The sequence below is a fragment of the Phyllopteryx taeniolatus genome, chromosome 9 (assembly GCF_024500385.1).
Source record: "Phyllopteryx taeniolatus isolate TA_2022b chromosome 9, UOR_Ptae_1.2, whole genome shotgun sequence".
NCBI lineage: Eukaryota > Metazoa > Chordata > Actinopteri > Syngnathiformes > Syngnathidae > Phyllopteryx > Phyllopteryx taeniolatus.
Window position 1 is genome coordinate 23,306,140 of NC_084510.1, and position 115,074 is coordinate 23,421,213.

At 41.3% G+C, this 115,074-nt stretch overlaps 4 protein-coding genes across 30 annotated transcripts; 3 read left to right on the forward strand and 1 right to left on the reverse strand.

Moving 5' to 3' along the window:
- Positions 1–1,028: 1,028 nt before the first annotated feature.
- On the forward strand, positions 1,029–72,139 carry cacna1da (calcium channel, voltage-dependent, L type, alpha 1D subunit, a). 19 transcript variants are annotated; one of them, XM_061784643.1, is made up of 49 exons: positions 1,029–1,232; positions 4,116–4,602; positions 5,449–5,554; positions 21,179–21,318; positions 24,633–24,805; positions 25,321–25,473; positions 26,843–27,039; positions 27,367–27,470; positions 28,924–29,093; positions 30,952–31,026; positions 32,632–32,719; positions 32,979–33,005; positions 33,256–33,416; positions 33,506–33,731; positions 34,262–34,469; positions 34,588–34,708; positions 34,811–34,898; positions 35,852–35,879; positions 35,958–36,112; positions 36,187–36,316; positions 38,884–38,943; positions 39,023–39,082; positions 41,753–41,859; positions 42,238–42,325; positions 42,404–42,511; positions 42,592–42,644; positions 42,732–42,878; positions 43,975–44,176; positions 44,272–44,430; positions 45,619–45,729; positions 47,313–47,396; positions 53,370–53,402; positions 55,021–55,149; positions 55,861–55,926; positions 55,999–56,090; positions 56,172–56,331; positions 56,665–56,792; positions 56,878–56,974; positions 57,481–57,583; positions 57,696–57,797; positions 59,359–59,492; positions 61,645–61,761; positions 62,509–62,903; positions 65,284–65,307; positions 65,829–65,957; positions 66,105–66,253; positions 67,564–67,670; positions 68,119–68,436; positions 69,230–72,139. In XM_061784643.1, the coding sequence occupies exons 2-49, from the start codon at positions 4,262–4,264 to the stop codon at positions 69,533–69,535; spliced, it is 6,459 nt and encodes a 2,152-aa protein (XP_061640627.1). In that variant the 5' UTR covers positions 1,029–1,232; positions 4,116–4,261; the 3' UTR covers positions 69,536–72,139. The 19 variants fall into 19 exon arrangements, with proteins under 19 accessions (XP_061640627.1, XP_061640629.1, XP_061640625.1 ...); XM_061784641.1 differs by having other exon boundaries at positions 1,030–1,232; positions 65,281–65,307; XM_061784644.1 differs by having other exon boundaries at positions 1,030–1,232; positions 65,281–65,307; positions 66,105–66,244.
- A 501-nt stretch (positions 72,140–72,640) lies between these two features.
- parapinopsinb (parapinopsin b) lies at positions 72,641–73,664 on the reverse strand. The gene is given in 5 exon segments (XM_061784850.1): positions 72,641–72,649; positions 72,867–73,085; positions 73,087–73,244; positions 73,312–73,405; positions 73,408–73,664. Coding segments are annotated over 5 exon segments (723 nt in total). The 5' UTR covers positions 73,651–73,664.
- A 2,066-nt stretch (positions 73,665–75,730) lies between these two features.
- Positions 75,731–111,286, forward strand: cacna2d3 (calcium channel, voltage dependent, alpha2/delta subunit 3). 9 transcript variants are annotated; one of them, XM_061785778.1, is made up of 39 exons: positions 75,735–75,954; positions 77,127–77,208; positions 79,011–79,241; positions 80,473–80,589; positions 85,610–85,669; positions 89,958–90,120; positions 90,538–90,669; positions 91,416–91,476; positions 91,598–91,748; positions 91,825–91,899; positions 91,977–92,066; positions 95,464–95,577; positions 96,489–96,567; positions 98,231–98,364; positions 99,344–99,361; positions 100,562–100,633; positions 100,760–100,840; positions 100,933–101,007; positions 101,753–101,836; positions 101,933–102,004; positions 102,093–102,154; positions 102,256–102,323; positions 102,634–102,679; positions 102,799–102,896; positions 102,999–103,092; positions 103,983–104,078; positions 104,177–104,298; positions 105,647–105,724; positions 105,829–105,890; positions 106,354–106,398; positions 106,471–106,533; positions 108,471–108,541; positions 108,611–108,686; positions 108,779–108,819; positions 109,252–109,307; positions 110,056–110,173; positions 110,279–110,396; positions 110,481–110,558; positions 110,660–111,286. In XM_061785778.1, the coding sequence occupies exons 1-39, from the start codon at positions 75,839–75,841 to the stop codon at positions 110,750–110,752; spliced, it is 3,492 nt and encodes a 1,163-aa protein (XP_061641762.1). In that variant the 5' UTR covers positions 75,735–75,838; the 3' UTR covers positions 110,753–111,286. The 9 variants fall into 9 exon arrangements, 5 of the variants coding, with proteins under 5 accessions (XP_061641766.1, XP_061641762.1, XP_061641763.1 ...); XM_061785781.1 differs by lacking the exons at positions 75,735–75,954; positions 77,127–77,208 and adding exons at positions 78,083–78,125; positions 78,348–78,399; XM_061785780.1 differs by lacking the exons at positions 75,735–75,954; positions 77,127–77,208 and adding exons at positions 78,126–78,213; positions 78,348–78,399.
- Positions 111,287–112,315: 1,029 nt separating this feature from the next.
- On the forward strand, positions 112,316–114,532 carry LOC133483571 (protein B4). The gene is made up of 5 exons (XM_061784971.1): positions 112,316–112,519; positions 112,613–112,854; positions 113,195–113,300; positions 113,370–113,425; positions 114,083–114,532. Exons 1-5 carry the CDS (start codon positions 112,432–112,434, stop codon positions 114,476–114,478), a joined length of 888 nt encoding a protein of 295 aa, XP_061640955.1. The 5' UTR covers positions 112,316–112,431; the 3' UTR covers positions 114,479–114,532.
- The last annotated feature ends 542 nt before the right edge of the window (positions 114,533–115,074 follow it).

Sequence of the window (115,074 nt, forward strand, 5' to 3'; positions counted from 1 at the left end):
GTGGACTGTGGGAGTAAACTGGAGTACTTGGGGCAAATCCGTGGAGAATATGCACAACAAAATGAGATTAGAACCCAGAACCTCGTAACTGTGAGGCAGACGCGCCAACCGCCCAGAAACTGTCTAATCGCAAGTATTACATCCAAAGAAGAAAGCTCCTCAATAGCAGACTTAATATATACTGGTCTGCATATCAACATGAAGGATTCCTTCAATTAACCTAACATGCATGTTTTGGGAGTGTGGAAGGAAGCCGGAGTACCCGAAGAAAAGCCACGCAAACACGGGACGAACACTACAAAGGAAGCCCAGAGCTGAGATTTGGACCCTGATCCACAGAACTGTGAAGCAAACATGCATAACACTAGCAACCGTGTGCCATTTTTTTTGTACTTTTCTGTCGCGCTTAACCTTATTATAGTAAGCGGGTGAGCTGGAGTTGATCCCCAGCTGACCTTGGGCAAGAGGCAGGGTACACCCTGGACCGGTTGCCAGCCAATGACAGGGCACATCTATTCTAAGACAAACCACCACTTACGCTCACATTCTCACCTACGAACAATTTCGTCTTCAGTTCACCAAACATGCACGATTTGGGACTGTGGGAGGAAGATGGAGTACCCGCAGAATACCCATAATACATAAAACACACACAGGAAGGCCTGAGCCAAGAAATGTCAGAATATGTGCCAACTACCCCTTCACTGTGTTCATTCCGGTTATTTCAAAAAAAGAAAATCTATGTTTGTGGGATATTTCACATAGAATTTACAGACAATATGCCTCAGAGAGGGGACGGTAAAGTGCTGCGGTGGTTATCCTGGCATGTAGAGATTGGTGAATTTAGCAATTTAACGTATTGGGTCAATGTCATGTTTTACGTCGGTTTTAGCTGTTGTGGGACAAAAGTGGGAGGAGGAAGTGTTTGCACCGAGCGTGGATGCTCTCTCTCTCTCTCTCTCTTTCCCTCTCTCTCTCTCGCTCTCTCTCTCTCTCGCTCTGTTTGGTTGGCCGCATCTCTCCAAGAGCGAGCACCATGGGAGAGCTCCATTAGTTGTCAATCTCTCCGTATCTCTCCCTGCTTATTACCAGTGGACTCGATGAATTTCAAAGCTTCGTTTGAGAGGTGACAGTCAGCCCTCCAAAGCGTTGGAGCAGCGATACCGAGCGGCTGAAGTCTCCTGTTTAACCCCCCCACCCCCCCACCCGCTCCCTCCTCCCAAAAAAAAAAGGTCCGGTGAGCACTCTTCTAGTCTGAATGTAGCTTCTTTAGCATAGCATCGCTTTTCTGTCTTAACATCTGCATGCAGGGGACGGTGACGTGTGTGTTTTATTTAAAACAAATGTAATTTTAATTATTATTATTTTTTTTTACCACGGCAAAGAGGACAGCTCTTATTGATAGCCAATTTCCTCTCGACGAGTGTGTGTGTGTGTGTGTGTGTGTGTGTGTGAACGTGGATGAGCTTCACCACCATGTCATCAACGATAGATCTATTTTAATGGCCAGGCGCTATATCTTTACCTTTTTTTTCCCCCTCCTCTACACACACACTCAGGTTGTCCGTGGTCATGTAGAGTCCACATTAGCATCTCGAGCGCGCGCGCGTGTGTGTATGCAAGACATATTAATAGCGGTTTCTATGGGGTTTTTGTGTGTGTGTGTGTGTGCAAGATTTGCCCTACCTTGGCATGCTCCAAGGATAAACGAGAGAAGGCTGTTCTTTTTTCTAGCAAATGAATGTGAACGTCGATGGAGGAATGTAATAGACAGTAATGTTTTATGTGATGGCCTCCTTTTTGTGTGTTTGTTCCATGAAAGCAACATGCAGCGCAAAGGGTGATGATGTGATGCTCACTGCGAGTTGTGTAATTTTGACATGACAATATGGATCTCATGCGATTGCTCCACTACCGGTTTATGTAGGTTGAGGGTAAGGGGAGCATCGCTGCAATGTGACCTTTTTTTCTCTTCCTTGCTTCGCTCTGGGGCCTGCTTGCAGTTCAAGGACTTGATAAGACAAGTGAGGAGAGCAATAGATGCTTCACGTGGCTTATTTGACTGCATTTGGATTGTTCTCTGGCTTTCCACGATTGATGTCTTACTTTGAAATAGCTCAGTGGTTCTTAAACTGGACCCCTGGGTGTCCGCAAGCCATGACTTGATGGTCCTAAAATTAAGTGATTAGGTCGTATCATTAAAAAAAAAAAAGACATTCGTGCATACGTATGGGCACTAATACCACACCAAGAAATCAAACTACTACTGAAAGACAAAAAAAACAGGACAATGCAGGAAATATACTGTATCTTTAATAAATAATTGACACATAAAATGAATAACAAATAACTATCAACACTGAAAGCAAAATTAATATACATTGTATAAATAAATAAAACAATAATCCTGAAACTTGCAACATTTTCAGAACGATAAGGGGCCCTATTTGGGGGATCCCTGACATGTTGTCGTTGCAGTTTTTAAAGCATTGTTTTGTCATTGATATGGGCCAATGTCAGCCATCTCTCAGGGTCCCGCTTTACCTCAAACAATTGCTTGGGTTGCTGCCCTGTTGCGGCATCTCTGCCAATTAGTCCTCTCTACCTTCGCGTTGGGCCAATCAAAAGCGCTGATATAATTGTGAAATATCACTTTCAGTCTGACATCTCTGAGTACGTCTGGCGTTTCTTGCTCTATCACACTCTTTTGTCACATAGAGTTGTACAGGTAAGGCAAGGCGACCTCTGCCAACGATTTGCGGTTTGGAAATACATACGTCGAGTAAAAAGTTTCCCGTATAAATGAGCACCATGTTTTTGGCAATGTCAAGCGATATTGACTCCGTGATCGGCTTTCACCGGGCTCCTTTCATGTCTGTTTGCCGCCATGTTGTTGGTGGAAGCAGCGATAGATAAATAATATTGAATTTACATAGATTTTAGCTAAGTTCCTACATGGCAGTTATATTTAAATTAGGAATATGAAGGCCCCCTGGAAAGCAATCGCTCCTCTAACGTGTACTCTGACCCAAAAAGGTTCAAAGAACCTTGAATTTGCGCATCAGTTCAAAGGCAACCTGCCATATAGTCATAAAAGGTCAAGCTTATGGAGTAGGTAGCATAGCAAACATTTTGCTGCTGATGGTCCAAGGTTTCATGTATTGTTATTAAATAAATTTTTCATAACCTCTTCACAGTGATAATACATTATTGCCCAATGACTCTTAGTATAATGGGTAAATGAACCACTATTGTCTCAAATAATAGTGATCTAATTCAAAATTGAAAAAAGCAGAAACGGTCAATCCATCCATTGGCTGTAGTAGTGGTCTTCATTTGTGGTGTTCTTGATTTGGGTCACGGGTGAGCTGGAGCCTATCTCAGCTGGCTGGGGGACAAAAGGGGTACACCCTGGACTGGTTGGACATAAAGACAAACAACCATTCACATTCTCATTCACACTTTCAGAATATGCAACAAAAGAGGGCCTGAGCTCAGATTAGAACCCAGAACGTCGCGACTGTGAGGCAGACGTGCGAACCACTGGTTTATTTCCCTACCCCAGAAACTGTCCGAAGACCAGCAATCAATCTAAACGAGAAAGGTACTCAATAGAGCAGACCTCCGACAAGGTTAAAAGATTGTGGTCTGATTATCAACATGACAAATTCTTGGCAAAGAGCAATTGTTCGCACAGTGTTACTTATCTAAAAGTGCAAGTGTATTCATTAAAAAGATATATATTTATGGAGGGGCTCTGCCAAGTCTCGTGTTGGTTATGAAATCAGTATTTTGTTCTTTTTTATTTTTTTATCTCTTGTGTTTGACTGTTTGTCCAGTCCAATAAACATTGGATCGGCAACTGTGGCTCTCCTTGCCCACACGTGAGGGCATTGCAGTACCTTGATTGCTCCATTTTGCTTTCACTTCACTTATATATGAAGCTCAGTCGTAACTCAAAAAGAAAAAGAAAAAAATCGACCAGGCATCAAGTCGTAACTCATGAATTGGGGTACTCGTCAAGTCAAGATACCACTGTATTATAAATAACACACAATATACTGTACTGATTAAAACAAAAAAAATGTATTAAAATTTCCCTCTTTGTTTTTCAGAGGCAAACTATGACAGCAGCACCAGAGTCGCTCCCCCTGGTGACTTGCCAGCTCATTGGTCAGACCATACTGCCCCCGACTTGCGTCCCCGTCCACACTGGCAGATCCATGCTGCTGGATGCCCCTCACAGAGCCACACCTGCACCATGAGCGCCAACGGGCCCACCCCAGACCCAGCCCCGACAGCCCCAGAAGCCCCGCCAACCTCGACGCCCACCCCAGCCTCTGCTCCGGCACCTGCTCCGACCCCGAGCCCCGCTTCGGCTCCGGCGCCCGCGGCACCGGCCGCTCCGCCTGCCCCGCCCGCCCCGCCTGCCCCGTCAACCTCGACCATCCCGGTGGGTGCGTTGGCACAGAAGAAGCGGCAGCAGTATGCCAAAAGCAAGAAACAGGGCAGCAACGCCAACAGCAGGCCTCCGAGGGCTCTGTTCTGCCTCAACCTGAACAATCCCATACGCAGGGCCTGCATCAGCCTGGTGGAGTGGAAGTATCCTTTACTGGCTGCCTAAATATTGCATTGGGTACACGTTTGACATTTACCGGTAAAATACACCCTCAGCCGATGCAATATCAAGCACAACTGCACAATATTATTCGGAACTTCCTTTACATTTAACTCAGTTTTCACTGACAAATATGTATTAGTTGGTCACTCTCTTGTGTCATTGGGTTTGCTCTGTATCATACTGAGCGTCTCGTATGTGTGTGGCTGTGTCTCGTATTTTGCCTCTCCCATGTGGATTAATAAGGTTAGCATATCAATGTTGTGGCTGGAATGAATCAAGTTTTAATGTGAGGATTCTTCATGACCTCATCATGTGTTCATTTTACAGCATTTTTATAATATCATCTCAAAAAAAGGAAAAGAGAATCTTCAATATTAACATCCTGTTGAAACTTCAAATTGTTAGGATGCAGATGAGGAGAAGCAAAGTTATGCTCAGATTTGAAAATGCATGCAAAAGTCACATTTCTATAAATAAAGTGATCTGAATTCCTGAGCAATATTGTTCATCTTATAGCATCATTGTCAGAGTTTTGATTATTATTATTATTATTATTATTATTTTGACCTTTTCAGAAAACAAGAAAAGAGTCCAGTTGCCTCGATTAAACCTTTGCGGTCGTCACCATGATCTGGTTGACTGAAAAGCTACACAGACACAAAGAAAAAAATTTAATAAAATAGCAAGCACATTATTATTGAGATTGTGACAGTAAGTTAAAAATGACTTGGGCAAGAGTGCTATTTGGCTCACGATATATATTTTGCTTCTTGCTAAATTATGCCATAGAGCTATGTATCTACAGTTTCCTTAACTTCCTTCTTCAGGCCATTTGATATCTTTATATTAATTGCTATATTTGCCAACTGTATGGCCTTAGCTGTCTATGTCCCTTTTCCTGCAGATGATTCCAACTCCACAAACCACGACCTGGTGAGTAGTCTGCATTCATATGATTTTTTTAATAACGCTGCTACCTGTATATGTATTATCTATATATTCAGAAAAAAGGACTAAGGATGTTGTGGGCATTCTTCATTCAGGAGAGTGTTTCTCTTCTAATTCCTGTTGTCATTTTTTGTGTTATTGTGTACTTTGCGATGCGGTAGTTTCGAGAGCTGAAGCGTGAGGAAGAGAACAGTCACCCAGCCTGGTTTAGCTTGCAGCAGCTTACTCAGCTCCACTGATAGCACTTTGTCACACTCCGCTCACCTTTGGAGAAGTTCTTCACACACACGTACCCACACACACACACAAGTGTTTGTCTCGCACGGGGTGGTCAACCTACCTGCCGTGTGACTCACACTTTGGCAAGCATGCTGATGCCACTTCTAATGGTGCAACAGCTTTGAAACAGCATACACGTTAGTTGTAGTGTTCAGTGAAGCATAAGAAGATTATACGGTCTGTCTCCAGACATTTGGAATGTTCTTGAAAGGTTTAAATGAGAGCAGGAGTTTCTTTAGATGAAGGTTACCTGCCAGCTGTTAAAACCAGGTTGTGAAAAGATCGACTACAGCTTTAGTGTGCTTACGAGAAACGAGGTGTGCTGCTTCCCTCCTGTTGACCTTCTACAGGGTGACCTCACGGTGTTTGTTTACACTGCGGTGTTGCATCAGGGGAAAGTGGGCCATCAAGGACATTATCTAACGCATACAGTGTGATGTACAGTATGTTGTCAGGCTGTACGTTTGCAGGAGATGGATGGTTGCTAGCGGCCTCATTGTAGATGACAACGGCGCAGTGTCAAACGTGATGGAAGTTTTTCAAGACACATAGAGGAAAGAAATTGTTGACAAATTTTAAATGGATCCACAAACTTGAGAGTACAAATGATATTTTATTTCATAAACATTTTATGGCATTTAACAAAAAAAAAAATCTCTGGATGTTTGGAACTCCTGTTTCAGTTGAGAAGATTAATGCTGCCTGGAGTAGTTTCCATAGCAAAGTATCTGCATTGATGTAGTTAGACTTCCCACGGTATACATCATGTTGTGCTTTTTTTTATGCCTGGTATACACATAAAGACAATCGAGCTGTTTTTGTCCCGATTTTGCTCCTTCCTCGAAGATTATCCTTAGGTCTATCCCTAGACAGGCCAATCTTAAATATTGAACGCGTTCAATATTCATGACTAAAGCTCTTTATGTGTGTGGGAAAAGAGGACGTCTCCCGAGTCATGATGTTGTGAATTGTGACATGCAATAGAATGTAGCCAATCGTAGATGCGGAAACACTCCAAAAACATCGGTGCATATTCGGAAGTGGTTTTTTTCGGTTTTGTTAGGTCGCGTGTGATCACAAAATGTTTCTGACTCGGAGCAGTTGTGGAACAGAATCTTTGTTATGTTGTGTGTTGGGATCATCAGAGAACACCACACACAGTGCGATCAAAACTGTTATTGCCTGATTTTTTTTATCTTCATTTTTAGTGTGTAGCAGATAAAAAGGCCTTCATCAGGAAAGTGGCTGAGACTGAATAAACTGCTGATTGCTGTCAAGTAGTCCACTCGATTTTGGTACAATCGCTTCAAGACAGAATTACTAGAAAACCACCATTTTCACGCAATTAACTGATTTATTTATTTTTTTTCCTCGTTACATTTTAATTGTAAAAGCATCTGAAGGTCCCAAAGTTTCATGGGTGAAGAGGTTTAAATACACCTCACCACTCCTGTCGAATTCACCAACTAATATATCCCCATAATAATCATCATCATCATCATCATAAATCTCACGACATGATTAGTTAAAGTGAATGAACAGCTTTGTTGATTGTCAGTTTCCCATGTCATGCATATGAATATACATCCTCTTGTGAGCATCTTATTAACTGATAGGCCTGAATGTCAGCTGACACCAATGTCATACTGATAAACATGCACCCGCAGACAAGAGCACCACGTGTGAGAATGAGATAAGATACTTTGAGCAAACACAATCTTAGCCCTCAGTGACGGGTGACATGTTAAATGATATGATTTTTACCCCATTACATTCAGCACATTGTACTTATATGTTTATGTGTGTATGTATTGATTCTTGTTCGAATCACTTGCAAGGTCTGCAAACATTTCCATGTTGACTATTATGAGTGGCATCCAACTCAGCGGCAAAGCTTGATAGTAAGTACTTGATGGAGTACAACATAATGGAAATGGTATTCGGTGACGGGTGGCTTGACAGTGATAATTATTTTTTTTCTTTGCAGAAATAGAGACAATTAACATACGTTTCTTTTTCCTTTGCAAATCCTTGCCACTTGCAATTTCCCGCTGCCTCCGTTGTTGTTGTTGTTGTTCTGTTGCGTCTTTTTAAAGACACTAAGTAGTGACTTGCCCATTTCAGCAGCATTACAGTGCTTGCACAGGACTTTATTTTAATTCTGCAGTGTCAACACTGATGCGCATAATAAACGAGGGATAATGCAGTAGAGGCTGAACAGTGAGAGCAGGTGCGGCGGCGGCTAGGTTAGATGTTCTGCTCTGCAGCCTAGCAGGTGGATTGAGCATGCTATGAAACCTGGAGGGAGCAGGTGGGAGGCCTGATGAGCAAGGCAAGGATCATATTACATGACCGGCTGAGACACAAGCATGTGGCGTTTTGACAAAATGCGGTGTAACTTTTCATCATTATAGACTTGTGGACACGTCGATTATAATTAAACAACATATGTAGAACACAATCCATTCCAGGAGGATTGTTGTCCTTCACTTGTGGCATAAAAACTGGAGGTCAGTCCAGTCAAAGATATTTTCTCATTTTATGAAATTATTTATTTTTTTATTGATTACTGTAATTCATTGTTAATTTACCTCACTACCGAGCAAGGAAATCTACAGTATTCAAAATCCAAGTTTGAAGTAACATTTGAAGCTGCAGTGTGTAACTCTTTCTAAATTAAAAAAAAAAAAGAATTTTCCCCCAAGCCAAGAGGAGATCACACAAATGCCGCTTAAGCCTATCAGCTCCTTTAACATCTTGTTGTATTTTTCGGTTATTTGATGTTTTATATTTTTTGTCGACCGGCGACACTCTGCACTTGCTCACACACTGAAAATGATGGACCGGAAATGATATATTTTAAATCTCCCCAAACACATGTTTCAAAACTATTGGCCATAACTCCAGGAGGTATGTTTGGCACAAACACAACACTGCTCATCACCAAAAGAACACCAGGGTGGTGGCAGCATCTTTGGGAATGTTGTTCTTCGCTGGAACTGAGGCCTAGATAAGATGGAAAAAATTATGAACAGTTCGGAATAACATACAGTGTTAGCACAAAACCATCAGGCTTCTGCACGAAAGAAGAAGAAAAAATGTCGGGAAATGCTTACTAAAACATCTGAAATTTATTTGAGTTAATGAGAGACAACGAGGTGCACTGACTCCCTTTCAACATGAGTTTGAATGCGATTGATTTATTCTGAACATAGCCCCATTCCAGCTATAAGAGGGTGTGCACACTTTGTGCAACCACATAATTTCACTTTTGTTTTGTTTTTTGTTTTTTTTATACTTCATCCCTTGACAAGATTTTTTTACAAATCAACTAAATTGTACAGCTTATAGGTCACCTTACTGACAGAAAAAGGTTTTAAATTATTTAAGTTGGTGCCATTTTTTTATATCACAAAAACCTGGCATTTGAACAGGGGTGTGTAGACGTTTTATATTCACTGTATGTGAGATATACAGTTATATAAGAACATACAGAAATGAATCTCTGATTGTATACATTTTCCATCAGCGCATTATTTACGTCACAACATTGTTTCATTTGCATGAAAATTTACTCTACTGTGTGTAACACAGTAATGTGGAGATACTGCAGAGCTTCTGCTGAGTATCATTGCAAAGTCTGTCAGTATTGTTAGCATGACCTGGTTAAATGTAGCAGCTCTTTATAAATAGACAGAAGCTTCCTCCTCTGGCAGAACACAGGGCAAAAGATGGGGGTCCCGCAACCACCAGTAGTCACACGTGAGTAACTGGACATAAGGAATGACAGAAAAATGCAAACGCATGAAGACGACAGCCTTCTTCATTCCCCTGTACATTATTGCCGCTCCTTTGTTTGTGTCATTTTAGCCGCTTTATAGTAAGAGGAACGTACACACAATCCACCCTTCACGTGACTGTTCCCCTTCATACTCACCTTCTCAAGGGGACAGAGAAATAGTTTGCAACCCTCCCGCTTTTGCTATAAGGTCATATCTGACTTATCTATCTGAGACTCAACACTGCGGGCAGTTCCTGACGAAGGTAGCTGAGCCAAACAATGACCTTTTCATGCCGAATGTGATTCATGCGTCTCATCCTTTGTAAGGCAGCGGCATGCAGCCAGCACATTGCATCTGGTTTCATGTAGTCTTTGCCCGTATCACTGTCATTGCATAACTGGGGAGCTGCAGAGCTATTTATTTTTTACTGGGGACAAAAGAACGAAAGCATGGAGAGACGGAGATGTCCTCATGCGAGCCAGCGTACCGTTAATGACGGCAGTACAGTTCTCACAGTCGTCAGTTTACAATTTCGTTAGTATTCTAGTCTCCCGGAATCTTTGATGATTTGATTTACACTTTATAAACATTAAATTTAGTGGTGCAGCCTTCCAAGCTGAGTAGTAATAAATGAGTTCCATGGCCACAGATCATTAGGACGTACAAGTAAATAAAAATGTCACTCTTTTGTACCATACTTGACAATGTAAGTTCCAATTTGGAATCTACAAATATAGTGAAGTGAGTATAATGTAGTGCACTCTATATTTTGCTGCAATTATTTCAAAACGCAATTAAAAAACATTCCATTATCCACATTGTTTTAGTATTCTGAGCTATAGCTAAAATGCACAGTGTTCAATTCAGGCTAACTATGGGAAATACCTGTATTGTACTTATTGACATGTGTAACCTCCCCCAAGCAGGAAAGCGTGAAGTCAAGTGGTGCTGATAATATCGCCATTTCTTGGTTGGATCGTTTGTGTGTTGACGTCTCTTACATCATTCTCCATTAGACAGAAGTTGAAGTACTTTTTGTCAAAACTGTTATCCAAGAGTTGAATGGTTACTCAGTAGTGACTGGTGACCGATCCAGTGTGTTGTCTGACTTTTGCTAGCTCCATGTGATCCTAACCAGGATAAGTGGTATAGAAAATGGATGGCTGGATATTTTGTTTTTCATACAGTACACATTAATATATCGCAATAGTTGCTGCTGATTCTCCTGAAAGATCACTTGACCTGAATTATCAGTTCAGACCAACACTATTAAATAGGGATGCAATCGGTATCCGTGCCCATACTGTACGACTTTACTCGTAGTCTTAAAAATTCTCAGATACTACGACACCCAATAGCGCTTTACCAACCTGCCATACACTACACTATTCTGTCCTCCCTGAGCGTGTGGTGTGTTTGTGCAGATAGCGAACAGTTCTTTAAAGAGAGTCAGTGCGCGCTTGCTTCATGCTGTTTATGGACACTCAATGTTGGAGTTTACAGTAAAATTAACACACACAAAAAAGATAATTACACATACTGTAGCTTCGTTTTGCAAATGTCCACTACCTTAATGTTAACACATGTTGCAAAACTCTACAGAGGGGCAAACGAATAGCATCAACTTCGCAATATTTGAAGACAAACGGAGCAGCAACAAATACAGGAAGATGATATAACAATACTCACAGTCTTACATTCTTCCTACTCTGTGAAAAACAGGTTATATTAGTGAAGCTCATTCGCCACTCTCTTCTTCGGGTCTTTCCATCAAATGTATGTGTGGAATCTGCATTATAAGTACTTGTACTTGTCCTAGGTGCGAAACAGTTGTATCGCTGCATCCTTACTATTTAAATGTGGTCAAATTATAGCATCCAGTGCATATACTATGCATATTAAATGACCAATGAGTGGTGTTATTGATGTAACTACATACTGTACCAACAAGGCTCCTCGTGCTTTATTATGACAACCGCAACCACCATGAGGCACCCTCCACATCGCTGATTGTCTTGTCACAAGTGATCAGAGTCACAATACAGTACAATGAAGTTCCACAAGAGTGTTTCCAAGGACTCAGGTGGCTGCATCTTTCAAAGTCGATTTGCTTGCGGAAAGAACATTTAGTCTGCGCTTAACAAGTGGAGCAGTTTCCCAGTAAATGTTGTTTACGGTATTGATAACCTGCTGTGCTGTACATTGTTCAGTGAGGGTTATTTACGTTCATGTACAAATTGCTTTAGCAGCGTGACAAAAAAATGCAGATGTCAAGAAAACAAATTAAACCTACACTTGCACAAATCTTTAGGTATATATTTGATTTTAAAAAATTGTCAGACAAAATGAACCTTTGTGTTTGTGACAGCCTTTAATTGTCTGTATTTTATCTTCAAAACATATTACTATGGGTCTCTTGTTGTTAGGCCAGCCAATGACATGTGTTTCCACATGAGAGGCGTTGTGCTGGCGGGGCGTCGTGTTACCCAAACGTGTGTGTGTGTGTGTGTGTGTGCGGTGACGAATGGAGGGTTTGGCTGCCTAATGGTTTGTGTGAGCAGCGTCGTTTGCAGACTCCCATAGAGATGACGCTACAACTATGTTTAGTCACTTAACATAGCTGTTCATTTGCTCATTTGTGGCTCACACTAGCACTTTCCCCGCTAGTTATCTTAACTGTATGCGCTTCTGTCTGCATTCGTGTATATTATTTGTGTGTGTGTGTGTGTGTGTGTGTGTGTGTGAGAGAGAAAGAGAAAGAGAGATGGAGAGAAGAGGGAGAGGAAAAGCAAGAGTGAGTGCAAAAAGTGTTGAAGCTGTACAGCTTTTGTGTGGATGCTGAGTGTCAGTCCAGACATGTTAATGTGCGCTGAGATCTTTTCAAAGGGAACGACAGACTTTTCAAAGAATTCTCTCGCTCTTTGCTTTGTTTGGCAAAAAGAATATTTCAGTGTGTTTTAATTATTTGATGCATATTCTTGGTTGCGAAGTCGCTGTCTTGCAACTTTAATATTTAAGGATGAAGCCGTGTTATATTTTTCGAACAATTATTCCCAACGGCAATATTTGAAATACAAATGTTCCATTCCTGGGTCGCTGTCAGAAAACATTTATTAACTGTACAGCATTGCTTTTAAAACTAGCGGTGATTAGAATAGCTAAAGCTAGCAAGGCGAACCGCTACGCTTTTCCACAACCATCTTATTTTTGTACGCGCGCAGACGTATGAAAATACGCAGGTGAGTCACGTCACACACATTCCTCATACATTCTCACCTGGTAACATTCCTAATCCTCAAGTGTAAAAATAAATTGAGCAGTGCTAATGATAAACCTTAACAGGTGATGACATGTTTTGGATGTGAGTCTGCTTACTTCATGGTGCATATTCTTCTTCTCTACTCCTCTGCCGTTGTGGTCAATCCTTCTTTTGAGATCATTTTTTTTCAACAACTGATACAAATATGGACAGATCTTTCATTTGTCCTTGTCCAACTGTTCTCTGGCAACATGATGAACTAGTGGTGATCATGTCTGCGTCACAGTTTCAAGGTTCGAATCTTGGCACCAGCTTTCCTGTGTGGAGTTTCCATGGTCCCGCCTATTGCTTTCGTGGGGCTTCCTCCCACATTAAAAAAACAAACAAACAAACAAAAACCATGTAGATTAGGTTCACTGAAGACTCTAAATTGTCCGTAGGTGTGAATGTGAGTATCAATGTTTGTCTCTATGTGCTCTGTGATTGACTGGCAAACCAGTACAGGGTGTACCCTGCCTTTCACCCAAAGTCGGGTTGGACATGCTCCAGCTCATCCAAGCTCATTCGATCCTAATGAGGTACAGAAAATGGATGGCACTGTTTTCACCTATTCCCAGAATGCAACTGGTTTTGTGAATCCTGTTTGTCAATCTTAATAGTCTATTGTCTTATTTGATCCTTCATGAAGCAGGAGGTAGCCTGCTAAGACAAATTTTAATTTTTTCACTTTACAATCATTTTTCTATTTGAGTCAGGATGGAGTCGACCCCCCCCCCCCCCCCCCCCCCAAATTGACAAACATTGTCATCGTAAAGGCATTATTACCTTTACACTGTATATTGTGTTGTGTCTCCGGCAGTTTCTATATGCCGAATGTTGTTGTATTGACTCACTATTTGGTTACAACGGAACAAATTCAAACCAATGTTTGGATTCGCAATGTACACCCTCCCAGTGAGGAATATCTTCTCACCAGGGTGGGCATCATCACCCACTGAAAATAACAAAACATGAGAGCGAGACGCACATCCTTGGGAGTATCGCTGAGCGAGTGCACAAGCTCGCTATTTTGGTGTCTTTGGCAGCCTTTGCTATAAGGACGTTGCTTGGGTTATAGCATGTCACTGAAGCATATTAAAAATAAGCACATGTTTATTGTTTCCTTGGATTTGGAAAAGATTCACTTGATAGTGTGGGTATACTGGTGTTGACCTGCACTTGAAACCATCTTTGGCAGACTCCTGCCCACCTACACAGCTCTCACTTCAGCACACACACACACACGCACATGCACAGTGCGTCGCACTCACCCGCCCATACACACGCGCGCACACATGCACACACAGACACACGCACAAATGTAGCACATGTGCTCTAATACACCCCACACTAGGACCCATATATATCGTACATTTACAAGCATATGGGTGCCACTATACACACTGATAAACACTTTTGTAAAAATGAAAACGTTTGGCTCTTTTTGCTGTGTTTTTCATACACGATGTTTGAATTTATTGCATAACCGAAAAATGATGCAATTTTGTGTTATACTAATTACAGTGGTGCTTCGACTAACAAGTGACCCAACTTGGGAGTTTATTTGATATATAGAAGCCGTCGCTCGGACGATTTTTCCGGTCTAGTTGCAAGCAAAAATTTGAGTTAGCAATGGTGGTAGCGAATTTCACAACAAGCAGTAGTTTGGCAGATTGTGAATAATTCCTTAAAAAGGGTACAAGTGCTTGATCAAGCTGTTATTGCCACTCGAAATTTACTTAAAGAAATAAGAATAAAACAGGGAATTACATGTTGTGTATTTAAACAAACCATATTAACTTTGTTCTCGTGAAAGTCCCCTAGCTCATTGCTAACAGACAGTACAAAACACCAAAGATGGGCTAATGAATGAATTAATGATTTTGCAACTTAATAAACAGTAATAAAAGCAGAATGGCCTACCCTGTCCAGGGTGTCATCCTGCTTCAGGCCCTAAGTTAGATGGGATAAGCTCCAGCTCACCTGCAAACCTCATGAGCAAAAGTGCTATATAAAATGGATGGATGGAAGCAGAGTGAATTGCAGACATTTGACACCTTTGAAGCGAATTCATTCAATGCTGGGTATTGTTGTTCCACTTCAGTCCTGTGGGTGACAGTAATGCCCATTCCAGACTTCATTGCCCACTACCACTTAACACAGTACCATCTGCTGGATGTGGTGGGTCATTGCACAATTTAGCTTCCATGCTGACTGCAATGGGGAAGAGTGATATTAAATTCTCCCTTAATCTCGATCCTCACTAAAAACAACAGTCTTATCCCCCCCCCCACCCCGCAATGCATAACCTCTCACGTCACAGTTTCCGCACTTAGAACAAGCTTTTTCAAGTGACCCCCAGAAGTCAGTTTTCGCTGTAGGACATTTCATTCCCCATAGAAAATCTTGCAAATAACCAAAGTAAGAGAACAGGCTCCCACTCAGCATACTGAGCTGTCCTTTATTCATACCTCAAGAAAAAAAAAAAGGGCCCAAGTTGCGATCGCTAGTGCTAAAATCACACACCAAATTACTAAACATAGTTACAATACATATTTCAAGTGCATCTACTGTTTTTGCACCAAGATACGGTCTAACTTTACCCCTTCCCGGTTTGGTTGGGCGGCACTGACTGATCCCCACAAACAGCAGTGGGGGAGATGGAGAGATTATGGGGGAGTGATATGGACCACTACCGTAGAATGTTATTGGAAGCTCTACAGAATCCATTTCTCTTCGCAGTGTGTCGCATCAGATTGAAAATGTCATCATGACTTGATATCTGTTTCCCTTCTGTACGTTGGCTCTAAGCAAAAGTCTTGCTTTTGGTGCTGCGGCTTGCAGTATGTCATGCACATTGGCTGCCGTGATGTATATAATGCATGTCTCCAGCAGTGGACGCGCCTTGCTTTTGACATAATGTTACACTTTGTTGTATATATATGACTGCTAAATGCTCCAGTCATAATTCATTTTGTGTCAATTTCAGTGACCGGCATGGCATGCGTCTCTGGGCTCGCCGCCGCACACTGACACGCCTCCAACATGTGCATGTAGTAGCACCCAGGTGGTCATGTGGTGACCCGTACCATGTGTTTGCGGGCAAATATATTTCTGTATTCATTCTCGTACAATGCTGCAATAATACACCAGTCTCAGTACTGTACACTTGCAAATCTAGTGCAGAACTGCAATATATATTTTATCCAAGCTGATTCTGCATATTATAGTTTATCTCAGTTGGTTTGGCTCATTTCTTGAAACTGAGATTACATTTTCAGAACTCTTAAGAAAACACATACAGTTTTGTCCAACTTGTCACCCACTGTTAGTGTTCCCAAAGTGGCGATCGCCGTTTTATCTGCGTAGTCTGACAACACCTCCACAGTGTCTCATGGGCCCCGCGGACAGGACCGTCTGTGTGGTTAATAGCTTTGCGTTAGTGCTGTCCGCCTGGCTCAGTCATATGTGTAGTTATGCAGCAAAATGCATAGTTCAGCCAATTAGCATCCTTTGTCATATGGTCAGCTGCGCGTGTGTGAGTTGTGCCTGTGGGCACGTCGGCTCACCGTGCCTATTCATCTGGCAGTAGTAGAGGAGGAATGTACTGTATGTAGAGCAGCAAACCCCAGTCTATTGCATTTGACGATTTAAATGTGCATGTCAAAATAGTATATTCACACTGTTAGACATTTCATAGGGTTTTACCTTTCGCAGGGCGTCACCTGACTCAGCAATTGGATCAAACCTTCCTCAAGGTGTTTGGTAAAGTAACGGGTACTGTGCACGTGACCTCTAGAGTGAGCTTCCTCCCACAGAACTACAGTATATCATGAACACCACGTGTACATATTACATGCAGATACAACAATGCTTTTTGCAACGGTGCCATATTGTTAGTTTTCAATATTTCTACACAATGAATTCATATGATCATTCTCGTTCTTGTATAATTTTCTTGCATGTCTGTTGCTATAGTATATGTATGTCTTGTTATTCACACTAAAATCCTTAACACCCTTACAGTGAATGTTACAATGCATGCTGGGAATTATGGTGTATTACAGTACGTTTCATTCATCTTCTATCTCATAAGTTAGTAGATACAATACTTTACAATACAATTTATAATATCCAACATTCTCTTGGTTCTGTTTTCACATTAGCCATATTTATAGTTACTGTATGGTACGTGGTTAATAGAAATGTCTCACAGTGCACTTGACAAAAATGTACCTAAAGCAAATGAGGCGCACCACACAAGTACCTGATCAGGTTCACAAACCCTAACATATCCGGATACGTATTTCTAGAGCGCAAATAAACTAAGATGACTCAGAGATATTTATGGTCATCCCCAAAGGCCTCTTTCCTTTCTCTCTCTTTCTGTATTTTCCTCGCTGTCGCTCCACCGCTTCCTGTTTCTCTTCGCAGATCGGTGTGCTGATGGACAAATTCACTGCTCATTAACTAAGGGGGGATGGCTATCACATGCTATTATATTCAACAAGTTTCTATTTTCATGCACTTGGTACTGAATCATAATTAAGACTTACACAGGTCTCTTTACAGTGTCAGTCAAAACTGAAAATGATCGTTCTAATGACGGAATTATTATTACAACTGTTATTGTTACTGTATTGTTATTAGTACTGCTAATGTTGTATGGTCAATCAATCAGTCAGATATCTCTAAGCAATCACAATTTAACCCTCAAACTACTTTTTTTCTCACTATAATCTTAGAAGACTTTAGTTGTAGATATATAGTAGGGATGGGACATTTGGTATGTTTTGCATGTAACTAAATGCCCTTATGGACCGGGTTGTTTTTTTTTTTTTTTTTTTTTCAGTGTTGCAATTCACTTTGCATTGACGCGGAGTGTGTGTGTGCGTGCCTGTTGCGTGTTCACCCACTGACAGCTGTAACTGTTTCCAAGCCCCAAAGTGCAGCTCCCAGACGCGATAAAACATAAAGCCGCTAGCACAATCGGAAGATTAGAGAAACACGGAAGCACTGGCGTCCTTTAAATCTCCAGTGTGGATTTATTTAGGTTTCACTGTTGAATACAATAACAAAGGAGTGAAAACTGTTGGCAGACATTTCACTGTATGCAAGCGTTGCTTGAAACTTGCCACATACTTTTTGAAGAAGCACAAGGAATATGACCAAGCATCTCCCGGATATAACGTTAACTCGATACTCGACAGTTGACTTGACACAGTGACTTGAAAAGGTAACAGATTACAGTGCATTACTTTTGCCCGTATGAAGTACTGCGCTGTCGCTTCTGGATTTGTGGCCTCAACACAGCTCTATCATGGACACAAGAGCCGCAAGCTTTTCCCAACCTTTTACTTCAGCAACAAAGAGGCCCGTGTCTTGTATTCTGGCCTAAGTGCTCCTTATAATCTGCTGTAAACTGTTGGGAAAACGAGCCCCGCAGCACTCATCGCTCTTGCATTTCGCGGCGTCCGCTGAGAACACAAAACAGCAGATTCGAGAGGCCCTCAGGCGGAAAAGGTTATTATGTCTTCTATATATGTTTTGTGTGTGTGGTTTGTTTGCATTTTGTATTGGCTCTCCATAATAGAACTTTAATGTTTGTTTGCAGCAGCCTCTACGCTCCCTTTGGCCCCGAAAGAGACGTTTCCAGTCACTTAGCGTCAGAATAGTGTTGAAGTGTGTTGTGTGACAGATATTAATAATACCACCCTGTAATGCAGTGTCATACATAAAGCATGAAGGTAGCCTCTCTCTGGTTTCATGGCAGCTGGGAGGGCCCATGACAATTCCAAAGAGCTGAGTCACCTGTGGCGTGTCAACATCTGCAGTTGAAGCCAAAAGTTTACATACTGTACTATATAAAAAGTGCATATGCTTTTTGTTCTCACTGTCTGACATGAAATCAGACTAAACTTTTCCTGTTTTAGTTCAATTAGGATTACCAAAATAATTTTTTTTTTGCTAAATGCCAGGATAATGAGGTTTTTTTTTCTTTTTTTCTTTACAAAATGCTTAATTTCTCTCTTCAAAGCCATAAGGTTGCATACATTTAATTAGTATTTGCCTTAAAACTGTATGACTTGGATCCACCATGACTTTTCCACCTTCCATAAGCTTCTCACAAATGTTGGCAGGAATTTTGGCCCATTCTTCCTGACAGAACGGGTGTAACTGAACCAAGGTTGTAGGCCAGCTTGCTCGCACATGCCTTTTCAGGAGTGCCCATACATTTTCAATTGGATAGAGATGAGATCAGGGCTTTACGATGGCCACTCCAAAACATTGACTTTCTTATCCTTAAGCCACTTGGTAACCAGTTTGGCAGTATGCTTTGGGTTATTGTCCATTTGGAAGACCAATATTTGTGTAAATATCATGAAAATATCTAATAATAATAATATAATAGGGAGCTACTATATAGATGTAGAATAGAGATAATGATATCATAGAGAGATAAATTGTTGGTTCCTATGTTGAGAGAGTGTGGGCAAAGCAGGGAAAAAAGTTTCCAGAAAAGGGCAGCTATAAAAGGCAGTTACATGCAATGTTGAGACAATGATATGAAAAGTATCATATTGATATGTTATATGTAGTGAGTGTTGATATGATCCATCCATCCATCCATTTACAACAGCGCTTATCCTGGTTAGGGTCGCGGGGGCGCTGGAGCCTTTCCCAGCTGACTTCGGGCGAAAGGCGGACTACACCCTGAACTGGTCACCAGTCGGTCGCAGGGCACATGTTGATGTGATATTTATATTATATTTTTCGAATTTTCTGACTTAACATTTGACAAAAGTTTTTATATTGTTGCTATAATTAGATTGTTTTGGGTAGGACCTTTAAATGTTAGGCCACAGGCTGTTTAGTATTCTCTATGGGGAGAGTGACTGCCAACACACCTTGAACACGCTCGGTTTAAAAACATTCACAATTCACTGTACTCATTAGTGCGCAGTAAGTCTCTTATGGACAATGCAGAGCGTAATTAATTTAGTCAGTCATATAGCAACTCACGTGTAACAACACATGGACTATTAGTCTTCATCATATGGTCATCTGGTCTGGCGATGTAGAAGAGCAAATGGAGTGATGAGGCAGGGATGTGGGGGTTGCATACTGGTCTTTCTTACGTGTCATTAACATGCATTTCAATGCTCATGGGACACTTCATTAGGTACGCCTCCACAATCTAATGAGAGCCGTACTCCGATGGAGAGGTACATGCAATAATTAACTATGTTTATTATTCTGCTGTTGTATATGTTGCTAATATTGTTTGATTTTTTGGCGGAGAGCTTGTATTGAATGTAGGCTAATCAGGGTCTCGTATATTTGGTTGCATGTGTAAGGATGTGGATGAACTGCTGTAATCTAAGGCTGTAACGATTAATCGAATAACTTGAATAATTTGATTACCAAAAAAAAAGGTCAAAGCAAAATCTCTGCCTCGAAGCTTCGCAGGGATCAGCCAACTCTACACTCACATTTACTGACACCCACGTCACTCACCAGGCCAGGCCCTGCCTTTTAACGTCATAAATGCTCAAGTTACAGATATTTCAGTAGAATGTGATTGCCAAGCCCTAGTTTGGCAATCAGACATTCTTGTGGGCACGTCTGGCAACTTTCTTTTCTTCACTGGCCAAATGGGGCAGTTATGATTGAGCCATATAAACTCACCTAGCAATAAATGAGCTACGTTCCTGTCTGCTAGATACTGCGGCTAACATTTGACTGCAGTTGTGAACTGAACTGAAATGAATGAATGATAGTAATGAATGATTTTGGTCGCCAGGGAAAGGAAAGATGAATTGAAAGAGCACTTCATGGAGTAGGAGCATGTACAGGGAATACTCATTTTGCACAGTTCTCGACATACGAGTTTACGACATATGAAATTGAAGTATTTTGTGCAGTGGTGTAAGAATATCTCGTCACGTAGCAGAAAAAGGAATGCTCACTTACTGCTGTAATTACTGTTTTTCATTTGACTGTTTCCAGAAGTGATTTTAAATCAAAAATATACTGTAATTGTGACTTTACTAGTGCATTATCGTAGACTAGTGATAGGCAATGGCCCGTTCTAACTTATATACAAATTCGGGTCACGTTGGCCCACTAGGAAAGGATTTGTCTGGCATGGGACCTACGTAAATGGTTGGTACCCCACCATGGTCGACATGCACACTCATTTTCACACTCGTAAATGTGTTATCCTTTGTTTATTGTGTTTGTGTGCAGGAGACAGTTGAGTATGCCTTCCTCATCATTTTCACAATTGAGACGTTTCTGAAGATTATCGCTTACGGTTTGGTGATGCATCAAAATGCCTACGTGAGAAACGGTTGGAACATGCTGGATTTTGTCATTGTCGTCATTGGGTAAGTCCTCAACTTTAATTCACCTGCATATTTCTTCCTAAACAATAACAAGCCCTCCTTTAGTGCGAGAGTGATGTTTGCTGACGCAACAATAACACACGAGTTTGGTGTTAGGATTTGCACTTTGACAGTTGTGGTTGTACAGCGGGAGAGGCGGCAGGCTGTGCGAAAGTTAAAAGATGCTTAAGCCTCTGCTCCGAGTGGCTCAGTGCTAATAGAGACCCTCATACACCCACACTATATGACCCAGAAAAGACAGAGAGAATAAATCAGAGGTTTACCACCACTGGAATGAGTCACCATCCCTCCATACTCTATCTCTCCTCCAACACTCCCTCCCATCTCTGCTTTCTCTCCCCTCACCTACTGTCTTTCACTCGCAATCTCCCATCATGCACTGCTTTGTCTTCATCAGCGGCCACTTCCATTTCCGCTCAAATGTACACTTTTTGTTCCCCAGCTCAGACTGCCCTCCTTGTCACATCCTTTGCACTAGCCTCTTTGCTATCTTCATCTTGCAATCTTCTTTGCCCTCCATCTTGCTTCCGCTCTCTTGTCTTGTGACAACCTCTCCTCTAATATGTACAGTCCACTGGGTAGCTGGGTCACATCTCTGTCTGTGTGCAGCATGCAGGGTTGATCTGGCGTGCACTCAGAAAACGAAGACGGGTGCTCTGCCGCCAAGCGTTGCCACTCATTCGATGCAGTGACACACAGGCAGATAAGGCGGCCTGCGTTCGATGTCAACATTTCAAAACATCAGCGTCCATCTCGACAAATTGCACAAACATGTTTTAAAGGGCCGATGGGTTAAAAAATGAAGCAGTCGGTTACAGTCCGACTGTTCGTGTTGTAGCTCTGCTCTCTTGGCAGGCTCAGCAGCCATTCTCCTGCGTTTGTCGAGATGCAAATCAATTATCTCCTCCACGAAGGCGGACTTTGACTGAGAGTGATTACTCAATTCAAACAAGGCGAGAGTCTTCAAATTGGTTTTCATCGCTTTTTAAATAAATGCAGTTCCACTGATTTGTGTACCACAGCAGCAATTCGAGTTCAGACTGCGGATTATAGTGAAATTGCTTCCTCATAAAGCAATGTAAATAGTGAGAATAGGGGGCATGCAACGTGTGTCAGAAAGGTTCCAGGACTGGAATCCAAAAGAGATATTTCAAATTCATCCATCCATCCATTTTCTGAGCCACTTATTCTCACAAGGGTCGCGCGGGAGTGCTGGAGCCTATCTCAGCTATCAACGGGCAGGAGGCGGGGTACACCCTGAACTGGTTGCCAACCAATTGCAGGGCAGATATAAACAAACAACCATTCTCACTCACATTCACACCTACGGGCAATTTAAAGTCTTCAATGAACCTAGCGTGCAAGTTTCAAATTCAATCTACAAATTACAAATTTTCCCCTCCGAAGTAATGGCCCTGGAGGCTAAATCCCTTTCCCAGCCTTCTCTGGCACGGCTTCAGGCACTCCTGGAAAGATTTGTCCGAGAACCTTCGCAGCTTCGTCTTCATGGCCGTTTTGATGTCATCCACGTCTTCAAAACAGGAAAAGAAGAAAAATAAAATGACACTGAGCCGGGTCAGGTTAGTAGGAAGCTTGCTCCAGTATGGTGATGTTCTTCTCGGCCAGCAACTGTCGGATGCTCAGAGTATTGTGTGAAGGCGCGCTCTCATGGTGAAGCAGCCACAAGTTGTCCTGCCATATAGGTTTGAAATCTACTGTATCTTTTGTGCCACCAGTCCTGGCTGGACCTTTTCTGGCACACCTCATATGCAAAGCACGGCCCAAGGTATACGTCAACTAAGCACCTGTCTAGAACCCTTTACACATTTTTACATAGTTTTAAGACTGAATTACTCAACTTACAAACTATATTTGTTTTCAAACCGTTTTGCCACCATGTTTCCGGTGATTTTATTTGTTGTTGCACTTGATGATTTTTGCACATTTCTAAAACCACAAATGTTAAACCAGATGGCACTATAGTAAATATTATAGTGGTTTACTTTTGTTGCTTTTTAGCAGGCCAAGCTATTCAGTATCCCACTTAATGCTGTATCAGTTGGAATGTTATTTATATCACCTCCAGTCTATTGTTGGAGCTGAATATGCTATTTACCATGCATGGGTAGAAACATGTCAGCAATTACTGCTGCAATGAGTTTATCATTTGTGTAAGAATGATCCATACTCAGTGTTATTGGCAGAAACTGAGGGGCCCAAACACAAACTTTACTTAGAGCCTCACGGTGGTGTGGACCAGCTCTGGACAAACATTATGTGTTAGTACCCAGGATGTACCCCGCCTCTCAGTTGAGACCTTGATCTGGATAAGTAGTATTGAAAATGAATGAATAGAATCTGGACGATGATTGCTGTGAAAGCTGGTCTGAGTAGCTACTTTCATCTTGAAGATGTCAATTTGTGAAGGATGCGTTGTTTGGGAGGGTGAGTAACAAAGCAGCCATCTTTTCCATTGTGACTCACTTGAACAGGTGCAGTCAACACTTATAAGAGCATCTTTGAGCCGCAGTAGGCAGCTCCATTCTCCCCTTGGAGTCCATCACGTTGATGTATGCAACGATGATTTACTCTTGTTTCTATGTGAACTGATTTAGATTTGATCTTGTAGAATTGTTTGAAGTTCCATATAATAGCTACAATGTCAGAAATAGGGGTACAGTAGGAATTTGTTCCTCAAGCTTCAATCTACACTAATATATTCCATAGAGCGAATTATTGTACCCTAGGTTAGCTTTTTGTACCTTATAGCTAGGTACAAAATAAGTACTTTTTGAGGAAACAACCCCCAAAAATCTTTAGAACCCTAAAGGTACAATGATGTACTGATTTGTTTTAGCGTGCAATTAACAGTTTAACAGTGAATTGTGGTAATTCACCATATGTTAAGTTGTACTGGTAAGTGATAGTCCAACTGTGTCCTGGTGATGTCAGTATGTTTTGTGGGTGGTTGTTAAAAAATAGGTGTCAACACTTTCGACCCTACTCCGTGAGTGGTGTTAACAATAGTAAAATGAATTGTTTGATGCTACATGTGCAAAAGGGGGGAAAAAGCACTACTTATTTCATTCAGTACAAACAGGATGTGAAACAAGATACAGGACGTAAACATTTGTTGAAACACACAAACCTTTAAATAAAGGCGAAATAATTTGGATGCTCCATTGTTATGTCTCATAATTGACAATACTGGAGCAGTCTGACACCAAAGGACCAGATAAAATATGTAAAATCTTCTGTACTGTACTGTGAGATTGTATGTGTGTTCTTACTGGCAGACTCTTCAGTGTTGTCTTGGAGATTCTGACCAAAGATGAGAAAGTAGACAATGAGGGAGAGGAAAACCACCCGTCCATGCACGGGCACGGCGGTAAACCTGGTGGATTTGACGTGAAAGCCCTTCGAGCCTTCCGTGTGCTGCGTCCCCTGCGGCTGGTCTCAGGAGTACCCAGTAAGTAATGCGCCATTTCATTAGGATTTTCATCCTTTCTGAAGCATGGTCACAGATCTGAGTGATAGGTCCAGATGGTGTCAGCATACTTTGTACCCTCAGGACTCTTTTTTTAATTTTTTTTTTTTTTACACATCATTAGAGCGCCAAGAGGACAGAGCTCCTGGTGTAATAACTGCAAACACTATAAAATGTTGTTAATGTTGCAGTAATATTATTAGGAAAAACTGTGAACACTCACTACCTATAACATTTTGGTACACCTGTGCAAGCAAATGAGATCCTATGAGTGCTGTAACAAAAATACTGAAAGCCCCACATATATCTTAGTATAATGCAGTTCTGTACCACTGCAAACTACAATCATCCATCCATGCATCCAGTTTCTATAGCACTTGTCCTCATTAGCCTCGCGGCTGAGCTGGGAGGGAGATGTGGGGTGCACCCTGGACTGGTCACTAGTGTCTATGTATGAGTCTTGTATCCAGTACATGATTTGTTTTCTCCTTGCTTAGGTTTACAAGTGGTGTTGAACTCCATCATTAAAGCCATGGTCCCTCTCCTTCATATTGCCCTCCTGGTCTTGTTTGTCATCATCATCTATGCTATTATTGGCCTGGAGCTTTTCATCGGTAAAATGCACGCAACCTGCTACCTTCCTGGCGCAGGTGTGTAACATCTTAGTTATTTTTTTCTTCTGACTTCATTATTTAGTTACTGACTGAATACGTATTCAACCATAGTCATCTCAAAAGTGTTCCCTGTCAATTGACTGTCTGTTGTCGTACTAGAGCGGCTCCGGAGACAAATTCCTTGTGTGTTTTTGGACATACTTGGCAAATAAAGATGATTCTGATTCTGATTCTGATTCACACGCACACAAATATATTTGGGAAACAGTACAGTAAACCCAATCTATTCGCGGGGAATGGGGACGGAGCCCTGCCACGGATATAAAAAATTGCCTATAGATGCCAAAAGATGGCGGCAAAGGACTACTTTTGTCTAAACGAAGCTCTTCAAGTCACCTCAGCAGTTCCCTGGCGCCAAGATGCTACCAGGTGGCGCAAAAGCAATACTGTTATTGCTTTGACCTGAGCACACAAACTGGAAATTATGAGTTTTTCCATTAAAAAACTGAACTGCGAATATGCGGGGGTTCACTGTAGGTGCTGTAAGTACAAAATCAGCGTAAGTATTTTTCTAATGATTTCACTGTTTACTGCTAACACTGTATGTAACACTGTTACTGTGACATATTAATATTAAAAATGTAATCTGTTGAAAATAACTAGTCTTCAATAAGAAATCTGACACGTAGGTTTTCGATATAAAGTTCACTAACAATTACATTTAACTGATTTTAATATATTTTTCTTATATTCACTGATCAATTTAACTACGAAAATGTGGTATTATTCGTTGATAGTATTAGTAAGCAAATTCTGTTCCCAAAATTATGTCATAATGGCCAAATACAAGTAAAAGTGATTGCTCAGTCTTAACCCACAAGATCTGGCTTTGACTGTTAAATGTTTGTATTAGTGGTGTCCCAATCCGATCTTTACCGATAATTAGCATAGAACTTGTGACACTTATATCTCTTAAAATAATGAATATTGGTACACAAATGGTTTAGAAACACATACAAATAGGCAATTTAACAATACTCTGGCATATAGTCTTCAAACTCCATGAAAAACGAGTTATAATATCAATATTCGATAGTGACTTCTTCTACTTTCTTTGTTACTGCGTGTATCTCATTGCGTGCCCCACACTGCCCCTCAGAGGTCAAGACGTGCACAGCAGATATTCCGATATTGGATCGGAAGTAAAAAAGGCATGTTCACCAATCACTCCATTTTGCTACATCCAATATGATAATGTGATTCCTTGCACCGTACGATTCAGCCTTCAAGACGGTGCCTATGTACTGTATATACTGTATGTCTCTGTATTTAACCACGAAATGTAATCGTGAGAAACATGTGTTTTGTCTTTATTGCTATTTTTTCTGACCTCTTAATTGCGTAGACATCATAGCAGAGGAGGACGCTGCTCCATGTGCGATCTCAGGGCACGGGCGGCAATGCCCCATCAATGGCACAGAGTGCAGGGAAGGCTGGCAAGGCCCCAACGGTGGCATCACCAATTTCGACAACTTCCTGTTCGCCATGCTGACGGTGTTTCAGTGCATCACCATGGAGGGCTGGACAGACGTGCTCTACTGGGTGAGCGTCTTGGCTAACCTGCCGTGTTGACTGTCACGAGCCTTCAGCCCGAACGTCGGCTCAGATCACACGTGTGACATCCTGATGATGAGGCCGCTGATAATTTCCCGAGGCAACTCATGTGATTGACCGGCTGAATATGATTGAGAGCACTTTGACAACTTGTTTTAGAATGTAACGCGATGGATGTGCAAAGAATGCTTCTAACTTTTGCTGTGCCTCTTTTTCAAATAATTCTTCAAGTTCTCATTTTCTGATTCTCTCTCTTTTCACTTCTTTCTTCTTACCCCTCCTCCTCGCTCTCTGCGGCTATGCACGCTCCTCCAGATGAACGATGCTATGGGCTTTGAGCTTCCATGGGTATACTTTGTCAGTCTTGTGATCTTCGGCTCCTTTTTCGTTCTTAACCTGGTTTTGGGTGTGTTGAGCGGGTAAGCACATACTCTCTTTATGTTTATTTGTGTCTGTTGACTGGCTACTTTTGGCTCCCTCAGGTCAACGACGCCATAGGATGGGAAACACCTTGGATTTATTTCGTTAGCCTGATCATACTCGGCTCCTTTTTTGTGCTAAATCTCGTGTTAGGTGTGCTTAGTGGGTAAGAGGCAAACGTGTGCAGTGGCTTTTTCTTTGCAGTGTGCAACTATTGTTTGCTGTGATGGTGTGTTTACTTGGTGTGTTAGGGCAAAAACACCAATTATCCTCGAAATGAGCATGAGAGATTCACAGTTACAAATCCTATTGTATAAACTCTGAGCTATTAGCAGTGGTTCTGTGCTCAAATCCAAAGATTAATTCACATTCTACTATATGGACAAAAGTACTGAGGCACAACTTATTAATACAGTGACTCCCCCACTGTTCACTATTCACAAATTCATCTATTTGTGTTTTTTTCAAGTGCAGATTTTCTTCTCCTTACATACTTGTGGTGCATTTTGTAACTTATTCCCTTCATATATGTTTAATAGGCTGGTGTCCCACTACTTTTATCCACATAGTGTATTTTGTCCCCTTGCTGGCGTCACACTCTTGCATCCTTTTCTTGGCAGCTGCGAAGTGAGCGTTTCCTCCTCCCCCTCCCACTCCAGTCAAAGCGGCCAACCCTCGAGAGAGTAAAATTAATCGTATTCCTCGCCTTTCAGGCCTCTCTGCGCTCCTAAGCTCGCTCAAACCCCACTTTGCTTTCTCGGCAGCGTCGACTGGGGGTGGTGTGTTATTACAGTAGAATTAACTCAGTAGTGACGTTTACTAGCCAGCAAAGCCAAGTTAACAACAACATCACCCTTTGACACTATTGCTACCATCTCGCAAGTCTGATTAGAGAAGCATTCTTGCAAACTAGCAAGACACAATGACATGTATCCGTTGCTGTTCATTTTAGTGTCTCATTAGCAGCTTATGCAGCAGCAGTTTTATATAATCTATAAATTGAGATTCCACGCCAGTGTTGCATGACTCTTGAAACCATCTATCTACCTAAATTGCCAACTTGTTATGAGGAGGACGTTGGCATGCAGGATATACCACACTAGTGAAGGATTTAAATAGAGTACTGCACTACCTTTTCAAGGTGTACATCTCCCCCCAGTGGCCAGGGATGAGAAAAACATACACACATAGGTTGGGATTGCAAAACAGAAGAGAATATGTTTAAAAAAAAAAACATAATAATTAATTGCTTAGCTGTTAGACTAACAAAACCTCTTATTGGTGATGAATAATTGGAGAAGAAGTGACTCATTTGTTTCCATTGTGCTGTGAAAAACTGTGTTTGTAATGTGTGGAAGTAAATCCTTACGCGAGTGCCATTTTGCTCATTTATGCGCTTCTGTGTTCTACTTATGTGTTTGCTTGGCCACTTTGTGGGTCTGCCTAAACCAGAGAGTTCTCCAAAGAGAGAGAAAAGGCCAAAGCTCGCGGTGACTTCCAGAAGCTGCGTGAGAAGCAGCAGCTGGAGGAGGACCTGAAGGGTTACCTGGACTGGATCACTCAGGCTGAAGATATCGACCCTGACAATGAAGATGAGGCAGACGAGGAGTGTAAACGCAACCGTAAGCACATCCTATGATGCAGAAAAGCCCTCAAAAAGTCTGTTATGCCGATCTTTGCCTTCAATGTATTAGAAGTGGAACACATTGCGACTACCGCTGGAGTTCAGCTGAGAAAGGGGGGGGGGGGATATTACTTGAGCAGTATAAAAAAAATCTTAATCCAAATCCTCTTTATATAAGCAGCACACATGGAACACCAACTGATTCACCTTGTAGTTGAAATTTGTCCTCATTCTCCCTTAAATCGTAAACTAAACGTAATTTAGCACACAGTCGATGACATTAACCTCGTGTTGTTGCAGCAAAAGCACTCAATTCCCATAAAACTGCTCTACGTGGCAGCGCCATACGTCTCCGCGTTTTCAATTTTTTTCCTTAAAGACCCTGTAAAGTGAACTCCGATAGTTATTTAGAAATGCATGATATTTGTTTAGAGATGCCATTACTGAAACTGTGCAAAGACTAAGAACTGTATACTGTAAAGTAGTACTGAATTATGGAGATAATAGTTTTAAACTGTTTTTTTACCATTTCAGTTTTCTTGATTTATTTTTTTATTTATTATTTGTTTTTGGTGCGTGGCTAAAATAACACACATTGTAGTCTGGCATGAGTCGGCCCTCCCCCGCCATATAAGAACTTGAGCGCTTTCGGTAGCATCAGCAGATATCCGGCGCAATTGCGACGTCCACTTAGCTAGCTAGCAATGTCTACACCTCGAAAATACATCTTCTATCTGGATAGTTCGTTAGCTTGAGAGTGCCTCATTGTTGCGGCGTGAAAAAACCCTGCTAAGACTCAGTGGGATATGTTCCAGCCACCGGAGGCTCTAATCAGATATATTTTAGCAACGCAAACGAGATGCAAGACGAAAGAGCATTCATTTTCCAGCTTATAGTAGTGGTATTTGATTGAGAGTTGAGCGGGGCGTGGTTTCGCATCAGACACACCCACAGCGTCTGAGAGTGGCGAGAACAGGTTGATTTTTGATGTTTTTGAAGCCTCATTTTTATATATGTGGTGATTTCTTTTTTATTTATTTATTTTTAATCATTTAAATTTGGCAGGGTTGTGAACAAAACTCTTCTCTGTTGTATGTCAAATTTAGAAGACATTTATTTTCACTTTACAGGGACTTTACATGCCTCATGGTTTGGGTTTATTTATTATGATATTTTTTATTTTATTTTGTACTTGGGTTACTTTAGTGATTTACTCCCAGCTCTGAACATCGCCAATGTTGTTCTGCATGAATGGACAAAAATGTCCACAAACAATACTCCAACATTTTGTAGCGAGCAAAGAGAGCTGCTATACTGTCACTACAAAGGGCCCATTGCCACATTTCCACTTCCTGTATGTTTAATGGTCTTGTGTCCCACCGCTTTGGTCCATGAATGTCTTTTTGTTTGTCTCTGACCCTCTTGTAGCCGAACTGCCCAATTCTGATAAACCTGCTCAACACGGCATCTCTGTACTTCTCATTTTGGCTTTCAGTGTTAATGAAACAATTAACATGTTGTTCCTACAGTATGTAAAAGCATTCATTTGCTGTGTGGCATGTTAGCGCAGGGTCTCCTCTCCTGCAGGCACTTCTTGTGACCAGCAGTGACCACCCCCCATCACCACCACCACCACCACCGCTATGTTCTGCTCTCCTCAGCCTTAATGTGGCTCCTGCTGCTCTTTGTCACTGTTGGATTATTGATATTTGGAATACGGTTGTTGTCTTGTGTTGCTTGTCTGCTCTGACCCCATTTTGATAGCAGCGCATTCTCAACCCCGACCTCTACCCCACATGTCCCTCTGCTGTGCCATTGTGTCTGAATGCATGGCCTTGCATGCATTGCACATGAAGGGGTGACTCTGGCTGACCTTACTGAGAAGAAGAAAGGAAGGTTTGGGTGGTTCAGCCAGTCGTCCGACACTCATGGTAAATCCCAAGCTTTCCCTCCTTTTTGCGCCTTTTTCGTGAGAGTGTGCCTGTGTGTTAAATTGCGAGTCAGAGTAGAACTGCATAGAAGAAGACAATGTATCCCAGTCAGTGGCAATACTGCATTAGGGGCAGTACACCTTTTAGATGCAGCCAATGGGGATATTTTTCTTTCTTTCCTAAATGTATTTTCTATTTAATGTATTAATTAATGTGTATATAATTTGAGTCATTTCTTTAATGTCTGACTTGGGGCACAGCGACATCAGTCCCGACTTTGTCATTCATTCACTTTGGCATATATTTTTTCATTGGCCTATGGGGCACTTGTGAATGAGCCCCACGAACTCTGCCTGGCCACAGTGGCCACACAAATGCGAGACGTGACCACGAAAAACAAACATCTACACAAGTGGTTCTCAACCCTAGGACCTGCTCCCCTATTGTTGCAAAGTCGCAACCCACTTTTTTTTCGAGATAAACAAAAAACATTTTTTAACATAACTACACTATGCTTGCAAGTTCAAAGGGCAATTCAGAGCACATTAAGAAACAGAGAGAACATGATAACTGTTTTACAACAATACATAAGTATATTTATAATGTTGAATGTAACTGTACTAGTCACTGTCGCAAAAAATGGGGAAAGTTTATTTACATATTAGTCACATATTAATGAGAAATCTGTCCGTCTCAACTGTCAGGTGATAAAGCCCAAATAGAATAGCTTGAAAAAGGACTTTCTGGGCGTTTTCAACACAAATTATCTTGCAAAACTTATTAAGGACATTAAAGATTATAGAAAAATGGAAACAAAATGTGAAGGAAGGGGACCTTAAGAAATGCATGCTTTCTTACTGGAGCGTCTGAGTGTGTGTGTGTGTGTGTGTTGTGTGCGGCCTAATGTAATGCCTCTTCACTTTTTTTAAGCATCGTTAATGTGTTAAACCCCTCGTGTGTGTGCATTGCGCCACAGTTTTTGTTTACCTCCTAAATGTAAGAGTTATCATTTTCACATGAAAGGAGTCTGATACAGAGTCAATAATAATACATGATTTGATAGCATCACCGCCCCATTTTTCCTCAAGGCTCTCAGTGTGAACGTAGGAAACAAGGCTAAATCCAGATCACTGCTCCAGCAGTCTGCACTATTTCCAGAGCTGAGAGCTTTGCGACCACTCAGGAATCAAAGGCAACATGTCTGCATAAGCTGAGCGGCGACACGCGCACACACACACACACACAGACACACACCTATCCAACACTACAAACTAACAAGCTGGAGCGGTAGCTCTGTCCACCTCTTCTTCATTATGGGTAGCTACCTACTTACTTGTCCCACAATTGTATAGTGCTTAACGTCGGTGATAATACAATATTGCATTTTATCGCCCTTATTTACAATGTTCTCATTAACCTTGGCTTGTTTTTTGTTTTGTTTTTGCAATCAATATTCTACCGCTCAAATTTGCTCTCATGGTATATATATATATTTGAGTGTTGGTGTTCGGGTTAAAGTTGTGTTAAAGTTGCTGCTGTGACATCTCAATTTCCATTTTTTTTCCCCCAATTTTATTTAAATGACTCCTTTATTTGTGTCTGCAGCGAGCGTTCCGCCCAGCGAAACGGAATCTGTGAACACAGAGAACCAAAACGGAGAGGACGAAAAGACGCCATGCTGCGGACCTCTGTGGTGAGTGTGTGCACCCCTTTCCATGCACTCATCTCCAAAACAATCTTGCAAGATTTATTCTGCTTGGATTGGGGATCTCACCTCAGTACTGTTGATATTTTTCGGCTAAAAGAAAACTACCTAGTTAATATCAACTCCTTCCTGCCTTCTTTTTTCAGCTGCATACTGTACTTCCTTTGACCTTTTTTCTAGATTTATAATCTTTCACATCTGTCCAACTTTTCATCTGCAAACTTTGACAAATTCTTCTTTCTTTCAGTCAAAAAATTTCAAAGTCAAAGTTCAGGTCAGTGTATTTCCTTGTATGATAAATTACAAAAGAGGTCTCTGTCTGTATTATTGATGTTATTTAATTGTTTTTATTAAAACAGCATGACTTAAGTAGCATATACCAGAAGGTGTTTATACTATAGACACAATTTCAGCTGTTCAGTTCATGTACAGCAATGAAAACAGAACATTCTCCGTATTACACAGTATCTTGAAACTAACGCAAAGGAAAGCATACGACTAATGTTTGCCGCCCTCTCCCGCAGTCGGCGCTGGCGCCGCTGGAACAGGTTCTGCCGCAGAAAGTGCAGGTTGGCTGTTAAATCGGTGCCTTTCTATTGGCTGGTCATCATCCTGGTTTTCCTCAACACCCTCACCATATCATCAGAGCACTACAACCAACCTTTGTGGCTGACACAAGTGCAGGGTACACACAACGCTGCGCTCCACGTCATCTCTGCAGAATTGAATTACAGGTGCATGTTAATGTTTGTTTGGGTTGTTTCTGGCTTCCAGATGTGGCCAACAAGGTGCTGTTAGCCCTGTTCACTTGTGAGATGTTGGTGAAGATGTACAGTCTCGGCCTGCAGGCCTACTTTGTGTCACTCTTCAACCGCTTTGACTGCTTTGTGGTGTGTGGAGGAATCACCGAAACCATCCTGGTGGAGCTGGAGATAATGTCGCCCCTCGGGATCTCCGTGTTCCGATGCGTGCGCCTGCTGAGGATTTTCAAGGTCACGCGGTAAGACCACAATATCTATACATCCATCTTGTATTCCGATTAAGTTCAGGTTGAAGGGGAAGGAAGCATGAAGTCAATTCCAGCTGCCCAGTGACCCGAATGGAGTACAGTACTTACTCGGCTTGACTTCCTTGCGTCTCTTTTCTGCTTACAAAAGCAGGTGATGTCAGGAAAACCACTAAATTCAAGCTGGTATCCCTGCCAGCTTGAATTGTGTCTTAATTGTGTCTTCTACCATCTAGTGGATGAGCATTTAATTGTTCTGGCTGTCACGATACATTAGTGGCATAGATTAACAAACAAAGATACATGATTTGGCATAAAAATTTTTGTATTTTCTCTTGTGGCACACCTGATGATCTCTCACGGCACACTAATGTGGCACAGTGGTCGGGAATCATTGCATTCGTCAACTGGTTTCACCACTGAGCTTCCTCGACCACAAACGTGTACTCTGTTTTGGTTTTCATTTCATCACTTAGCTCTCGCTCATGTTTCCCCTTGTCATCTTATTTCTTTCTTTTTACCAGTCACTGGCAGTCACTCAGCAACTTGGTGGCGTCCCTCCTCAACTCCATGAAGTCCATCGCTTCCCTGCTGCTGCTGCTCTTCCTCTTCATCATCATCTTCTCCCTGCTGGGCATGCAGGTTTTTGGCGGCAAGTTCAATTTTGACGAGACGCAAACCAAGAGGAGCACCTTTGACAACTTTCCACAAGCGCTACTCACGGTCTTTCAGGTATTTAGAGACCTGACATATGCAGTGCATGCACGTATTCAGGATTTCCGATTGATTATCCCCATTAGAAATAATGAAAATGGAATTCCCACTGAATGAATATACTTTTCTCCTTCAGATCTTGACAGGAGAAGACTGGAACGCTGTCATGTACGATGGCATCATGGCGTACGGAGGCCCTTCTTCTTCAGGGATGATTTTATGCTTCTACTTCATCATCCTCTTCATCTGCGGAAACTGTATCCTCATTCATGTTCAATAAACTCACATTCCGCTACTGAACTGGACCCAAGCAAGCACTGTACTTTTAAGAGTTTCCTTTACTGAAGACTTTCTCGCAGACATCCTCCTAAATGTCTTCTTGGCCATTGCTGTGGACAACTTGGCAGATGCAGAGTCTCTCAACACAGATGAAGGAGATAAGAAAGGGTAAAAGCCTGATTATTTGCATTTTGGGAAGTGAAAAAGTGACAACAGCATAAGGAAGCAGAAGCTTTGGAATTTCCAATTTTGACCATTAGCTCTTTTTAAACATGGTTTATTCAAATCAGAAATAAGAAATAGTTGTTGCTATTTTTCATTGCAGAACTCCACCTCTACAGTTGAAAAGTGGACATTTCGCACTTCAATCCAATACAGTTTAACTGACACATACATGGTTAGAAGTTGAAGAAGCCAACATGACAAAGTTGCAAAATTACATAAAATCTTGAAATGAACGTGATCCGATCATTTAAATCGCACAGCAAGGGGATGTCCTGACTGGTCCATAAAATTAAAGCCAGTGAGCTGAGGCTGCTATGCAACAACAAAAATGCTATCGTCCTTATTATTGGCCAGTGGACTATAAAAAATATTGTGAAGCCATGTTGCATGGAGTTGCTTTAAATAAAAAACAAAAAAGATGAGAAATTTGTTTGAGCAAATCTTTTTCCGACAGAATAAGAAAGAAAGCAATCTTGTCTTTGTGGGTTTTTATTACAAGAAAAAAAGAGAGGAAAAGGTACAAGTCGTCACGGGTTGTCACCCCTTACTGTAATATAATTTTTTTTTTATATAAATGTGTTAAGGCACAATAAAAACAGAATTTTAAATATCAATATGTAGTCAGTGGTGCCTTGAGATACGAGTGACCCAACTTGGGAGTTTTTCGGGACACGAGGCGTCTTTTAGCTGATTTATTTTTGGTTTTTTTGCTTTAACTTGTGAGAAAAAAATTGAAGATAAGAGCACTGTATGGTGGCAATGAATTCAACTTCACAACAAGCTATAGAAGATATAATTGTATTGAGTGCTTTTTTTGTTATAAAAAAAATAAAAACATAAAAAAGGTTTTTGGGTAGGCTTGAACAGATTTCCATTCATTTCAATGTCTGTTACAGGGCTAAAAAGGATGAGAAAGACGAGAAGGTATGTGACATTCAAACAATACATTTTGGAAATTCCAAAGCACAAGTTGCAGTCTGAGGAGTTGTCACATACGTTCAGGATGAAGAAGAAGACAATGACGACGCCGCGGCAGAGGAGGACGACCCAGAAGTCCCAGCAGGACCTCGGCCGGCCATCTCCGACTTGGTCAAGAAGGAGAAGATCACTCCGATCCCAGAGGGAAGTGCCTTTTTTATCTTCAGCAACACCAATCCGTAAGAGACGCTCAAACACGTGGACATCGCTTTCCTTGTGACACACGCATTGACATATTGGCTGTGTGCTGCAGGGTTCGCGTGTTTTGCCACAAGCTCATCAATCACCACATCTTCACCAACCTCATCCTGGTGTTCATCATGCTCAGCTCCGTCTCGCTCGCCGCAGAGGATCCCATCCGAAACTTCTCCGCTCGCAATATTGTAAGTCTGCTCACTTTCGCCACCTAAAACCATTCAATCACACATATTAGTGTAGCTCTGTGAGGGGTCACAGTCTGGTTCTTCATGATTTAGTATAGTTTACCATTTACAAAGTATAAAAATTTATACATATAATGCATAGCTTATGAACTTAATCATTGTCTTAAACGTAAGAATATGTATTCTTTAATTCTTGGGAGGAACTAGATTGATGTCCAACAATACCTAATGCAATGCAAGAAGTACAAAGAAAACAAATATTAATTCATAATTATGAATTTAAAAAATCTATACTGGATGTAGAAATTCCTTTTTGTACAGTGGTGCCTTAAGATACAGTACGTGTGACCCGGGAGATACAAGCCGTCGTTCGGCCGATTGACTAGCGAGCAAAATGTTGAGATACAAGTGCCGTAGAGTGGCTCAACTGACTTCACAGCAAGCAGCAGTTTTGCAGATAGCTTTTTATTGCTACTCTTCGTTGAGGTTTACTGTCAAACTAAATATCAAACAGAGGATTTCACGTGCATTTAAAACAACCACATAACTTTGCCTGAAAGTCCACTATATATATATATATATATATATATATATATATATATATATATATATATAATCTTTATGAATATATGTTGAATGCATTACAAAAATAGTAGTGCACCTGAATTTAGAACAGAAAATTAATTCAATCCAGTTCAATTCAAAACACAAGATATTTAGTCCTAAACCTGTTCCATATTCTGCAAGTATTGTATTGAAGAATACTAAATAATCATGATTGTCCAATTTTATGAACACAACTCAACTTAAATAAATAAAATAATTTATGTAAAATGTGATAGCAATGTGTCATTTAATTATTACATAAAATATTAGAAATTTCAGAAGTGTTTTTTTTTTTCTTTGTTTTTTTTTTTTTTTTGTACTTTTGATAATTTTTGCAAGTTCAGTGTGATACTTTGACATGAACATGCTATTTCAAAAGGTAAGATTTTTTTTTCAGGTAAAACCCCAAACACACTGGTATGTCTTTGTGTTTTATTCAACGTTCTGTACATGGTTGATGACGCGATATGGACAAAAGTATTGGGATACTTTGCCCTCTATCGGAAATGAATGTGAAGATTTTCCACACCAAATAGGCCTTTATGGACCTTGATTTGTGCACTTCTGGGAACAGACAAGGGCCTTCTCCAGATAGTTCCCACATACTGTAGTTGTAAACAAACAAACAAAGATTAAAAAAGTTTCACATTCAGAAGGCGGTACAGTATTTGATTCATTATTTGTATCCCACCAGGATACATTGGATGATTTCAATATAGAGATGTTTGTGTACAGAACAGTCAAGATTAAAAACGGACATATTTTTTGAATTAATAACACTACTAGTATTTCCTACATCAATTTTTGGACAAATTTATGACATTTTTGTCAGCAGTTGGATGGTTGATCATTTACCAACTTTCAACTGAACCCACAATGCATGGCAAAAATCCACAAGACGTTTGTTACATTGTTGTTGCCTTGCATTTCAAGGTCATTTAGAGGTCTGCCTCAATATTTTTGTCCATATAGTGTATGTTTACACTGCAGTAATTATTTGATCTACAGTGGAACCTCTGAGTTTGAACTCGATCGGTTCTGGAACGCTGATGTGGAAGTTCTGATTCATTTAGATTTGAAAAGAAGTCCCCAATGAAATCATGGATGGAATGTTTATTTTCAGTGCAAATTTAAGGAACATTCTTACCTGTCACAGAAGTGTAGAAAGAAATTAAATGCTCATGTAAACTGCAAAAAACAATACGCAAAAGAAAACGCAGCTTTAACAACAAGTAACAAAGTGTATGCTCATGCTGGTCAATAGTATTGGGACACCAAAGGAGTATTACTGCTTTGAATGTTACTACCCAATGTGACTTAACATTGTTCTTCTTTTAATTACCCTTGTTGAGACTGAACCTTCTTTTAGAACAGTGATTCTCAAAGTGTACGATTCTCATTTTACTTATGTGAAATACATGCCAAGTACCACTTTTTGTCTTTTGCTGTATTCAAGTTTTAATGTTACAGTGGCTTATAAGAATATATATTTTAGGAATAGAATCGCTACATCATTTTTGACCAGCACTTAGGCCTATAATAGTTAGCTGGTAGTTGGTGTAAAAAGTTTGAGAACCACTGTTTTAGAAGGAGTGTTCCTAAAAGCCCCCCCAAAAAAATGTTGTGCAAATGTTTGCACAATTAATTGTTTGATGCTCGTTGAACATGAACGATACCGGTTTCGATTCCAAAGTTTCGTGTGACCGTAGAGGTTCATTTTTCCTGAGAATTTGGATCAAATTCCAAGTTGTACTTTAGAGGTTTCACTGTATTCATTAGAACTACTGCGGTGATGCTCAGTTATGACACTGCATACAAGAAGCCGTCTAGTCTCAAAAAATATAATCTTCCAAATTTCCAATTAAAAAAAAATTAATTAAAATAATTGATCTTGTTTGCTAATGATGTTTTAAGTTGCACAATGAACTGTCTTTGTTAAACATCTACGTTGCTTTTTGCAGATACTTGGTTACTTTGACTATGCTTTCACGGCTATCTTTACTGTTGAGATCATTTTGAAGGTAAATGTCCTGTGTCCCCTGTCCGTGCTGTACTAACCTCCCGACCCAATAACCCTGCACACATGTGGTTGCCTTCCAGGTCCTAGGCTATGCAGATTATGTCTTCACTAGTATGTTTACATTTGAGATCATATTGAAGGTAACCCCTTAAGTGACAACGAGAGCCTTGCTGCATTCTCTCCTTGTGTGTCACCCACCACTCAGTACAACCTGGCTTGTTTGTTTCCTTTCTCTTATTTACTTTTTTGCTTCACGGCACCTCTTTTAAAGACAGAACTAAATCGTAGAGATCTCTATTGGACTCGTTACTTGCACATCAGTAACGCAAACGCAAGAGAGAACTTGGGGGAAGGAAACACAACATCAAACATTACATTCTACTTCCATGGGTGTCACATCATGTCTGAAAAATTATGCGTAAAAAGGGTGCGGATTATGTCAAATCTTTGTGAAATGCAACCAATCTTAACAGGCTGCTCAGACATTAGTGAAGCATTGGCTGAAGTTGAGACAGAGGTGATTTTTTTTTTGGGGGGGGGGGGGTCAAACGCAAAGTCAACTCCAGTCAAAGCTAACTCCATGCCTCCCGTACAGACTAGGGGTTGAACCGACGTGTCGATGTGCAATGACAATTGCAGCTTGAAACTGATTCATCGCCAATCATGTGTTTTGGCACTAAACACACGGAATTCTCGCTGAAATCAACAAGTGGTCGGTCGGTGCAGCAAAATAGCGGCGGTGTCTCGAGCACTAAATATGAGACATTAGCACTCACTTGCAACACACACACACACGACAAAACAAAGATAACGAGTGACCGATAAGTAACCTCTATTGTTAAAACAAATGGTTATAGATGCTTTTGGATCACGTGATTGGTATGTGTTTGTCTGCCACGTTGGCGGTCCATCTGGTGAGGATGAGCTAGGCTTGAAACACAAAGAATAGTAGGATGTATGGACTGGGTCGCTGGCCAAAGTAAGATAAGCTCTGCTGATTCATAAAAGCCCCCATCTCTATCTTTTTCTCAACAAATGTTCAGTCTTCTCGCCATGATTCCAAATTGGTGCCTGTAAACGGTGAAATGAGACTTTGTCCGTCCCACCTGTATTTGCCAAACGTTGGCTATCAAATTCTACATCTATTCAAACACTCAATATACAAAAGTATTGTCGCCAACATCTACTGTTTTGCTCAAGCCCGCAGACACATGCCGAGCTCTTTTTCCCCCCTTCCATTCCTCCCACACTCCAACTGAACCCTCCAATCACAAGTCACACTCAGATACCTTCATGGTCTCACAGACAGTCAGATTTTATAAAACTCGTGGACGTCAACCCGACTATCAACACTTTAGCATCGACTGCAAAAAACCTTACGTCGTTCAACCCCTAGTACAGACTGCTTTCCAGACGCATAAAAGAGGGGGCAAAATCAGCCATGTTCCAGCATGGTTCAGTCTGCTTACCCGGACTGAGTGCATGGAAAGGTGGACTCGTCTCTGCGGTCATTTGGACACAAATCACGCCGCTGCTGTTTTGACCCAAAAATTCCCCAATGCTCTCAGTTAGCGCTTGGCGTCTCGCTGCGTTGGGACTCCACCGTTCACATGCACTCTGAGAAGTAATCCTTCACGTTTATGATTTGAAGATTATTTTGGCTGGTTTTTCTTCTCTGCCTGTTTTCTAATCGGGAGCCGCCTTCCCTACATTGAGCGCTATTAAAGAACATGATATAATGGGCTTTAAGAGGACGGTCCACATGAATGTGACAGGAAGTTCATTTTCACTTTCCAATCTCTACGACTGGAGCTCTTGCAGGGAGTAACTGCTGTATATTGCTGACGCCATGGCAACAAAATGCATGTTTTCTTGCCATAGTAGATTGAGAAATGAATGACTTACTACTACATTCATGTCAATAAGGGCCGTGGGGGTGGCGATGGTAGATTTTAGCCCCCTTTTTTTCACCGCTCTCAGCTCGCCACCCTCAATCAGAGTGAACTACAAGAGTGTGCAAAACTGTGTGTGTGTGTGTGTTTCAAAATGGGGAGGGTAATATGAATGGGTATAATTGACTATATATGCTTTTCTATTTAACATGTTTGCATTGTGTATTGTATATCTGTATGAGCGATACTATGTGTGGTAATGTGTTTGAAAGGGAGAGTGTGTGTGATTAGGGCTGTCACGATCAAATATTTCTAGAATCGATTGTCCTGTCGATCATTCCATCTAATAATCAAATAATAAATAAACATTCTTTCGCATTAAAGTTTATTGCAAAATATGTTTGGTGATTACTGTTTATTAACTGATTATTGTTGGGGTTTTTTGGTATTGTTTTATGATTAAAGAAAATCAAATAAACCACAATTGAGCAATATGACGAGAGGGAGCAATGTACTTACCAACCTTTTTGAAACTGAGCTACTTGGAAAGTAGGCAAAAATGTTGATCATTGTTTCTCAAAGTAAAAGCGGACGTTTGCAAATGTCTTTTGATTAAACACAAAAGATCATCAGTCTGCTTTCATGAAGGAATACAAAAATCTGAGAATATTTGCTGTTAAGAGGCCAAAATCAGAGGATTTGGACAATTTTAAGTGAAACAATGGCACTCAACGATGAATCCATTATCAGAATAGTTGTTGATTCATTTTACAATCAATTCGTTGTCGATTAATCTATCAATTGTGACACCTAGTGTGTAAGGTGTGTATGTTGAAATCTGGTTTGTGGTGTGTTTGAGGGTGAATATGTGCTTTCCTTTGTCACTTGCTCCCCTGACATAATGTGCCTTCCCCTCAGATGACGACATACGGAGCTTTTCTCCATAAAGGAGCTTTCTGCAGGAATTACTTCAACCTTCTCGACTTGTTAGTGGTCGGAGTGTCTTTAGTCTCCTTTGGCATACAGTGAGTATAAATTAATGAATAGTTTATCTATCAATCTACTATATGATGTCATCTCAAGCTACTCTCAAATTTACTTTCTACGTTTGAAATCTGGGCATGTTTAGTCAAACACAAAGCTATTATTCTGTTGTAACAGAATAGCAGGTGATTACACAGGTTAATTATACCTTTTAGCATCTAGTATAAGAGCATTTACAGTAATTGTTCTGCCAGTCACTAGATGTCGCTGGCATAGATAGATGAACAAATTGGTTGGAGTAATTAATCATCATTTTTGGGACATTCACGGCACACGAAAATGCCACGGCACATCTAATGGTGGTTGGGAATCACTGGTCTCGAAAACTATATAACAATGTGTGTGTTTTTATCATGCAGGTCGTCTGCCATCTCAGTGGTGAAGATTCTCAGGGTCCTTCGTGTCCTGAGACCCTTGAGAGCCATCAATCGAGCCAAAGGCCTGAAGGTGCAGATGCTAGTGCCATTTGTCATGTTGACTCTGGATATGGTCATGTCTAAATGTGTGCATTTCTTTGCCCGACAGCACGTGGTGCAGTGTGTGTTTGTGGCCATCAGAACCATCGGCAACATCATGATTGTCACCACTCTTCTGCAGTTCATGTTCGCCTGCATTGGGGTGCAGCTCTTCAAGGTCAGCACTGAGGCCACAGAAGTAAGTTAGAGGATCTGACAGAAGATTAATGGTGCAAAAATGGTGGTTTTCCTCCAAAGGGAAAGTTGTATCGCTGCACAGATGAAGCCAAATCTAGCCCAGAGGAGTGCAAGTTGGTTTTCGTCGTCTTGTACCACACCAGAGCAATTTAACCATCCTGGTTCACAACTTCATCCCTGTGACTTGTTTGCATTTTCAGAGGCACCTACATCCTGTATAAGGACGGCGATGTGAATCAGCCCACCATCCACAAACGAATGTGGCACAACAGCGACTTCAACTTCGACAACGTGCTAATGGCCATGATGGCTCTATTCACTGTCTCCACCTTTGAAGGCTGGCCTGCGTGAGAGTCTTTTCACACCTCCATTACAAACCTACTGCTACACGTAATGAGTGACATGTAGACACCACCAATCGGTAGCGCTGTGGATAATGATTGACATGTACAACCCCAATTCCAATGAAGTTGGGACGTTGTGTTAAAAAAGAATACAATGATTTGCAAATCATGTTCAACATATTTAATTGAATACAGCACAAAGACAAGATATTTAATGTTCAAACTCATCAACTTTATTGTTTTTAACAAATAATCATTCACTTAGAATTTTATGGATGCAACACGTTCCAAAAAAGCTGACGGTGGCAAAAAAGACTGAGAAAGTTGAGGAATGCTCATCAAACACCTGTTTGGAACATCCCACAGGTGAACGGGCTAATTGGGAACAGGTGGGTGCCATGATTGGGTATAAAAGGAGCTTCCCTGAATTGCTCAGTCATTCACAAGCAACGATGCGGTGAGGTTCACCTCTTTGTGAACAAGTGTGTGAGAAAATAGTCGAACATTTTAAGGACAATGTTCCTCAACGTACAATTGCAAGGAATTTAGCAATTTCATCATCTACGCGCCATAATATCATCAAAAGGTTCAGAGAATCTGGCTTTTTTGGAACGTGTTGCAGCCGTAAAATTCCAAGTGAATCATTATTTGCTAAAAACAATCAAGTTCATCACTTTGAACATTTAGTATCTTGTCTTTGTAGTGTATTCAATTAAATATAGGTTGAACGTGATTTGCAAATCATTGTATTCTGTTTTATTTATGTTAAACACAACGGCGCAACTTCATTGGAATTGGGGTTGTGACTCAAGCACTGCTTGAAAACTGTCACTGAAGTTTCAGCCAGACATGGTGAGAAGGTGGCACTTCAACGCAACGCAAGCCACAGCAGAATGGAAGAATACATGCTGAAAAAAATACATCAATTATAAATAATATCAGGAATAATAAATAGATCTTTTTGATGTCATGTGTTCTCCCACTATTTCTGGGGGACTCGGGACTGAGCCCTGGCACGAATAGCAAAAAAACGTCTATGATGATGATAATTATGTTAATCAAAGTACCGATATAACGTTTTCCCGTCTTTTGCCCTCAGGTTACTATACAAGGCAATCGACTCCAACAGGGAGAACCTCGGGCCCATTTACAACTACCGTGTGGAGATTTCCATCTTCTTTATCATCTACATCATCATCATCGCCTTCTTCATGATGAACATCTTTGTAGGTTTTGTGATTGTCACGTTTCAGGAGCAAGGAGAGAAGGAGTACAAAAACTGTGAACTCGACAAGAACCAGGTCAGAGACAGCAATGTTTCTTGCTCCAAGATTAGAATCAAGATTCAGATGAGAATGAATGCAACCCAAGTTATTTCTGTTGTGCCTCTGTGCAGCGTCAGTGTGTGGAATACGCCTTGAAGGCCCGTCCTCTAAGGAGGTACATCCCCAAGAACCCATACCAGTACAAGTTCTGGTATGTGGTCAACTCCACGGGCTTTGAGTACATCATGTTTGTGCTCATCATGCTAAACACACTCTGCTTGGCTGTACAGGTAAGACAAGTCAAAGTACTACACATGAATACAATACATCACGTGCGTCAGAGGCGGCAGAAGTGGGGGGGCCACACACACACTTTTTATCCTATGTGGCAAAAAGAGCCCTCGGAGTGGTCAAATGTGCCCTCGAAGCAGCAAAAGTGCCCCAGAAAAATTTCAATCAGCATATAAAAATTTACTCACTCTATGGTTCTTCATTTTGCATATATTTTTTGTTTAAACTAATGATTTCTTTAATGCCATTAAATTACAACCCCAATTCTAATGAAGTTGGGACGTCGTGTTAAACATAAATAAAAACAGAATACAATGATCTGCAAATCATATTTAATTGAATACACTACAAAGACAAGATATTTAATGTTCAAACTGATAAACGTTATGGTTTTTAGCAAATAATCGCTAACTTAGAATTTTATGGCTGCAGCACGTTCCAAAAAAGCTGGGACAGGGTCATGTTTACCACTGTGTTACATCGCCTTTTCTTTCAACAACATTCAATAAACGTTTGGGAACTCAGGACACTAATTGTTGAAGCTTTGTAGGTGGAATTCTTCCCCATTCTTGCTTGATGTACAGCTTCAGCTGTTCAACAGTTCGGGGTCCCCGTTGTCGTATTTTACGCTTCATAATGCGCCACCCATTTTCAATGGGAGACAGGTCTGGACTGCAGGCAGGCCAGTCTAGTACCCGCACTCCTTTACTCGCTGTTGTAACACGTGCAGAATGTGGTTTGGTATTGTCTTGCTGAAATAAGCAGGGACGTCCATGAAAAAGACGTTGCTTGGATGGCAGCATATGTTTCTCCAAAACCTTTCAGCATGAATGGTGCCTTCACAGATGTGTAAGTTACCCATGCCAGTGGCACTAACACAGCCCCATACCATCACAGATGCTGGCTTTTGAACTTTGCGTCCATAACAGTGCGGCTGGTTCTTTTCCTCTTTGGCCCGGAGGGCACGACGTCCACAATTTCCAAAAACAATTTGAAATGTGGACTCGTTGGACCACAGAACACTTTTCCACTTTGCATCAGTCCATCTTAGATTAGCTCGGGCCCAGAGAAGCTGGCGGTACTTGTACTTGCTGTACTTGCTTGCCAGCTCTGAACACAAAATAAGAATATAAAATGAATATAATTTTTTCGAGCCTGCACTAAAATGTCTTTATTGCCTCCTGCAGCACTACGGCCAGTCGGCGCTCTTTAACTACGTCATGGATATCCTCAACATGGTCTTCACGACTGTTTTCACTGTGGAAATGGTTCTCAAGCTCATTGCTTTTAAACCCAGGGTGAGTCAGCCCATAAATGTCTTGACTTGACGCCACTCCTTCCGCATCACACATTTAGTCACAAATGGACCAGACAACCAAAGGACATAAATATACACATTCCGTCTGTGTGGAGTTTGCATATTCTCCTCATGCCTGCATGGGTTTTCTCCAGGCACTCCGGTTTCCTCCCACATCCCAAAAACATGCATGGTAGGTTAATTGACAACTCAAAATTGCCCGTAAGTGTGAATGTGAATGTGAATGGTTGTTTGTTTGTATGTGCCCTGCGATTGGCTGGCAACCAGTTCACGGTGTACCCCGCCTCCTGCCCGATGATTGCTGGGATAGGCTCCAGCACGCCCGCGACCCTAGTGAGGGGAAGCGGCTCATAAAATAGATGGATGGATGGATGGATGATTTACATATCTGTTTTTTTTTCAACAGCGTGTAATTATTGAGTCTGAATATTATTCTTTTTTTCCACGTTGCTCTTGACTGCCTGGCCAGCAGCTCTTTGTTGCCAAGAAGGACAGGATGCTAGTAAGAGAGTGTGTGGAGTGCAGTGACCTCAATGTTTGCATGCAATATTAATACAAGTTTGGGCCAAACAACAACAACTCACTGTATACTAGGGGTTGAACGATTAAAGATTTTTTTTGTAGTCAACTATAATGTGATGAAAGTAGAGTCAAAGTCCATAAATTGATGACGTCATTGATATATTTTTTAGCACGCGACAGCAGAATGCCAAACAAACCTGTTTTGTGCCACGAACGAGTTTCATGTAAAGACAAATTTCGATGGACTGGAATAGCGAAGATAGCACGGTGGAACATTTCGCGGCTCCTCGGAGCGTTACAGTCCAGGGATGGCAGCAAGCAGGCCAATTGAAAAGGGAGATGGCAAAAACGTGATTAGCGGTTAGTCGACTTCAAGCTTTAAAGATCGATGAGGAGTAGTAAAGTCGACTAATCGGTTCAACCACTACTGTATACATAAGTGAGTTGGGATTACGAGCAGTTCAGCTCAAGTAGACAGGAGTATATGTTGTACATCCAATTGTTTGTCACTGGGGTGCTACCGGCTTTTACAGTTTGTGAACGTTCCAATACCTATTTAGCCAAGGATGATTTAACTAGACAGCCAATATTTACACACATGGGATGCATACAATTAATTTTAGACATGCGTGAGGGCAAATAAAGACTTTTTGTTTTTGGTCTGACACCCAACTCGGCGGCTACTCGCTCAAACTCATTCAGGGCTATTTCGGAGACGCCTGGAATGTGTTCGACGCCCTGGTTGTGATTGGCAGCATAGTAGACATTGTTCTCAGTGAGATCGACGTAAGTAAAGTCTTAAGATTGGAAGTGGCTCCCGCCTCGTCGCTCTCTAAACTCCTCTGGCATCTTCCTGTTTCCCGCCAGCGCAGCTCGACCCGTCAGGACCTCCAGCTTTGCTTTGTTGTGGATTCTGCTTAATGCTTCTCCTTTTTCTCTCTCTTTTTTTCTCTTCCACTCACCCTTCCTTCATTTAACTTGTTCGCCCGTGCCATTCATTTCTCCCTGCCTCTGCATTTTCACATTGTGCATTGACTACAGCACTATTTCGCTGATGCTTGGAACACATTTGATGCCTTAATTGTCGTCGGTAGCGTCGTTGATATTGCTATCACTGAAGTGAATGTAAGTATGACTTTCCTTCTATTCTCAGGTCGAACTGAAGCTTTACAACAAGTGTAAGGCCCTTTCTTATAGATTGCACTTTAAGCAAAGCATCTTCTACTGTTATGGCCCAGTGATTTTTCCAAGGCATTTTAGTATTTTATACACTCAAGCAAAATCAAAAAATCATGACATTGAATTAAGAATATCAACGCAAATCCATAATCTTATTGCCTTGACTAAGTTGTTGCCCACTAAGTACCGCCATTCATATCCCACGTTGTCTATTGAATTTAGGCATTAAATGAATTGCAAAAAGGCATTTTATGTAAAGCGTCAGTTTGACTTTGTCCTATTCGTTTTCAAAAGTTATTCTTGGTTTGCTTTAATACCGCATTTCTGCTGCTTCTCCGTGTCTTTTTCTGAAAAATGTGTTCGCTAAATGACGACAAAGTGTGATGAACTGAGGCCCCATTTTATATTCATATTTTCCTTAACGCAGCCATCTAATTCTTACTCTTGTTCATTTTGTTTCCATAGAAACTTGTAGAGGCAAGTATGACAATGAAAGACAATGTTGTTTGTGTGTACCCTACTGTTAAGAACAACTTTATCGTCGGGACCCCCCCTCACAGGGTGGATTTATTTACAACTAATTTACTAACTAATTTGTTTAAGGAATTGGTTCATTGTAATTTTACAAGGTCTGTGAGTCATTTAGGATCTCTGAATGTTATTAGTTCTTAGCTCTTTGATAACTGTGCTTTGTAAACAAACACCTAAACATAAATATTAAATTCAATGAGTATTAGGGCCAAAATGAAAAAGTCATTGAGGTATGAGAGTACAGTAATAATGATTCAATAAAATCCTAATGTTACAAGAATATAGTAGTTTTCTAGAATAAAGTTGTATATCTTTTTAGCATATTGTTACAAAGTATGCTATTTATTAGAAAATTGAAGTCGTGATATTCAACGAGTGAATATCAAAATTATGTAATACATAACTAACGGAGACAGTTGTCTGAGGCCACCAGCAACTGTCTTTCTCTCTAGTGCTGCCATATAATAATAAGAAGAATATCAATAATAACTGTATATTCATTGTAATATCATTAAATGTTTTATTGAGAAAACCCAACAAAAGAACATATTTCAGTGTGTGTAGTTCTTTGTGTTTACACAATACACATTCAATTGTTCAAATCTGACAAAACTCTTTATGTTTTCCTTGTAATATTACAACAAATTCTCGCAATTTTTCAACTTTATTCTGGTATTTGACATTCGAGTCAATATAAGGATTGTTTATTTTCTTTTCAGTGTGGCCCTAATACTCCTTTTCACATTTTAATAGCAGAAAAGCTTCACATTTGTAAGCCCCAGTAGACAATTTAGGTGTGGAAGATGCACCCCACCCCTACCCCATTGACCTGCTACCGCCCTCCCCCTCCCCCTCCCGAGTGCTCTTGTCTGAGCTGCAGTGCTGTTTTTTTGGAGACATATTTCATGTCATTGTGAGTGTCTGCATGACTGTACAAAGGATTATTTCAAGTATCGGTGATTTATTGTAATGCATGTACAGTATCGTGTTTCGTGTGCGCAGTTTGGATTTAAGAGTGCGAGTGTGTTGTGTGTCTCGAGTGCTGGAACATGACGTTTATTTCACACGCTTTTGTAATGGTTCTTGTGAGTGCCATTTTCCATTGAATATTGTTTTCTGAGGCTCGCATTGCATGTGGTTATTGTTGTCTGTGTGTGTGTGTGTGTGTGTGTGTGTGGCCGGATCGTACTGCATCGTGCAGTCATGTCTCATTGCTGATTTCAAAGGTAATGAGGTTTCAAAAGATATACAGTGGACCCTTGGTAGTCGAACGCAATCAACAATTTCTATTTCAAGAAACGGGCTGATAATCGATTTGTTCAGATTTTGAAGTCATTTTGCTCACAAAAAAGAAAACAAAAAAAAAACGGAAATGGATTTAATTCATTCTAAAGCTGGAACTCTTTTCATGGTTAAACTTCTAAACACTTTACAGTTGATGTGTAAAATCCAATTGCCATGTAGGTACAAAAAAGTTATATAATGAACTGTAGTACAAAGTGTTTCAGAAAAGTTCCAGGACTGCGGTCACAAATGAGTGGTGGCTTGACTTACGTGCCAGCAGACTTTCAAAGTTTTTCAAGATATGAGGCCGATTTTTTTACTTTGACTTGCAAACAAATGTTTTAGCGCTAGATGGGGTTTGCTAACTCAGTCAACTCAATTCACAATAAGCAGAAGTTTGGCAGCTTGGCAGGGGAAAATTCCTAAAAAAAAAAAAAAAAAAAAAATGTTTTTAAAAGGCTTCAAGCTGTTCCATTGCCACTAATTTGAAGTTTACTGTCAATCTTAAACATACAGTACAACAAAGAGAATGACGTGTATTTAAAACAACCACATAGCTTTGCCTTTGTAAAGGTGGTGGAGTAACACATGTAGACAGACAACATCGCAATACTCACAGGCATATGTTTTTGTTATCCTTTGAGAAAAATGACAAATACAAGTATCAAAGCAGCTTAGTGAGAGAAACACTTCTTAACGTGTCTCTGTGTGTATATTACACTGCCTCCAGGTGGCTTGGACACACACACCAAAAAGGAGCAACACAATGTCCATTGAATTGAAGCAAAAAATTTGGCAAAAGCTGTTAAATTCTTTACATTCCATTCAATTATGTCAGTACTGTATGTTTTATAACCTACATTATTATAGTTTCATTTTTCTATTTAAAAGCACATTACAAAACAAAATAAGTTTTTGGGGAGGAGGCTACACGCATAGTCACGGAAGAAATTAAACTCATATGTCAAGGCAGCACTTTACATTGGACAGGTACTACTTTCTCATTTTAGTTTTAGTCATACAACGTGGCCATATTGTCATAAAAGAAATATTTGGTCGAATCACGATTTGTCCGACTTCTGTGTGCCCACTGTATTTGTTCACTAGGTGCTTCTCATTTTGCATTCTAGTCATAAATTGTTGATGTTTGTGACCTCTCCAAATGCATGCTGGGAAGCGTCAGCTAACATCTTTTCAATGTCCCGCCTCTCCCAGATGGCCCTTGGCCACCCGCTCCGTTCCCCTCCGGTCAGTTTTTATTTTTCCACAGAGCCTTGTGCCGTTTGTCCTTCCTTTCTCCTTCCTTCCCACTCCTCGCCAAGTCCTTCAAATGTGACCTCCAGACAGAATGGCCCTGAGCTTGCAGAATATTTATCCCACTCAAAAGTTAAGATCTGTGACGCACCAGTCTGCGTTAAGAAATATAATTCAGAAATGAATTCATCTGCTACACAGATTGGGTGCAACTGCACTATGTAATGAGATCCATTGCTAACACGCTATCAAAAACCTTGCATGACAGTAAGCAGCATGTACTTTAAGTTTTGTACATGGTCAGACTTTCTGACACAGTCTTGGATCTCATTACTGTGCAAGTGTACCTAATGTAGTGGGTGGTGAGTGCAATGAATGGAAGGTGATGGAATAGAATTTTATTTTAAAAAGTCAACCCACAGCTGAAAGCGCCATGAACAGCATGAAACATTTTTTCACAGGTAAGAGCGGTTGTGTCCTTTGAGACAAAAAGAGCTGAGTTTGAGGTTCTTTGTCGATCTTGTGTTTGTGTCTCTGTGAGTGATTGTCTGTGTTTTGTTCTGTCTTCCTGTAGTGAGCTCTTAAAGCTCACAATGGAGCTCATGTGTAGCACAGGTGTGTAGACCCCAGTCAGGTGCATGAATACCTCAGCGGCTCTTCACTGCCCCCTCCTTTCCCCCAATTTGCCCTCCCTGTCCCAAGTTCTTTTCCCGTCTGTCTCCCGGCCGTGTGACCGCGCAGCGCTCCACGGCAGACTCGCCGCAAGGGCACGTGCATGAGTTTGCTGCATTGCTATGAGTTGACCGGGCGCTCCTCTTTGCGTGTGCGTGCAGTGCTCCTTCCCGGCAAGGCGGCAATGCTGGATGCATGCTCCACGGATGCCGTGGCCAGGATTACCTAAAGAACCTCCTCAAGCTAAACTCTTTGAATCACAGCGCTCAAGGATTTGAATGAAGCCATGTCTGTCTGGAGGGTGTTTTTGCTGTTCATTTATTGATTTGTTTGCTTTGTTTGATTCAAGGCATAAGTCAGGTTCAAGCTCACCACCGTTGTTGATGTTTTTATTTTGCACCCGGACTGTGTGAACAAGTGCTCGCCCATTACTTCCTTTTTACGGCATGAATTGCATATTGCGACTGCGTATGTGTGTGGGTGTTACTGTAGTTAATAATTAGCTCATTAAAGTTAGGCTTTCATGGACAAATTCCATTTAAGATGCTAAGAGATTATTTGTATACAGTACGGTTCTACAGTGCATTCATTGGCCAAAACATGAGTCCAGTTTATTTGTACAGCCCTTAATCACAAAAGAGTCCAAAAGGGTGCACCTGCAGACATTCAATAAGGAATATTTGCATTTAGAAAGATGATATCACTCAATTTGAATCCTCTTTCACACAGAGAACACTGTAAATATTTGTAGTTTTTCCCCTGTGCCTTTTATACAGAACCCAGCAAACCCGTATTTTGTTTTAAGTTTTCACACAGTAACACAGCATACCGAAATCAGATCATTTACATGTGTGACAATGTCAGCGTCTGGCGTCTCTTAGTGAACAGCAACAACGGTGTAGTAGAAGTGAGTCTGGTTGTTAAACTTCACACCCAGTCTCAGCATTGCGGATTACCCGTACATGCAGTCGGCGGGCGTCGTTGCCTCTCATACAGCTCTGACACTACCGGTACTTCCAAAGACAGAAAATCTCCAGTCTTGTATAAAGTACCTAATATCTTCTCAGAAAATAACTTTGGTAGAAGTTAGTCACCCTGAAGAATAATACTTGATTTAAGTTTTAAAGGATCTGATATTGGCTGTACTTAAGTATCAAATGTCATTTTCTGATATAAAATTTTCTTAAATATTCCAAGTAAGTAATTAGTAATATTCCAAGTAAGGAATTAGTAATGAAAAAAAAGAAAATACGGATATGTGAAAATTGTACTTAAGTACAATAACAAAGTATTTGTACTCTGTTACATTACAAGACTGAAAATTACCTGGTCGACTTTGCTTTTATTTTATTTTTTTTATTTAGCTAAATAAGATATACAGTGCTTCCTGCTGTCTGTCATTCCATTGCACCAAGGTGACACAAGATGGCCCCCAAGCGCTACTTTTGTCTAAATAAAGCTCCTCAACTCACTTCAACATAGTTTCTTGACATCAGGATGCCACAAGATGTCCCCAAAACACTACTTTTGTCTAAATAAAGCTCTCGAATTCACCTCAACATAGTTTCTTGACAGCAGGATGCCATAAGATGGCCCCAAAACACTACTTTTGTCTAAATAAAGCTCTCGAATTCACCTCAACATAGTTTCTTGACAGCAGGATGCCATAAGATGTCCCCAAAACACTACTTTTGTCTAAATAAAGCTCTCGAATTCACCTCAACATAGTTTCTTGACAGCAGGATGCCATAAGATGGCCCCAAAACAATACCTTTATTGCTTTGGCCTGAGAGTAGGTGATCATAACATGAATGCATCACATCTCAGCTCATGGAGGCCTACTGTAGTTCTAGGTCTTTACAGCGGGGTGATAAAGTTGTGTGCCGTTCTCACGGTTCTAAGTGAGTCCCTTGTCATTTGTCATTGGGACCTACTCTGGTTCTGTCCCACATAGACCATTAAAATGTGGTGTCATAGTCTTCCATAGTGCATAGAGAATGTTGTCTGTCCTGTCAGTTTACACGCTTTGTACAAAGCCAGTGGTGACTCTGTTCTGTCTCTGTCATGTAATACATATCATATTTAATCATTGAGTACATTTGTAAATGTTTTTCGGTTAATGTTTGTTGGACCTTCAGGATCTGAATAAGTCATTAATACAGGTCTTTGATTTTAAAGCCAACAGAGACTCCTCAGGTGGATGAACTGGGGGTAAGATGCTACACCTCCAAGCCCCTCTTCTTAGGGCCTTTGCATAATTTGTTTCTTACCTTTCTGTTCTTATCTTAATTCAGTTTCATATTTTCATTCTAAGGTGTTCATTTCCTGTATTTTGCTTCAACTCCCCACCCCCCTTCTGGTTTTCTCGTTTGTTTTGCTCATGTATCCTTAAGATGTATTTATTTTTTTGATAAATAGGAGCGTGTGTCACTCAAACGTTGACACTGCTACATGGTTTTTGCCTTGCACTTATGTGGGGTAATTACCCATGGATGACCCCCCCCCCCCCCCCCCCATCCTTCCTGGGATAAGGTCACCAAGGTTCGACCTAGCAACCTCTTGGCCTACCCGTTCACGGGTTGGTCCCACTGTGACTCTGCATGCAGTGACTCTGGAGTGAGGGTGCCATGCTTGTGCAGACGTGTCCTGTCAAGTATGGCAAGGTTTTCTCCAGCATGCCTGCCTCCTTGCTTCCTTTCCTTATAGGTCACTGCAGTGACACCACTGCTGACAGTGCTTTGGAGCCAGGCCGACAGAAACATATGAGCTGCAGTACCACTGCTTTTCACCAACTCAAAATTACAGCCACGTTTTCATAAAGTAGTACAGTTCAGTTTTGTTTTGTAATTTGACGTTCTTGCACTGGCATGGGGGCTTCGGTCCCCGCATACGACACGGCGTAACATAGCACACTAAGTTGCTGTCGTTTTTGCTGTTTAATTATTTATTTTTTTGCTATTTATTGTGTCTAAAAAATTCAACTACTGACTAATTCCTACAAATATTTGCTGTAAGACATATTTCAAGGGTATGAACACATGCAACGAGCTAATTTAAGAATACATTGTAACACGGCACAGAAAGGCAGCATAACTTATTGTACTTAGCGTTTTCATTTGATAGTTTTATATTCATGGCCTAGAAGTTCCTACAGATATTTACTGTAATTATGACGTTACTTGCATTAGCATTGGTCAGTGATAGACTATGGCACGTTCCAATGCCGTAGGAACGGAACTTCGTTGTAAACCAAGGAGTTGACATTTCTCTGTTGGCCAACTTGACAGTCAGCCCAGAGTCGTGTTCCACCCTGTAACTGCAATACTGTACAGCACAACTGTTTGCTACCACAAATGTAGGAGGCAATTTTTTTTTTTTACATTAGTACATTGAACAATACCAATTGAGGCGTAACAGAAGATCGGATATTTATCCGTCTTTGTCTTTTATGTAGCGATGTCAGCACCAGGGTTTGGGCTAATATATAAAATGCTTGTCGGACAATAACATTACTTTCGATGCAACCGGGTGAAAGGAGGTTCAAATGTGAAACCTCACTCCGCTATCCCAGCTTAGATATTACCTCAGATGGAAAATGGCCAGGTTGACTTCACACCAAATGAATTAATGTTAAACTAAGAACTTATACCAAACTGTACTGCTGGATGGAAATGCGGACGCATATAACTCTCTTTCAAATTCACATTTAAACATGCGCTGCTGGTTCTCCAGCCCATATGTATGGTCTCCTGAGTTCGCAACTTCTCATCCTACCCGGCACAGCCAGGATTCCCGTGTCCCATTTGACTTTGTGACGTTTTCTTCCCAGAACACGGAGGACAGCGCCCGCATCTCCATCACCTTCTTCCGTCTCTTCCGGGTCATGCGGCTCGTCAAGCTGCTCAGCAGAGGGGAGGGCATCCGAACTCTTCTTTGGACCTTCATCAAATCTTTCCAGGTGAGGTCTCCATGTGATATGTATTGTTTGAATTTTTTTCAGTTATGCTTGTATCATATGTTTTTATTAGATTCATTATTTTTATATATAGTTTTAGACGAATTGTGCTTCACACGTCTGCCTCACAGTCAAGAGGGACTGGGTTTGAATCTTGGCTGAGGCCTTTTCTTTTTGGAGTTTGCATGTTCTCTCCGGATACTCTGGGTTTCTCTCACTTTCCACAAACATGCATGTTAGGTTCATTAAAGACTGCAAATTGTCCATAGACGTGAACATGGGTGTGAATTGTGTGAATTACGACATTGCCGACTCCAGCTTACTTGCGACCCTAATGAAGTGGTAAAGAAAATGAACGGATGAACAGTTGTAGTTTTATTTACTATCGTGTACCTGGGCAAGACACTCAACCCACATTGCCTATGAAGGAATATGATTGGATGTTTGATGGTGGTTGGAGGGGTCGTAGGCGCAGAATGGCAGCCACACTTCTGTCAGACTGTACCAGGGTAGCTGTGGCTACACAAGTAGCTTACCACCAGTAGGTGTGACTGTGGAGTGAATGAATACTGTGTGCAATTGTAAAACATCTTTGAGTGTCTAGAAAAGCGCTATATAAGTGTAATGGATCATTATTGTTGTTATTGATGTACTATGTTATTGTTTTATTTTGTTTTGTTTCTCTTATTCTTACTGTCTTTTTATTTCTTCAAGGCCCTTCCATACGTCGCTCTTCTGATAGCTATGCTGTTCTTCATCTATGCTGTCATTGGGATGCAGGTTGGTCCCAAAACATGATACCACCAATATTTGTCTCTTCTTACACTAATGGACCCAATACATTTCTTTCAGGTTTTTGGGAAAATTGCGATGGAGGATGGCACGCACATCAACAGAAACAACAACTTCCAGACCTTCCCTCAGGCCGTGCTTCTCCTCTTTAGGTCTGTAAGATTTTACCGACATTCTGACCTTAAAAATGATTTCCAAATGTTCATTGTATGTCGTCGATATTGGTTTCCCAGATGTGCCACTGGAGAGGCGTGGCAAGAGATCATGTTGGCCTGCATGCCAGGGAAGCTTTGTGACCCAGAGTCAGACTACAACCCCGGGGAGGAGATGACATGTGGCAGTGGATTTGCAATAATTTACTTCATCACCTTCTACATGCTCTGCGCCTTTTTGGTACATGCTATACAAATTAACCTCAACATATTATTTTGAGTATCGTTAAGCCCAAATTCCTCTGGATGGTATCTAGTTGACTCAACACACTATATTTTATTTTATTTATTTTTTGTCCCATCCGTCATGTCAATCAGCCTTAAGAAACAATATTGCTGGCCGCTATTTAACTCGCACTATATTAGCAATGAAACTGTTTCTTTAACCAAACAGATTTCAAATTCGGTATAATGTGAGCATTTTTCCTTCACTCTTCTAGTTTTGTATTAAAAGGGTCATATTTCTACATCCAAATGGCAGCATCTTATGGCACATCTTCTTGTGGTTCTCCAGATCATCAATTTGTTTGTGGCCGTCATCATGGACAACTTTGACTATTTGACACGGGATTGGTCCATTCTTGGCCCACACCACCTAGATGAATTCAAGAGAATTTGGTCGGAGTACGACCCAGAGGCCAAGTATGACTTTAGTTACTAATAGTGTCTTAATGTTTGTTGCAGGAATTTGCATTCATGATTTTTATCTCCCTTTCTGTTCATCCAGGGGAAGAATTAAACATCTAGACGTGGTAACACTTCTTCGACGAATCCAGCCTCCTCTTGGCTTTGGTAAACTGTGTCCTCATCGAGTGGCTTGCAAGGTCTCCTTTTTATCATCTCACTTCAAAAAGGGCCACTACTTTAGGTACACCTGCACCTAATACTAATACCAATACAATACAATGCTAAACAATACATTTTCTTTGCTCCTTGTCCTAATTAGGATTGTGAGTGAGCTAGAGCCTATCCCAGCTGGCTTTTGGTGAGAGGCGGCATACACCCTAGACCGGGTGCCAGCCAATCACAGCACAATTATAGACAAACAATGATTCGCATTCGCAATGGGCAATTTGGAGACTCCAATTGACCAAACATGGGAAATATTGGGAACACCCCTGTATTGATTGGTTGGTCAAATTAATACATTTTGCGCTTTGTCAATAAAAACTGAACATCATTAGCTTTGTAAAGGCAGAAGTTTTGGTTCAGCTTTTTTTATGCTCACATTACACTTTAGCAGGTGTACCAAATGTTGTGACGGTTTAATTTTGAGGCACTTGAATACTTAGCCTGCATGTTTAAGCTCTTGTCTTCTCTCCCCCATCAGAGGCTGGTGGCCATGAATATGCCTCTGAACAGTGATGGCACGGTCATGTTTAACGCTACTCTTTTTGCACTTGTGCGAACAGCCCTCAAGATAAAAACGGAAGGTGAAAATCAACACTTAATGAACAACGATGACCAAACACTGAAGAATAGATTTACTTTTAATAGCAACTAGTGAGCTCATGTCTTAAGAAATGGGTTCTCGTTGTGCTGCAGGTAATCTTGAGCAGGCCAATGAGGAGCTTCGAGCTGTCATCAAGAAAATTTGGAAGAGAACCAGTATGAAGTTGCTGGATCAAGTTGTGCCGCCTGCTGGTGGTCAGTCACACTCACCTTACATGCTTCTGGCAGTAAAACTGTCCAAAACTCTTCTAACTACACACACACACACACGCTGCTTTTCACATTCAATGTTGTTCATGTATCATGGCGTTGCTGCTCATCTCCTTCTGGTTGCGGTGTGTTTGCTGTCCGTGTGTTTTTTTTCTCCTGTTTCTGATCCTGACGAAGGCTGCTGATGTCAGGCTTACATGGCCCTGTAGACAACCGGGCGTTTGGACTTTTTTGTGTCTTCCTTCTTTTCTCTCGCTGTTTCTCCTCACTCTCTGATATCTGTGTGTGTGTCCACATCTCTGAAGCACTTCCGAATATTCTGAAGCAGTTCTGTTTTAGGGTGGTGGCATGGAACTAGAGTTGCCTCTCGCTCTCTCTCTGATCTCTGTCCCCAGTGTGTTTGCTCGAAGTGACCCAGACCCTTGCTTCAAAATGATTTTCACACACTCTTGCACATCAGTATCCACTAAAACACATAGGAACATGTTGTTTAATGTGTGTTTACATTGTCTTGAGCATTACTGATCAAATCAAACATCAGCAGTGAAGATTAGCAACCTTTTTATGGAAGATCATGTAAATCCCAAATTTAAAAAAATAATTAAACAATGGATTTAATTTCACGAACAAATGAGATGTAATAAAATAGCTGTATCAGAAATACTCTCAATTGCTTAGTTTTGACTATCACTTTAGAGAGTTATATAAATCTAAATTGTATTTTGTTTCAGTGATATCAAACTCTTAATCCTACCAGTAGCACATCGTACTTATAGAAGCCAAATCAACACTGTTTACAAAAACGCAATATAACAGCATGCAACTGTGCCATGTACATTTGTGCAGTTTATCATAAATATTATATCCAAAAAAATGATACAAAGGCGGCACGGTGGCAGTCCCAGTTCTGAGGACCGGGGTTCAATCCCCGGCTCCGCCTGTGTGGAGTTTGCATGTTCTCCCCGTGCCTGCGTGAGTTTTCTCCGGGCACTCCAGTTTCTTCCCACATCCCAAAAACATGCGTGGTAGGTTAATTGACAACTCTAAATTGCCCATAGGTATGAACGTGAGTGCGAATGGATGTTTGTTTGTATGTGCCCTGCGATTGGCTGGCAACCAATTCAGGGTGTACCCCGCCTCCTGCCCGATGATAGTTGGGATGACCTCCAGCACGCCCACGACCCTAGTGAGGAGAAGCGACTCAGAAAATGGATGGATGGACATTATAATCACTTGAAATGCTTATTATTAAATGTACTATTATGAGCACATCGCTTCAGCTTGCTCTGATCAACCAATCAGAGGACAGAAAAATACTGATGCATAAATCCACAAAGACAAGCTCGACAACAGTGTAGATGGTTCATTTTCTTTTCTTTTTTTAATGTGATTTGAGGTTGATTCAGATGCATACACCATCAGTATAGATGTATTTCAGTTGGTCTCAGAGCAGGGAAGAGTCTCTTTCTCTCTCCCCCATCAGCAAGTGGTTTTGTGTGTGCTGACCTGCTGACACAGGAAGCATTTGTGTGGTCTGTTCACTCAGATGATGAGGTAACCGTGGGGAAGTTCTATGCCACCTTCCTGATACAGGACTACTTTAGGAAATTCAAGAAACGTAAAGAGGAAGGCCTGGTGGGTGCACATCCCTCCCAGAACAGCACAGCCATCGCACTGCAGGTGAGTCTCTGCCAGGTCCAGTTGGCACTCAGTGTGTGAGCGGATCGGTACACGTGGTCGTGTGAAAACATTTATAGAAGCGCTGTAATGTTGTATGTGTAATGTGTTTTTGTGTGTATTTCATTCAAATATCATCAAGTGTGCTAATGTTATGGTTTGTGATCCAGCAGGAAGTTCATCTCACTGTACAGTATGGATATTATGTTCTGTTATTGACGTCCCGTGGAGCCGTAATTTGTGTCCCTGTTTGTTTTTAATGTCACACTTTGATGTTAAGCGTGCGCCATCGTCTCACATGATTTCTGTGCGACACAATTCACCCATCAGCTCATGAAATTCACCTCCAAAGCTTGCTTTCCGTTCCACACAAATGCACGACATACACTCTTAGGGCCCCAACTTCAGGCACACCTGCAAAATCTAATGGGATTCAATACAAGCGCTCTCTCAATAATTCTGATTCAATTCAGTGTTGTTTTAGGGATGCTCCGATCCCATTTTTTTTTTTGCACCCGGGTCACTTGATTTGAATTATCTGCAAGTCAAAATCCTGATCCGATACCTCTGCAATACATCCAGAAGAAAAAGAGAGCGAATCCAAATTGTCTTATTGTCAGGTTTTTTTTGTTTTGTTTCTTACAATAAAGGTATATTAACATGTTACCTTTTTATCTGGCTATAATTCTAGTGTAGCAGTGGTTCAAACCAAGTCAACAAATCTTTTTTTATAGCATATCAGTGTGGTGAGGCACAAAATTACAAACAAACAAACAAATTGTAAACTAATAACATTTAAATATCCTCTCTTAAATAACCAAGCTAAAATCTAAAATAATAATAATAAAATATAAGAGATTTTGCTTTTTGGGAGTAACAAAAAAAAATGGTTAAATGATCAATTTCACATAATGCAACATTGTAGAAGTTAAACTTGAGCGCATAGCTCCATTTCTAAAAGTTAGTTCCACATTCAGTCACTAATAAAAACAAATACAAACCCTTTAAAGGGTCGTGTGAAATATAGACCCAACTAGTTTAGATGGAAATGAACAACAGAAATCTCAGTTTAAACGCCAAATTTATCGACGTTACAAATTGCTGCCGTAGCAGCTCTTAGGTGCAGTACAGCCAGGCTTAAAAAGTTGCAGCTTGAATAAACGACAACCATTTTTGTGGAATCCCATCATTTGTGTACGTGGTTTTCTCTTCCACTCCACCGCACAAACATTAAACATTACATTATGTAATATAAAGTTAAGCTATCGCTGTTCAATTTGGTAATATCTTTTTGCCTCAGTATTCTTTAATAATTAAAGAAAAAAAATCCTACCTTTTTCACCCAATACCAATCAGCTGAAAATTCAAGATCGGTATCAGGATGTTATCATTATTATTTAGTGCCGTTTTAATATTTAAATGGTACATTTTGTTACATTTGGCTTATGATCACATTGAATCGACTTTTTTTAGGAATAAAACCTCTGCCGGGTTTTCGATGAACACCTGGGCCTACTGTGCTACTGTATTGTAATGTTGTCAAAATGGTGGTACTTAGAGAGAAAAGTATCTCTTTAGGTACTTGTAAAGATTTTGAGAAGCACTGCACTACACTATCATTGTGACTGGCACAATGATAATAATGCTCACATTTTTATTGACACTTTCAAAGAGGTTTCCATTTAACAACGTATATTATTGTGGTTGTAGTTTTGTAGCACTGCCAATCAAAAGTGAGCATTTTTTATGTTTTTATTTTTTCGAAATTGCTTTCGTTATATTGTGCAGGTGTACCTAATGAAGTGGACGGTAAGTGTATGGCTGCACTCACCTGTCACCATATGTCAACATCAGGCAGATAAAACTTGATTAAGGCATGTTGATGTGTAACTAAGTAACTAACAGATTGGGCTTCGCTGTTCGACAGAGTATACCCGGAATTCTTAGCTAATGATCAATTGGAGCAGGTTACATTCAGCCGAGCACATCTACCTGTCTGTGCATGTGTGTCTGCACCGCATATGTCAGGTGTCGCAAACTCTAGCAGGCGTGTGTGTGCGCGGTTGTGGCTGTAAGATGTTCATTTTCCTATTTTTGAGCTGTGAGACGAAGGCCTCCGCAGCAGTGCTTAGCCCTTTTATTGTCATGGTTACAGGCTGGCCTACGCACGCTCCATGATATTGGGCCCGAAATTCGCCGAGCGATATCATGTGACCTGCAAGATGATGAACTAGTAGACTTTATACCAGAGGAAGACGAGGAAATATATAGGGTAACTGATTTGATTTTACCTGACAGGGATGATGTTTGTGACATGACACATCACTTTTACTATATGGACAAAGGTTGAGAGGCATTTAATGAATCAATTAAGAAAACTGTAAAGTGAAATCATAGATTTGTTTTTAAATACATCATACCTGTTTGAAAATAATTGCTGAAAATGTGCAAAGACACAACTATGTAGTACTGAATTGTGGAGATATAGTGTTACACTGATTTTCATTATTTCAATTTTCCTGATTTCTTTTTGGGGGGGGGGGGGGGCGTGGCTAAAACAACAACACCCAGCGACGCACTTGGGCGTCCAGCATGAGTCGCCACTTCCTACCATATAAGAACTTGACCGCCTTCGTTCGCATTTTACTTCTTGAGAGTGTAATTGCCAAGTGTCGCCACACTTTTGTCGATATAGCGTGTATTATGTAATAGGTCGATGATACTCTTACGTGGTAATTCATAGTAAAACCAATTGAAAAGAAATAAAAACACACACACACTCCAGGTTAATGGAGTAGTTGTACCCATTTATTGTTTGACTGTCTTTTGAGTTTTTCTTCCCCCCCATTTCTAATTCAAGACAAAATTAATTCATTCTCCACAGAAGTCATGCACCCATAAGTCAGCTTCCTATTTTGCTCATATCAATTCTAAAATCAGACTTAACATCAAACACTTATTTATCTGTACTGTAAACAATAAAAGTGTTGGAGGTGTCATTGTGCATATTTGTTGGCAGCGTAATGGCGGACTCTTTGGCAACCATCTGATGAATGGAGGTCATCGCCGATCCAACGGCCACCAGACCAACGCGACGCAGCGGCCTCTGCAGGTGCAGCCGCCCCCTCACTACGCTCACATGGAGCAACCGGTGGGACGGCTTTCTCGAGCCAACGCCATGTCCTACGCCAACCACCGTCACCATCACCACCATCACCACCACCACCGCCACCACAACAACTCCTACGGCAAGTCTCCCAAATCCACCAACATCAACCTCAACAATGCCAACAAGTCCAGTCTGCCCAACGGGGGGCACCATCGCTACTATGACCACGCCCCTACTAATGGCTACCCGGGTCACCGCGGCTCCTACTATGACTATGAAAAGCCTCGCGCCCCACAAGCTCAAAGGTACCAACACATGTACCCTTCGTTCTACTGCAGAAACGGTTTAGAACTATTAAGATTACACTACTTCCACAAAGTTAGGGACATTCGGTTTTCAGGGGAATTTTCCAGATGAACCTGTAATGCAATATAACCTTTATAGTTCAACTTAATTTGACCTTCTCTTTTTGCTCAATTTGGTGTTGGATCCATGACTCGACCAATACATTTCATGGTTCAATTAGAATTTGGTATTTGAACAATCCTCTGCCACAGAAAAACACCTAATCTGAATTTGGATGTTCAGTTAGAGCAAAAAGCACTGAAAAACTGAAAACACGGAACAGTTGGACATTTTCATTCAAAAGTTTGGAGACGGCCAAATTAAGTGCCCCTGTAAAGGTTGTCATGTATTTGAGGTTTATCCTGAAATTTCAGCCAAAAGCTGAATATCTCGAACTACTTGTATTTGACATGTATATGCACTTGTTGTGTTGTCTTCTTCCTATCACCGGATGGTCATTTGAAAATGTGCATCACTCCCCTGTTTAATTACAACTAATAAGCACTGATTCACACTTTAAAAAAATATTACTAGTTAATCAGTTCATTTGTATGTCTAAGTTAATATTGTCTTGAAGGGGACATATTTTGCCAAACCAACTTTTTCTATTTGAGATGTAATATTGTCTCTATGCTCGGTAAACGTGTAAAATAGCAATTCAAATCGTCGGCGTACTCCTGAGTTTTAGACGTTTTTCCCGCCGAGAGGGCTGAAATCAGCTCATTTGAATTTCTCAAGCTTATCTACGGCACTAGCGAAGATATCCGCGTTCCCTTTCTGCTCCCGAGCCAGCGCTTTCAACATAAACACGTGTGGTCTTACAAGTGGGTCTTCCACACAGAGGCAACCAATCAGAGGAAAGGGGGCGGCCTTAGCCAAATATGGACAAAGCGGATACAAACCTGGGTCAAACAGAAGTAGCTGTCAGAGGGGCCTTTTCTGGACACTCGTATGACGAATTATATGGTTTTTTTTAAATCAAATTGACACTTTTATACTAAGTCCATGTTAGAGACTCACTCTATGGTGGTCTAAATAGCCAAAATACAGGACCTTTAATTTGGGTAGTTGTTTAGGACCATAATCTGTTGAAACAATGTGAATAATTTGTTACCGTACTTACTTCTCCAGAAAGTTGCTTATTCCAACTGATGGAGTAACGAACAGTAGTTGATCAAGTAGGGGCCAGCAGCTTCCATTTATGAATTCAACTGAACACCGTAGCATGCAACTGCCTCACATTTGTAGCTTTTATTTGTGTGTGTTTTTATTATTGGCTCCAGTCCATAATGCGGTGCAGTTAGAGGTGGAACTTTTATCATTTCTCTTTGGCATAGCTCCCTGAACAGGACCTTAGTGGCAGCCTTAATAGTATTTTGTTTGTTGTTTTTTTTTATTAAGTGGTGTGATTATTTTCAACTCTTATTTTTGTAACCAAAACCTCAGACTTTATCATCGTTTTTTTCTCCCCTGAGAGGAGGTGCCTATTTGGGGAGAAGACTTTATTCATTCCAACGACGAGTTCAGGCTCCACATCTGTTAAAGCAGAGCTCGTTATTTGAGGATAAAGAGTAATTAACTGTCGTAACTTCAGTTGACGGTTACGATGGAGTTGTTTTTGGTAACGGGCCTTAATGCAGTTATTTATTGTTATTTTATCAGTGAATGCTAGTTTTACTATTTACCCTGCTTATTAAGGATTAAGGATGTCAGCGATATGTTAGTGGAAATGTTATGTTTAGCTCGGATAATATTAAAAGTAAAAAAAATGTTTACCTTCATTTTGCTCCACTGTGCACCTGAGATAGAGTGAATTCTGCTGCAAAAAGCCAGATTACTCCATTTATCCTCAGGCTTCCAGGCAGAATCCATCCTCCCCCATTTTCACAAACCTTTATTCATTCCCCAGTAGATCACAAACATGTTGTGGCACTGACACTTCATTTCACGTGTTACCACCAGTGCTCTGTTTAGTCAGCCTCTTCGAGATGGCCCCTGGCACCCATTAAGTGTGTGGGACAATTTCATTCCTGCGATTTTTTTTTCCCAAATACTTTCTTATCATGGGAATTAAAAAAAAATAATAATAATAAAAACGCATGGGATTGTCAAGCACACTGGCATGTATGTCCACCATCATGCTCTTTCTTCCTCATGCATATATATTAGAATGTTGTATGTGTTCCATATACTGTATGATATACAGTAGACAGCTGTATGATATACAGTATTAAATATATCACTCTTTTCCTGCCTTTTCTTTCTGTGTTCTCTCCCCTTTTCTCCTTCCTAACTAAAAATGCTTTCACTCGGCCACCCCTCTGCCGTCTTGGACAGAAGGCGCTACTATGAGACCTATGTTAGGTATGTTGTTTTTCCAGGTTTGGCACCAGCAGTAACAGCAAAGAAGGGGCTTATTTCCCCGTTATTTCTTTAATTGTTCACTTGGTTTGGATGGGTGAAAGGCTGCATCCCCGCTAAACATGGCTTAAGTGTGATGTGCTGGTCAGTCATTCGTCTGGTTAGTGTACAAAGCTTGTAAAACACACTCGTGCTACTAATATGCGGTAAAAGTTAGATCATGTTTACAAGTGGCCAGCATATTGCGGACCAAAGCTCTTTTTCTTCTGCATATGGCTTATTTTAACACCCAGGAGTGTTAGATGATGTGGCCACTGCTTCTTATTGAAGCTCATCAGTTGTCTTCATTTCTGTCAGCAAGACGACTTCAAGATCCCAATTTACTGCTTTGTGTCTGTCGGAGTTGCTGTGATGGTGTTTAGAAAGGATGCAACCTCCTGTAGGCTTACATCTGCATGGCAGTGCATGACACAAGTCCAGTACACCTGCCTCGCTCTTACCTGTGCATCCTGATCTCACTTCAGGTCCAACGGCGGAGATAGACGCCACCCCACCATCCGCAGAGAGGAAGAGCTGGATGAAGATCGTTTGTCTGGGGAGTATTTCAGCGGAGAGGAGTTTTATGAAGATGACAGTATGCTCTCAGGCGACAGGTAGGCTAACAACAATGCAGACCTAATACAAGAGCTGTATCAGGAAATTCTCCCTGTACAAAGAAAATAAAGGGTCAATTGTGCTACATTGAGTGCTGTTTAGAAGATAAATGTTTTTTTTTTTTTTAATGTATATTATGCTGCAAGGTACCAGAACAGTGATACAGAGTATGAGACTCCCAAAGGTTACCATCATCCTGACAGTTACTATGACGACGATGAGCAGCCCCTCTACCGCGACTCACGGAGGTCACCAAAAAGACGTTTGCTCCCTGCCACACCTGAAGGTTTGCCTGGTATTGACCTGCATCATGAATTGTTTTCAAATGCAGTATGCCGATGCTAGAAATGTCTCAATGAGAGGTTGCGGTTTATGAGAGGCTGTTTAATGCCATTCCCAGTTGAATTTTACTGTCAAGCTAAAGATAAAACCAAGAAAATGACAGGTTGTGTCTATTTAAAACCATCACATGTATTTAAAACAATGACTTTTAAAATAATATCTATGTTGTGGTGTTCGCGCTGCAGCAACACATGTAGAGAGACAATGTAGCAATACTCACAGGCATTTATTATTTATCCTCTGCGGAAAACGACAAATATTACTGCAGCTTACTAAGTCACAGTAGTTGTGAAGCTCTTCTTCGTTTTTTGTTTCTGCATGACTGTATTATGTCAGGCGGAACGGTGGCGCGACTGGTTAGAGCGTCTGCCTCACAGTTCTGAGGACCGGGGTTCAAAATCCCCGGCCCCGCCTGTGTGGAGTTTGCATGTTCTCGAGTTTGCGTGGGTTTTCTCCGGGCACTCCGGTTTCCTCCCACATCCCAAAAACATGCGTGAATTGGAGACTCTAAATTGCCCGTAGGTGTGAATGTGAGTGCGAATGGTTGTTTGTTTGTATGTGCCCTGCGATTGGCTGGCAACCGGTTCAGGGTGTACCCCGCCTCCTGCCCGATGATAGTGAGGAGAAGCGGCTCAGAAAATGGATGGATGGATGGATGGATGGATGGATTATGTCACACACACCAGAAGGAGCTGCAATAAATTAAAAATGACTCACAAACTGTTTAATTCTTTACATTCTTTTTAAAATATGCTATTACTATATGTTAAAATCTATCAAGTGCAATATTATAGAGTGTTATTTCCCTTATCAAAAACAAATAATACATTGTTTTTCTTGTTTTACTATTTTGGAGGGAGGCCTGAATGGATTAATGGCATTTCCATTCGTTTCAGTGGTGGACAATGATTTGAGAAAAGAATGTTTTGAGTTACACGCATGGTCACGGAACAAATTAAACTTGTATGTCAAGGCACCACTGTATTTAGCAAAATAAGGAAACCTAACCTAAACATATTAAGAAATATCCAGTATACCTTTCTGACAGTGTTAACAGCCATTAGATTGTAAATGTGCATCATGTCCTGCGTTCGAATGTCACTAAGCTGTCCTGAGTTTTAAATCGCTAAATATTTGCTACCATCTTTATTCCACTTAAAGCGATTTCACAAAGCACAGTTTTGAACTGAATATTTGCAATATTTGAACTGCTGCATGCACTGCTTGCATGCGGTCACTCACTGGTCCACACGTGTTGCACAGGTCACAGGAGGCCGTCTTTCAACTTTGAGTGTCTGCGCAGGCAGGGTAGCCAAGATGAGCTTCCACATCAGCGTACTGCACTACCACTGCACCTTATGCAGCACCAGGTAACTAAAAAAAATAAAATAAAATTTAAAAAAAAGTCACGTTCCAGTGCAAATTCTGCATTAAGGGCAGGGCTGAGCTGTGCCGCACCAGATTCTGCAGTCAGTGATGTTTATCCTTCTTTCTAATATGCATTTTGCATTTGATATTTAATACAGAGCAGTGATTAAGTTCCAAAATGTACGTGTACAGTAATCCCCCGCTATTCGCAGAGGGTAGGGACCGAGTCCAGCTGCGTATAGCGGAGAAACTTTTGTTTTGTTTTGTTTTTTTTAAATAAGCGTGAAAAGGTTCAAACTGTAAATATACCACAAACTATGATCCCAAAACAGCTGAATCTAATTTCAAACTCATTATTACAACATTCCATTGGCTTACAGATGATGGGCCTCGCGAAAACTGCACAGTGCAGTGCAGTAACGATTGACAATGGATCTCCTCACTTGTCAGGTCATGGCCGTAGCAGGCCTGGACTCCAGCAGAGCCCACCGTCTCTCCCCGACACGCTCCACCCGCTCCTGGGCCACCCCTCCTGCCACCCCAGCCAGTAAAGACCAGTCACCCTACTACACCCCTCTCATCCGTGTAGACCACCCACACAGGGATAGCACCGCCAGCAGCCACGTATCGGTGCGCAAGAGCTCCTGGTACTCTGACGACCCCGAGTTCACGCAGAGGACGTACTCGCCCATTCACCTGCAGGTGCCGCCCGAGTACCACAGCCAGTACCACCAGAAGCGAGGAAGCGCCACCAGCCTCGTTGAAGCGGTGAGTCTTTTGTAGAATTACACTATACTGTCGTTAATTTTCATTACTACCGTTTTAGTTTGGCCAGAACTGACTGTTTGCCCCAAAGGTTCAAAAGGTAGGCGATTTTGGTATGACTTCACTGGCCACCATCAGCCATTTTTTTTCACTATTTAATCGTCATTGCATCCAAAGCTTTCACAGTTTAGATTTATGGTAGACTTGTGTTTACGTCAAGTCGCAATTTTGTCACATTGAAAGATGTGCAATTCATGTGAATTTTGTCCACATTTGAATATCATGGAAACCGTAGTTTATGTCTGTAATTCAACTCAAAAAGTGAAAGTTATGATATCTACTGAGCAAAAATGTACACAGATGACTTTTGTTTTTGCTCCCATTTTGTATGATCTGAACTCAAAACTCTTAAGACTTTGTATGTACACAAACGGGCTCTATCTCTCAATTATTGTTCACAAATCTGTCTAAATCTGTCTATTGAGCATTTCTCCTTTGCCAAGATAGCCATCCATTGTATCAAGCTGCCGATTAGACTGCGTAATTGTTGCACAGTTGTGCTTTAGGCTGCCCACAATAAGAGTCCACTCTAAAATCTGCAGTTTTACTGTATTGTATTACCATTGCAAATAATATATATGTGTTCATCTCTCTATTTTTCCTTGGCAAAAATGCTTATTAAAGCTAGACAACCTACCTGGCAACCTACCTTAAACTCTGTAGAAGCAATGATTGTAAAAGGTGGTGAACGTTTGCAAAACAACCTTTCTTGTCCTGATTATGTTTTTTGGAGCAGGTTTTGATATCAGAGGGACTCGGGAGGTACGCCAAGGATCCCAAGTTTGTTGCTGCCACCAAGCACGAGATAGCGGACGCCTGCGAGATGACGATAGATGAGATGGAGAGCGCGGCCAGCCACCTGCTGAACGGCGGCATGGCGCCGGTTATCAACGGGGTTAACGTCTTCCCTCTTCTGACCGCGGGGGGCTTTGAACCGCAGGACCCAGCGGCCAGCTACAGCGACGAGGAGCCCGAGACGGAACTGAGGGTTCCCTATGAAGAGGACCTGGCCGACGAGATGATTTGCATCACGACTTTATAGCAGAAAAGGACCCTTGACGGACTACAATCGGTGAAAACACAAGACAAATTGTATTCATAGGCTCTGACCAAAAGAAGTGCCTTTACACTGAAGAGAAAGGCACAGAGAAGAGAGACGCAAACAAGTCCCGTGCTTTTTCAAAGGAAACTTCTCTCCCTGCCAGCAAAGGACGTCACAGCACGGAGCCCTGCGGAGCACTGAGGGGCCAACTCGACCTTCCTGTCAAAGGGCTTGACCTGTGGGTCCGGACAGAGACCATCCAGGATAAGCGGCGAGGACGTGCCATGCTCTTTAGGGCTGGTGTGTTAGGGTGATGACAATCAGATGTACGATGTCATTACCTCAGTCACTTTACTAAGGTTTGGCATATCATGCAAGTTTTCAATGCAAGCATAGAAAGACATATCTCCCCCCCCCCCCCCACCCAGTCTTCTCCTTTAGTCTGATTTGATCCCGTTTTCCCGTGATACATATTACAGTAGTAGTACTGCAGCCGTGTCATAAAGCAAAGAGTTGCAACAACCAAAATTATGCAGGAACGAACGCATTACTTTTGAAGCGACTAAAAAGCATTTGTGAGAAATGCACTAGTAGGCAGGTTATTTACAATTGTAGAATAACCTGATTAATATTTCCTAGTTGAGAACCTGTAAATTGTATTATATAATAGGAGACACTTTGCAAAGAGATGTTCTATATTTTGTAATTATGTATGATTTCAAAGATCAGCAATATGGACCATTCTGATGTGCTATGAATTCAGACACCCATTTATTAGGTTTTATTAGCTACCATTTGCTGACTTGGATTTGCCTTTTACGTTGTATGCTAATACATAGCCTTCATTTTACTTGTACTTATTTATTTAAGTTCATTTTGCCTTTGGCTGCGGTTTTAAGAGGTTTTGCTTGTGCGACCAACGCTACCTGCACAAATCGAGCAAACCGTTGTGATTTTGTTAGCACAAGCGCGGTACTCATTGAATGGTATAAAGTGCAACCCCATATTAAATGGCCGACCCCGTGGCCCCCCTGCTGGCATACCATACAGATGCAATGAATGCATTTTTTTTTGCATCTTTATTTGCCATGAAATCAATGCTGCTTTATTCTTCGTTCTTCAAACCTTAATACGGTCGCTCCCGATTAAAATGCCTTTGTTGCTGCTGAAAGAATGACGAAAAGATAGATGGTATAGCAAGATAATGGCAGTATAAATGATTATCTATCAAAGCTGGTGCTGGGGTTTTTTTCATGATTGATAGGTCCTTGAAGACTTTCTACGAAATCGCGTCTGGAGTGTGTGAGGGCTGCGTCCTCCTGGTGGCAGGAGTGGGTGAAGTGGATGGGAAGTGTCCCGTTGCAAGGCTAAGGAATACTAAAAGCCCCCCTCCCCCTTCTTCCTGAACCCCTCTTTCTCTCTCCGCCTGCCTGGCATTGCGTATACCTCGTTTGGCAAAGGTGACAACATATCATCGTCTCAATGTATCTATGTGTCACAGTGTCCCGCTGAGGAGTTCAAAACAGGGTTAACCATGGATCTGCTTGTTTCTAATGATGTGACAAGAGGCTGAAGGACGGCCAATGAACACAAGCAAACGTTGGGATTTACAGGATGCCGTGTTAAGTAAAGAGTTTAGAAGCGTCAAGAATATTTAGGATTCGCGTTATCCGTTGTACGTTTGGTCCGTCGGCGTGTGCGTCCTTGTATGCTAATTTAACCGTCATGACAATGTAGATTTTCCATTTTGTGTGCACATTGAAAGGGCTCTTTGAAAAGATAAATGTGTTCTAGTCCTTTTGCGGATGTCAAAAGGAATGCACATAACGGGCACATTGTACTATTCGTAGCAATTGATGAACTGAAGATATGCATTCTTTTGTAAACACTTTTAAGCGTTGAGTTAATCGAAAGATGAAAAGAACTTACTTTTACCTCAAGTCAGGGATTCCTGGAAAAAAAAAAAAAAAAGAGTAAATAGTAACTTGGTTGAGTCTTAAATATTAGCACATAGCTGTTTGTCTTTGCACAAGTAAGTGTATTGTGCTTCTGTTTCTCCTTTTTCTAAACTGATTTGTGTATTAAGGTGAGACAATTTTGTACTTTTTTGTGATTGTGTGTATGGTTTAGTGGAATCTATATTTGTCATTCACACCTCATCGTACAATGCTGGGAATGAAAGAGAATCAAAATATTTTAAAGGTGCGCTGTTGCTCTGCTGGGAAAACAAGAAAATGGATAAAATACCAGTTTACAGAGAAACGGGCCGTTTCTGTCACTTTTCTTCATATGGTTATAAATAGAATTACTTTTATTAATGTTCTGAAAGCTGTATACAAATAGAAGATGATGTAAAATATGTATAAAATACTGGAAAGACCCATGGTAATGTTCTCTACTTGAAAGTCTTGATATTTGCTCTTTAATGTTTCTTTTTGGTTAACAACAATCTCTTCGTAGCAAATGCGATAATATATAACATTGGGTTTTGTAACAATACATTTTTTGGGTATTTTTCATTTGATTTGGGTCATGTATTTATTAAAATCAATTAAGTTATTTATTTTCTAATAAGCATCATTGAATAAACTTATACTGAAGTACGTGGGGTTTTTTTCGTGATTGTTTAGATATGCCGAAAAAAATGCTGGACATTACCATGAATACTATACTAACAGTGTACACAATTGTAGAGCTCTTTATATACATGTCATTGATTGACCACTAGATGTCAGGAGAGAGTATTTAAAGGGGTTCTCCCTTTCAATTTATATAACCTTTGCTGTTGTGCTTCCTACTATTTCTTACTTGACTTATTATTAAGACAAATAAAAATACATTTGAATGATGTTTGCAACTATCAAAAACAAAAGTTGCTCGGCGATTGCTTGAGAATAGGCTTCAATTCAAGTTTGAGTAACAGTCACAATGTTAGGTACGCCTGCACCAGTGACATACGGTGGGGTTCATGGCTGGTGAGGCACTAATATTAGAATTTTAAAATTTACAGTATAAGCCAAACAGAGTGCTGTATTTGTCATTAAATGAGCAGCCTGAACTTTTTCACACCTTATGTTTGAAGATTTTTCATTTTTAATGAGTTTTTTAATTGGCCTGTACACAAAAACAGCAAACAGGTGAGTTTTTCAGCTAATTACTGAGGGTAGGTTTCAGGGGGGGGGGGGGAATGTGATCAGTTGAAGTCGCAAATACCTAACCGCGACTTTGTGGCAGTTCACTGCACTACCCCTGGGTTTTCTTTTGACCCCTGACAAACTACCACAAAAGTCACATTTCCACTATAAAAGTTCCCAAAACATTTAGTTCTTACCGTTTTTTTGGCATTATCAAGCCCAGTTGTGTGAAAGCCCACCGAATGCAACGTCCACATTAATTTAGTGTAGGACGTCAAGATGATGCCGAAAGGAAGAGCAAAGCACACAGCGAAATAAAGCAGGATGTAGGACACATTGCGAGATACTCGGCTGTGCCAGTCGGGCGCACAGGACGACCCGACGCCCTCCAGCTCGTACCTGCCCCAGCCCAGAAAATGGGGGGGGGGGGGCGTTCCATGTTAGGGACGACAGCCAAGACAAGGCGATACCCCCAATTGCATGCTTCTTTTGGAAGGTCATTTTCCCCAAAGGTTTACATATGGCGAACATCCTCTCCACTGCAATCGGGGCCACAGTGCACAAAGATGCGATGCCTGGAAAAGTACCAAGATGTGATAACAGTGTTTTAAAAGCCGCTCATGTTATACTGTGTTCACTCACCATACAAGGACACTGCAAAGCCCTCCATCACGCAGCCTGTTCTTCCCAGGGAGAAGTACCCCTGGGCGTTGTTGACTACAGACAGAAACCCCCCCCCCCCCCGGTCATGGCTGTGCCCAGGTCTGCCACAGCCGTGTTCACCAGAGCGTAGTTGAGCGGTTGCCTCAGCTGCTTGTGCATGAGGGACACAATGATCACTGTAGCGTTGAGCACAATGGCCGGCCCGGTGAAAAGCGCCATGACCACGGAGAGCAGGATGAAGCCTGCGTGTGACACCGGGGGCTCCCCGTGCGGGCCCAAGAAGATGGAGGAATTTGGGGTAACAAACGAGCGGTGCATGGATGCATGGATGCAAAGCCTTCAACAGTCGGGTCCTCTGGCCGCTTGATGTTCAATATCTGAGAGCAGAGTCACTGCGTATTTCCTTGTCTTCGTATAGTGTTTTATATAGTGGTTATAGAGATGTTCATTTTCCAACCACAAACTTCGATCTGCACCCCAATCTTGTTGTATTTTCACCTTAAAAAGACAATAAAGGCTTTATGTTCTATTCTAGAGTCGGTCTACTGTCTCCTCTCCGTTGTGAAAGGGTGAGTTTAAGGCCCCCAGGATTTGAACTTGACCGTGTTTAACCGGCTAAGAGGTTTATGTCCCATCAAGCCAAGACAGAGCTTACAAACTGTTTGGGTTGAGAGTTCATGTCTCAGTGATGTGCAGTGCTAAATCATGACGGCACCTTTGATTCTCTCAATAACAGTCGCCCGAACATTCACTGTAGTGTTTACACCATCCATGTTGCGTATCACTTTACTCAATATGATGTACTGTAGTATCTACAGCAATATGGGTGGAAATGTGGAAAACATTAGTCAAGCCAAATTCTAGGTTTCATTTGTCGTCATACTTTTTGTATGAGCTGCTACAATGGATTGTCAAACTGAAGAGAACTTGCTCAAGGACACCTTGGCAGCTCTGAGTTAAGGACTCCCTTCAGTTTCATGGCACAGAACTGCTTTATTGGACGCTTAATTAAAGCATCGGAGCAGTCAGCATTGTGAGGTCACAACGATCCAAGCGCCTTATCGCCACATTCCAGACAGTTCGGGGTTCCTCACAACTTTGATGTACGACGCAATTACTAAACTAATAAAAGCTTCAGGTTGAAACACGGCTGCTTGCGGTGGTGGTTGTGCTCAATGGTCATGTGCCCAAAAAAAAGATGAGCACTATTCATGCATAAATGAATGGGAATATGCACAGGTTTGCATCAACAACTCACACGTCTCATTCTTGGAATGAGTGAAGAAATGCACAACGAACCTGAGCGGAATTTGTTTGGGCTGTGTTGTTCTGCAAAGACATTTTCCAGTATGCAACCTCATTATCATCTCGGTATACTACCATGAATCCTCCCTCGGAAACGGTCGTGACACCACACTTAAATTCATAATCAAATATTAAGGCTCCGTTTGTTCGTCTATATTAAAACAGGCAGACTGCGGAGAGATTAGAAGATGCCTTGTCTATATTTTATATTTGTCTTCTTTTTTTTTCAATCAATAATATAATGTAACAATTTATAGACGAGAATAATATGTATCCATTCTTCCGTTTTCTATAACGCTTCTCATTTAGGTTGCGGGTGTGCTGAAGCCTATCAGGTGATTTGTGTGGGGTGCACCCTGGACTGGTCGCCAGTCAATTGCAGATCACATATACGGTAGATAACAAACATTCACGCTCACATTCACTTATATGGAAAATCTATAGTTGTAAGTGTGGTACAAGTACCACGAGTGGTCCGCAGGCTCCCTCTGGTGGTATACAAAAGAATCACTGCCTATGTACAGTTCAGTTGTATTTACCTTTTTAAGTTCAAAACTTTTGTGTTTTTAAACATTTATCTCGGCACAATTTTTATTGAACCTTTATGTGCCATACATTTTAATGTAATCATTATTAAAGTACAGTTTTTTTTTAATTATACTTAAAAGCATGGATGCTAATGTTCAAACTGCATGTTACAGTGGCTTACAATAATATTAAATACACAATAAAACAAAAAAAAAAACTCCTTTGACTTTACTTAATTTAAACATGTGCATCGGTTGCACTTGATTAAAATGTGCGAAACTAACATACACCATTTACTTTTTTTTTTTTTTTTTTAAAGGAAAGAAGGGGATGATTACGTCGGTTTACCACATTTTAATCATGGAGAGCCACGTATTTTAGTCTTTAGTGTATATATATATATATATATATATGTATAATTAAAATATGGAAAACTGTTTCATTGAATTCAGTTGGCTTTAAGTCTTAAAATGTTCGTTCAGTCTCTCTCTCTCTCTCTCTCTCTCTCTCTCTCTCTCTCCCCCCCCCCCCCCCCCCCCCCCTCCCCCACCCCCATGATGGCGAATGGCGGGGAGGAAGAAGTCTGCTGCCTGTCACAGAAGGATAACGGCAGCCCAAGCTGCAGGAGCAGTCCCCCTTCGCCGGTGCTGGAATCACTTTTTTGGGGCCGAACATGATGCTTCTTCGGCGCACCTGCGGCATCCTCAGCCTGCCGATGTGCATCTTGGCCGGCCTCAGCGTGCTGCTGTCGGAGGTGGCGGCGTCCCAGCAGGGGATCCCTCTGTCAGTGTGAGTGACAAGCCGTAGATGTGGACTTCAGGAGAACCAAAAATAATCATAATCATAATAATAAGAAGAAGAAGAAATATGCAGTATATATTGTGGAGGGATTTTCCGAGCATGCATCTAGTCGCATGACGTCTTTTAACAGTGCACACGGGCCGCATTTTTTGTTGTAATAAATAGTAATGGTGAAATAGAGATAATGAGGGAATTGGTAAATAAGCAGTTTCTCTTAATGTCGAGCAATATTTAAGCGCTGAAATGAATTGAAGAATGCATTCATTTAAAAAAAAAAAAAAGAACTTCGCCGTATTGGGAAGAAAATATTCTTTTATTCATGTTGCTTTTTCACTAATATTAGTAGCTAAACATTTCAACGGATTACTATTTTCTTTTCTTTTAAATTCCACACAGGTGGGGGGGGGGGGGGGGACGGGACGAAAATGAAAGCAGTATTTTTAAAATCTAATTAAGCAGTTGAAACAATTTCGTTTTGACGATTATTTCTCCACCCAGGAGGGAATTTTTAAAAAGTTGGGCCAATCGTAGAAAATCATATCAGACGACGATCGAATCATTTGAAATCAGTTTAACTGGTGTCATATAGTGAAAACGTGAATGGTGTGAGTTGAAGAAAAACAAACGTCAGACATTGAAAATGATGTACCAAGATGTAAATAATAATAATAATAATAATAATAATAATAATGTAAATCAAATGTTAAGTATGGAGCGGTGTCCATATTTTATTCTATTTTCTTTAGACAAAGACAGGTACATCATATATTTGTTATACTTTTATAAGGTTATATATTTGTTATATAGTTTCTTATAAGATGCATTCTCGCATGTATCATTGAATGAAATCGTGATTCTTCCTTTTTTTTTTTTTTTTTTATGCAGCTGGCTGCAGTTCCTCAAAAGTGAAAGCATATAACACCTATAACACTGTTCTCAAATTAACAGAACAGGTCGTGCATATTATATACATAACGGCAAGCTGCATGTGCCATAACGCTATTTTCGTGTAAAGGGTGGGCATATTGGCTGCAGGGGAAGTATTTGCAGCCAGGTGAAATGTACTTTTTTTAATACTTAGGCCTATGTTAATTTCCATTCATTTTGCAAGACGTTTTTCTACGTTATTCTGGTAACATTTTGCTTTCTTTCTGTCTCAGTGTAAAACTGTGGGCATCAGCGTTCGGTGGAGAGATTAAATCCATTTCTGCCAAATATTCCGGATCCCAGCTGCTGCAAAAGGTATTTACAGTATATGACTTGTCAGTATTTCTCGCCTTTGTGCGATGGTCACGCAGCGGCACAGTTGAACACTGCCATGCTGATTTCTACCTCTGATGCTCCCTGATATTTCTGTGTGTCCCGTGCACCCGACACGGCCCGTTAACCACGGCCTTGATTAACGTATCGCTCCCCTGAATTCCCCGGAGTCAAGAGCCTCAACCTCTTGTATTTGGATGTGACAGGGAGGCAGATTGAACAAGTGTGGGGTGGAGGAATTGGAGGCTGCTCGTGTGTCAATAAGCGCAATGAAGCCTTTCAACAAAGACGGGGCCCGTGCGGTAGATGTAATAACGACTTCTGACCACTTGTGAGCACTAAGTAACTGGTGATGAGTGTCAATCTGGATTTTAGGATGCATGTGAGATGAGTTGACGGCTGGATACATTTGAAAAGACTTGTGTGAATGTTGAAGGAATTATGAACATTGTCATCAAAGTAACAGCGTCATCTGACCGCCCTTAAAAACATATTTGTTTAGGAAAGCATTGTTGTAAAACGGGATTTTTAAAATTAGTTTCCCCTGTATTAACTGTATGTTTGTGACTGTTCTTTTTCTGATATGTATGTTCATCACGCCAGGCACTTTAGTCCTCTCTGTGCTAATTTATTTTGTAACTAGCTTGTATGAGTACTAATGAAGAGACATTAGGTTGCGTCAACATTTTGAAGCGTACGATTCTTTGTGACACTTAACAAATGATACACTTTTTAAATAATAATGCCAACAACAACTGGCTGCTTGTCAGCAAACGAAACACGCATTCATACTACAAGTCCCAGAATGCACTGTACAGTCGCTTTAGCCCGCCCCCTTTTTCTTGATAGACGTCGTCGTCGTTAACGGTGACTTATTCCGTTTAAATCATGATTAAGAGGTGATTTCATGGCATAAAATGTTGTACTTGCCGGTTTAAAGCACCTTTATTGGTATAATTGTTCGTCAAAAATGCTTTCTTCACACAGGTTTGTAATTTGTGCTCATGTTTTCTGAGCTAGCATATTACTAGTTGCTAGCCAATGAGGTAACTTCTGCTAAGTTTACACAGTACAGTAAAGATTTTGGTTTGTTGGTTTTATTTTGTTTTGTTTGACTAAAGTGGAGAGCTTCAATGTAAGAGCAAACCCCCCAACCGTGCGATTCTTGTCAAGGTGTGTGCCGTGGGTTATATTAATTACCTAAAACTGGTGCATAAGGTTTATGAAAATTGTAAATTATTTTGCGACAGTTATTGTACACATTAGTTTACAATGGAAGATACAAATGTAACATTTACTCCATTTAATTTAGTTTTGTGTAGGTGAAAAAAAATATTGTACAAAATATTTTGTGGTTTAAAACTCTTTTTCTTAAACACCTCATGCCAAGTTTGCTTATTTTATTTTTATTTTATTTATTTTATTGCCATCTTATTTTAACTATCAGTCGTCTTAAATTCGACAAATATGACAATTTAGTTGTTGTACTGGGTGTGTTTTATTCATCTGGGTGTGTTTTATTCATCTACGTAATGTTGAAATGTGTCTGATATTTTACTCAGCTTTCATTTGAGGAACAAGATGTCTAAAAAACAGAGCCATTATGAATTGAAAATACAGTTAGTATAATTGTCCACAGAGAAAGTGCAATTTCAGTATTAGCACAGGGGTTTCTAAAGCATCATGATGTCCTGATTTGACTTCTGGTCTGTCCAAATATTCATACATTCACCTCCATTTTCCATGTCACCAGTAATCCCCTGCTTTCTAACTCATTCTTTTAGGAACTGTGGGCTATCACAGCGCCACGTCGAGGGAGCAACTCCAGCTCAGAGGTCGCCTCCTCCTCGGCCAAAGGCAGCGGCAGGATAAATTCTCGCATCTCTGCTGCATGTCCCGGAGGGTGGGAAGAAGGTGGAACAACCAGAGTGAATCCACGTAGATATGGCGAGAGCATACAGACAGCATTTAGAAAGCGACTCCAGGCTCAAAACCAGGGACCACCTTGCCCTGAGGTGAGGAGACACTTAAGCGAACAAATATGCAGTTGGAAGAATATTTAAGGAACATATAGTGATGTGCCCTGCAGATTTTTCCTTTCTTTTGTGTGGATGTAAGCACTTTGCCTGCGCTCCTGCTCATGGAGGCGTGACTGGAGCCAGTCAACGCAAAGCAGCAAGCTGTGAGGAAAGTGAAAGGGTCGTTAGGTGCTGGTCATTAAGGCTGATCATTAGATGCTTCTATGGCGAAGTACATGCCTTCACTAAGACCTCAGAAAAGGGCGAAACACAGTGGGCTGCCCCAGCTGCTGGGGCTCACTTCTGCACTTGCCATTGTTTTGATCAATAATCATGATCAGTGCTGATTGTTGATGGATGGCACTTAATCTCATCTGGGTGATGGGAGGAGGTGGGGCTGTGTGTGTGTGTGTGAAGGGGGGGGGGGGTACACTGGGTGCTGAGGCGAGGAGGACAGGCGTGAAATGAACTGTTCTGCTCCACTGCGAGCCCGCACTCCTCCTTTCAGTAGGTAATTTGTCGCCTCATGTACTAGTGTGTGTGTTTTTGTGCATGTAATCCGCAGTGTTTGAATGAACTACAAGAAGCTGCGGCTGTGTTTATCTTTTGATAGAATTATTGGAGGTGTGTGTTTGTGGCTGTCAGGTGAGAGATTATGTAATCTTATATTCCTCTCAGCTGTAGAGAGCCTTCTGTATCAGGGGAGGTTCAGTGCATCCGGCAGAATCAGCATTATTTAGGCTGTAGTTCATTACCCAGAATCAGCCTAGCTTGACACGTTATTATCTTTCTCCTCTGCCCTGACTCATTTCAATTTCACTCTTACCATGCGTAGCCTTTTGAACGCAGCCCCTTCTCTCCCCGGCCACCCAACTTGGCCGTCTCCATCCAATCAGACAGAAGGAAGCAGCGTGTGAAGCCAATGACTGCAAACAGATAAAGACCATCAATCATCTTGTGTCGCACTGTGGCTCTTATCAGCCATTCATCTGAGACTGGCTTCCTACATGTAGTCAACAAGCATGTGGAGGACTTTAATCCTTGCTTAAGAATTTCCTAGGATGCAGCTGTGACACAGAAAGCAATAACATGTTGTGGATAAATAAATGTTATTCGTATTATATTTCTTGACTGTCCTAATTGGTCAGATGTTTAACTAGATTAAACTTGTGGATCAGAGTGGTCCTAAAGAGAGCTTTAACAATTGCTTCTGCTTATTTGTTTTCAGAAATACAAACCACCAGAAAAATCAGTCAGAGTGGAAGAAATCGATGGTGTGAAATTGGTGAAAAACCTGGCAGTGAAGATGGAGGAAATGTTCCGTAAAAAGGCAGAAGCCACAAGGGTAAGTAGAGTTATTCCAGGAAAACACAAAAAGTTTTTCTTTAAATGGAAATGCTGTGCCTCACTGAGTTGCTACATGCATGAAACACTTTAACAGATAAACGCCTCTTTGCAAATAGACCACATTTTTTTCTCCCTCAGGAATATATATAAAATAGGTGGTTTCACTAGGGAAGCATCTTTAAATCCTCTCTCTGTCGTAATCCTTTCTTAAACATCGCTTTATTGCTTTTATTTCCTTCCCATTCTTAAGGGCAGTGATTCCCAGCTAGTGTGCCATGAGAGATAATCAGGGTAGCCTCAGGAAATGATCCAATTTCATTTCATTTGTCTGAAAATTATGATTATATTCTGTTAGTGATGTGCCCTTTTTCCCCTCCTTGAGTCGTCACCTTATCGTAGTGGAGGGGTTTGTGTGTCCCCGTGATCCTAGGGGCTAAGTTGTGTGGAGATTTAAGCCGCTGGCAGGGTCACCCATGGCAAACAGGTCCTAGGTGAGGGGCCTGGCAAAGCACGACTAAAAGACCCCCCCCATGATGAGTAAATTGATGGAATCGGGTTTTCCCTTGCCTGGACCAGCTCTACACCCTCGGCAGGGTCCTCAAGGGTGCATGGGAGTTCGCCCAACCAGTCTACATGTGTTGTGTGGACTAGGAGAAAGCGTTCAACCGTGTCCCTTGGGGTGTCCTGTGGGGGTACTCCGGGAGTATGGGGTACCGAACCCCCTTATACGGGATGCTCGGTCCCTGTACGACCGGTGTCAAGAGTTTGGTCAGCATTGCCGGCAGTAAGTCGGATTCGTTTCTGGTGAGGGTAGGACTCCGCCAAGACTGGCCTTTCTCACCGATTCGGTTCATAAGTTTTATGGACCGAACTTTTGGTGGCCTCAGTGTTGCATCTCTGCTTTTTGGAGATGATGTTGTTTTGTTGGCTTTCTATAAGCCGTGATCTCCAGCTCTCACTGGAGCAGTTCGCAGCCGTGTGCGAAGCGGTTGGGATGAAATCAGCACCTCCAAATCTGAGACCAAGGTCCTCAGTCAGAAAAGGGTGGTATGCCCTCTCCGGGTCGGGGATGAGCTCCTGCCCCAAGTGGAGGAGTTTAAGTATCTTGGGGTCTTGTTCACGAGTGAGGGGAGAATGGAACGTGAGATTGACAGGCGGATCGATGCAGTGTCTGCAGTGATGCAGACTTTGTATCGGTCCGTTGTGGTGAAGAAGGAGCCAAGCCGATCCAGTCGATCTACGTTCCTACCCTCACCTATGGTGACGAGCTGTGGGTCGTGACTGAAAGAACAGTATCCCCGATACATAGGCCGAAATGAGTTTCCTCCGCGGGGTGTCCGGGCTCTCCCTTAGAGATAGGGTGAGAAGCTCAGTCATCCGGGAGGGGCTCAGAGTAGAGCCACTACTCCTCCACATTGAGAGGAGCCAGATGAGGTGGCTCGGGCATCTGGTTAGGATGCCTCCTCGACGCCTCCGTTGTGAGGTGTTCGGGCACGTCCCACCGGGAGGAGGCCCCGGGGACGACCCACGGCACTCTGGAGAGATTATGTCTCCCGGCTGGCCTGGGAATGCCTCGGGGTCTCCCCGGAAGAGCTGGATGAAGTGGTTGGGGAGGGGGAAGTACTAGGCTTCCCTGCTAAAGCTACTGCCCCCACACCTGACCTCGGATCAACGGAAGAAATTGAATGGATGGATGGATGAAAATTATGATTTAATGAATTACAAATATATCTTTGTTCATCTATCTATGCTAGCAACGTATAGTGACAGGCAGAACAATGAAATGCTTTTCTTTTAGATAGCAGAAGGTACAATAAACCCATCTATGTTCTCCATTGAACAGGCCCTGATTTCACACCAACTACATTTGTGAGTAAATTGAGACAAGATCATCTTTATTTCAGTGTTCATACTTTTTGTGACATTTTTGTTTGGTGGTGTGCTGTTCTTATGTAAAATGGAGGCCTTGTTCAATAAAGGTTGGGAAACACTACATAGTGTCCCCAAGTAGTACACAAAGCTGGAAGTCATTTTTTCCTTTTTAGACAAACCATCCCAGAACTGGGTTGTGGGGTGGAATCACTTAATTACAGCCCCAATTCCAATGAAGTTGGAACATTGTGTTAAACGTGTTAAAACGTCCCAACTTCATTGGAATTGGGGTTGTAAATGTAGGAAAACAAAATACAAATCAACATGGTCTTATAGCCATGCAGCAAGTGCAAACGTAAATTTTGCTGTGCAGCTCCCATCCAAATCAATGTAATGCTTGTACCTGATAAAACTGCCTCAATTGGATTGCTTACTACATTGGAGCGGTAAATCTTCCATTCCATTCCTATTGTTGCACGAAATTAACTATTCTCAATGTGTCTCGCTCCACCCTTACACAAGCATGAAGGCTTCTGAAGTACCAGTACTGTAAACACATAGTCCTGTCTACAGTTTTGTAAATAAACTCCTCTGGGCATTGTTTGAGAAAATGCAGTCTTATCACTTATTTCACTACATGATGAGTGATTCAAAATTGAAAAAGTAGATTGATGTTCTGTGTTCACGTTATCAGTGGCCTGAGCTGCAGCAGCCTGTCTGCAACCTCTGCAGAGACGCTTCTTAAGAGGCTGCTGGGACATGATAACGTCTATCTCAGGCTGCCTGTGGCACAATTCCTCCTGTAAATTACACTGAGCAGGTGGCTTCATTTGGTGAACATGGTTCTCTGGGATGTGTGTACGTATGGGAGTTATTACTGAAAACTGAAATGATCCCAACCAACATTTTGCTAATTATGATCAAATGGATGCTGTAGTTTGTAAATTCAATCGAGAGGTAATGAGAATAGTAAAAGTCCTGTCAAATCAATTGTTTATAATTTGGTGGCTTTACACCAACCGCTGACATGTAGGATTTCCCAATGAGGTCAATTGAATGCATGCAGCAAGCCTCAATTGTGTTAATATAGCAGTTATTTTGACACATGTGATGGATGTTAATTACCTGCTTGCTGCATTTTCCTGAAAACACAGAGCCAAGCACATTTGTCCAGGGGAGTTATTATCGAGGTGACTGCTGCTTGGTGCGCTGTGTGAAATCCTGGAGCCACCTACCCCCATCAATCACTGCACAGAGCTTCTCCGCTCCTGTGGGCCACTTTTTTCATACAAAGGGATAAACTGGTAAAAATTGGCAATCATATATTACCGGACACCAGAGTGGCAAAGTGAAGTGCAAACACCAACTTTGGAGAACCCTCCGGCCGCCCAGAAGAAGCCAATTTAACAACACAACTGTTTTTGTGCTTTCAAAATATAAGCAATCAATTAATGGATTAATAGTTTTTGTTTAAAAGATCATTTTTATTTAGGGTCAAAAGAAATAGTAAACTTGTCGACAAGTCCGCTTAACTACTGAAGCTTAAAGTTGACTAATCGCTGATCAATTGTTTTTGGCATCTTCTAATCGGCCAATTTACAGAGGACGTTTGACCCGTTTGCTGGTGTTGCCAGACTATAACGATTTGTTTAGCAGTTACCAACAAGGCAACACAGTCTGCACAAAAATAAGCTGGTTGTGGATTGGAATAGCGGTTAGCCTCGCTAGCTTCGGCTATTCCGATCGCCGCTAGTCTTAAAGTATTGATACCATCGGGACCATGGGACTGGCGGCTAAGAATGAGGGCGGGGGCGTGAAATGAAGCTCCATCTTAGTCGCCAAGAATGTTATTTCCAATAATGCGCAGGCAACAACTGTCATCCTAAAAACTTTATTTTTATCACAACACGCATCAACATCACAACATCTGTCACTTTACAACACTGTGTCATAACACTTGTCACAGTACGGCGTACGGCTAGCGTGTAGAAATATTTCACCCAAAATTAGACCCGTAGCACGGTCACTTGGAAGATATGCAAGTCTATATTTTTTGGAGCATGGCTACGATGTCCCGTCCTACAAACTGTTCCACTATGCTGTGGAACACAAGATGAGACCGCCCATCTCGTTGAAGATTAAAAACGTGCAGGGCTCCCACTAATTACAACAACTACCTTCAGCATAATGATGAGTTGTAGTTTTAATCATTGGCTTTTATTTGTTTCTATGCTGGTCCGTTCAAATGTCTTTACTTGAAACTGGTCGGTGGCGCAGAAAAGGTTGGGGCCTGCTGTACTGCGCAAATATCAATGACGTCATCAATTAACCGACTGACTCTCACGTTGTAGTCGACTTATCAATTGATAAAATGGTTGCTACTGTTTGCAGCCAAGTAGTGCACCTCAGTCGCTTCAAAACAAGACTAATCAATATTAAATTCTACAGAAACAACAAAAATCTTATCCATCCATGCATCCATTTTCTGAGCCGCGTATCCTCACAAGGGTCGCGGGCGTGCTGTAGCCTATCCCAGCTGTCATCGGGCAGGAGGCGGGGTACACCCTGAACTGGTTGCCAGCCAATCGCAGGGCACATACAAACAAACAACCATTCTCACTCACATTCAATTTAGAGTGTTCAATTAACCTACCATGCATGTTTTTGGGATGTGGGAGGAAACCGGAGTGCCCGGAGAAAACCCACACAGGCACGCAAACGCCACACAGGCGGGGCCAGGGATTGAACCCTGGTCCTCAGAACTGTGAGGCTGACGCTCTAACCAGTCGGCCACCGTGCCGCCAACCAAAATCTTAATCATCGGTTAATCAATTATTATGCCCTTAGTGCATTTTTTTCCAGATAGAGGCACGCTTCCGCTTTTCAATCCAAGCAGTTATTGGAGTCAAAGGTGCTTTTAGACACATTGATGTGGAAATGATGTGGTATTTCTGGATGAATACAGCCATGTCCGATCAGATTGCTTGAATGCCATTTCTTATACAGCTTTGATTCAACAATGATATTAACCAGCATTATAGTCATTGTTATTTTGACTCAAAGAAAAAAAAATGTCAGCAATCAGGCACACTTTTCAGAACTATTTTCATTTCTAGTCTTCACACAAGGTATTCTTCTCTGTGCAGAGGCTGGTGGAGGCTGCAGAAGAGGCACATCATCAACACAAAGATAATCCAGACCTAGAGGTGAGACTTTTTCCACACAAAATGAAAACGTTTAAAAAAAAAAGGGGGGGGAAAAATAAAGGGAGGGAATTATTAGCTGCGGCACGGCGGGCGACTGGTTAGCACATCTGCTTCACACTTCGGAGGACCCAGGTTCAAATCCAGGCTCGCCTGTGTGGCGTTTGCATGTATTCCCCGTGCCAGCGGGAGTTTTCTCTAGGTACTCCCACATCCCAAAAACATGCATGGTAGGTTAATTGAAGGCTCTAAATTGCCCATAGGTGTGAATGGTTGTTTTTTTTATATGTGCCCTGCGATTGGCTGGTGACCAGTTCAGGGTGTACCCCACCACTCGCCCGAAGATAGCTGGGATAGGCTCCAGCACGCCCGCGACCCTAGTGAGGATGAGCAGTACGGAAAATGGATGAATGAATTATTAGCATGGAGTGATTGAGAATAAGAATCATTTGGCCATGAGGTGGATTAGAGGAGATGACAAAGTAATGGAGGCTATAAGTCTTTAATTGAGTTGGCATTGTCCTTGGATGTCAGCATTGATACATAATGCATCCTTGTTGAAGGCTGCAGTTCCATGATGTCACAACTCATCATTTACGGATTCAAGGAAGAGAAAGTTTCATGCCTGTAGAAGATCTAAAGCTGATGGCGATTCAAATTGCCAGTGCACCAGTTAGCGGGCAGAATCAGACGCTTTACATTTTTTCTTTATTTTAGGCCATAGGATTTATACAGTTGATTGTGTTTGGGGTTATTATAGCGGCTCCCAATGCGGAATTTCAAGCTGCATTGAGCTTCCTTAGTCTCTGCAGAGGGAATGCAGTATTTTTGTCGTTTATTAGACCCCCGCCTCTCTCTCTTTCTCTCTCGCCCTCCCCATCTCCTCCTCTCTGTTCAAAGGACAAAGATAAATGAAACTCTTTTTCGAGAGTTTTTTTTCATGTACATGCCTCCAGATTGGAAACCCACTCGAGCAACAAAACACTGAAATAACCGCAGTACTTTAAATTTAATAGAACCGTTTACAACATTTGAATATGTTTCAATTGCCTTGTTCCGTCTTGCCTCTGTGCTTTTCTCACAGCCCGAACAAGACATGCAGCTCTCACATTTACACATCCCTCATTGAATTAAATATCACCACGGTATAAGTGCTTGATATATAGAAGGAACATTTTTCAATTGACAATGAATTATCAACCTTACCATGTTAAATGTATCTGTCACAACATTGGTACATCTACACAATCCAATAAGATCCAAATACAATACAGTAGATAACAACAAGTCTTTTTTTTTATAAAGGTGATAATGCTCAACTTAGTTGACACTGCAACAAGGTATTAATCAATTAATTCCCAATATTTTAATGAATGTGGTTGGCACTGCATCAGACTGAAAACTTCAAGAGTTCAAATTACTGGATGCAGCTGTCAGTGGAGTGAAGTTCTACACCACCACAAGGTATAACAAACCACAATACTAAATATTATTAACTTAATCCAACATTATTTCTTAAAATAAAGGTAGAATTCCTGATGCAGCTTTGGTATTTGATCTCATTAGATGGTGCAAGTGTGGTATATTATTAATTTTCCTATTATGTTTATATTGTGGGCCGTTTTGCTTTTTTTTTTCAATAGTTCTTGATCATTTTTAGTGAGTGTAGGAATTGAAAATATTGTTAGAAACAAACCTAATAAAGGTACAAAGCATGTGAATGATGGTGTGCTTTATTTTAAAGGACAAAAAAACAATAACAATACAATATCAATGTGCGTTAATGATGTGATGTCGTGACATTACTCCTTGTGGCATCATTTGGACATCCTCGCCTGACACTGCACATTTTTCATGGCCCATTTCACTGACCGTGGTGCGATAAGAGGGCCTTCTTATCTCTGCTGCTGCAAGTCAGGACACTCGAGATTTTTGCATTGACCCCGAGAGGATTCACCAGTTCAAGGGAGCACACATCAGGGTTGATGTCTCATCGTTTGTTTTCAGTGCTGCATCAGCAGGTTTATTAACATAATTTGTGCTTCCTATTCCTTAAAAAAACTTGGCTCTTTAAACAAGCTCACATTGATGTTTGGTAAAAGTATTTCTAGAAAATAGGTTAGGGTGCCCGAGGTGACCATGATAGCCCCCAAGGACCACATTCGTCACCTACTGGCCTGTTCTCAAATAGCTCACTAGATTTGATAGGAATGTTGTTGGAGTGATCAACTGAAAATGTAAACACTTGCATTTTGCAGACACATTTGCATATTGAGGATTACCATGACCTGGATGACTAAGAATATACACAATAAACAGTATTTTCTATTAATATTGTGACGGTAAATTGAAAATGACTTCTGCAATGATGTTATTAGGCTAACTATATTGATATTTATGTGTTTCCTAACTTGTTAAATCATTGTTAATAATAATGATTGTGATAACTCATTTACGTGATCAGTGTTCTCACATAGATAAATATAATTAATTTATAATAATATATAATTAAAGGTCATTGTAGTATTTGTTTTTTATTTTATTTGAGAAGTGTGTATTAAACTGGCCCCTTGGCAATAATCAGTACCCAAGAAGTAGCTCTCAATTTTTAAAGGTTGGTGACCCCTGCTTAAGATTAGAATGTTTTTAAACATACGTCACACACAACCCGTGCTAAAGTTCGCATTTATTACCAAACATCTAAGTAGATTTAATAGGCAGCTTCACATGTCACATTTTTTTTAAATTAAATGTTTCACATTTTAAAATCCAGATTTTACTTAATGAGATCCAAGCCTCTTTTTGTGTTACTGAAATATAAATAATTTATCATCATGCAATAATACAGTACTAGAAATCATAATATGAGATTATTATGTTTTGATAGTGTTTGAATGATATGGATCTGTGTTGCTGTGTCTATGGAGAGAAGAATTAAACCTTCAGTGTAGCCAGACTTTGCAGCTTGGTTCTGCAACAAGGCCTAACATGCTGACCTGGAGGGCAGCTCTCTGCAATAAGGCCTACAGCGGACTCCAGTGGTGTAAAAGTCAGTGTAGCATAGCTGCAGTGTCCCATGGCCTGCTATACAGTCATAACCCTCACGCTTAACAGGCCTCTGTACAGCAGCTCTGCTGAGGATGCACTATTCCTCTGCAGAAAGCTCCCTCCCTCCCCACTGCAGCTTGTCAGAGAGCCGCTCAGGCGTGGTATGAGCTGTCATGAGCTCGAGCTGCTTGATGACGATGCCCACATAGCCTCCCCCCTGAGTGTGAAGCCTAAACTCCATCACCCATCTTTTCCTCCCTTCACGCTCTCATACTGGCTCTGTGCAGGAGGCCACAAAGAGGCCACTCAGGTAGGAAGAGGTAGTCTGTCTTCTGAAGTAGCAGCCACTGAAGGACAGGACTGACTAACTGTTTCCCTTTAGGGAAGCAAGACCTGTCACTGGTTGTCATATTTCTATTTTCAGCGCCATGTTAGGACTAGAATTACATTACAAAATGAATTACTGCCCTCCTACATACATACATACATACTGATTATAAGGGATTAGGTGTGTCTAAATTCACGTGCCTGATTTTAAGACTATTGTAATTTAAGAGATCCATCAAATGCAACCTATAATTGTGGCCTTTTTTTTTGGTCTTTCGTTTATCATTGCTTATATCGTTGCAGTTTTTCACGTAAGATTTTTTTCTTCCTGAAAATTATTTATACATTGAGGCGCAAATGTACGTATAAGAGGTTTTTACTAATTTAAACATCCACCCATTTTCTATACCAATTGTCCTCATTAGAATCGTTGCTGGTTCAGTCAGCTGGAGTCTACCCAGCTGACTTCGGACAGGAGGCGTGGTACCTAGAGACGAGGTCTCTAGGCAAACACCCATTCACACTTCAGAGCAATTTAGAGTCTTCAGTTAACCAGGAATGTAGAAGTAAGCCGGAGTACCTGGAGAAAACCCTTACAAACATAGAGAAAAATAACAAACTTCACATAAGAGGGCCTAAGCTGAGGTTCGAAAATAGAACCTCCCAACTGTGAGGCAGATGAGGTAACCACTACAGCTCTGTGCTTTCTTCATTTTAACATCTAACACCAAAGTACATTTATGTCAATTTTGTAATACCTTAAAAATGTGACCTGATGTCAGAATACTTAAGATACAATCATCAAAGTGAACAAGATGTGATGAACTATTGTTCATGGCTGCACTTTTGTAGTTTTCAGAAATGTTGATCGCACCTGAAGTGTGTGTAACATTCCTGTTTCCAAACTTGTCTTCAGTACGAGTACTTCAACGCTGTGTTGATCAACGAAGTGGACAACGAGGGCAACAACGTGGAGCTGGGTGGAGAGTTCGTCCTGGAGCCAAATGACCACTTCAACAATCTGTCAGTCAACCTCAGCCTCAGCGTAGTGCAGGTGCCCACCAACATGTATAATAAAGGTGAGACAAAAGGAAGCTCTGGGAGTTTTACCTTGAGCTGATGAAATGAGGGGAGGAAATAAGTGGTTCATGTGAAAAATGCCTGAGGCTATCTCAGGCTAATGACAAGGGGATCAAAACAAAGTCGGGAGTATAAAGAGAAGCGTAACTCCTTAGCTGCTTTTGTTGGGCTGTAATGGACTTCTCGTAAGTCTTGTTTTCACTGCACAAAGGGAGGCTGCTGCCAGCTTGTCCAAAGGAGGAGAAGAGGCCATGATTTAGTCAAAGGCATTGTGTGGCCTCAAAGGGGGTCAATAAAGGGCCAGGTCAAGAGTGCACTTGGTTCTGTGAGCAGGATGTTTAGTTTCATTACTATTTCATTTACATGTCTCTTTTTCTCACTTCTTTGTGTCCCTCATCGCATCCTCGTGTCCTCAGATCCGGACATAGTGAACGGGGTCTACTGGTCTGAATCCCTGAACAAAGTGTTTGTGGACAATTTTGAGCGTGATCCCACACTCATATGGCAGTACTTTGGGAGTGCAAAGGGTTTCTTCAGGCAGTACCCTGGTGAGTGAGTGGTGTGTGTGCATGTGCGTGTGTGTGTTTTGTTTGGTGTGGGAGGGTCTCAAGGGAGCCATCAGCCTTCAGTGCAAGAGACGAATCAGAACAAATGACATCAAATGGCTAAAAGGGTAATTTGGCTAATGTTGTAATTTTACAGACCATCAGAGAGGGTGCGCGCATACTGAGTGTAATTAATTATCATTTGCCATTGAGGGTCTGCAGGCACACTGAGAGGCGGTGGGCTGCCAGATCCAAAGTTATCAGACCTCAATGAAGTGAAACGTGGTTCACAGCAGCATAGGCTCAGAACAATACAGACACAGTAATAATGTAATACAGAAAGTCACTGATGGTGTAGTGGTACACTCGCCTGACTTTGGTGCGGGCAGCGTGGGTTCAGTTCCCACTCAGTGACGGTGTGAATGTGAGCGCGAATGGTTGTCCGTGTCTACATGTGCCCTGTGACTGACTGGCGACCAGTTCAGGGTGTAGTCTGCCTTTTGCCCGAAGTCAGCTGGGATAGGCTCCAGCACCCCATGACCCTAACCAGGATAAGCGGTGTTGAAAATTGATGGATGGGATGGATACATGGATGTAATACAGAAAATGGCTCTGAATGTGTAATATAATAATATATTTAGATATATAATAATAATCATGCTAGGTTACATGTATACCAGTACTTCCCAGTGCAGTAATTAATAGCAATTGTTAAATCAAAAAGATAGATTTTTTTTTTCTTTCTGTAGGGGTGAAGTGGCATCCAGATGAAAATGGGGTCATAGGCTTCGACTGCAGGAACCGGAAGTGGTACTTTGTTTTACATTCTTTTGCCATAGACCCAAATCATGTTCTTGTGAATTCTCAAATTTCACAATTTTAAGCACTACTACACGTGCTAAAAAGAGTGTGAATATTTTTCATATCACAGGTACATCCAGGCTGCAACTTCACCTAAAGATGTTGTAATCTTAGTGGATGTCAGTGGAAGCATGAAAGGATTGAGACTGACCATTGCCAGACAAACGGTCTCCTCAATTTTAGACACACTTGGAGATGATGACTTCTTTAACATTGTTGCAGTAAGTGACGCCAAATACAGTACAGTGTATTTTTATTGGGTGTTTATATGGCTCAGGATGGAGTTTGTGTTTGCAGTATAACCAGAAGATCCATTATGTGGAGCCTTGTTTGAATGGCACTCTGGTGCGGGCAGACAGAACCAATAAAGATGTGAGTTCAGGTCAAAGTCCTGATTATATGATAGTTGATGGATGTTTTAAAACATTTGCGTTATTGTTTTCTGACAGCATTTCCGTGAGCATCTGGACAAGCTGTTTGCCAAAGGGATTGGACTTCTGGGGCAGGCACTGACTGAAGCGTTCACAATCCTGAATGATGTGAGTTCTAAGAGAGTGATCCTCTTTGCATCAACCCGCTAGTAATGCCACTTTAATCAAGATTCTGTTACTGCACTTACCACTAAGATAAAAGTTTAACCTGAAAAGTAATGCACTGTAAATAGTGACCAAAACGCATTTGTTGTTTTACTTGAAAACATATAGCGGGCTGGGGTACCTACAACCCGTGGGCCATATACAGACTGTGAAAGCATTTTACCTGACCCGCCATGCAATGCCAAAAACGAATAAAGCTAGAATTTTACATTTTGTATTAGAGGACTTTATATCAGGATCATTTTCTATTGAGAGTCTGCAACCACACCAATAGGCAATCGGCTGTTAGGAAAAAGGTTCCCCACCACTGCAGTATAGTGTTTTAAATGCGCAATATTATGTTGCAGCACAGCTTGTCTGCCATGACCCTGTTAGGAAAAAGGTTCCCCACCCCTGCAGTATAGCGTTTTAAGTGCACAATATTATGTTGCAGCACAGCTTGTCTGCCATGACCTTCATGATACTGTAAAAAAAAAAAATAATAATAATAATTTGTCAGAGAGCCACTTGAAAGGAATCCTAAATTGTTTATACAGTGTACTGTACCACACTGATGAGCATAAAAATCATCAAATTGGTATTACACAGTGTTTTGGACAAGGACTCTCGAATCACGACAGTGCTCTCCCCAGTTGCATCCTCCAAGCACAGACACATCTATTGTGAAATGTGATTAATGGGTCTAATTAATGGCAATGATTCATATCATGCCTGATTGGAAGACAAAGGAGATAAGGGCAGGAGCCACGTCGCATGCTTTTTATCTCGCTGCTTTCAGGCGAGTAGCGGTGAGGCTGAGGCAGTGCAGTATTTACCGCCACGATTGTCAGATTAATTGTTGTGCAATGAATATGATAATTAGGTGGGCAGCACACAACTGCTGCACTGCTCAGTGGTGACGCTCAAGTAAAGACATCATACTCCAGGTGTGTGAGAGTGTATAATGAGAGTGTGTAAACAATAACATAGCAGAAAAAGTTTGGTAGATTATTTCTGTTGTATGTAGGGCAGCAGCTATCAAATATTTTTAGAATTGAGTATTCTACTATCACATGGATTAATAGAGTGATCAAATATTTTCATTGAAAGAACAATGCAAAACTGAAATTACAGGCCTGTTATGTAGACCGAGCATCCATCCATCCATTATCTGAGCCGCTTATCCTCACGAGGGTCGTGGGATCGCTGGAGCTTGTCCCAGCTATCATCGGGCAAGAGGCGGGGTACACCCTGAACTGGTTACCAGCCAATCGCAGGAGTAGACCGAGCAATTTTCTTTAATTCCTGAAAAAACATACACGTATTTATTCAAACTCTTAGTCTTGGCTCCACAACCGAGCTCATTTATTGGAAAAGGTGAATATACGAAATACAACATAAATAGTGAAGGCTATTTAGCCTCAGTTCTGTCTTAAGACAAAATGAAAATGATTGTATCTTCTGCAGCGCTTCAGTTACTGACTACCACATAACTTATTAATAAGATCTGGAGTAGGCCTATGTTGTACGGTGTGGTGGTAACCTAACAGGGAGAAATGTGTGCATGTGTGTTTCTTTATTTATGTGTGCACATTTGTGTTAAGAAAAAGAGACAATGGGTTTGTGGGGGTTTTGTTTTTGTTTTTCGTGTGTGTGTGTGTAAAAATAACCTCTGAGCTTAGGAGGCCACATAACTCATATAGGCAGAGATTTTGCTTCAATCTTTAAAAAAAAAAAAATAATTATTGAATTGTTCGTGTTACTCGAGTAATCGTCCAGCCCTACTTGTAACAATGCATCTTGGCAATACATTTTATACCAGTGGAAAGCCTGTTTAGTTCCCTTTTAAATTGTGCCACATTTGTAAGGCTCTTCTCTGCCAATGCCAAACATCTTATTTTGCTCTTGCCTTTGACTCTTGTTTCAAGCTTTTGGTACCTTCAGCATGAGAATGGACCCTGCTGCAGTGTCAGAAAGCGTCTGTGCCAAGAATCGGCAGGCCACATTTGACTGATCTACATAAGGCCCATGCAATACAGCCCAGACAATCCAAGCAGCCAGTCTCCTGTCTCATAGGGCTGCCAGGAGGCCTGCCATGACTGTCCTTCACCATCAGGCCTGTGTGCACTAGTGTCTGCAACATGTGGATTGGAACCTGGATATGTGTTCACTGATGAGTCCAGATTTGGATTGTAGGGTCAAAGTGTGGAGAAGACACTATGCTGATTGTTGCACCGATGTTGTAACATCTTTTGGTGGAGACAGTGTGAGGGTGTAGGCATCATATCCCTCATAGGAAAAAGAAGGGGCTTGTCATCATCAGAGGCAATATCTCAATGCAGAATATATCCAAATGTGTTTCTGCAACCAGCGGCAATCCCATATTTCCATCGTCTGGCACAGAACTTTATCGTAAAGATGACATTCATCCCCACAGAGCAGGGTTTATCAGAGACTACCTCCAGAATTTGGGAATGGAGAGGATGGAATGTCTTGACCTCAACCCCATTGAACACTTGTGGGATCAGCTTGGGCATGCTGTTCATTTTAGAGTCACTAGCTAGAGCAGGGGTGTCAAACTCATTTCTGTCACGGGCCACATCGTAGTTATGACTTCCCTCGGAGGGCCGCTACAACTGTGAACACATATAAATGAAAGATTAACTCCTATACTGTAATTACAGTATACACAACACATTGATGAATAGCCAGTTTTGAAATCAGAAACCTATAAAAACATGTTTTTCATTACATTTCTTTTCAAAGGGGTATTGGTAACAAAAAAATGCTTGCAAATATCTCAATGGTATTACACCAGAACACAATGAGCAATTTTGATTTGCGTTCGCGGGCCACATAAAATGATGTGGCGGGCCGGCTCTGGCCCCCGGGCCACCAGTTTAAATGGCAAATCCTTTTCTTCTTCCTTTCCTTTTGGCTTGTCTCATTAGTTAGTTGTGCAGTATTTGCTGCTACATCATGAAATATTTCCGCACTCCGACTCCTTTCCTAACAAGAAAGTCATGTACTAATGTTTATTATCTTCAGTACAATGCAATGATTGCATTTGGAATAACGACTGAATGTATGGCAGTGTAATTTCTGGGGTGCTCAGCTTGTGTGGCCTCTGCAGTTACAGGTCAATAAACCGCTTAATTACTGCAGTGCACCTCCACATAATTCAGAATTAAGAGCAGCGTGTTATTTGGGTCTAATAACTAGCACTTTCGCACTATTTTATTGACTGGTGGCGCCACAGCTGCCAACTCAACAACATTTACAGTGTGGTGTTGGCTGGCGCTGCTTGTTTAATGTGTAACTAACAACACTGATGTATGATTTTTATTCTGTTTTACTGCAGTTCAATCAGACTGGCCATGGAAGTGTGTGCAACCAAGCCATAATGCTTGTGACAGACGGGGCAACTGAAATGTATGATGATGTTTTTGAGAAGTACAATTGGCCAGAAAGAAAGGTGAAATGCGTCGCACATCTTCTCCAAATGGAATCTGATTTGGAGTAGTATCCAATTTTTTTTTGTTATTGTTGTTATTTTGTTGTTTAGTCTTGCTCAGCACATAAATAACAACAATGAGTGTACATTTTAATACTACATGCCAGCTGCAGTTCAACTTTTGACATCCGGGGAATTGGTTTCTTTTCATCAATTTCATTCATAACTCTCATGTGAAATCCAAATCAATATGATCTTTTTTAACGTGCTGGTGCGTTGCAGAGGAGTATTATTCTCTTGAGGAATAAAGTATGGAAATTAACTGCTTTCAAGGGCAGTGCAGCAAATTCTCTAAGGCTCTGGTCACTGCCCCCCACTAACACTTCTACCGGGATTCCACATTGGGTTTAATGAAATGAAATTGTTTGCTCTGCAATTCAAAGAGCAATAAAAACAGCAGCTCAGGGGCCTTTCTTCATTCCTGACAAGCATATATGTGTTGGCAGTGTTTGGCAGCGCGCAGGGTTGTATGAGGCAGGGTATACCACCCCCACCCACCCTTCACACACCCTCAGGCCTTTTAGTCGGCGACCATTCGGTTTTCTATAAGCTTTATGCTTAGCAAAGCATCTGGGGCCAATGAGGCCATACTGCATTGGCAATGTCACACAGTGTGCTTTAAAAGGACAGTGGAACGTGCCCTCATGCTCACTGCATGAGAAAAAAAAAAGATTTCAACTGAATAACCTGCCAAATGAAAGAAATTACGACTTCATTCAATTTTGTCACTTAACAATTATGAGTTATACAGTAATAAAGATGAGAACAAGCTGCCTTTCATTTTGCGGTTTACAGAAAACTTGATGCACTTTTCGCATGATCTTAATCACTTCATCTTTAAAACTGTTGACCAAGGTGTTTCTTGTGCACAGGTACGCATATTCCCCTACCTGATTGGACGGGAGTCTGCATTTGCCGATAACCTGAAATGGATGGCGTGCGCCAACAAAGGTTTGACTTCTTGATAATCACTTACCAACACAAAGTTGGACGGGGCAGTTTTGCAGTTTTATGGAGAACGTCTTCATTCTATGATAGGTGGATATCTGCTGGGTTTCACCATAAATGTGCTTGTCTGTGTGTGTGTGTGTGTGTGTTACTGTGTGCGCGTGCACACATTCATGTGTGTGCACTTTCCAAATCTTTCTGCCAAGAGGCAATGAAGTGGCACTTGGGGGTGTCAGAGGTCAATCTGCTCTAATCCCTCTTCCTGTCAGAGTGTCACCTTCCTGACTGCTCACCGCAGAGGGTTCCCACGTGTCCACACCCTCTGGTCACCAAAGTCACTGTCAAAAAAAAAATCATGAAAAATGATTGCAAATGGTAGGGGGCGGACAAAAGCCTTAGCTGCCTCCCTATTGTGCAACAATGTGACTTGTCGATTGAAAGACACTAAATCTAATACAGTACAGTGTTCCCTCGTTTGTCGCGGTCAATGGGGACCAGAACCCCCCGCGAAAGGTGAAAAACCGCTAAGTGGGATTTGCCCACACCCCAAGGAATTTTCGTGGATGTGTATGTGGGTACCAGAATGTTTAAAATATGTAAACAGTATTTATTCTTTACATATTTGAGACAAAGATTACAACACTACACGTATTTACTTAAATATTTAATGATAAAACCTTATACAGTAATTAACATTTATTATACAGTAATTAACATTCATCAACATTGCCTTCTGAGAGAGGCGGAGAGGCTTGTGTTGTGTGTTGTCGTCAACGGGCAAGTTTGGTCATAGAGAGCTTTGGCCTTTGTCCTGATAATATTGTGTCCAAACTCACTTCTCTTTTCCCTGCAATCAGCAATCCACAATGCCAATGCAGCTTCCATTTTCACAATTCTCTTATTACGCGGAGTTACCACATGTTTCTGTTCCTTATTGAAGGTTATTGAAGCAGTTTTGCGGATGTTTGCTTCCTCGCTCTTGATGTACCGCACTGTAGATTCATTCACGCCATAATGGCGTGCCACAGATGCATAACGTCTGCCCTCTTTGATCAAATCTAAAAGTTTCACTTTTTCGCTGATGGTCATCATCTTCTTCTTCCTCTTGGGCACCCCGGAAGAAGATTTCGCAGGGGCACAGCGCTTCGGCGGCATTGTAAGGGCTTGCTTAACTAATCAAAAAAAATGATCGCTTAAACAAAAAAAGTTATTACGAACACAACAGCGTGGACGAGACTGGCAAGACACAACAAGGGTAGATGCTGGGTGAGGCTGCGATGATGCGAAGCCTATCAGCTCACGGGATAAATGCACTCGTGCTCTCGATGTCGCGCCGGGAGCCAATCACGCGCCTTGTATGAGTGCCCGTACAGTACAGGCATGTACAAAGCCTCTTGAGTCAACTCATCTCTTTCTTTGACATGCAGGGAAACCTCTCGCACGCATCCACCTGAAACAACGCGTCTCCGCAATATGGCTGCCGATATGGTTGTATTTTATTTTATTTTTTTAATGAATATTTTGCAAAAACCCGCGAAGCACTGAAGCCGCAAAACGTGAAGCGCAAAGTGGCGAGGGAACACTGTATTAAGGACATTATAAGGCAATGTGTATTTTAGTCCTTCGCATTTATTTCCATTGTGGCCCATGTGTGTTTTTATTTTAGGATATTTCAGTCAGATTTCCACATTAGCAGATGTTCAAGAGAACGTGATGAAGTATCTGCATGTCATGAGTCGTCCCAAAGTTATTGACCATGAACATGACACTGTGTGGACCGAGGCTTACGTGGATAGTGCAGTAAGTGCGCCTCTTAAGTTTTTGTTTGTTTCCATCAGTGTGTGCAATAAGTATGCTGTTCGCATAGAAAAAGAATCCCTAATACTGTTGACCCCTGCATATTTGCAGTTGGGTACCCGAGGATTCACCTATTTGCTGATTTTTTTAATTAAAAAAAAAAATCCAATTTTGTTTTCAATTGTTAATTTTTTTTTAATTATTTTTTTCTAAAAACCGATTCAAGAATTTTGTGTTATATACATTTATAATGGTAGTCAATTATTCGCAGATGGGCCCCGGTCCCTAGCACCTGCTAATAGCGGGGTTCAACTTTATTGTATTAAATGTATTAATAAACATTACATGGGCTTTCAATTGTATAGTGCTTTTCTGCCTTCAAAGTAATCAAAGCACTCTAACACTGTCTCCAAATTGAACTACTGACAATGCCGCATCAGGAGCAACTGGGTATTCGGTATTTTTCTCAGGGATACTTGAACATGGTTACCTGCTAAGGACCGAGCCACAACCTACGGGTTTTGAGACGTCCACTCTATCACCTGAGCCATGCGGCCCCACATTAAACACCTGCCAAAACAGTATATGTTTTTATTTATTTATTTGAAATTAATGATACTACAGTATTTTAATCACTATGGGAAAAGTCTGTCTTAAAATAATAAAGTTCAGTTTTGATCGGCACTGTCAAAGAGGTATGAATTTCTTAATATAGCTGTAGTGTACAGTGGTGTAAAACTACACTTTGTCAAACAGAAATCTTTACCTCTCATTATATACTTTAGATTAGATACCGCTTGGTGACTGTAATTGTGCATGTGTTTGTCATTTGTTTGTTTACGTTAAGTCGATGGAGTGATTCCTCATTATAAGCTTCATTAATTTATGCGGATTGCCCTCCCAATGCACAGCTGCGTCAACAGTCAGTGCAAAATGCGCAAACTTGAATTCATTAAACTCTTTGGCGTTTTTCTCTCAACAGCTTTCCCAGGCATACAAGGTAAATATATACGACTCTTCTTATGGTCACATACAGCCCAATGGAATGTTGCATCAGTTATTTAAGTAGTTTACCTCTCCAAATTACTGGAAGAGTGAGTAAAGGGGCACAGAATTCAACCTGAAATGGTCATGATAAAGAGAAATGGTGCAAAATTACTTTTGAGATTGAAGAGCTTCTCACTTTCCAGACTTTTTTAAACAGTCATGATTTGATATTCCATTGCAAGTTTCTGATCAGCAGCAAGAGCACACGAGAAGTGTTTACTGTACTTACACGTACTGTATTTGAGCGTGAAGACCGTACACACATTCCCAAACACACAGGTAGGGGATGGGAAACTGGACTGTGTATGCTCCTTTATCTCTGCCTTGGACAGACCATTCATCATTTTGTGGACCATTGCATTTTATCTGCTGAACCCCATAATAAAAGTGACACTGGAGGAGAGTCGTGTGTGTGAGCGCGTGTGTGTGTGCGTTGACCAAGGCATCCCAGTTTCCACTTCCAGCGAAAGTTGTGATGAATATTCGAGCCCACCATTCTTCATTTTGTCACATAAAATGGTACATACCGCAATTTGCAGCTCGTTTGCGTCATGCCAATGCACGTGCACAAATAAAAATCAACCACAGACACGCTCACACCTCAGAAGCAGACTGACTTGCTGATATGTTTAGTTTTTTATTTTGTTTTGTTTTGTTTATATCAGCATTCATCCTGTAGTGGCCGGTCACCTGTTCCTTCTGCCTGAAAAGGGGAACTTGATGATTCATCTCTTAAGTCCACAATTAAACAGCTTGTACCGGGAATAGAGTAAAACTCAATTTTCTTTGCCTCAGTGCAGGGAGATTTTATGTGTTCCCCTCATAGCCAGTATTGTCTGCTTATTTGTGAACTCTGTGGCTACTGTGGCACTCTGGAGAACCTCTGTAAAATTTTAAGTGGTGTACTTTCGAGGGTGAAAAAAAAATACAACTAGAATGGCCCTCTGCCAAAGTCTAAAATTTTGACATTTGGACTCACGCACCTTCATAGATATCGACCTCATGCATATGCCTGAATTTTGGAATTTACTATATATTTATTGGTTGTTTTACTGAGAAATTAAGTGAATTGCAAAGAAAAGTCAAATGTAGGTAATTCCCTGTACAAAATCTTCTCAATCATTAGAAGTTGCTTTTGTTCTTTTGTTTCCAGTTGAATGACAAAGCGGGACCAAGTCTGATGACAACAGTAGCCATGCCAGTCTTCAGTACTAAGAATGAGACGGTGAGTGACTGCAGTTCATGCATCTGTCTCTTCTTGCAGTTGTCTAAATGCGTGTGTGTGTGTGTGTGTTTGTGTGCGTGCGTGCATGCTTGCGTGCGTGCGTGAGTTTTGGATGCTCTCATGCAGAAGAATCAGGGTATTCTGTTGGGGGTCGTTGGAACAGACATCCCTCTGCAGGAGCTGATGAAGCTCATTCCCAAACATATGGTACAATGTTCTACTCATGATAAAGTCAAATAAGTAGAGTTAAATGCTCGTCAAAAACAGATTTTTAATAGTTTATGTCTTCTCGTCTCCAGTTAGGGATCCATGGGTATGCATTTGCCATCACAAACAATGGCTACATCCTGACACATCCGGACCTCAGGCCTTTGGTAAGGTTGTTTCCAAAACTATGTCACAACTTTGCCTGATTTGACCCTCTTTGTTTTTGTATACATAGCCTCCATTGGCGAGGGCACACAGAGACAAATGTGTAATGTGGTCAGGAGGCTAAATGAGCATGTATGATCTGTAATCCCCACCTTTTCCTTTGATGTATGCATGCAGGGATAAAGGCCACTCATAGGGCTGGCTGGCCTGAGGTTTCCAGAGGTAACTTAACACTCACTGGCAGAGACCACAGCCGCTCGCCCGAAGGCCAATGGGCCCTCAGGAGCTATGGCTTTGCTAGTGGATCTGTGTGTGCCAGTGTTAGTGCTATTCCTCTCTGTGCAACTGTGTGTGTGTGTGTACGTGCGTTCATCTCTGCTCGTCTTCTTGTCTTTTTGTGGCTCCAAACTGTGCCGTCATTGTTGTCATTGACTGGTTGTTTCTTGTGTACTGACTGATGATGTTAAGTAACAGGATTTGACACGCACCATTTAATGCATTCATGTTGTTATTTAGCCGTGAATTCCCTATCAGTCGTATTCATTATTTTCCATTTACCTGACAGTGTTAATTTCACAGATGATGTGTTCAATAATTATCCAGCACAAGGCCTGTATCATGGTTTCATACATAGGAATCAGTCTTCAATTCAGTGAATTACAAAAGACATTTTATAATGTGTATTATCAGTTAATCTTTTGACAATATATAAAAAATTGACTTTGTTCATTGTGTTCCTCTGTGCAGTATCAGGAGGGTCAGAAGAGAAGAAAGCCCAACTACAGCAGCGTGGATCTCTCTGAGGTGGAGTGGGAGGACAAAGACGACATTGTACGAGAGCGTTTGATTTACGGAGGAAAGCAATGCTCTCAGTGATCACATCTGAAAGGTTTCTCAGTGTGCCACGGTGTGTGCTTTATCTTTAAGCTCCGCAACGCCATGGTGAACAGGAGGACAGGAACCTTCTCCATGGAGGTCAAGAAGACGGTAGATAGAGGGGTGAGCAAGCAGATGAATCATGAGTCATGTTTCCTTATCAGATGAAAGCTCTTCCTAAATGAATCTCAACCTGTATCCGTTGTTCCAGAGGCGTGTCTTGAAGATGCACAATGACTATTACTACACTGATATTAAAGGGACTCCATTCAGGTGAGGAAGGGGTTTTATTTTACCCTCAAACGACTTCATATTAGCTGTAATGGCACACTGGTTAATGGACTTAGATACATGTATGTGTGTGTTTTTGGCAGTGTTGGAGTAGCTCTCTCAAGAGGCCACGGCAAGTACTTCTTCAGAGGAAATGTGTCACTTGAAAAAGGTAAAAAGGATCGGAAATTCGTACTTGACGAGATAATAACGCGCTGTTTGCTATTGTGGTAGTTTGGAGCGTTATAAAACCGCACTGAAGGTTGTTGTTGTGTTTTGGTTGCTTTATTAGCTACTGAAGAAGAGAAAACTATTAGCACAAACTCTCATAATGATGCAACGCAAACTTTTAACCACAACAATAAGCATGTAGTTAAATCGTTTTTGACTGTCAATCAAAACAGAGGATTGCTAATTTTTATTGTTCAATTTAAGCAGGACTAACACCGCTGAAGCGTGACTGACTTTTGTTTTTTTTTCAGGGCTCCGTGATCTGGAACAGCCAGATGTCGCCCTGGCAGATGAATGGTAATGCAATGCATGGTTTAGGGAACTGGGCATCCATGCGTTATGTAGGTTATGCCTCTTTGTTCAGGAGGTATGTTGAGGGCCGTGATGTAACAGCATGTCTCCGTTTTGGTGTAAAGGACGTACTGCAACACCGAGGAGCAACATGAGCACCGTCACCTGACTCAGATTCAAGCCATCAAGCGCTTCATGACAGATCGCAGGCCAAACCTCAAGTGTAAGACACAGATTTGAATATGGTTATAAACCGCTGATGGTTTAGTAGGTGGACAAGGTATCTGTATGCTAACACAACATTTATACTAAACTGCTTTTGCAGGTGACCGAGAGCTGATCAAGGAAGTATTATTTGATGCTGTTGTCACTGCCCCACTCGAGGCCTACTGGACTGGACTGGCTCTTAACAAGTCAGAGTAAGAACTCTTTTGTCTCGTTGAAAATATACAGACCTGGTGCAGTCTAACTATGGAATGGAGGAGAACTAAAGAGCATCCAGAATGTGACCAGATTGATGCATCTGTGCTCATATGGAAGGGTATTTTTGCCTGAGGCATTGTGGGAAACATGAACTTGCACATCTGTGAAGGCACCATGAGGGCTGTAAGGTACAAACAGGTTTAAAGCAACATATGCTGCCATACACATGACAGATTTCAGCTTTGTACAGCTAGATGGTCCCCAGCTGGATCATACACGTACACACATGTGACCATTGAGACCCCAGATTGTTTATTAAAAAGGTCCAATATTACGTTCAATATGAATGCATGGTAAGAGAATTAATTTTTTTTTCTTTCACTTGTCATGAAGGAAATGAATGTAACGAGGACCTTTGCAGTTTGATTGCTCACAGGGAAGGTGTCTGAGGATTAGATTGGTATTTTCTAACTAGGATGAATCTACCTGTATAAACTCTATTACACCGTGTAGTGAGCTACTGTCCTATGAAAACTGGAAAAATCTTGTGCAATCAACCAGATTACACTGCGTAAATACAGTCATTAGGTACGCCTGGACAATTTAATGGAATCCAAAAACAAGAGCTACGATATTTTGCCTTTTCCAAGATAATTCCCTTTTTTTTTTTTTTTTTTTTTTAAATTGACCTGACATATTTTTAAATTACCATGTCTTCCACCATGTCAATCCACACTGACACAATATAGATCTTCAATTGGATCTCATTAGTTAGCGCGGCTGTATTTAATGCCCTGCACGTGCCGTAATCTGTGTGTAATCAGCAGTTAATATGATTAATCAAATGTGAGTATGTGACACTGCTCTGAAAAAAAAATACAACCAGGAACTCAGACAAAGGAGTTGAGATCGCCTACCTGGGCACGCGCACTGGCCTGTCAAGAACCAACTTGTTTGTAGCTGCAGATCAGCTCTCCAATCAGTGAGTGTCACTGCTCAGTACTACAAGGCGCTGATTGGTCGTGATAAATGTCATCCTCTGCTCCTCGCCATCTCAGTCCGTTGTGTGTGCCTCCTCAGAGATTTCCTGACAGCTGAGGACAAGGAGGGCGTGTTTAATGCTGACCACTTTCCTCTGTGGTACAAGAGAGCTGCAGAGCAGGTCCCAGGCACATTTGTCTACTCCATCCCCTTCAGCACAGGTAGGGTCCACACAAACAGATAAAACCTCCAGTTTACTAAACTGTGTTCTCTCTACTGTATATCTCCTATATACTGTTCTATGTAGTATTTTGTAACAACATATGAGTTTCACTGTGCTCTATGCAAGAAAGTGAGAACAGGTCAGACATGCCCATCTTGTGATCTAAATGAAAAAGTCCTTTCTTTGTACCTTTGTATGGAAAGATGCTATCGGTAATTCTAATCTGGAAATGTTATACGTTCTTCCTTGATCAGTATTCCACCTCTCATCTATCTGTCCATTTTCTATAGCGCCTGCCCTCATTTGGATCATGGGTGAAATGAAGCCTGGACACAATGGACTGGTCACCAGTCAATCACAGGGCATAAACAGTATAGCCAAACATTCACAGTCAAACCTGCAGGGAATTTAGATTCTTCGATGAACCTAAAATGTATATTTTTGGAATGTGTGAGGAAGAAACTCAGAGAAAACAGATGAAAGCACGAGGAGAATGTTGCAAACTTGACACAGGAAAGCCACAGCCGAGATTCAAAACAAGAACCACAGAACTGTGAGGCAGAAGTACTAACCACTTGTCAACAATGTTACACTCCATTTTCTCCTCAAAACAAATCATTCACTCATTTTTGCAATATCTTGATCGCTAGAAGTCAAACAGCCTCAATGCCACAGCTATAGTAGTTTTTAAATAACAAATTATGTCTGTTTTCGACTTATATTGCGACATACATCGTGTGGGAACATGCTTTCGTGAAGTCTTGCAGTTATGATTTCATTTTTTCCTACAACCTGCTATGTTCCATCACATCGTTGTTTCAGAACGGTCAAACACTCATGAATGATCTCATAGTGCTGCATTCATGTGCTGTCCAACTGTGTAATGCAGCAAATAAACGGCGCCATCTAGCGTTAGAAAATAATGCTCACTGAATCTGAATGATCCATCCATCCATTTCCTGTACCGCTTATCCTCACTAGGGTCATGCTGGAGCCTATCCAAGCTCACTCTGGGCAAAAGGCCGGGTACACCCTGAACTGGTCGCCAGTCAATCGCAGGTTATATATAAACAAACAATCATTCGCACTCACATTCAGACCTTCAAGCAATTTATTGTTTTCAATTAACTTACAATGCATGTTTTTTGAATGTGGGAGGAAACCGAAGTACCCGGAGAAAATCCACGCAAGGCACGGGGCTAACATGCAAACTCCACACAGTTGAGGCTGGTTTTAAACCCGGGTCTTTAGACCTGTGAGGCACATGGGCTAAGCAGTCGTACACCGTGCCGCCTTATATACTGTACCTGTAAGTGTTTATTTATTCTCGTTCACCTCCTTCCTAGCTTTGGAGAATAAGAGTGTTGTTTTGGCAAGCACAGCAATTCAGCTCCTTGATGACAGAAAATCACCAATTGTTGCAGGTGATGTTTTCCAAGTCATCTTCCGTCTCATGACTAACATCATATGAGCTATTATTTTTGGATGAGTGTGGTACAAGTTTATTTTTTAATGTTTTTGTTTTCAGCTGTAGGACTTCAGATGAAGCTTGAGTTCTTTCAAAGGAAGTTCTGGACTGCCTGTAGACAGGTACTCTAACCAACCACAGCATTTGTTATTAAAGTCACTGATAACTTACTAATTTAGTGTTTCCCAACCTTTATTTGAGCCAAGGCACATATTTACTTTAGAAAAATCTCACGGCACACCACGAAATAAAAATGTCACACACACAAAACTATGTTGAAATAATGATGATCTCATCTGAATTTACTCACAGATTGACTTAGTCGGTGTGAAATCTGGGCCTGTTTAGTTGAACACAAACTTGATGAACTTGTGATGACTTATTCTGTTGTATGAATGGCAATAGGTGGATGAACAGATTAATTCTACCTTCTCCCATCTAATGGAAGAGCATTTAAATGTTCTGCCTGTGACATTGTAGATCAACAAAGAAATATAAGTAATAAATAATAATTTTTGGCTGTGGCAGTGTTTGGGAATCACTGTCCTAATGACGTGTGCAAGTCAATCTCTGTTGTGTGCGCAGTGTACTGCTCTGGATGGAAAATGTAGCATTAGCTGCGACAGTGAGGTAAGAAGAATCACCCCATTTTGATATTCTTTAAGCGTTTTTGGTTTGCTTAAAGAGCCTCTATTTTCACAGGACATTAACTGTTACCTCATTGACAACAATGGCTTCATTCTTGTCACGGAGGAGCAATCACAGGTACTCTTTGCGTATGTGCATGCTTCCTTAAGCGCAGACTTAAGACTGGAAACACTTTATTATACATGCTTTGGTGTCCATGTTTCACACCCAAACATGTTGACTTACCTGTTTGGAAGTTAGAGTTACGTAAGTAGTGCACTGGTGACTAATTCAGTAAGCATCCGTCATCACGTGGCGCTGTAACAACACAACAATCAAACAACATTAGGTACATCTACAAAACCTGATGACATCCAATACAAGAGTTGAATCAAAAATATTTTAAAAAATGGCTCTCAGTATAATGCAGTACACGTCTCCATCACTGTAAACTACACTTGTTATACAAATACCTCTCTGACTGTGTACATTTTGATACAGCCCTTGTATACTTACCATGTCACTAATTGCCAGTGAGTGCAAAAATAACCATATTATTAATAATGCGATGTTAGATTGTTTTGTTTTCTATACAGTAAATCCATTTGAATAGGGTAGATCCTCCAAAGAGGATTAAAGTGACGAGTAGTGCGATAATCTGGGACAATGTTGGTTGTGCAAATGTTACAGATACTCCTCAATCAGTGTGCAAATGGAGCAGATGCTACTCTGGCATGAGTGGCCAGTATATGCAAATAGTGCAGCATGGCGAGACAACTACAGTGAGTGCATGAGTAATACATAATTGGCCTCACAGAAATGTGACAACGAACTCAAGTAAAAAAATTGCCAGCTTGTTGTAATGAAATTATAGGTTAGCTGTTTAAGAAGTTGATTGCAAGAAGGAAGAAGCTGTTGGAATGTCTACTAGTTCTAGTTTGCATTGATCGGTAGCGCCTACCTGAGGGAAGGAGCTGGAAGAGCTGGTGACCGGGGTGCGGAGGGTCCGAGAGGATTTTGCACGCCCTTGTCTTAGTTCTGGCAGCGTGCAAGTCCTCAAGGGTGGGTAGGGGGGTACCGAAAATCCTTTCAGCGGTTTTGATTGTCCGTTGCAGTCGGAGTTTGTCCTTTTTTGTAGCAGCACCAAACCAGACTGTGATGGAAGAACACAGGACTGATTCGATGACCGCTGTGTAGAACTGTCTCAGAAGCCGCAGGAAGTACATCCTCGCAGGGTCAAACTGTCACCATCATAAAGGCTCTATTAACTGTACAGTAGAGCCCGACCAATATAGGATTCCTGAGACCGATGCCATACCGATATCACCAGTTTATGAAATACAAACATTAATATCCACAGAATATATACTGTGCATGAACACAAATTCTTATAATAGCAAAAATATGGTTCACAAGAAAGGAGCACATGATATTACTAAATTAAAATAAGGAACTTTGGAGTAAGTTAACTTTAAGCTGTATAATAGTCTTGTACACTACTTGATAATGGGGCGTGGACATATGAATTGGGGGAGGGGCTAAGCACTCGGGCAGAGAGTGCAGGAGTGGCAGGATAGAATCTCCGTGCACAAAAAGGTTCAAATACATCGGTTACATATTGACCAATGTCGATGTACGTTTTAGGTTACATTTTAACATCCGTGTCATACCAGAAGAGTAGAGAAGTTAACAACTATATTATAAAGCTAATAATAATAAGTAAAACTACCTTTGAAAATGCCTCGCAGGTTCGTAATGAAGAGGGGATTGCAAGATGTTTGCGCAGTGATACTGTCACCTAGTGGTGTTTTGTGGTATTGCTGGAATTAAGTGTTTTACATCCAAATATAGATTTGCTGTCACATTTGACGTCGCAGACGGTGATGGTTTGAACTTCGAGGTTTGTTTGACTTTTGAGGCATGGTTTTGTGGTAATCATTTTGGTTGTCCTCCAAATTGTACCACTTTGGAGGTTCAACTGTTCTTCTTAAATGTCTTATTTTGGGGCTATTTCCACATTGTGTACATCCACTGTGTGCGCGTGTGTTTACTCTTTGACAAAACTCGTCTCCCAGACAGGGCTCTTTTTTGGCGAGGTGGAAGGTGCCGTCATGAACAAACTTCTGCAGATGGGCTCGTTCAAAAGGTCTCTTAACATATGATGTCAAATGTGTGTTGTGGTTCCACTGTAACCACCTCGTGTTTATTGCTGCAGGATCACACTGTACGACTACCAGGCCCTCTGCAGGGAGTATGCTGGGAGCAGCGACAGTGCTCGCACTTTGTCAGATGTAAGTCCAGTATGGAAGAGAAAACATGCCTTATAGAGAGAGGAGTTATGCGTTCATGACAAGTACTTTATCATTATGTTTTTCTCCTGCAGCCTTTCACTGTTGTCAAGTGGCTCCTGACCGAGCTTGTAATGTAAGAATCAAACGTATAATGTGTCAATTAGCGAAGGGCACCGGAACAAATTTAAAGTTGTGTTGTAAAATGGACCAAGGGTTACCTTTAAATGAAAAGATTACGCAATATCACTACGAAACTACACTCAGTGGCTACAACATCAGGTACACTTGTACAATCTGATGTGATCCAAACAAATATTTGTAATAATTATTCTAATATTAAAAAATGTACAGTGGCTGAATTAGATCAAAGAAAGAATTATTGTATTCTTAAAAGCTGAATTTTTGACATAGCTCTAGAATTGTATTTCATTAAATTACGCAGGTGTACCCAATGGTGTGGCCAGAGAGGGTGTAACTCAACACGCATGTTCATAATGATACATCATAATGTATTTGATCATCATATTATTAAACTCTAATCATACTGTTATGTTTTTATTTTCAGTTTTCTGCTGGAATTTAACCTGTACAGCTGGTGGAATGTCGATCTTTCGGTTAAAGGTAACAACAGTTGATTAGGTACACTAACACTATTAGGTACCCCTGTTTTGGTTACCTTGATCAGTTCAGTTAATAAAACAAAAACAAAAAAACAATTAATTTAAGTTGATTTGATGGCATTAAAGAAAACAGACTTTGCCATGTACTTTTTTGTTTGTATACAGTGGTGCCTTGAGATCAAACACACCTCAAATATCTTCCATCCATCCATTTTCTGAGCCACTTCTCCTCACAAGGGTCGCGGGAGTGCTGGAGCCTATCCCAGCTATCATCGGGCAGGAGGCGGGGTACACCCTGAACTGGTCGCCAGCCAATCGCAGGGCACACATAAACAAACAACCATTCGCACTCACACTTCACACCACACCACACCTCACACCTACGGGCAATTTAGAATCTCCAATTCATGCATGTTTTTTGGGATGTGGGAGGAAACCAGAGTACCCAGAGAAAACCCACACAGGCACAGGGAGAACATGCAAACTACACACAGGCGAGGCCGGGGATTGAACCCCGGTCCTCAGAACTGTGAGGAATATATGCCTGTGAGTATTGTCATATTATCTGGCTACGTGTGTTGCACCACCGTTTGTGTTCAAATGTCTGTTGCTTGAAGTATCATAACGCCGCGACGCCGATCCTATTCGTTAGCTCCTCAGTGGCATTTTGCATTGTGATAAGAATGTGATTGATTCTGCTTGATGGTGTATGCTTCTCTGATGTTGAGTTTTTCTGTGCTATGTGACAGCTCAGAGATCTCGCGGGAAGACCACAATGGTGCCATGTGACACAGAATACCCCGCCTTCGTCTCAGAGCGCACCATTAAAGAGACCACCGGAAACATTGAATGTGACGGCTGTGTCAGGTACCAAACTTATTTCTTAGTATTACTAATAATAACGACTTGAACGATCCACCACTACACTGCTGTGTTTCCCATTATAATATCACGTCTCTGTTTTGGCCGCAGGTCCTTTGTCATACAGCAGATTCCCAGCAGCAATCTCTTCATGGTTGTCGTGGACAACAAGTGCGACTGCAGCAATGCTCCACCGGTGACCATGGATCCCATTGAGATCATGTATATCCTTTACAACTTAACACACGTGGGGAATTTAGGTTGAGAGTGTGAACACGCAGAACGTTGTAACCTTGACCACACTGAACATAACGAATCCCTAAAGTGTGACAGACTGAAGTTTCAGAAGGACAGGAAGAAGCCTGAATCATGTCACCCTTTCCACCCTGAGGTATTTTCAAGATATAGCTTTAAAAGGCAGAGTATTTGGGCCTTACAAGATGATGACGTAATGAGGTTGCTGTCATACAGTATGTTCAATGTGTTCCTCAGGAAAATGCCATGGAGTGCGGTTCGGCATCGCGTCTCTCCAGTCCTCTCACAGCAGCTTTGCTCCCCTTAATTGTAGCGACTGTCAGCAGGTGACCATCAGCAGCAGAAGCGTGCAGCGACCACTGAAGGACTTAACAATAAAAGGCATAATCATAAACACGTAGGAAACAAGGCCAATCAAATGTTTTCTTCGCATTTCTGCAGGAAGCGCTTTAGTGAGAGCAACATTCTAACCGTCGCAGACATCCATTCATACAGAAAACTCGATGGCAGATCTTTTAGCCACTAATGGTTCACTGTGGTGATACAAGTTATTTGTGCAATGGACAACTTTGTGTTCGCTGTGAGGATTTCTGTTATATACTTTATAACACGAATGCAGAACAGGTCAGAAAGTAGTTTGGCCAACAGATTGCTAGAACACTGTCATCATCTGTTTTTCTTGATATATTTTAGATTTATCCATGAGGAACATATAAAATTGATACGAGCACTTTAACTTGCTTTATTCTGACATTTTGTCATTGTTAGACGCACTATTGATGCATGTTTTAACAGTGTCCCAAGAATGTTACATAAATATGTTCACGTCTGATCAAAAGATCATGAATAAAGTTTCAAAAAACATTTCCTTGACTTACACATCTTTCATTTGTGCTTTGTGAGTGCGTTTCTACATTGCGTCAACCAATCAACTCCCTCCAGCCGCTCATGCCTTGTCCAGGTGTTCCAAGTTGTCTCGTCAGTTTGCTTGTATTTGGTTCCCTGGTTTCTTTCAGTTTGTTTCAGGTTCATTGTCATTTGCTGTTGCAGTAAGTTGTGTCTTGTCACGTCTTGCTTCCTGTTTTTTTTTTTTTTTTTTTTTTGGGTACACCCCAGACTGGTCACCAGCCAATCGCAGGGCACATATTGACAAATAACCATTCACACACCCACACAAGAACGGGGAGAACATGCAAACTCCACATATGAGGTCAGAGCTGAGCTTCGAACCCCAAATCTTGACCTGTAAAGCGGGTGTGCTAACCACTTGACTTTCGTGCTGCTTTTTCAGATAACAATATGCTCTTTTTAGACAATATTCATAGTTTAATTATTGTGGTTTGCATCATACTGAGAAAGTACAACCACAATGCTAAAGATATTGTGAAATAGTGTCAATAAATTTGTTTTTACTTCAGTATTACAATTACTAATATCTATAATATAAAGTACTGTACTTTTGAATGTACAGTGGATAAGATTCTCTGATAAATTTCAATTGTAAAAAAGTGGGGAAGTTTGGTTTTATATATACATATATATTATATATATATAATATATATAATATTAATATATTATATATATATATATACACATACACACATATATTATATATATATATATATATATACACATACACATATATATATATACACATACATATATACATATATATATATATATATACACATATATATATATATAATATATATATATATACACATATATATATATATAATATATATATATATATACACACATACATATACATATATATATATATATATATATAATTTATATATTATTATTTGATTTTATGTTTAATGTATTTATTTTAAGGAGGATGCCGTGTTGGAATCACGTGGTACGGAAGCATCCTGATTGTTAATTGTTTGCAACGGGGGCGTTAGACGCGCACTTGACGCTGATTAGCACGTTGGGTAGCTTCATATAAGTCTTTTTTTGTTTTTGTTTCCTTCTTTGATTTAACATAGATCATAAAGGAAACTATGCCTCCTAAAAGGCGAACATTTGTTCTCAGTGTAATGCCAGCCACAAGCAATTCGCCAGTCCCTAGAAAAGTAGCGAGAAAGTCTGGTAAAAAAAAAAAAAAAAAAAATGTTCGTCAGTCTTAGCGGTTTGCTGCTAGTGCTAATGCTAATGCTAATGCTGTCATGTTCTTGCCTTTAGTTCCCGTGATCACACATCCGGGCACGAGCATCATGGTGATAGAGGCGCTCAAAGAGTTGGACTCCAGAAAGGGGGTCTCCAAATACGCCATCCAGAACTTCATCATGCTCAAGTACCCGTCCGTGGACCGCATCCGCATCAATTATTTCGTCCGCAGAGCCCTCAAGAAAGGCCTGGAGAACGGCACATTGGTGCGGCCTGCCAACTCCACCATTACCACGGGCATCATTGGCAAATTTCGGGTACAGTGAATTTAGTATTTTGTTTAGTTTGAAAACTCTCACGTCACATCGCCACAAATGTCACAACTCATGAATACTTAAGTAAAATCTAATCTCTGTTGACATCAGTGTGAAATTGGACGTGTTCTAGTTGAACACAAAGCCATCATTCTGTTGTCAGCATGTCACTATATGTTGCTGGCAAAGATGGATGAACAAATATTTGTAATTTTTTCAATGAGTAGAATTTGATTTCCCTCACCATTGTTGATCTGCCATCACTGCAGTAATGGACAATATTAAGACAAGAGGTGGGGGGGGGGGGGGGTCAATATATATTTTTTTTATTTCATGCATAAAGCTTGCACCAAAGCGCAAAGAGCCGAAAGCAAAAGCGGAGAACGTGGATCCGAATGTGCAGAAAGCTCCAGAGGCAGCAAAGGAAGCACCAAAGAAGACCAAAGCTGGTAATAGTCAAACTAACCAGAGCTAATGAAATTTTTTTAAATAACTAACTTGTTGTATTTATATATAAGGTGGCACAAAGAAGAAAGCTGCCGCAGAAGAACAACCAAAATCACCAAAGAAAGATGTGAGTTATCTGGAAAAAGGCTGCAGTTATTGCTGCATCCATTTATACATGTGGACATGAACTTTTCCAACCTGAAAATGAAATTGTCAACGAGTGTGATTTTGGGGTGGGGGGGGGTGTTACTTTATGTCACAAAATCCAGTTGTCGAGCGGGTTGGGGTTGCTGCTGGTTTAAATTTTCCAGTTGTGAAAAAGTCATTGTATACTGTGTCCAAGTACATTTTGTCAACTGGGGGAACGAGGAATTTTGGGGAACTACAAAATCATTTGGGGGGGGGGGGGGGGGGGCGGGCGGGCGTTGAGTTTGGTTTTGGGGGGGTGGGGCTAAGATACAAACTTGGGTCTAACTAAATTCAACCAAACTATTTTGGGCAGGGGGTTCAGGCCCCCTAAAATAGGACAAGTGATGTCATTGCTGTAAATGTCATATGAGGCAGTTGACAGTGTTCCAAAACATCTTTTTTTTTTTTGGTAATTTAAAAACAGTTGTATGACTTCTGTCATGTTGGCAAGCTGCTCTGCTCATTTGCCACATTGTTTTAGCTACATGCATTTGGAAAAAGCAAAATATACTTGGAGTTAATCTTTTAGATGCGTTTTGTGACTTATGAGGCATTTCGCTGAAAGTTTTTAAGTGCAAATTCGTCTGTTTCTAAGGCCGCAAAAAGTACCAAGAAGTCCAAGAAAGATGAGGAGGCTCTCCGGTCCAAGGTGGCACCAGCAAAGAAGCCCAAAGTTAAAAAAGCTGCAGATGAAGTAGTTGAAGCTAAAGCAACTGTGAGGACCAAAGCGAAGCCCAAGGAGGTCAAGGATGCTGCAGCCACCAAGAAGACCAAAGCAAAAAAAGGTGCGGATGAGATTGTTGGCGACGCTAAAGCAACTGTGAGGACCAAAGCCAAGTCCAAGGAGGTCAAGGAAGCCGCGGCTGCCGGGAAGACTAAAGCAAAACCCAAGGAAGCAAAGGTGGGAAAGGCTAAAGCTGCCAAAGATTCTGACAAAGAACCTGTTCCAAAAGCTGCTGTGAAACAAGGGAGGAAGAAGAATGCTGAGTGAATGTTTTCTACAACTGTTTTACTTAATTTGTCAATAAAAATCTTTACTTTTGTAGCTCTTTATTGCTTAAATACTGGGCCTGGTTAAATGTCTTTTAATGAACTTAAATAGTGGGATGCATGACATTACATCTTGGGTAGAAAAGTTTGTTCCTGTAAGATTGTCACCTCTTTGAAAACTTTCAAAAATATTTGAGTGTCTAGGATTAATCACTGATGCTTAACTTGAGGGAGGACCTGGCTTGCCCTTCTAGTTTACATGTGTAGCGGACATGCTTCCCGCAACCTAAGATGTCAGTGACTCCCCCACAGCTTGATAAACTGCATTCTTTCCTGCGGTTTGAAACCGCCACTGGAAGATACCTACTGGACCCTACGTTAATTGGGTCCCCTCGAAATCTTGGTTTACAGTCATCGAAGAGTCTTTTGCTTTGTTTGAACCGACAGCAGCCGAAAGGTGGGATCCTCTCTGGGAGACCAAGCTGCGACCGATCAATGGAATGCAAATACAGCGGGCAAGTATTTGCGTAATATCCAAACATGCAAGGTGCCTGCCACTGGCGTTGGCGAGTACTGCAACCCGTGAGTTTCCATTCA

Coding starts and splice junctions, on each gene's coding strand:
- cacna1da (XM_061784641.1), top strand. CDS start 4,262: ATGAGCGCCAACGGGCCCACCCCAGACCCAGCCCCGACAGCCCCAGAA. Junction 56,091..56,171: donor GCCGTGCTTCTCCTCTTTAG/GTCTGTAAGATT, acceptor TTGGTTTCCCAG/ATGTGCCACTGGAGAGGCGT. Junction 57,584..57,695: donor CCTCAAGATAAAAACGGAAG/GTGAAAATCAAC, acceptor GTTGTGCTGCAG/GTAATCTTGAGCAGGCCAAT.
- cacna2d3 (XM_061785778.1), top strand. CDS start 75,839: ATGATGCTTCTTCGGCGCACCTGCGGCATCCTCAGCCTGCCGATGTGC. Junction 90,670..91,415: donor TTTCTTCAGGCAGTACCCTG/GTGAGTGAGTGG, acceptor TTCTTTCTGTAG/GGGTGAAGTGGCATCCAGAT. Junction 102,005..102,092: donor AGAAGACGGTAGATAGAGGG/GTGAGCAAGCAG, acceptor CCGTTGTTCCAG/AGGCGTGTCTTGAAGATGCA.
- LOC133483571 (XM_061784971.1), top strand. CDS start 112,432: ATGCCTCCTAAAAGGCGAACATTTGTTCTCAGTGTAATGCCAGCCACA. Junction 112,855..113,194: donor GCATCATTGGCAAATTTCGG/GTACAGTGAATT, acceptor TCATGCATAAAG/CTTGCACCAAAGCGCAAAGA. Junction 113,301..113,369: donor ACCAAAGAAGACCAAAGCTG/GTAATAGTCAAA, acceptor TTTATATATAAG/GTGGCACAAAGAAGAAAGCT.